At 37.9% G+C, this 118,993-nt stretch overlaps 2 protein-coding genes across 13 annotated transcripts; one reads left to right on the top strand and one right to left on the bottom strand.

The window, feature by feature from the left end:
- Positions 1 to 920: 920 nt before the first annotated feature.
- On the bottom strand, positions 921 to 80,238 carry NUBPL (NUBP iron-sulfur cluster assembly factor, mitochondrial). Of its 7 annotated transcripts, XM_066552701.1 has the most exons (11): positions 80,098 to 80,238; positions 79,100 to 79,247; positions 76,778 to 76,812; positions 65,868 to 65,958; positions 54,125 to 54,164; positions 53,944 to 54,034; positions 32,516 to 32,609; positions 21,672 to 21,757; positions 16,067 to 16,187; positions 12,033 to 12,115; positions 921 to 3,399 (listed from the first exon to the last, which is right to left on the bottom strand). In XM_066552701.1, exons 1-11 carry the CDS (start codon positions 80,236 to 80,238, stop codon positions 3,337 to 3,339), a joined length of 993 nt encoding a protein of 330 aa, XP_066408798.1. In that variant the 3' UTR covers positions 921 to 3,336. The 7 variants fall into 7 exon arrangements, with proteins under 7 accessions (XP_066408798.1, XP_066408799.1, XP_066408800.1 ...); XM_066552702.1 differs by lacking the exons at positions 76,778 to 76,812; positions 79,100 to 79,247; positions 80,098 to 80,238 and adding an exon at positions 74,797 to 74,845; XM_066552703.1 differs by lacking the exons at positions 76,778 to 76,812; positions 79,100 to 79,247; positions 80,098 to 80,238 and adding an exon at positions 72,591 to 72,681.
- A 13,415-nt stretch (positions 80,239 to 93,653) lies between these two features.
- On the top strand, positions 93,654 to 101,161 carry DTD2 (D-aminoacyl-tRNA deacylase 2). 6 transcript variants are annotated; one of them, XM_066551944.1, is made up of 4 exons: positions 93,671 to 93,761; positions 94,133 to 94,316; positions 98,815 to 98,884; positions 100,810 to 101,161. In XM_066551944.1, exons 2-4 carry the CDS (start codon positions 94,305 to 94,307, stop codon positions 101,133 to 101,135), a joined length of 408 nt encoding a protein of 135 aa, XP_066408041.1. In that variant the 5' UTR covers positions 93,671 to 93,761; positions 94,133 to 94,304; the 3' UTR covers positions 101,136 to 101,161. The 6 variants fall into 6 exon arrangements, with proteins under 6 accessions (XP_066408037.1, XP_066408038.1, XP_066408041.1 ...); XM_066551942.1 differs by having other exon boundaries at positions 93,688 to 93,803; XM_066551945.1 differs by having other exon boundaries at positions 93,689 to 93,803; positions 94,235 to 94,316.
- Positions 101,162 to 118,993: the final 17,832 nt, after the last annotated feature.

Below are 118,993 nucleotides of genomic sequence, written 5' to 3'. Positions count from 1 at the left end.
TCTGCCACTGCTCCTCTGCATTAATATCAGTTCATAACTAATCAGAGCAACTAAACAGGTGGCAGTTTGAACTCTAATTGAATTAGTAGACAAAAAGTAACCTGCAAACTACTTTTTTCTCATAACTTCAATTAACAGGGTTTTTTTGTTGTGAGGATCTAGCACCTAAGTATTGCACAAACCATAGTCTCAAAGGCTAAACAATTCATTAGCTGAACAAAGCAGTAAAAAATTTATACCAAAATACTTCACTAGCACAAACAATTCTACGCCTTCTTTTGTTTCCATTAAAACCAAAAACTCTGAAAGCCAAGAAATGCACTGTACTAAGACACAGCCTGTAGGCTCCTCACCCAAGAAACTGCAGGGATTATCTGCAAACACAAGAACTGTGGTCACTATACACAGGGTTGTGTTGTGAACACAAAATTACATCTGACAGCAATGCAGAAGGATCTTGGGAGTCTTGGGAATCTTGCTGCTAACGTACACAGAAGATAAACTGGACTGACAGTTGCCCCTGTCCCCATTCCTGCCTGTTTGGTCCCATGCCTCCCTAGCCTTCCTTTTCTTTCTCTTTCCTCCTCTGTGGGATTTTCCAGTGTGCAACTGAACTCACAGTGCTACAGACTTCAGTAATTCTGTGCTGGTTAGCCAGGAGCACAGTAACTCTCCCTTGCTGGTGAGCAAAGAGCATCTACCCATACAGCTTGGAAAAGCCAAGGCCTCCTGCTAGGATTAGCATTTTTAGAACAAAAACATATTAGCATTCTAGGGAATATCAATTAGAATGAAGTGAAATACTGGAGCTGAAAAGAGCAAACAGCACTGTGTGTCAAGTCTATAATTTATATTTATAAACTACAGTTAAATACCACCTTATCCTGCTAAATCTCCAACTGATCCAACCGACTCTCCCATTCACAACCTCCATCAATGATTTTATTAATACAACTTCAAATGTAGTACGTTGACTGGAATTCATTACTATGTATTCAATAGTGTACAACATAATAAAAAAATACAAATATGTATTTCCATAACATTAAGAAGCAATAACACTTTGCCAGTGCCCTTCATTTACTTTGCAGGAGAAGGTCTAGGAAACAGTTTTTCACTCATGAGAATGAGGAAAATCAAGCAAATATGATCTCAATTTAAATTTAGGTTGACTGTTGGAATCCTTAAACACAGAAATGCCCTACCAATTCTGTACAATTACATATATATATATATATATGTATCAATAAATCAAATACATTGTGCAATCCTTCCACAAAACTGTTAACTAAAATGAATTTTCAGCCTGGCATAGAAACTACGCTTAATCATTGTAACATAGTTTCTTGACAAAGGCATTCAAAATAATTCTGCAACCGAAAGATTCAACAGAGCAAAACAACAGTACTTAATTAAAAGGGGAAAAAATGTAAAAAGAAGTAAAATAAAAGAAAGCTTGAAAGCAAAATTCATCCTTCAACTAACCCAAGAAATAATAAGAAACAAAAGGGGAGCTGAACAACCACTTATCTGTATACTGCTTGTTCATCCAGGCTCAACATGAACTGGGTGTCAGATATTCAAAAACTTTTTAACAGAATGAGAATTACAAATATTAACATTCAGATTATATCATTGTCTTTTGCTAAAAAACAGTCAGAAGTACCAGTTGTTCCACTGAAATATAAGATTATACTAGCCAGAACCACCACAGGATTATTTACAGACATGTATATCAACAATTATGCTATGTAAAGCAAAGCTAATAAAGATGCAGAGACAAAACTTAATTTAAAAAAAAATGTTATCAATAAAGTATGAACACTAAGCAGTGTTCATAGGCAGAACACTAAGCCAGCTTTGAATTTTGTAAAATATATCAGACAACTGAAAGGAAAGGAGTATTCAATTCTACAGACCACAATAATATGCTACTGAAAAAGTTGACCACTGATATGAGATTTCATGGGAGAAGGTGCAGGGAAGGAGGTTCAGAGATTGACTTGATGCAAAAAATCAACGGTTTTGGACTATGCAATTTACATATTTAGAAAATCACCTAAGTTTGAAATTCAACTCATTACTTGTGTCTAGATTTTTCATCTAAACTCTGGGTAAGAATATTACTTAAATATTCTTAATGTAAATGTACACCATTTTTTTATGTTGTATCACTTCAATAAGAAAAAACTACATCCAAAATCCTGACCAAGTACTTGGAATACAGGGAAAAAGCTGATCCCTCAGAGGTCAATAGCAGAACTCCCTAGTGTGGTTAACTTCACTCTCTGGTAGAGTTACAATGTACGTTTAAGATACTGATACTTGACTGTGTAGATGGAAAAGCCTAAATGTCAGCTCCAAGATCTAATTGTAAATGAAAACTCATTCCCTGAAGGCATAATCTTTCACTTCCACACACCAACACAAAGATCACAGGCAATGAAAAAATAAACCAGAAGGCCACGCAGTTTGAAGACCAAATATTTCTTTACTTCAAAAATACATCTTTATATTCAAATTCCAAGTTGCTGCACTGTAGTAGGAATAGGCAATCATAAATTTAATTTATCTTGATCATTTGCATTCTGTGGCAAACTGAGCTCAGGAAAAACATCTGGTTTTCAGTGAAGACCTCTGTTACCTTGTCTTCTGTCTGGGTTCATTATAATGTAAAACAGTAGAGAAATAAGCCTCAGGGTCACGTAATCCATTCTCCACTGAATTTGAGTTGCCTCACAATCGAACTTTATCTAATAATGAATGAATTTGTTCATCATCCATCACAAGAACTCTTCAGAGTATACGTGGATTTTTTTAATCTTCTTTTAAGATGAACACAGAAAAGCATCACAGTTATAGAACTGATTTTGCTTCTTAAAATCTTGCAGAACTTAAGGTCAGTTTGATAGCCAGCCATGTAAAAATCTGAACAAAAACTGAAGGAAATTAGAGTATTGAAAATCCTGCTTAAAAAATTAAATTTATGTCTTGGCATACCATCGTTCTCCTTGCACAGAGAGGCTGTTTTTCATTCTTGACTTTAAAATAGGGCACATGGAAAAAATGTACTTCTTCCCTTCTTGCTTGATGATGTTACAATTCAGCAGTTAGGTACTGTCTATCATCATTTGCATACTTGAATCCTTTTGGACATGGCCAAACAACGATGTGAAAAACAGTAATCATATCACAATCATAATTTAACCTCTGGTAAATTAATTCCTAAAGAAGTTCTTAGAATTAAGTTATAGCCTCCATGTATTTAGGTAACAGGACTCTTCTGCACTGCGGCATCAAAGATCACTTTCTTGCTAAATTTCAGTGGCAAATGCTTCAAGCAGGAGGTACTGGTAGTCTTCTTAATATTTCCATAGCTATCTTATGATAGGCTTTAGCCTGCAAAAACAGAAACATACATTGAGCACTAGATTTTCTATAGAAAGGAATATTTCACAACTAATTAAGTATTTGTTCTTTTACACACAAAGAGAAAATCAAACATGTTTAAATAAATGGGTTAAATTTAGCCTGTGTTCAGGAAAAACAATGCATTAAGAGACAGATTAAGCACAAGCATTATAGAAAAATATTGGTGGGGGAATTTAAATTTAACTAAACAATTTGTCTTTAACAACAAGCAAAGTCTTCTGAAAGAGAAGCGATGAGGAAGATACAGATTCTTTACTCCCACAGGTACTATTAATTATAAACTTCCCTCATCCTGACAACCAGGATGCACAGGATAGAGAATCAGAGAAAACAACAGCATTCAAAAAAAAATTTTTGAAACTATTCATTACAGACCTGACTATCACTATGGAATTTCCTATTCAGACATTTAAAGTATTTTTAAAAAAAGACACCTCTCCAAAAGACTGAAGTAGGTATTGGAAAGAACTAATTCTGCAACACTGAAATCCACACAGTTAAAGCTCTCTTTCACACCAGCCTGTGGCATCTGGTCAGACACCTTGACTATGGAGAGCAACCCAAGTAAGCATACTTATGTTAACATCTCCAAAAACCATGACACAGCTAGGACCATGATCAGTCCACCATCAATTAACAAATCTTATGCCAAGGGACTTATATAAAAACACTGTATGAAGTCCAACACAGAACAAACCCCAGAATTAAATCAAATTATTCCTGTACCAAGCTCAACAACTTGTAGTCAAAAGGGAACATCTTTTAAAAATCTCAACCATTTATATAAGAATACTTAATTAAAATAGTATTTTTGTGTGTATGTATATACACACTGCACATTGTTCCAGAAGTTGATTACTTCCATTGTTAAAATGTACACCTTTTCTATAATTTGAATTTGTCGTACTTCAGATTATAGCTGGTGCATCACATTCTCTGTGAAGTACACAGCAAAGTCCCCTAACTGAGCTTGCTCTTCTGCAAGACAGTGGCCAACCTACTCCATCTTCTCCACTAAGTCTGCATACACAGACCACATGGACAACCTTTCCTGCTTTCCTTGGACAAATCTCCACACTGATTTTTCCTGTCTCCTGTAGGATGGCTCTAACCATGAATTAGTCCTTGTACCCCTGATGAGCCTTTAAAGCAGCAAACAAACTGACACATGCCAGAGCCCAGAGCTTGGGGGGCAGAAGAGACGGTCTGTCTGTCACACCAGGGCCACCAGCACTCACTGTCACTGCTCTGAACAAGGTGTCAGCCTTTTGCAGGGCCATGCACTGCTCATGTCTGTCTCCTCTTTTTTAGGGATTGCTCCGGGCTTGTAGGATTTTCTTCTCTGGCACTCACCCTCTCCACCTCACAGTCTCAATGCTCACATCTCCTTAAAACTAAAGCCGAATTTTCTGAGTTTGTAAGGAATGCAGACAGCGAGACAGAATTGTTTTCTCTCACGTACATGACTTTGTGACAAGAACAACAGAATTATTTAGAACTTAATTCACAATCAGGAATTTCAAACTTCAGTGGCTACAGTCGCGGTGCAGTTGGGTAACAGCCTGTGTGCAACACCCACCTCACTCGGCTATTAATGCCCTGGGTGCTCCAGCTGCCCCCCAGCTAACTACTCGCCTAGACAAGATAATGGACCCACCTGAGGTGAGGTGACTGACTGAAGTCAAGCTGCCTTTGCAGTTCAGTATTTAACTAATTGGTGCAGGAGCACTCCAGGTGGGAATTTCAAACTACCTGGAACAGGCCCGCAGGCAGCTCCCATTTTGCACAGATCAATTCATGCATTTTAATGAGCCAATTAATAACCTGCATACAGTACCTGGCCCCTTCTAAAGACTGCCCAGCCTTTTTGCCTGCTCGAGAGTTGACCAAATTGTACACAGAACTACAAATTCACGATAAGCAGACTCAACTGCTTGTATAAATGTTACCTTATGCCAACAGCCCAATAGATTTTAGATACTTTTCCCACAAAATGCTGTTAATGAGTGTCTGAGCAACACTTCCCCAATGTACACTGACCCTCATTTGCCAAGCAGCTGATCACCACTTTGCAACAGGAGGGTCCCAATGCAGCTCTTTGTAGCAAGCATTCCAGCACTACTAAACACTGTCTAGTGTCTAGCCTGCTCACCTTTGGTTTTTTTGTTTTCCTGGATCACTACTTTGTCTGTTGAACAGACCAGTATCTCACGTGTGCCCTTACAGAACTCTACCAGTCACCTGGCTTTGGCAAAAATCAACTGTTTTGAGCCTGGGTTTCCTGTCTTTGAACAAATGATTTAGCCATGAGTGAGGACCTGACTATCAATCAACATACCTGAAAGGTTTAAATGGAATCTTGGTGACTGTGAATATGCACTACATAAAAACAACCCTATGTATATTGAATAGTTTTTCCTACTCGTGATCTTTTCATTGTGCCATCCATAGACAGAGAGCACAGCTCAGTTCAGCTGTTTAATCCATCATTACTAAGCAAAAGAAGTTGGGCTGCAAATGAAACCAGAAAGGGTTTACTAGTTCCTTTCCAGGTGGAAAAACAGCAGAGAAAGAGTAAAGGATTAGTTCCTATTCATCACCTATAACCTTTCTCATTTTAACAGGATAAAAGCAAACTTCTCAGGTCAGTTACTCCTTTCATATCTGAAAGCTCTAAATGAATGGTTTATAGATTTTCTGAAAACCAATTTTTTGCTGACAGACAACTTTATATTTACATACCAGTTATCATTCCTCCCACTTCATGAGGACGAAGAAGCACACAGGAAGACAGAATGCCCTAAGCCCAGACCAGACTTGTTTATTATGAACACTGCCTCAATGGGATCTGAGAGCAGCACTAGGGCAGGCAGAGGTAGAGGTGGAAGGTGATGCTCACAGAGTCAAAAAAAAAAGCTAAGAAATAGCCACGTGAGAGACTGCTCACCTCTCAAACAGTGGCACAGTGCCAGAAGGGCACAGTTCTTAAGACCTCAAGGGCACAGCTGATAATGAAGTGACTGATGATAGCATAGATGGTGGAGCAGGAAACAGAGAACCTGTTCACCAGGAAATGGAGTGAGAAGTCCTACTAAGCATAAATAATCAGACCATCCTGATTCATCACTCTGTAGCAGATCTGTATTATCATGGCCTAATACATGATGGGTAGATTTAAACTGGAAGACTATTTACTGGCTCATCTAATTAAGCCCTGCAGGAAATATTAGCCTTTCCAGTTATGGCCTTTCATTCTCCCTAAAAATCTTACCCATGAGGGAAGTATGCATTGTTGCTAAGATTACTGCAGACTGTACAGGTCATGGCTGACTCTGCCCTGTTGTCATGGACTGGAGTGGTGTGGCCTGACCTGCTGGCTTGCTTTCACTGGAGTGCAGATCTCAGCCTGCCAACAGCTCACTACAGTGCCTGCCAGTACCTGGTGCAACTGTCACACAAACACAGAACTCAACTTATAATCAACAAAGTAAAAGCAGGTAGGAGCTGATATCACATTTTCCTTCATCCAAACCACTGCATACAAACAACTTCAGACCTGCAACTCAGAAACACACACTGATTCCATCACTCAGTGACAGGCCTCATACACAAAAGGATATAAATCCCAGTACTGACATGGTTTCTAATGTCTATTTCTGACTACAAGACCCCAAGACTATTAAGGCTGCTTTATTCAGCCCAGCAATCCAAAACAGAATCTGTGCAAGTCTGACTGTCTGGAACATCAAATGCTGTGGATCCTAATATACCTGTAAAGAAGGAAAAGGAATTTAAATCTGCTCAACTGACCTGTTAGGGCTTACATTTTATTAATTTTATTAATTGCTGAAGGAAACTAGCCACCATGAGCAACTAATCCAACAGTGACTATCACAAGGACAAATACCAGTCTTAGCTACCATCCACATGAAAATAAGCATAGCCAGCCTGTCATTGATAACTTTGGTTCTTAGCACTCTCTGCACAATCATGTTCCATTCGCCAGTTCAATCAGATTTTTAAATAGATTTAATTTGGAAACATGGAAATTGCTTTGTTACTTTGACACAACTCCAGCCTTCAGTGCATGACTGGAGATACCTTCCAATGTCTGTATTTTACTGTGGTCAGCTCAGTTGGCACTAAAAACATGATGACAAATGCAGCTTTAAATGAGTCTACTTCAGGTACAAGCTTCATGTCACCCAGAGAAATTCTTGGTTGCTACAAGAGGTCCAGACACTATCCCACTCCCTACCAGTCCTTCCTCTGGGCAGCCCCACCATAAGATTCTTCTTTGCATGTACTGGCAACTCTTGCCAAATTTACAGTGAAGTCTCAAGTCAGAAAGGCAAACTTACTGAGACAGTAAAAGTCAATCCATACATTGTAACATGAAATGGAGGAGACTAGTAAATAAGCTGGATTTATGAAACTAAAATCTCAAAGAAAAATCCTCAGTGCTCATGGGAAACTTCCTATTAATCCTATATATCAGCAGTAGTAACAGCCAAACCATTCTTAGGGACAGCCCCAGCTGGGTAATACTGCTAAGCCAAGGTGCCTTTACGGACATCTAAATACACATCCTGCCCAAAAAACATGGCCAAAGAGAACCCTGCAAATCAAATGCAGTATAGTAACATCCTTCAAACAGACTATCCTACACTCAGCCTTTTCTTCAGCAGACAGAACCATAAATGCGGGTCTGATGATGCATTGTACTGTCTACACCCTGAATGAAGGATTTGAACCTACATGTACCAAATGCTACTGTGATGATTCAAAGGAAGCCTTGATGATAAAGGCACATTATAAATCATACCATGCAGCCTTCTTTAGGATTTGCTTTAATTTTAAAATATCACACCCCGCATTGACTACTCATTAAATGGAATTATTGATGACAACTAAACCACAAAACAGCATTCTATGACTTTTTGCTACCAGTACTTAAATTTTTCTCCAACTACTTATTGCAATCTTTAAAAGGCTGTATGTTTTTACCCTACTTATATATCACCCTTTCATAAGCATGCTAGAGACAAAGTGTTTCTGAATACAAATTTGAGCTTTCTGTTTGGATGACACCACAGCAAGGTTTGTAACATTCTGATTTAATTGAAAAGGGATGATTAACCAGACTTATTTTGCTCTGTTCCATTAGAATGCTGATACCTTGTGCCCCTGCTTTCCACCTGACTGGGCTTTTTGTCTTCCCTTATAAATCAGTGTGCAATTTATTGGACTCAAAATCCTTCACATGTAGGATGTGAATGGACATACTGGTACACAAATGTATTCTGTACTTGTTTGAGGTGGGAGGTGACAGGTGGGAGTTTAGTGGTCAACAATCACAGACAGCCTGTCTGTTCTGCCAAGGTATTGATAAATCCACTGTGCCATGCAGGCTGTGATACACCCAAAGTTTCTAGCAGGAATTCCTCACAAGCTAAGTCTCTGGGCTCTATGCTCACAGAAGGAAGAGCTCTCAGGAACCTCTATTTATCGTTCTCCCAGTGTGATGGAGAGTTCACTGGGCACTTAGGCAGCTCCTTTGATGGAAGAATAACTCCACTGCAATTAATCATGTTCTATATCTCTTGCTGTGCCTCTAATCTGCTTACCTGCAAGCTTCAGGATGCCTTTCTAAACACCTGTTTTGCTGCTGGCTCCTTTCCCATGGTCCATAGGAAGATCCAGTACATCTGAGCATGATCAATTTCACCTGGTTTCAGTGATTCCTCATTAGTTGTCCCTATTCTACCTTTTCCCCTGCCTTTTTTCCCCCAATTCTACCATTTTAGCAGCATTCCTGATTTTTGTTTACATGTTTTTGCTGTCCAGTGACTCTTGCATCTGTTTGAGTGAGCAACAAAATGGAGCCTGGGCCAGCTAATCCACCTCCACAGTGTGATGGAGGAGAAAAATGCTCAATTAATCTTTACAAGTGTCTCACTCCAGAAGGTAAGCCTTTACTGTTGATTAAAGAAATTATAAGCTTCTTGTAGAGGATCTTGGGTCACTCTCAGCTGCTGAGTTAGGCTGATCATGCAAGTACAACAATATTCAATTTATCAATGAAGAGTATTAAGAAAAAGCCACAAAAAAAGCCACAATTTAAACAACTAAGCTGACAGCAACACTATCACAGACAATGTTATATCAAGAGCAAAAGAATTTTAGCAGCACTGTTATTTCTCCCAGGGGACTGCCTCAAGCTTCACCAAAAGAGAACTCCAGTCATCAAACCCTCCTATCCTTTAGCTATAATGTCAATACTTTCCATAAGCAGATTAGTCTTGTGTATTCTGTGCCTTCCCTGAGGAAGAACTTTCTAAGTTCACACATGTTCCATTCTACAAGTAATTTCCTTTTTTAGTTCTTAGTAATTTCCTTGTCATTTGTGAAGAGGAAACCCCTTTTCCACCAACTACATCTAAGCTTTAAAATAATAAATTTAGACAAGTTTGCTTAGACATTTTGAAATTCTAGTGTAAAGTCAGAGGTATACTTTTACATATCTGCAAGGCAAGATGAACCCCATGGCAGATGTGTAAGCAAAAATGTATTAATTGACATATTTTAGAAACCATTTTATTCTAGGCTTGAAAGAGCTCAAAAGGTGTGACAACATGCTGGGTTTCTAAGAAGTCAATCACCATCCCTATTCCCTACTGTTTGAATCTGCAAGGTATTATTTCAGGTCTATGATTCTGTATTTGATTTGTAAGTGTGTTCTAACAAAATCAGCATAGAATTTTGTATGAAAATCCCCTGCACATTTAAGCAACAGGAGCAGAGAAATTCAGCAGACATTGTTCTCTATCCGAAAAGTTGTTAATGCATGAATAGCCACAATTTCAGTTTATTTGAGAAACATGGTGATGACTGTCATGTATTAAAGATTAGAATCTGACCTTATATGCCTTCTCCCACCATCAGTTATGTGCTAAGAATTTAATATTTCTTTGAAAATATAAGAGAATGATATTTTTTCTATCTTTAAAATGAGAAGAAAAGCAGGGATGAAGGAAAGTTCTTTTTCATTCTACAGAGATTTGTGACATTTTTAAAACATATTCTCTGAGGAGAACTATTATCTCACAGACACAAAGGCAGAGAAGGATATTAAGAGTTTTCCCCAGAGTCACACATATTTGTCAATCTTTATTCCTCTGCATATTTAACTTAATTGCCACAAATGGTGATTATAACCCATCCTTTTGTTATCAAGAACATAGTTAAAGGAGGAACAGATGGCAACACAACAGACTTTCTTGCCTTTTTATTTTCAGAATGCTATCCCATACATGTCTGAATTCTTGGCTCAATAGTCCAGCAGGCTACAGACTCTTGGTTATTACAGATTTCAGATACTGTGAGCCCTCCACCTTAGCTTCCCAGCTGTTTTACTTCAGCTTTGACCAAAGCCATACATCCATTCAAAACTTCACATTGCTGATCAAACTTCCCAGAAAGAAGCTACCATATGGATTACAGGGATTCCTTTTCAGATAGACCTAGACTCAAGATCACTACATTATTCCACAGCATGGGCCTTGCCCAAACCTAGCAAAAACACGGCATTTAATTAGAAGTCAACACGCCACTTCTCTTTCAGAACAAAACTACAATTTTAAGACTATCACTGGTCTTCCACAATCCTGTTCAGTATGTTAATAACATTGGATTAAGAATGTTAATGTTCTCTTTTTTTTTTTTCTTCTAAAATACTGTGAAGGAAAAAACACATTTCAATCATGATATTGAAAAAGCTACGAGCATTCAAATGCTCCATAGGTACAGTCTACCTTATTGTGAATTGATTCTACTATCTGTTATCGGTATTAATAATTTTTTTCACTATATATCTTTACTTCTAAGCAGCAGAGGAGAGTGGGGCTGCATTATGCCATATACTGTGTACAGCACCCTGCCCTACAGAGCCTGGCAGACAAACTCTATCAGAGAAAGAAAATAGCAGACAGGGAAATCTTACTCCATCAGCAATAATGAAATTCTATATGTGCAACTACTTTTCTTTACAGATTTGCATATTTGACTCCCACCACCTCACCAACTTGCATTTTCCAGTGACAACAGAATGTTATGGTAAATAAACTGAAAAAATCCATTTCCTCTTGTGTGCAAATTGCTCCACTTCCTGATGAAAACAACCCAGGTACTGACAATATGAAGTTTTGTTCCAAACATCTTTGGGTAAGACCCTTTGACAGTTTCCAGGCTCAGCTACCAAAGGCTTAACTGACAGTTTTAGAGGACCTACATTAGCTGCAAGGTCTCATGAGGCTTGACACTGACCTACTTCCTCTTAGTGTGCCAGGACCTGGATCAAATCTTCTCTATTCTGAATGATTCAGCCTAATTAAACAAAACCAAACCCACAGAAGCAGAACAGATGGCCAGCATTCAAAAATCAAGGGCCTGAGTTACTTACTGCTACTACCTTCTTTTACTTTATTTCCTTACTTCACTCAAAAACCTACTTCTTTCCAAAGAGCAATAAGAAGCAGCACTCTCCATTCACTTTTAGAGGAGAGCTCTCTGTTGTTCTAAGTGCAGTGCACCAAACTTACAGCATCACTTTGAGGCTGAGAGATCACAACAGGCTGTCCTGAATCACATGTCTCCCGTATATTGATGTGCAGTGGAACGTCTCCTGCATCAAAAATACCAAGACACACATATATGAAGACCTAGTATTTCTTAAATGTTTACTTAAAATAACCCTAAAGCAACTTGAAATCTAATTCCCATTCACTATACTCTTTGAATTGCTTTAGCTCCAAAAATTAGCATTTAAAATGAAAATTGGCTGTGGTATATTTTCCTTACATCCATAATGAATAATGCCAAACATATTTTGGATTTTTCATTCTCTGAATAGAAAGGACCATGCTTTAGTCATTTATTAGAGAAGGAAGGGCTTTTTGCCTCAAACACAGAAAAATACAGCCTGAGATACAAAATATTTTGTTTATGTGAAATAAACTGCCTGAGTGTTAGGCAACTGTTCATCATGCAATTTACTATTCAGCCTATCTCCTCACTGTAAGTTCTTTTCAGTGCCATTTTAAGATTTTAATCACTATTCAAAGACTTCTTTGAATACTTAATTTCCAAATAATAGCATTTGTTATTGTCCTTATTAGACCTTGGATCCAATTAAAAGGTGGACAGCTATTCAGTCATTCTTCTTTCCAACAGAAATCTTCTTTATATTCTGCTTTTATAATGAGCAGGGAACTGCCAGAGAGGAAAGGAATGCTCTAAAGGAGAATCAATTAGCAGCCCTGTTCCATTCTGAGACATACTTTCTGCAACACAGATTTCACCACTACAAAACACTTGGAGATTCCTATGTTTACTGCTACATAAATAATTTTGAGGTGAACTGAAGACCAACTTTCTTTAACTGGAAGACATAGCTACACTTTACATTATGGATAGATGAAGACAAAATAGCCTACCTTAGTTCAATCCTGACACATCAGAAATCATATAAGTTTAATTCATACATTTTAGCAACCTGATTTAACTCAAATCAAGGCCATTGTAAATTACTGAGATTCAATGTATTCAGAAAATGAAACAGTTTAAAAAACTGTATGAAAATTGACAAAGTTTAAGAAATAAAAAAACCTAAACACAAAGCAAGTAGGAATACAAACAAAAACAAACAAATAGTAAACACAAAAGCTCTGGCTCCATGATTAGTGTGCTGAATCTTTGAACAGCCTTATTATTATTTAGGATAATGACAGTCCATTTCCTTCAATTTTTTTTTTCTTACTTATTTCAGTCATGAATAAATTTAGGTATAACAGTCTGTTCATGCATTCATTTTTTAAAAAATTCAGAGAGTCCTTTGAAAGTTTTCTAACCATAAACATTCTTAATTGAATAACAGTAATTTGTAAATCTCCCTGACATTCACTTCCTACTCTTATTTTACTTTGAGACTAATCTTCTCTTTTTTCCTAAGGATGTTTTGTTAATGAAAAAATACTTCTTCAATATCAGCTTAATAATAATCTCCAATAATTACATAATAGCAGCCTCTCTCTTTTCCTCCTCAGACTTACAAACATGTGCTGGTACTACAGGAGCATTCAGGACTTGTAAGAACAGAAGTGCAGTCAGAAGATAAAGAAAAATGCATTATTATTTTAAAAAATTGCAAATTTATAATTTAAGCAGAAGACATCAAAACCATCTGCATAGCTGTTTGGGTGGTATGGGTTTGAGGAAGATAAAACTTTTGCACTATTCTTCACTACCCAATGTGATGGGAACTTAACATCACAAGTTTTTCTGATATTAACAACTACTGCTGATTGCAAAGAAAGAATAATTTAAATTTATTGTAGGAAGAAAAATCAAAGAATTTTAAAAATCTGGCAGTCATTGCTGATGGTCAGGAACCAGATAGTGTTAAAAAAGTCAGGAATTGCAAAGGTCAGGATGGAACATACAGAAATTATTATCTCAGTATCACGCATACCAATGGCATAGCTTTCTGGTCACAGTTACAGCTCTCAAACTTCAGGAAAAAAATTTCAGAGACAGGGAGAGAAAAATCAGCAGCACAAAGTCTCTCTCACAAACCTTATCACATATTCCTTTAAAGAACAGTAAAAATAAAAGACATTCGTAAGTATATGAAATAACGGATTTTACTTGAAAGACTCCTGGCAAATGCTAATTGCCTTCTGTCATAAACAAAAATAAGGTACTCAGTAATACTAATGACAGCCAACTCTGAGCAAATGGAAGGACGATACTTTTCAATCCTGCACTGAAGGATTAGCTTGGAGAATTTGTCAAATGTTGGGTGACAAACATCTTGTTGGGTTTCCAAGAAGGACTAGATAGATGCTTATCTAAACAAACAGAACAGCCACAGGTGTCAGAAAATATATGCAAAATAAACTTAGAATTACTAATTTTAAATATATGCACTTTACAAATATATATATAAAAATATGTTCTCTAGGTTTTTGGGCAGAATTCAAGTAATACTGAGATAGAACTTCCATTTGGGATTGATTACCGTAAAATGTGTAAGCAGTAATTCTTACAATGCCATATGGTATTATTATGTAATGGTCATCCCTGGAAGGAGGAGCATACTAATCAGATCAAGTACTGTAATTCAAAATTTATTCCTTGGGGCATTATTCTTAATCTTAGTCTGGTTTTGCATTGGCAGTTAGAAGTTAAACTTCACTCTGCTTTGTTTTGTACATCTCATCTATCCCCTGCTAAATCTGTACATCTCTCACATCACTCCTAATTAAATCCAATCACAATCAGTTCTGCACTCTTAGGAAATAACAAAAACCACCTATGGGACCAATGCCATGGTACATCATTTGTGCCGGCGTATCTAAATCCACGTTAGATTCAACTGCTTGCAGAGCATTTGCATCCATCCACATAACCCAGGGCTGCAGAAGTCCCCTTGGGCTCTGATCACAACTCATTACATATTCAGAAAACTAAAAGATAGCCCAAAAGCATGTCTTTAATTACGTGTTGCCTTGCTATCTCAAGTCTATGTCAGACCTTGATGTTTCTGTGTTGATCTTTCTAAGTGAGCTTCCTGGTTCTTCTTAATGAATTAGCTATGGAAAATCATTGAGATAATTAGAGTGATACATGGAAACACATCATTAGCACATGCAATTACCCCATTTACCAACTTAATTACGCTGTGTTATATTCTTTACTTACAGCGCAGGTTGAACCTTGCCTTTTTTAATCAGTAATGTATATTTTAAAGATCCATGTATATTTTAGCCTACGGGCATGACAGATAGCTTAATCATAGCTAATCATAGAATGATTTAAGTTGGAAGGGACCTTAAAAATCATTTAGTTCCAAGCCCCCTTCTGTAGACAGGGACACTTCAAGTAGAGCAGGTATCTCAGAGCCCCATCCAACCTGCCTTCGAACGTTCTCAGGAATGGAGCTCCCTTAACTCTAGACAACCTGTGCCAGTCCCTCACAGTAAAGAATTTTTTATTTCTAATATCTAGTATATTATATCTAATATCTAATCTAAATCTATCCTCCTTCAGTTTAAAGTAATTCTCCATTGCCCTATCATTGCCTGCCTTTGTAAAAAGTCTCCAGCTTTCAGAACCATTTACACACCAGAAGGCTGCTATAAAGCCTCTGCTGAGTCAATATTTAAACAAAAATAATTTAAACAAAATAAATGAGAAAACATTTACTGATATTACTAGACAGAGTTTAGCTCTGTCCTAAGACTAAATAGAATTCCTGGTTATTTGCAAAAATTGCTGTACAGTCAAGCACATAACGAATTTCAGGTAATATAGCACATTGATATCAAAACAATTCATGTTCTGGATTGTTTGTAAATACAGAGATTTAAGATGCAATTCAAGAATTTTCATATGCAGTCAACATCACCATTACAAGACTGACAAGGAACAGAGCATACTGCTTATTACTTCCATTACATCTGAAAACAGTCTGAATCCAAAGTCATCTAGGATTATGCAGTTTCATCATTCAGTTAGCACTTCATGCACACCATTAGATTTTTCTTCAAAAATAAAACCATTTCCATATTCTTACCCAAAATATCCAGTCCAAGAGTTTTTGCCAGATCTTTTACGCCATCAGTTCCAAAAATATGCGTCTCATGCTTACATTTGGGACACTGGAAAACACTCATATTTTGAACTAGTCCTAAAACCTGTCAAAGGAAAGGAAAGGAAAGGAAAGATTGCTCAAACGAAGCACCGGTATTTCCATGTTAATCTTTGATAATATAGATTATCCACTAAGAACCAACACAGAGTGGTTATTTAAAACAGGAATCAGACCCATTAATATCATTATCAGCTCTTATTAGTCATCTCAGTGGCCTCATCATCTGGCATTATTTCAATTTCTTCACATTTATACCTCTTGAAGACTACCAGCCTTATTTGTAACAAAAAGTACTTGCACAAACCTAACTTGCCAAGAACTCTCCCTGCTAGTATTTCATTTTCAAACTCTGAATACTGGAAGAATTTTCATGCTGCGTTTTACAGTTTTGTCCTTTGCAGTTTCAGGAAAGAGAAAATAAAAACATACCATTACAAGAAAGTACACAATCAGACGTGCTTTTAAGGCATTTTTAGAAGTTATCCGGTAGGGAAATGTTTTCAAAAAGACCAGATTTGTTATTCTTCTGCAGAGCAGAAACACATTTTAAAGATCAAACAATAGAAATAATTATGTGAAACTAAATGGCAAAAACCATAGCATAAAAATCTAATACACACATCCTGGGTACCCTTCCATTGATGCCAGGTTTTTAACGTCATCCTTATAAAATACATCAAATAAAAATTTGCCAAGTCATTCACACAAAAAAATCTTCCTTCACAATGTGAAATTACACTAATAATCTCATTCTATTCACATAGTAAACAAAACTCTACATTGAGTCAGATCAAAATTTTCAGAAGTGACGAAAACAGTGTTCAAATGCCACAGGGTGGAAGTTTTTATCCACCTGCTAAGGAACAGAACATCTGCTTTAAGAGATGCAATGTTACAACATTTTACTTTCGGATTTGTATAGTACCTAGATATGTCACTAACACTATAGCTGAATTTTAGAATACACAATTTATGTTGCTATTTACTTTGTAGCATTTTGTACTTCTACATTTTCCTGAACCTTCTAGTTTTGTGCTTGAACAAGGTGGTCTCTTATTAGAGAGTTATTAGAGAAGAAATATATCCACTATGCTAATGAAGCATATCTAGGAGGAAACAGCAGTGTTCAGTGCGACCAACAAATATATTTAATTAAAAGTGAATGTACAACTCCTGGCACTGAACTTAAAATAAAAATGTTACTTACAATATCATAATAAGTTTCCTTAGCTATAAACTGAAATTTATCAAAAGGTGGTCACCTGTTTTGCCTATAACACCTTTTCTATACCACCTCTTATACATCTTCCTTTACTTATGTAAAACTCTCAGATGGTTTAAAGCAAGGAACATTTTAAGAAATAATATGCTTGAAACAAAAATTACCTACTTCCAATTTAACACCTCAAACTGACTTTGCCCCTTTTCTACTCTCTCCCAGGGACTGTCAGAGAAGCAAGTGGAACAAGATTCTATTTACTGGCACATTATTACAGGTCATTTTATCATCCAGTTCTTACATTAGTAGAGACATTAAATACTGCATATCCATGGGTATAACGTGCAGGACAGTAAAAAAGGAGCTGTACAGCCACAGCCTTCTATGGATGACCTCTAAGCAGGCATTCATCCTGCTCTCCCCTAAAATCAAGTCATGGAGTTTTTACTCTCGTGGTAAACTGAAGAACACTGAAAGACATATTTTTGACAAAAGAAAAATATTATTTTCACCAGGATACATGGAGGCCATTTTTGAAAGTACAAAAAAAGAAAATGGGAAAAAAGAAGTAATTTGAAATTTATACTTTAATTCATTTTCAGGTATCTTGGGGTTTGAACTTTCTGTTCTCTTCAAAGTACTCATACAACATTTATGATTCAGCAAATTTATTATCAAAGAAAATTTTATGTAGTCTACTATTGTTTTGTGAATAGTTAAGCATTATTACAGCTGTTTTGTTCATTTTTTAATAACCTAGTAACTAAGAAGTCCTTCAGCCAGGACTCATGCTATACCAGTTTTAGAGGCCTTAAACACTGTCCTTTTTTATTTCCATTTAAACAAACCTTACTAAAAGGAAATGACATTTCATTATTACACAATAACTTTAATTTTTCTGTGTTGGTCCTGTTTGTCAGCCAATAAATAGTGCATATTTAATAATATATAATTCATCCATCTGGAATATGAAGATGCCACTTAAAAATACTAAGTATAATATGGAATATTTCCAAATACACAATTTACTGCTGAAGTGTTTTTTTACCATGCATTTTTCTGCATATATATTTACAGAAGGGAGCTCCTTATGACCTTCAGAGCTTTTAAATCTACAAAGCAATAGGTCTGGTTAATGAAGTCAGTAATAACCCTAATTTTCCTGCTCAAATAATAGACTTGTAATAGCTTCAAAGCAGCTGTTACTGTCTACACAAACTATTTCATAAGTGTGGGTGAATTCTATTCTAGTTCTTGTTGAGCTTGGCAAATTTGGCTCAGCAATGACATGAAAACTTTTATCCACCACAATACAGGAGCTAACCTATGGCAGCAGCATGGAGCTGCATTCCATTTAGTCTAATCGTTATTTTAAATGGCAAAGAAGCATCTGGCAAGAAATAACAGGAAATTAAGAACCCTTTCATTAGGAGTTATCTGCACACAGTTTCTGAATGTTTACATACTTCTTGTGCTCAGCAAACCTTTTGGTTACACAATAAATCATGCTTAAACCCAAATATACAACCTTCTAAGTTAAAGAAAATACAGTGATGAAATGAAAGTTCTCTGTATTTACATTAGGAGACAATTCCTGAGAAAGCACTGCAGTCATTCACTGTATTTAAGGACAGACAGCTGGTGCTGAGGTCTGACTGATGGGGACTGAAGTGACCAGGGTTACAGTTCCTCTGCCATCAACTTCCTGTGTCAATCAGCCGCTTTGCATTGAAGTGCTTCAAGTGAACATGCACAATATTTCTGTCTTCCTACCTTTCATCCTGTAAAGAGCAATTTCTGTCTCTAATATCTGCTCCCAACATGAAGCCATAATCGTGGCTGGTTACTCTGGATGCTTCAGAAACACCAGTAAGAACATAGCAAATAAGCCATTTTAGTACAACTCAGAAGGAAAAACATAGCTGAGTTTATCTAAGCAGTTTTTTTGAAACCTGCAAAATCCACAGCACAACCTTCAAATTCAAGGAAATGTCCAGGAAAACTGTAGATTTAACTAAAACCCTGTCTTTTCTTTCAGGGATATGATTGATAAGATAAACAATAATGAACTGAACTCAGCCTCAGCAAGTGGAAATAGGCAGTTTTTCTCCTAAATCCTCAAAATTATTCACTTTGAGTCACCCTTAGGAACGCAAGAAAACACTGGCCAAACTCGCATAACAGACAAGAATCTTGAAACTTGTGATAGGAGTCAGCAACACTTTGCAAATTCCTCCTTCACTCTAAGTGTAGGTGTGCTCCACTGCACAAGAGATGTCACTCCTCTTTTAGCAACTATGTCCTAAGATGGAAAATATTAATTTTGCCCCATAAACCTGGTTTTAATGCTGAGTCTCCTGGTCAGCTTTTCATTAGTTCCTTCAGTCATTCTACTTCAATTTCAATAAACAACATTAAAAACTGTGACTTTACTGTGGTAATACTACACATGTCATCTGAGCCTTCCATAACTAATAATGGTGGGTGTGAGGGGAAGGTAGAATATATATATATAGGCCTGTATGTACATGGGAGAGACCACAGTTCAATAAATAAAGGAAAGCATACTCAGAGTTCAGCAACCTATAGCCTCTCTGCTGCTTTGAAAAATCAGCTCTTTGCAAGCGCTTTCTGAAAGATGAAAGATTGAAGATCAGTTAATTATGCAATCAGGATATGTAATTTTAGCACAGACCTTCAGATTCCAGCTCTTTGACATACACCTCAGGTCTGAAGTTGTCCATGAAAAATTATGTCACTTCACTTTCTTTAGATCCTCATATTTAGTTGACATTTAGAGATGTAGTACATAGGCAAAAGCTGCCTAAAACTCAAGCAATTTTTATACATATTTTTATATGTGTACATACAGGGCAGAATAAAATGAAGCAGGGAGAATAAAATGAAGCAGGGTAATGAAAAAGGCAAGGCCTGATAACTGGTTCAAGTGCATTCAAACACAACATGTGGTGTAACAGCTTTATTGTGACTTCTCACTTGATTTGACAACATCTGATAATTCCAATGAACCAAAACAGATCATACTTAATATCTTATCTTCCACTAGTCAAATCAGTATTAGCCAAGCCCATCCTAGAACACACGATTTTCTTGGATGCCATTCTCTTCAAAGGACATTGAACCAAACAGTTTTAGAAAGAAATCTTGGTAATTTCTCATTAAAACAAAAGGAAAATTCAGTGAAGCACTAACTTGAACACAATTTAAATTGAAAAAAAAAAACCAACATTTTACATCATTTCAGCAAACCCAAACAAAATCAAAACAAAATGTTCTGTATGTTATTCCTCTTGTTTTCCTTCTGGCAGCAAATTATAAATGTTACAATGCTTTCATTTTGATGCAAATATGCTTAAATAATAGTAATAAGGAATTCATCAAAGTGTTTCTTTTGTTAAGCCATCCTGTAAATTAAAAAAGGGAAAGCATTCACTTCAACTTTTTTTAATTATGAAAACACTAGCTATGAAAAAAACTTCCTTTCTTAAGAAAGACTAGAAGTGACCTTCACACAGGTAAACAAGAAAACCTCTTTTTTTCCTTACAGCTTATGATAAGGAAGCATTTCATATCATATTCTTTCATCAACTGCCCATTTAAAAATTAATCTCTACATAAATATATTCTAGAGTACTACATTCAGTTACTTAGCAACTTGTAGCACCCAGAGAAAATATCAAGTCAAGGATGTTAGCCTGTTTAATATTTTCTCCTAATTGTGGATATTCTTAGATTTCTCATTTCTCAAACAAGTACGCTAAGATATAAACTATAAACCTCATGAAAAACAATGACGGGACAGCCTTCTACTTGTCACAATACTTACAGAGCCCTTCAAATGGCGAAGTAACTAGATAGAAGCATATCTCCACCAAAATTTGAGTTTGCTTCTTAAAAAAAAATCAACAAATGATTTCTCTACATTTCATGAAATCTGAAGCCCCAACAGAGACAGTGCTGAAGAGGACACGTAATGAGGACACATAGCATGACTGAAAGGCATGCATTACTTCCTAAGATATTCTGTTCAGCAATCTGATCTATTCCATACAATTAAACAAACAGATTTAAAACAAATCATTTATTATTTTGGCTTCAGCCTAAGAAAATTCTCCCCTTTCTGTATAACCAAGTTCCTGACACAGATATAAGATGTAATCTAAGCCTTTTAACAAGAATTTATTAAATTCAAGTGATTTCTGAATGTTCACCTACTGCTGCATATGGAATTTTTTTTACATATTGGAAAAAGAAAAATCTACTGGTATTTTTCATGTAGAGACTCACAGGTACATGGACTTTTCTGAACATTTCAGCTCCTTTGTGTGCATCCAATAAAGCCACGTCTTGTGGAGTGGAGACAATCACAGCTCCTGGGAAAAGAAAACATGAAATCCCATTAAAATGGATTTTATTAATTATTCTGCTAAATATTTTAAATATTTAGTACATGCTAATAAATTCACAGTAGTCACACAGTTATATGCTTTTAAGGAAGAAAATTATGCCAGGTTTTTTTATTATACAATGATCCAAATAACTAAGATATGATATGAAGTGATAAAAGTATTTTAGATACTTTCATCATAACTTTTTCTATGTAGAAACCATTTATACTTTCTAAATGAGAAAAATTATCTAGTATCATACAACCATCCACATGCTGACAGATTGCAGAGGTGGTACTCTGGGAATATCTACACAGTAACAATCCCATGCCATAATTATAAGTTTTTAATTTAACAATAAGCCTTGTTCTAAAACCAGGAGGCAGGTGCTTGTAATCAGACTGTTGTTTTCCAGACCTCCTACACTTTCTTGAACCATGTCACACTAGACACCAGTGCATTTGTGATACCACAAAGGAAGAGGCCAACTGATGCACACTTGCACTAGGTTTGAATAGAGTGTTGCTCACTTCAAACGTGGCTCCAGGTTACCTGGTAATTAGTACTCCTGAGAGTTATTAAGCACACAAAACAGCCAGAGCTCCTTGTCTAAGTTACATTCTAAAGTAAAGTAAGCCTACAGGTTACTATCCCACACTGTTATTACTTTTTGATTAATACAGCATGAAAAACCACCACACACATCAGAATATTCTACATGACTTCACAAAGAGCATCTTTTTCCAATTGCTATGGGGTTTCAAATGTTATTTCCTCAAAATTTGCAACAAAAAACTGTTCACGCTTGTCCCTATTTTATAAAAATGTAATGTACAAGGGAGCATTACTGGTCAATTGATTAGCTTTGGTTTCACATTGACCATCTAGTGTCAAAAGTCTCTAATACAAGAAGATTTCTGTAGAGTCACATTATGCCAACCATGCACAAGAAATATATGTCAAACTACACACTAACAGCAATTACAACAGAGAATTCAAGATGCTTGGGAGAACTCAAGATCCTACTGGGCCAGCAGCTCCCAATCCCCTGTGTGCAAGGCAAAGGAAGAGGTGGGTAGATTTCAGAGGCATGCAATCCTGGCATCGCAGGCAGGGACCAGAGCACCAGAAGCCCTGGCACTGTGAGAGCACTCGTGGCTCTGGCAGCACTGGGACAGGAGCCCTGCCCCTACAGCATCCTCCTGCTGCCAGGAGGGATCCTGCCTGCTGAAAGCCAGCCGCTTCCAAACACCACCTGACAGCGTGTTTGAATATTTTCAGCCAGCATTCTTAACCTCTAATTTGTGAAAGAAAAATACAATCTGGCACCTCACTCCTGAAAAGTTGCCAATCTCTGTCTTACACAGTATTATACACAAGTCCAAAAACTGAATGGCACATGTAATGCACCAAGCAAATGTAATTTCCCTATTTGCTCAAACTCTGGCATCCAAATAATTTGCTGATATTCCCAAACCAGCCTGTGTCCAATGGCATCACAAAGAATAATGTGCAAGCTTTTCAGTTACACTGAAATCACCTTAGCTCCTCATTTCACCAAACACAGGGTTACTTTATAAGCAGCACTGAAATGTAGGGTCAATTCCACAAAATGAATGCACCTTTCCCTAAAAGCACAGGCCACAAGTAAATAATTGAGACTCAGTGTCCTTGAGATTTTTGCATATTTATAAAACAAAAATCTTTCAGTACTTGAAAAAAATGCTCATTACTGCTTTCTTTCCAAGCAAAATTAGAAATACGTGTCTTGCGTGTATACACACTTTTACTCACACTCTTCTCTGAAGATGCTGGCTCAGCATTCCATGAATCTTCACAGAACCTAATATGCAGTCAAGAAGACTGAAGTCTACATTTTCTGGTTCATTACTGATTGTGCTAAGAATCTAATAATTGTCATGGCATGAAGGACAGACTATGCACAACAAAAACACCCACTAGAACCACAAGCAGCTTAACAGAGAGATATATTTTACTAACAAATTCTCATCCAAAGGGAAAAAAATCAAAAATGCCAAAACAACCCAATGGCACAGTTTGGGCTGCCACAAGCACCAACTGTCTGTACAAAAAAACCTCTGGCTCCTGAAATACATTAATTAAAATTATGCTTGTGGACAATTTCCATGGCTTCTTCCATAGAAAGAAAGCCAACATGATCAAGAAGCTGCTGTTGAGGGTGTAATAGTTGTTTCTCTCCTATTTTCCTTTTTACTCTGAGCTAGTTACAGGCAAAATTTATTCACAGCCAGCTTGTACCAACTTACACCAACACCCTATAAAACAAGTGTCTTCTCTCTTTCTTTGGTACATCTGCTAGTCCAACAAACCCAACCTGAAGTTCAAGAATTCAAATTATTTGCAACATTATTTCCTTTACGAGCAACCAAATATGGCAAATGAGACTTTTCACAGTGCTCCCCTCCCTGAATAAGTTTGCATACGTTTAATTCAGAAAATTATTCAAATGATAAGCAAGAAAGGACGCAGCCTACACTTTCCTTGCTATCTTGACTCTACACAGTTAACGGCAATAAATAATAAATCAATAATTTATTATTTATTGATCAAAATAACTCTTTACTACTTTTCAAGCAGTAAAGAGTTATTTTGATCAATAAAGTAACAAAATACGATGGAATTCATGCACACAGTATGTCTCTTGAAGCAATACGTGCAATGTTTACAAAAGTATCTGGATGAGACAAACTGAGGCTGACAAATCGAACAGAGAAGCTGCAGAAACCTTAATACTGATCACATAGCACACCGGAACATACTAAAAATTCTGTGTTTGCAGTTGTATGCAGAAAAATAATTTCTGTGCCTTGAGTATACTAAGGATATCTAAGTAGAGTACATTTATGTTTAACTGACTTATCTACTTACTCATGCATTCCATTTTTTTTTTTTAAATTTCTATGTATTTCCTTTGACAAAAAGCTGATGCATGTTCACCAAATCACACAGAATCTGTGAACAGGTCAGGCTGGAAGGCACCACTGCAGATCACCCAGTCCAATCTCCCTGCTTTAGACGATGTTACTAAGGATTCTGTCCAGATGACTTTTGACTACTTCCTGTGATGGAGGCTCCACAAGCTCTCTGGGCAGCCTGTTCCAGGGTTTAATCACCTGCACATTAAAGAAGTTCCTACTTATGTTCAGGTGGAATTTCCTGCACATCAGTTTCTGCCCACTGTCTCTCTTCCTACTGCTCAGTACCAGCAAGAAGAGCCCAGATCCTTGACACTCTCCCATCAGATATCTATATACATGGATATAGTTTTCTCAGTTCTCTTAATTTTCTCCAAGCTAAACAGCCCCTGGACCTTTAGAAGTGATATGCTGCCTTCTCCTAGTCTTTGCCCTTTGCTGGTCTACCTACAGGAGCTCCATGACTCTTTTGTACTGAGGGATCCAGAACTGGACTCAGCACCCCAGAGGAGATTGTGTTAGTAAAAATTATGTTAACTGTATTTTTAATCCTTCGGACACATTAGAGACAGAACTAACAATACCCTGTAACACTGGTGTTTCCCTTTCTGTTTCAACCCCAGATCCTTAATTCTCAGTAAAAGAAAGATGTGCCTACACAGCACATTGGTAGCCTTCTGGTGGACTGGTGCTCAGCAAATTACAAGCATTTAAACAGTCTATCATTTCTGGGTATAGAAAATATCACCTATACAAAGCATAAGGTGAAATGTCACCAAACCTTAGCTATAGTCAATTTGTACCCAAGCAAAAAACACGGAGCTCTAAAAAGCATCTCATCAGCTGCAGTGTAGAAGGTCTCCCTTAGGATGAAAAGGATGCTCCTAATATATTCTTTTTCCCCTCCAGTGTCTTCACAGATAGATTTCAGAATGAAGCTACGTGTCTCTCATCCAAGATTAAGGATCCCACCACACAAAACTATTAGACCATGTCTTATATCAGCCTCTTAGCAAACAGTGCCACCTCAAAAGCTGTGAAGTATAACTGACCAGAGAGACTGGCAGAGTTCTGGAGGATAAAGACACAGAATAATCGTATCTGCTGCCTGACAGCCACTGAACACTCTTAGCAAGGAACCACATTCAGGCCTCAGTAAAGCTGTAGATGGCCTGATCTGATCACACCACTCACGCACTTCTTGCAGCTTTTGCTACCTTTTCCACTGCATTAAATTCAAACTTTTAGATAATGTCTTCCAGTCATAAATAGCCTGGTTAACCTGACTCTTCTCTACCGTGGATCTCTTCAGAGCCCCTCTGACCTTCTGTTAAATTTGCCTGCAATTACAGATACATCTTTGCACTTGAAGATGCAGAAAAAATCTTGCAAGAACAAAGACTTCTGTCTTTGCTGTAATTTCAACTGGCAACAATTAGAGATAAACTAACATTAGAAAATGGTTCATCTTCTAGGATAAACCTTATAAAGAAGTTCCTTCAGCTTTTGTGTGTGGCATCTTATTACGAACAGCAACTTAAAAAAGCCACAAGTGTGATTTTGCATTACAGGATCCTCACTTCAACCTCGTAATATAGCTCAGAACTGTCCCAAAGGCTAGATCCTGGCTGCATCACACCTCCAGCCTGCTTGCTACCTTCTTCTTGGAGCAGTCATTGAACAGCTCCTCAGACAGGGGATGTTTCCACACATCCTCTTTTGCCCAAGAACTAAGCAGGTAATAAAAGATCAGGACACTACCAACTTGCCCACATGACAAGAGAACAGAAATCTTACACCAATATTCTTCCTCCTGGTCACTGGAACTGTCAGCTGCATAAAGCTGTCATCCTAAAGCTAAACTGCCCTCATCTATACTGATCAGTAAGTATTATATCATCCATTTCACGCCAGATCACATGGGGAAAGGTGTGGAAGGACAACTCTCACTGTGGTAAAATGTTTGGTTTTCGTCATGGCAAACATGTCACACTAACGCAATTTACAATGAAGTTTTACTTAGTGAAAACATTGAAAATATTCATAATAACATCTGTGAACAAGCACTATCTGCAAAGTACAGGCCTGAAACAAAAAGCTAATTCCTCACAGACACTGCCACTTTGCACTCTTTCTTGGCTATCTGAATTAGCATTTTTCTGCTCAACTCCATTCCACCTCCTGCTTTCAAGAGCATTTGCCAATCACATCTAGATTATTATGAGAATTGTACTAAGCAAGAGCAAAGTCCAAATAGTCTCTCTGATAAATGAATATGATTTTTTTCTTTAAATGAGAGGTCCCAATCCAAAGAGGAGAACTGGGTCAAAGAGTGATTCTACTGCAGAAAAAGACAACAGTGAGATTACTTCAAAATCAGCTCCCCAAACCATTCTGTTGTTTACTTTTTTTTCCCTGGAGGTGGGGATGGTAAGAAGCAGATTTGAACATTTATTTTTTCAGAAGAAATAGCTAGAGGAGAAAATACAGTACCATTATTCATATGGATTTCTCTCACCTTTAGCAATTGTCAGCTGAACACTAGGCTAGTTTACTCCTCCTATTCAGAATAATTGGTCTAAAAACCAACAAAGCAATTGCAGTTGATCTAGTACTTAGCATACACTTAGCCACTGTTGCCAGACCTCAGAAAGCTCAGTTTGCAAAGCCTCTATTCTTCACAATTTTTTCCTGAATACCTGGAAACTATTCTTCAGAAACAATAAAATTTAAAGAACTTGCACTGATTACACTATCAATTCAGCTTCAACAGGCAATGTGTGTTAAATCAAACTCCACGAGCCAAGAACGAAATTTAAATTTATATTGAAAGATTGTGAGGTATTAATGCGTAAACTCATACTATATTTTGGCCTCTAAATTAAGTTTACAGAGTCTACTGAATCTGACAGTTCATAATGAAGCACCAGGAGTGTCCAAAGCTAAGATAACCCTGACAATAATTTGCATTTGTCAATTACATTTATTTTGACAACAGAAGAAGACTATTTCAACATGCAAATTATATTTGGATAAATACAAAGAACTGTTTGAAAATCCCCACTGGTGCAACTCAGGGTTTTTTTCTGTTTTTCAATCTATCCTAAACCCACCTGTCTTTCTTTTCCTACAGCAATCTAAAACATCAAAATACAGCATGAAATGAAGAGTAAATCTACATCAAAATCTGATATTAAAAATATTTGCCATTCAGAATTAGATCAAGTAAAATTTTCTATTACCCAAGAGGCTCCCATAAAACAGCTTCCAAAATTTACTGCAGAAACTAATTATGTACCTTCACCACAGAAGAAGAAAGCAAGCTCAGAAACAATGTATACAATACATTGTATATTACTGTTAAAGCAAAAGGAAAGATCAGATGCCTTGCATCTGTGGTGTGCAGCAAAGTAAGAGACGTGCAACAAGGGGTAAACAAACACTTATCCAAAGAGCAATGACAGAATGCAGATACACTTCTTAAACTGTATGCTACACACAATTTGTACAGCAGCACTGGGCTTTTTTTGATCTTTTCTCTTTAGAAAAGACAAGAGAACAGCACCATACCTACTCAGCTTTCAATTTCACATAACTTCAAAAGTCACCCTTATACAAGTCACAATTCTTTTCCATGCCAAATCATGCACAGCTTTATAAAACATCAACAGTATTTTTTAAAAGCTGATTTTAAGTTCTCCATTTACTTTTTTAATGTTCATTTCTGAAGAGACAGTCTACTCATCACCTGCAACTCCCTGTTCTTGTATGTTATTATATATTGAGCCAAGATCTGGTTCTGTTCAGTCCCACACACTGTTATAAAGTAGTTGTGCACAAGACTACACCCTGGTCTGTGTGACACTGACACAAATATGAGTAAATAATTTGATTTGCAAGTATGGTGTGTCACATGACAAAGAATTTAAAAATGCCAAATGTCTTCAAGTTGGTGGCATCCCTTTACTTTCTTCTATTCAATGTAAATTGAATAGAAATAGGATTTTTAATGTTTAACCAGTAGAGACAAAAATATGCTTTTTGGTTTTATTTAAAACAATCTATTAAATCACTGCTGCCAAAATAAATCCTATTAATTAGAATTCTTTGAAAATTCATATCTGAAGTAATAAAAATTCCTTTAATAAATATTTCAGCTCTACCTGAAAAAGGCATTCAGGAGATAATTAAGACATACATATTGCTGAAAGATGCAAACATTCAGGAAAATTACACCATTTTTAGGATAAGGCAATTAAAAAATGGTACAAACTCTGTGTTATGTTGATTTTAAATATGAGAGGTGACAGAAGTAATTTCCTGTATGACTAGCAATGACAATGCTTCTGCTTTTATAGAACTTGAGAAACGAAATAGTATTTACATTGCTTTCCCTTTGCTTATCTTGACTAATTGTCTTTCTATTCCTATTAACAACCTTTTCAGGGGTTATTATCACAATGATTATAACATATGCTTTGTACAGGGAAAAAAATTACTTTCAGAAGGAGGGAAAATTAAGAGCACTGAAATGAAACCTAAAGCCTTCTACCTTTCTGTCTCTTTTACAAACAGTCAGTTGAATACCCATTACTGCAATTATTAAAAGATTGTTCAGCAAGATGTGAAATTATTTGTTAGTCTCAGTCAGCTTCCCACTGGGCAGCTGTACACTTCTAATGGTTTTCACTGCTATGGCACCTCAAGAGCCAAAGAAATGGGTGATATGACAAACCTTTAGCAAATGGAACAATTCCAGCATTGACCTGGAGCTGGTTCTGCCAGCTGAGACAGGATCAGTCTCTAGAGCTGTCAAGCTGTCACACTTCACTAACACTGACTTCACTGAAACGTTAACAAGGAGAGGGCAGCAGACAGCCTAATTTAATGGTCAGCCCCCACAATGCAGCTTCTCCACGAGGCACAAGTGCTTGTGCAGGGCTGTGAGACTGCCTCTTGAACAGAGATGCTCTTGCTGCTTCCCACACAGCCCTCCCACTCTGAAGGGAGAGAATAATAAACTGGTCTCCCAGTCTTTATAGAGGCTAATTATCCATCTCCAATAATATTTATTACATTTATGCCTCCTTTAGCTAAATGATCAAACAAATCCACTGAGTTAGATTTATCAATTTAGCAACTAGGTAATGCAAAGGAATCACAAGCCTCATCTTTTATAATATCATTAGTTCACACTATATCTTGATAGCAAACATGATAACATCAGCTAAACCCTCCGTTTTTAAAATGTTCAAAAAGCTGGAAAACATGTAAGGATGTTTCTAGTTTTGCCAAGCATGCATGCTCAATACATGCTAAAGAACCCATTTCGGGAAGTTTCGTTCATGCAAAAGGTGGAACGAAAAATAAAGAAATAAGGAAGCAGAACTCAATACAGATTAAGTAACAATGGACAAGAACAAAGCCATTTTCTCCAGACTGACCCTGGATTTCTATTTGGAAAGCAAATTTGCATCTGAAGAAAGCAGTGGTGTTTATGCAGAAATGGGTACCACATTTTCAAGCTATTATAACATTCCTCATCTACGAGTTTGTTGAAGAATGACTGCAACATGAGCAAAGTTACAGATGATTAAAGAATAATACACTAAATAAGATGTGTTTCCTTGTAAGGTGACTAAGACTAATAAAACCAAAAGTCACAGTAGTTTCCTTTTCCACCTTCTTTTAAAGGAAAAGCACCCACACAAAACTGCTGCCTCAGTGAAGGTTGCCTGAGGCTGACAGTCTCTTTAAGAGACTGGAATTATAAGACTGACTACTGGAATTATAAGACATATCTTGTATTGTTCTTACACCTGTTAAGTATTCCTCTAGTCTCCTTTTGACTCAAGAAAGCTATGGGACCTGTGATGCAGGAAAAGATACCAGTCCTGTAAAATTAAAATCCAGTATCATTTCACATATCCTAGCAGTGTCTCTCTTATGCTCAGATGTTGCAAAGCTACAGCTTTTCATGCCCCATCTGGGCAAACCTGCCACAAACAAAACATCTTCACCAGAGCTCTTTCTCTCACTCACAGAAAATTCTATAAGTGGCTGGCAATAATATATGTGTGCAGGTTTTGTAAATTTATTTAGAGGCAAAATTAAAATATTCTACACTGTCTATCCCGAGGAAGCCACAGATTAATAATGAAAGAATCATAATGCAAATACAGTATCTCACATATGCATGAATGCAAATCAAAGAACAACTTTCATGCAAATTAGATAATGCACTTTAAATTTACTAAACTAAGATACATATGTTGTCTCTGAGGAAAAACAGAGAAATTATTCCACTAACACCATGACTGTTCAAGGCATCTTCAAAGGATAAAGAATAAGAAAACCAGAAAGGAAACGGAGTTGCACACCACCAAATACTTTCTGTACCAAAGTGAAAGACAGAGTGCTTAGAAAATATGAATTGTAAAAAGCATCACCATTCTGTACACTGCTCCAAAGATATGATCATCAAGATCTGTAACAGTCTCTTCCATACCTTTGAAAAGAACCAAGCTGAAGAAAATAAAAGCATGCTAAACAATGTGATGGATTCTTTGAAAGAAGGGACAGAAAGCAAGTAACGAGCAAAACAAGAAAGAAAGAAGAATAAAGAAGAAGTTATTCAAGCTGTAATACACAAAAACACATCCTTCCAGTGAGGGTGAAAAATAGCCAGAATAAACAAGAGAAAAAACTCTTCCTAAATCACAAATTCATCAAGCCAGTAAGAACACAGGGAATTACGTATCTTATCACTCTTTGTCTGCTGTGTTTGTCTTCATCAAAAGCAGACTGCATTGTTTTTTTTAAACTACAAGAGTCAACTTCAGCACAGTCAACAAAACCAACAAATGGGAAATAAAAATGTAAAGTGATGCTATCACTCCTAATTTTATGAAGTTAGGATTGATGAAAAAAGTAAGCTGAACTGAACAACTGTAGGAACAAAGTGAAGCCATTTCAGAATTCAAACAAAAATCAGACATCAGCAAAATTTACAAGAACATAGAGGATTAAAGTCATTTCCATCACCTCTCTGTCCCAGAGGACCCAGTGCACCACCATAACCACTCACATTCCTGAAAGCAGTGCAGAGTTCTGTGGGGAAAGGGCACAACAATCCCTTGAAAATCAAGAGTCTAATGACCGTTTCTATGTTAAATCAGGAGTATGTATAATATATGTAGTAACAGAAATTATCAATAGCCACTGTACTTTAAAAAGCCCCTAATAAAGCCACAACTCTTTAACTGCATAATTTTACTGCCCTTATGTACATTATTCAATTAAATTCTACCTTAGCAAAAACCTCTGCGCCACAGTCATGTTTCACCTCATTGCTTAAAACCCTGGGAGTCAAAGGCCTTCCTGCTTTGCTATTGACACATGCAACCTACTAGGTACTGTATCTACGAAAATGGGTATGAATCACTCTTTTATTTTATTCTCTTTATTATGTAGTAGGTACAAAGAAGGAAATTTTCTACTACAAAACTCAGCAGGTTTTGGCAAGACTGTCTTTCCTTCAAGAGTTACAGCTGACTTCTCCATCTTTTCAAAACTTAGCTTAAAATAAAGCAACACAACTGTAATGATAACATATTAAAAATCACCGATAATGTTTCCAACACCACACAACTGATAAAACAACTTCTCAGCATGCTGGAAAGAAAAATAAAAGTAATTTTTGACTGGTGCTTTAAAATAAGATTTTTTTAAAGCTACCGAACCTAATGAATTACAAATCTCTGAAGCAATCAAGCAATATACATACCTGCAATTGGAATATTCTGAGATACTGACAGTTGTACATCTCCAGTCCCAGGTGGCATGTCAATCACTAAATAGTCCAGTTGACCCCAGTCAACCTAGAAGACAACAATATAAACATATGTGGAGATTTACACATTTTTATTTAGGGCACTTTGTGCTTTAGTGCAGTCCTTGTTTCTTGTAATGTAAACAAGTGAACCAAGGACCTCTAAAAGAATAATACTGAGATGCCCTCTTAGTCACACCTTCAGCACAGGATAAAGACCTTATTTTCCTGAGACCATCTTTGCTGATGCCTCAAAACTATGAGTGCAACTTTATCATTCACTTCATTGGCATAATTATTATTTAAGTATTTCCCCCAAAATATTAGCAATAACTTAAGATGTTTACTTTAAGCTCTTTAATCATGGATTAGAAGCAAATGTTAGGTAAAACTCAGGCTAAAAACAAGGGATTTGTGCAACAAATATCACTTAGGAGTTATTTCCATTCATTTAAGACTACCTTCCTTCCTTCTAATCACTTGTTGAAACTACAGTTTATTTACTACATACATATTTAGCCTTTTTTTCTGTTTTGTTGTTATGAAGTTAGAGCTATCAGTACTGTATTTTTTCCCTAGGCAAAAGAGATGTTGGGAAAAAGAAAAATAAAGAAACAGAATTTCCCAGATTTGTTAAATTAAAATCACCAGCTATAATTATACAGAGTGACAACATTCTTAACATTCCAAAATTTAAGAAGTTTAATGGTTGTTAGACATCAAATGAGAGCAACCATTAAAGATTTTAGACTCTTGTTATGAGAATGCTGAGATTACTTACATTTTTTTACAAGGACAGATTTTCCAGGAAAGGCAAAAAAATCTCCCTAGAGCATAGTGCACCAAGATAATCGTTCTCTTAATGAGAAGAGAAATTATCCTAGGCCTACTCTATATAATGGAGCATACAGTATAAATATAGTATATAGATAGTAGTACATATAATGGAATTCTCTATACTTGATCTAAACATTTCCCAACAGATATAATGGAATTATATGGTATGTTTCTGATTCATAAAACATATGCAAGATACAACTGCATGAGCTGCTTTAAAACAGGAAAATGCCAAACTAGAGCATTGTATTTTACACATTTCCTCAAGTGTCATTTTAACAACAAAAAATAATCAACACTTTGCCAGTCCCCTAGTTATTGCATGGAATACTAGACCCTGTCAGGGCAATACTCATTCGTTTTCATTCAGTTCTTGTATGGATGATGATCTTCTAGGGAAGCACATCCTACATGAAATCCAGATCACTAACCCACTAAACACTCCAGTGAGAAATGGAATTTTTCAAGGCAGAAGAAGGAAGATTTCTGAGTATTTATGAGAGAACAGAAATGGAAAAGCTTAGCTGAAAATTCTAACTTTAGGTGTCTAAATTAGGGACTCTCAGGCACACCTCCCTTTTCTCGTTTTTTATTCAAAGGCTGCAGGAACACTAAACCATGCCTAAGCCAGTCTAGCTAAACAGGAAATGCCATTTCTGTTAACCACAGCAAATGCTGCATTTTTTCACATTTGATACTGATCTATGTCATTTATAATATCCACATTTTGTCAAAAAAATTGCATACATCTAGCAGATTAAAATCAATTACCATTCATAATCATATTGAGATGATATATCTCCAAAGAAAAACTACATCTATGTGCAAAAATATACATACTGAAACAATTATGGGCAGAGAAGCCATTTATCTGAAAAAAAAGTCTGGTTTCAACTCTGGTTTTCTTAACTAATCTTGCTTAGTTATTCACCAGATCAATGCCAGTGGCAATTAATGCCTCCTTGTCCAGTAAAAACTACTTTGCTCACATGCAGGTATGAATTTCAAATTTCTATGTTTCTTAATTAAAAATCAACCATTATAAAGGTGACAATTTGAAATTATATAGATGTAGTAGTTTACAAAATGAACAAAATCACATTCCTTGAAGATTTGCAACTAAACACACAGATCTCCTGTAAGTAACATGCAAAAATCTCAATATGCAAAATCTGGATCTTTCATAATAATCAGAACCATTTTGAAATGCTAGGTAGGCATAAGCAGTTTTAGTTTTTAAAAAGGATAATGGATTAATTCAAAATACCTCCTCCCCCCCACCATCTTCATGAAGCTTGATTCTGGCATCTTTTGTTAAGTCTATATATATATATATGTGTGTGTGTGTGTGTGTGTGTATATATATATATATATATATATGTGTGTGTGTGTGTGTGTGTATATATATATATATATGTGTGTGTGTGTATATATATATATAAAATAAATAATACAATTCCAGTAATCATATTCTCTTTCCTTAAATGCTTCTAAAAATAGAATCAATAAACTGGTTTTTTGCTTTCTGCCTTGCAGCAAGATGCAGTCTGGAAACAAATCTATGAGTGGCATAGCACCACTATTATTCTAACACAGTGTCTAATCACTTTGTCTGCCAAAAACACTGGGTTCTTGGGTATATTCTTGGAAAAAAGCTTGGATATTTAGTAGTTTTCAGCCATTTTTTCCAAGAGCTCACATTCAAGTCCTTTTAGGTACAGCACTGCCTCATGGAGTCGTACAAAACAATCCAAATCCCACACTTATCAGAGGTAACTGGAAAGGAAAATGCATTCTCCTCAAGCTAAATAAAAGCTGTCTGGTTTTGCATATACTTGCAGGCCCTAAATTTAAGCTGGCTCCTCCTGTGAAAAAAAGTGACTTTCTGGGCCCGACCTAGAGCTTTTCTTTTCAGCCTTCCCAAATGTTTTGCTCCTCCTCCAACCTCTTCAAGCACTAGTCTCCTTCATCAAGTTCCATGTGATTGCCCAATGTACCAAGCATTACAGTTGTGCAACATTAGTGGAGGTAACAGCAAACACCAGCAGCTCAAAGCCTTTCCTAGACATTCAGATTTGTGGGGATACACAAAGTTTTGCTCAATAACATACTTTCAAAATCTACCCTGTATTGTAAATCAGAAATCAGAGGGCACCAGAGCTTTCTGCCTCAAACTTTCTTAGTAAGTGACCCCAAAACAGCCAGCGTGCACCTTCTGGATTGTCCTACAAATAATGATTTTTTAATAAAGTTACAAACCTTTGAAAACTGAAGTTAATAAAGGAGTCTTAAGCACATGGTGAATCTCATGGTAAATCTCATTGCTAGGCAACAGGAAAAATACCCTGCTAACACATAGTGTAATTAAATTATAACGCTTTATTTAATTTATGGCAGCGTAAACATCTTATTTCACATATTTTCTTCAAATTCATGGATTGAAAAGAAAAAGAAATGAGCTGCCTATCAAATTAAGTGTAGTCTGTTTTACTGCTTACAAACTTGATCACAGAAAAATGGAGAAGCTACACCATTCCAGCAGAAGTGGAGAGGACATCTTGCTACTGAGCAGAGTAGGTGGCAGACAGGATTTTGTGCCTGTCAAGTTCACAAGTTTAGAAAAAGCCACAGCAAAGATGCCAAGGTCCCTAAGTACTAAATATATAAGAGCACTACCCTCCACAAACCTCTCTGAGCCATGCTACTGCTGGTGGCGCTGAACTGGTGAAAATCAGGTGGCAAACTAGATTGGAAAACCATTTCTAATCAAAACTAACCATGTTTTTTATTTTGAAGGCATTCAAGTAATTATCCTCAAAGTTTCATTTTCCTGTTTTTCATTTGTAATTCAGGGCAAGAAGGAAGAACTGCACCAAAATTTATATAGCCAAAATTTCTGGAAAGAACTGATCTAGTCTATTTGCCTGGTAGTGAGCAGTAGTGTCTAGACATACAGATTTGCTCAGACTTGGGCTCGGGAATGCTGCACGTAACCCCATTTCTCACTGTGGACTTCCTCTTATTTACTTCTATTCTGCAAGGATTGGATGTCATTCAGTTGCTCCTCCATTACCCTCCCACAGGAATACAGCAGTATGAAAATCTTTTTATTAAACACATTATTGAATATAATCTGAACAATTTGTTATAGAAGTGTACACTTTATTTAACAGAAGAAGAAATTACGGGTATGTTACCAAACTGCAGCATAGTAGAAAGAAAGAGGGGAAAGACATTTTTAATTAAATTCAGAACTGGAACATAAAATCAGGAGTGGCTTTTTGAAATCTACTTTTGCCATTAATTCAACATTATTAAAATGGAACAAATAATCGGGCTGTGCTATAAAACACTACTTTGAATGCAAATCCTGTTTATATGCAACAATTTATCAATTCGGGACCACTGTCCTTATGTTCTCCATGAGTTCCAGGAAGTGTGTGTGTATGCAAATGCGGTTTCACACAGGAAAATGAGCTCAGATTAACAGCACATTATAGTAGATGAGTTCCCTTTGCAAGCAGTAGGCAGACTGGGCTACAAAAGCCTGCCTTGTAGCATCTGAAATCTGTCAGCACCTTTGCATGTACAGAGGTGTTAATGTCTTTGCCCCTCTAATGTATACAGTGTGTAAAACATTTCAAAGCACGGAAATGTAATTGCGTTTTCCTTAAGCACAGCATCCATCTTTTTTTAAAAAGGTTTAACTTGACATTTATTGTTAAGCAAAGTAATTAAGTGCCATGTGCTTCTGTGTATTTTCCCTTGCTCAGAAAACCCAGGAATGCTTCTATGTAAATTACTTTAATCAATCATTCTGTTTATGTGGCAATCCACAATCAAAATACCATATATGCATTTTGAGTAGGGGTTCTAAATAGCAAGTTAAACCCAAGGTAGAACACAGAGATATAGATGACATTTCTGCTGAGGAATGAAGCCTGTGCATGAGGCAGAAAGGATAAAGCATTAGAACAGAAGAGGGGTTGCTACTTATGACTTTGAAGTAATCTTCATGTTTGGTTGTTTGGTAAATAACAGAAGATATTATTTATTTGTTCCTATTAAGAGGAATACATGCAGAGTTACAATCCAGAGTTATGCAGGTGCAGACTTGGCAGCAGCCAGCCAAACTGAACACCAGTATCAGAAAAACAGTAAGAGCTACACTGCAGGCAGCTTAAGTTCTATTCCTGCCGGATCCATCCTCCTCTCCTAACTACTTTGTGTGTATGTTAATGATTTAATACAGGCAGACAGCTGAACAAAGTAAAGGTGAGAAATTGTGTTCCTACGTGAAGATTTATATACCTATTCACATGTACTTATGTGTTAAGATAAAACATGCATTTAAAATAAAAACCATGTATTTTAACATAAAACAATTCCTTGAAATTAATATGGTAACGTGATAATATTATAAAATAATTCCTTGAAAAATTACTTACAGAATGCTGCTTAGATACACACAAACATTAGGAACAAGTAAATAGTTTCACAGTGTAAGCAAACAGATAATCTAGGAACAGCATAATGAAACATGGCATTTTAATCTAATTTTTTAATGTACTTTCAGAAGTATTTGATAAAGAAAGGAGACATCCCCCAGACATAATCCAGAAGATTTTTAGCCCCTACGGAAACTTTCTCTTTGGTAGTATCACAACAGGATATGCCACAGTGCTTAACACAACTGGACACTTTCTGAACAAACACAACTGCCCCTTTGACTTGTCCTCTGATGCTCAACCAATCTCAAAGCCTTGCAATGTGACACCATGAAAAACAGATCCACTGCAAGAGTTCAAATTCCCTCTAAGGTATTTATGAGCAGTCTGCTGTGCCAAGTTCAGAGAGAAACTGAGGTGAACCGTAAGAACGGTTTGCTACAAAGACATCCACAAGGAGAAGGAAAATTCTCCTAGTCTCTCTCTATATAGGTTAAGAGTAACTTTTAGAAGTAAGTATCTAGGAAGAATGCCTGAGTGTTGCTCAATTCAACAACCAGAACAGAAACTGGTCTCCTCCTCTTCCTCTCTGTTGGCTTTTAATAATGTTAAGAGTGAAGGGAAACACAGTAACCTGAAGTTTTCTGTCACCTTCATTTGTATAACCAGCAAAATGAAACACCTGCCAGAAAGCAACAATAAAGAGGTCATTCTCTGTGTGGTGTTCCAGGAGACAGGAAGGCACTCAACACCAACCTTCTTCAGGAAGCCCAATCAACATCATATCAGCTTGAAGGGAAGATGGAACCCAGCCGTGAGGCAGTCTGGAAAACCCACAAGAGCCTGGGGATAATCTCTGAGGGTGACTGACAAGGAGTAATTCTGATGAAGACTGTCTCAGCACTACCACATATAAAAGGCTCTTCCTCTAGGTTACTACAGAGCTGTTACTACAAAGAGCTTTTGTGAGTGTGATTCCCATTTCCCACAGTCTGCTTTCTAAAAGATGACAGTTTGGAAAGCAAAATTCTATTACGTGGTTTTAAGACTGATCATTGGTCTGTTGCTCTCTCTACCCTTGAACAATACATAATTTGCAGAAACTTTTCTTCAGAAACACACCTGGGGTTTTTCCCCAAGTTCTACAGTACAGAATTGCCTGTAGTTCAGCTGCTAAATAATGACAACAGGAAAAGAAATACAGAATAAAAGGGTGTCTATTCCTACATCTTTTTGCAATAAAACTAAGCACAAAAGTTAGGTAAAGGTCAACAAATCAGAAGAAACTGGGCTAGCATCACATCTTCTAATTAAACTAATCACCAGGTTGATACAGCTATGTTAAAAACATCATCTAAACCACAAATTCTCTTTAAGTTCTCCTTACTAATACACAAAGGCAAAATCATTGCTTAGCTATCAAACCCAAAGCCAAATAACACATTTTTAAGGCAGTATTATCAGGACCCAACTTAAGCTCATAAAATTTATATAAGGCGTCTGAATCAGATTTTCCCTAAAACAACAACAGAAGGAAATATTATAAGTATTGGCAACAAATATCAAAAGGAAGAAGCTTAATAAGCCCACTCCCCATATGCATTTCAGCCTATACTTCTGTAATGATGTTAAAAGCTGATATATAATTTAAGACTGAATACTTAAACTATGCAATGGAAAGCCATGTTCCTAAATTGCTTCGTACGTTATTTAACTTCCTTAAGTTGCTTGAGAAGTAAATAAAATTTTCTTCTTAAGTTTCAGTTCATTTTCTGGCATAAGAAAAAAAAATTGAAAATTCCTTACTGGGGTACCAACAGACTACTGAAGGTACCATTTAATGACCATCACTGAAACAATGATTTTAAAACAACACTTAAACTAAAAATCATTAGATTAAAAATGTCAGAAAACGGTTTCTCAACTATAATGTAAAATGCTTTTCTTGTACAGAAAGGGGAACTTCTACAGAGGCCAGTCTAAGGCCTTCTGAAAAAAGATTACTGAAGAAAGTAACATGATAGGTGTTATTCAAGTAAATTAAAATGCTGCTGAAGAAAACCCTCCAGTATTACCATAAATAGTGCAACATAAAAACTAAAATAGAATCAATTAGATGTAGACCACTGAACAGAGGCCAAAAGACAGTAAATCTCAATATAGAACTTAATTTTCTGCCTGGTGAGAAGTTATCAGGTTTTAAAGTGAACTAGCCTTGAGTTAAAACATGAATTTTACATAATAAAATGCTGTTTTCCTTTTTTTTAAAGAATCTGCTTTTCAAAATATAGATTAAAATTTTCCTCCAAAATTTTTGTACTTAAATTCAAAAGTATAACTTCAGCAGTCACTGAATTAAAAAAAGTCATCCCTTGCAAATGAAGCCAGTGTTGGAGAGTCTGCTTGAATTATGTCAAAGCACAAAAATCAATACTTCCAACAAGAAGTAACAACAAGGCTGCACAAAATATAGAACCTTTCAACTCTACAGGAAGATTGAAGAAGATGAAAGAGTGTGAGAAAAGAATGTAAGCAGGAGTATGTATGAGAGTGAACAGAGCAGATTCATGACCATGAATCTGTAACTCTAAAGTTGGTGTATGCTCTCTGTCAAAGAAACTGCCTTTAGGTCAGAAAGGTGCAAGAAAAACTGCATATACATTGTCCTTACAAATAGCAGAACACAGAAAGGGCATTAATGACACAGATAAGATGTAAAAACAATAACAAATAAATTTTAAAACCATACACATTTTGCAGTCACACACATACCACAGCCACAATTTAAAGATGTGCTGAATGTCATATTCCTGGAGTAGTAAGAGCATTTACTATGAATTAGACAACAGATAATCTATTAAAGTGTGAAATTATAGATTGGCAGAACAATTGCTATGCACACAGAACAATGCTTTTGCATTCTCTAGTGTCTTCAGTTATGAATCTCCAACAATAAAAGTGTTACTTGTATTCTAAACCTAATTAAAATCATTTGCTGCAGGTGCTGATACCATGAGTCTCAGGGACATCCAGAGATTAGTGCCAAGCAATGGAGAGTCTTCCTATTTTTATTCACTTCCTAGCTTTTTCTTTAGCTCCCAGTTCTTATTTAATACAGAACAAAAAAATCTAAAAAAAGAAATCAAAAAAAGAATTTTAAATCCACTTTAGCTCTTACTTTGCCTAGTAAGAGCTGAATTCCAAAGGCAGCATTCTGCTAGGAGAACATAATCTTTCTTTTAAAAGATACTATTGATGGAGCAAAAGACAGTAAGAAGTGAAACATCTTCTACAGCTTCATGAATAGTACAGAAAAGCAGTTTTTCCTTTGTTAGGGAGGGGGAGGGGGAAAAAAGCCCCATGACACTAATCTCTGGTACCTTAAGCACAATTACTTTACGTTTGTGTCAATCACTTGGGATGTGAGAAATAACCACTTTCTGCAAAGAATACTGGTACAAAACCTGCTGCTATTCTTGGATATTTGCAGTTATTTTCTGGGAGCAAAAGAGATATGGGAGGATGGTTTGAGTGAAGGATCAATCTGTCAGCTTCCAACAGACAGAATGCAAGCTGAATTATTAAAAATAAAAGAAACAACTCTGTGCAGTCAGTTTAACATATATTAATTCAATAATAATTTTAAAAATCTGTTTATACAGTTACACTCATAGTTATATAATAAGTAAAATTAACATGTAATGCTAAACAATGGGTCAAAGTTCAGTCAATATTCCAAGGTAGCAAGGTTCTACTTCTATTTTGATCAAAAAGATGAAAAAGAATGGCTGAAAAACGGGAAAAAAACATGCTCAAAAAGCAGCTTTGGTGAGCTCCACCTACACATTCTCCCAAACATCCTGACTGCTCAGGAAAGGAAATAGAAAATCTCCATTGAGCATAAAATTTCAACATGAAGCCAATTTGGGATCCATTAATTATACACACATTCGTGAGAAAGGAGAAAGTCTTACAAGCCCAATGTAGCAGGCAATCTCTAAATGCACCTGCCACTGGCAACACTGAACCCAACACAAAGCTGAGCACATGTGGCCATTAAAAAATAGAAGAATCAAACCAAAAACAAAATCACAAAGCCTGTCACTCTACTGTTATAATAGTAACTGATTAATATCACAGTTAGTCATATGGGAGAACCTTCCTATGAATGGGAAGATGTCACTTTTTATTTCCCAGGCAGGTGGTATTTAGCTGGATAAAACTGTGTAAGCAAAAATGCAAAAGCTACAGAAGCCACCATGATGCTATATAAGGCTGGCAGGTAAGGTATTCACCTAGAAAGCTAAAGCTTCAGGTGAAATTAATCTGCACAGATCTGGTCATGCTCCCCCTGCACACACCTAGTCCTGCCCTCAGGAATCTTGCATCTCTAGCTGTAGAGCAGAGGGTTATGACTGCTGCATGGGATTGCAGGGCATTCTCCAGGGTAGCAGGTAATACAGCCCTAAATGCTAAACTGCTAACATAACCAAACTTGCACCTCTCACCTCCAGACTTCCAAGGCTGTTACTATGAACAGAGAATAAGCCTGTAAAGTTCAGGTGAAAGAAGGATCTTGGCACATAACAGAGGATGCTCAGTTTTGGCTTTAAATCTTCACTCCACAGCTGTCCAATAAGGTTACGTTTAGGTGCTGAAATCCAGGACAGAGAGTGAGCGCACAGGCCTTTCCTTACAGCCCTCTCATTCAACACCTTCAGCACTGCTTCATTCCACTTGGCAAACCTACTCCCACTGACTTACACCATCAATTTCCACTTATTCCACACCAAGCTCTAAACTTCAGCACCTATTCTACTATGGCACTGCCAAAGAGTCTGAAGGTACCTCCAGGTGGGCAAAGTAATCCCTCAGTACCACTGAAAATGACAAGTGATGTATTCTCGCCACTCCAGGTATGCAGTGACTCCAGGCTAAGCTTTGGTTTAACTTTTCACTCCTGCAGGCAGGCACCAGCCTTTTAGGCACAGCACAGCCATGCCCACATCCCTTTTTGCATCTAACCTACAACAGCTAGAAACAAAGAACAAACCCTCTTATTAGTGGAGAAGAACAGAGAAAGTAGAAGAGCAGCATTAGGCATCTCCTATTTTTTAAAAAAAGTTTGCATAAATAAATGGAAGTTTTATTTAGAAAAGAAAACAAGCAGTTGCTTCTCTTTCCTTTGCTCCTCTACCACCACTGTTCCTGTTCAGCAAACACTTCAAATCATGCTGAAAGCACTACCTCTTTCCAAGAATGATGCTGGATGCCATTTAGGCACAAAGTTCTAAACTTTGTTGCAGAGAAACCTTATGCTACTTTGTTTTAAAACCTTGAGGGAAAAAATAAAAAGTCTAACCTCAGCACAGCCATTTTGAGATATTATGAGCTCTCAGCCATTTCTTCCTGTCTGGTCAACAAACCCAGCAAAACAGTTGCATGTTTTGCATTTGTTTTGTTTTATGCAAAGGAGAGCAGACACATGCATACCTGTGTAATATGTGTGAAAGATGAGACTACTGGAAGCAGAGCAAAGAAAATACTCTCCCAGCCTGTTCCCACAGCAGCACTAACTGCACAGTCATAACCATGACAGCTGAGGAACCAGGCCAAGAAATGTTTGCTGTAAATACATTCTCACTCTGCTGTTAGGCTTTTTTTTTTTGCCTTTTTTTTAATCCTCCAAGACATTTAAAGTACATTTACTGCAAATGCTTCCAGTTCAGCAGTAAGATGTTGGCTAATGTTTTTGGATTTTTCTGGTTTTCTTAACACTTCTCTCTATGATTGTCAATTCCTTTCAGCAACTATAATCCCTTTTCATATCAGCTGCTAATGCAAGCCAATAAAGCAACAGGGAGCTGTATGGATCCTGCTTCATTAAAAAAAGAAAGGCAAGAGAACAGGTTCTGTAGCTTCAGCTGGAAACAAAAAGAATCAAGCCCATATTCGTTCAGTCACACCCACCTCAAAACACACAGGAACACACAAGTCAAAGGGTGACAATAGAAGTATTCTAAGTGGGGGACAGAGGAATGGAAAGAAAGAGCTTTCTGTCATCTCCCACATTTCTGGGTACAGTAGATCTCTGCATCAACGTTCAGCTTCTGATCTCCAGAAGTACCATCATTTTCTTTAAATATGTACATATTGATTGGGACTGGTTAAGGCAGTTCTGTCTGGACAGACAGGACCTTTCAAGGTGATTATTAACATATGAGCAAATTAGTGACAATTATACAAATTCCTGTAGGAAGCTTTTCTAAACATCACCATCACAGCTGAACCATGGGGTAGAAATTAGTGTAGAGGTTTGCATTGATTTAGGTTGGTTCAGAAGGAGAAGAAACTAGTTTATTTGTCCTTTAGTCTCGGCAAAATAAACATAACAAAAAATGAATATAAGAATTTTTAAAACACTTTTTGTAAGGTATGAATGGGTCACCTTCTCTTGCCCTTGAAACAGTTTCCTTAATTTCAGTGATAAAACAAGAGAACGAAACTTGACCTTCCTTGATTTAAAGGAAAGCTTATTAAAGACATAAGAAAAATCTCACAAGCATCTGGAGTTATTGTTTACCATCTTTCAGCTGTAGATGCAGTCTTAGTGGCATATCCTAGTGCAGTTTTAGCACTGGCAGTTCAGTCACTATTTATTACTGAGTATTGTTCTTCTTTTCAAAATACCTACAATAGCAAAGGATCTTTCTAAATAGAACAAATACATAATACCAATGATTTTGTTTAGGGATGAAATGTCCGGATCTTTTCATTCTCATACTCTAGATCACAAAAATAAAAATAGAAAAGCTTTCCAACTCCCTAAAGATGCAACTACTCCTATTGCTTTAATTAACTTTTGCCTTTTGCTAAAACTATAAGGCAACAGACTTAAGCCTGATCTAACCAGCTCCACGTCCACTTTAGGTTGAGGCATCTCAAAACAGAAGAAATAAAGAGAATAAATATTTTTGTAATCGTGGAAAAGCTGGCAAATCTTCCACTCTACTGACACTGTAAGTACTGTATTTTAGAATTATGCACTGCAAAGATGCAAAAAACTACAATCTTTGTTGTTCATACTATAAGCATATACATATAGCAGCTTTGTTTAGTTCTATGAAATGTAAACTGTAAATATCTGCTACAGACTATCTTCCTCAATTACTTGGAGATAAATTGGATAAACACATGAATATTGTGAAACACATGTCAGTTTTGAAATTAGCAAGTATCCTAAGATGGATGGATATTTGCCAAAGCACAAAATATAGAAAGAGGAATACTGTATTGATCTGCACTAAGCATATACATTTCTGCTACGTATCTTCTGTTGATACACAAACAAGTGTGCATAGACTCTTACATTTGTACTAGAACATGAAAGGACTACAAAAGTTTGCAAAACAAAGAGCTATTTATGCTTCTCACCCCTTTTGCAAAAATTTCCCATTGCACCATCTCACTCTTTTCCTGTCTTGAAAATTTAGTGCCATAATACAAGTTAAATGTCTTCAATGCTCATCTCTTGATAGAGCTCCCTCCCTAAACCAAAAGGTGTTAAAAATAAAATCCACACCAAAAAACTCATCTGGCTTCACAGCAGTGTTCCTTCTTCACTTGCTCTTTACATTTACAATAAGAATAATATTCGCCATTGATTCACTATTACTATTCTGGGCATCCTTTCAATTCGCTGAAAATACAGCTACAAAAAAATCAGAGCCATCAAATTGTTATTGTCTTCCTCCTGACCCAAAAGGTACCATTCTAATTCCCATTTCATTACTCCCTCCCATCCACCAATACTGTCTCACTAATTTTGTACTGATAAGACAGTTTTTGCCCACACTATAATAATTTCATCTCTGACATTTACCATGTAAGTGATGAAACACAGCAAAAGGGGTACTTTCTGCCAATTTGTTTAAGAAACTTATCTAAAGGATGACAAGTTCTTGCTACTCTTAAAATCCAAATTTGCACCTATTATCTTAAGATACTGCCAAAGAGTGTGGAGATAAATCCATGAGGGGAAAATAATCCCTCAAATAGTACCACTGGGAATGACAAGGATGTATTCCCACCACTCCAGGTATGCAGTAGCTCCAGGCCAGGCTTTGGGTTAAATTTCCATTCCTGCAGGCAGGGTACCAACCACTGAGGCACTCCAATATTCAATGCAGCAATACCAACATCCCTTTTTGCATCTAACCTATAGCAGCTAGAAAAAATAGTAGATGCCTTTGTCAGTGAAAGGAAAAAAAAAATAAGAGCAGCATTAGGTTTCTCATGTAGTCCATATTTTGAAACTTTCCATATAAATAAATACCACCAGTATTCCTGTTTAGAAAACACTTAAAAACATGGCAGCCTTCACTTCATGTCTCCAGGGTCCACTCCTGTGCTCATTCCTGCTTGCCTTTCATCTAAAAAAATCTGACATAAAAGATTTATTCTACTTGCTTTTTTAAGATGACTTTTGCTACCATCTTTGAATTTTTCTTTGTCAAATTGGAATTTAAATTACTCAGGGCTGACACTGATGGCAAGATTCAACAAAGAAAGAAACAAAATCAATGTATGGTTCTCCATGCACTACAGAGAATAGCCAGATCTCTTAGTCTGAGTTTCATACATGCCTGCATACTAGACAGGACACTACTAAAGCTAATGAAAAAAAATTCAGCAGTCTTCAGCAAAACTTCTTTATGACATCCCTACTCAATTCTTAGTGCCTGAGAGCACATCAATGCATGCTTCAAACCTCTCTTAGATCAAGGCACTTCTATAAAAACAAGAGGTATGATTGGAAAACAAAATATGTATTTCTTCTATTTTTTTTATAGCTCACAGTAAGGATGCTCATTCAAGAAACAAGGCCTATTTGAGTTTGACTTTTCTGTCCCCACCTCAGCACTTCAACAGTCTAAAGAGACAAATGGTACTGAGGAAAGGATGGTCTCAGTCATTATGTTGAAACATGCTCATTTGACTGCAACACTTAATGGTATGACTCCCTCGCTGAGTGATTAAGGCAGTCATATTAGAGAGACACCTACATTCAGTTCAAGTTTTGACTGACTGCTCTAACCAATGATTTCTGTGATAGGCAGAACCATTTTCTTCTCTCTGAGCTTTAATGGAGTTACAGACCGACAGCCAAATAGGCACTGGAATGCCAATTTTAGAACTAATCCCAGAATCACAGAACAACTTAGTTTGAAAGACCTCAGGGACCTCTGTCTGCACAAAGCAGAAACAACTTAGAGCAGGTTACTCAGATTCTTGCCCAGCTGAGTTCTTAATATCTCTCCAAAGAGAACTTTGAGATCTCTCCTGGCAACCTGTTCTGACATGCAATTGCTTTAACTGTAAAAAACCAAACCACCAACACCCCCTCACATTTCTTACTACATATTGCAACATACATTCATTACATCTTGTGCTATTAATGTGCATGTCCACAAAAAATTTACTTTCATCTTTTCTCTATGTATCCACTAGGTAGCTCAAGACAGCAGTTCATATCTCCCTTGAACTGTCTCACAACAAAATAAACCCAGTTCTTCAGTGTCTCTTTGCACATTACATGCTCCACGCCCCAGTATCACCTTGATGGCTCTTTGCTGGAGAATATACAGGCAGGGTAGCATGTACAATCAAAAGCTAAGCAATTGCATATGCATCTGCAAAAGAGATTTAGGTCCTGAAGAACATCAGTTATGGTGAATGCCAGTGATATATTTACACTGATCTCAGGCATTCTTAACAGATATATGTCATTCATATGAACAGACAGTGAGAACCAGGAACACAAAATGTACTGTGCTCAAAAGAGAAAAGGTCTTATAAATTTATTGTATAGATATAACAAAGTATCAAAGAAAAATGTTTATATTTATTTGGAAGTTGTAAATACTAGTCTTTGTCTGTCTCTGCATCTCTCACAACAAATGATAACTCACTACAGTGCTGAACAGTGCATAAACACAACAAAATTTCCATGGTCCCAAAAACATAAGGCAAAAGACAATACATGGTCACAAACAGAAGCCAAAGGACAACTCCTAGGAAACCATACTAACCAATCAGACAGATGGCTCAGCATGTAGTACTTAACTACTTCAGTGACTATGCTCTCATTGTTCACTGCTTCAAATCAAATCCACATTGTTCCTCCTAATGCAGAAAGCTTTCCCCTAGTTTCTACATTGTTCTGTTTATAAGAAATGCATTTATACACACAGACACAAGGCAGTGCAAAGCTGAAAATTTACAGGCTGAAGAATTTCTGAGCTATAAGACAAGAGTGTTATACACACACATGCCAAACAAGACAGGACTGATGTCTACAGACACCATATACAGAACATTCTGCTGCCTAGAACATGCACAGTAAAACAACCAATGGCAGCCTGGTAGCTATTTTACCAGGTATAAATGCATTTGCTCTCAATACCTTACCTGTTTTTGTCTTCTCAAGTGCAGCATTAAGATATAACTAAATAAACCACACCTAAAGAAATTCTGGCCCCAGTCTGTACCTGCAACCTCTCCAATGTAATGGTGCAAAGGATACCAGTAACTACATGCACACTTCTCAGCTAGTAGCAACTGCATGTAAGAATTTACTAAGTAAAGCCACTCAAACAAAAACAGTATTGAGTATCTATAATCTCCTCTATAGACATGAGTCACTTCAGACTGATCAGAAACCCAAAACAATCTAGTCTCCATAGTATATGCTTTCCAAAAATTAAATACTACTTTTATTTCCAAGTTACCTTAATCCCAAATCTTTAAATATGAGTTTTTACTGTCCTATTCACACAATGCTTGCTTTTATGGCAGCTTTCTCATATGGGCTCTTGAAATAACCCAGACTTCACAACTCATAGTCTGCTCAACATTTTAAAGACTGTTTATCCATTTGTCTGTATCTTCCCTATTCCCTACAATGTATGTGTGCAAGTTCTGGCTGAAGTAGAGTTAATTTTCTTCACAGTGACAACATTATATACTCTGCAACTACCTACGTATGATAGCTGAGCATCAGAGAATTATGCTACAAAAAAGGTGCAAGTACATATACATACCTTCACACACTCCACTATATAATAATTGCTACCATCACTATCTCTGGCAGGTCCTGGCTTTGAAAGAAAGAAGCACACACAGTCCTCACTGCTAGCCAAATTTTCAAAATTATGTACAGCTTAAATAATCACAAACTGATTTCAATTTGTTTTAAGAGTAAGGCTGAATCTTTAGACTACAATCCTATTAAGTCCTGGGTTAGCTAATAAAATAACATTGATCCTTCTTCTGTTTAATTTATGGCTTTCAACATGAATATAAGGGGATAAAGCTTGTCCAAGCATCAAAGTGCAAGGCTCCACCTCCTTTTGCTGATAATGGCTCTGCATTGGAAGTTTAATTTAATTTGCTATCTGCTAACTTCCCTGTATTCTTCCTTTCTAATTATATCCATCCCAGTGAAACTTTGTTTTATTTAATTTTCTTTCAACACCTACCTTGACTAAAACAGAGGCTGAAGTGGTGCTAAAATAAGCAGGAAGAAAGAGTTTGAGGAATTACAATTTGATGACAATAAGAGCATTTTAGGGACTCATTAGAATTAAGCCATTGCAGGAAAAATTTCATCTTTCTGGGAACATGGCTTCATCCTTATCAAATACATCAACAGAACCTTTAGGATTCACAAACACTTAGCAGCACTGAGGCTCTGATTTATAGCCATAATATACCAAAGATGCAAAAAATATTCTGGATACTCTTGAAAACTATGATAAGGAAGAAATACAAGAGTCCTGCCTCTTAAGATCTGACTAGCCTGCAAAAACATAGGTTAAAATGTCATGTCAGGGTAAGAAATCCTATTAAGGGTGTTCATTAACCTGAGATCCATGCCTTGAAAATAGAGCAGACTTCTAGGCTATTTTCAAGGGGACTGTTCACACAAAAGAGAATTGCTGGTATCTATAATCCATGTTGTGTAGGCAACGCTTGCTTCCAGTAGTGATATAACTTTATCTACTGATAGGACAAAGGTACAAGGAGAATATTACATAACAAAATATGCACTTGCATTTTATCTGTAGTCCCATTTTTATTTGATTTTTTTAGAAAGAGAAGCAGACTTGTGTGCAGAATATTGATTTTTTTTTCCTTCTCTGCTGATAGTTCAAGTAGGTAACACACATGGAATAAGATCGTGAATCCAAGATCAGAGAAAACAACACTTGTTATCTTTTAATATTAAAAGTTTTACTGATTGCTCCCTAAACAGGAAACTCCTTCCATTTGTATTGCTTCTATGACTATAGTAGATAGTAAATTGGCAGTCAGCACAGCGACTTCTCCTTTCACAGAGCCTTTGGCAGAATGATTGCCATAACACATTCCAAGACATACAGCAGGTTTGTATCTGCACCCTTCTAATTGCTTCTTTGCCATCAACTGTTTAGATGCCCTAAGACAGAAAAGAGAATGGAACTTTGCTAGAAATGCTAGAGAATTTGCCATATGGAGTGTACGGGATAGTAGTAATGGTATTTGAAATCCCTGCTGAAAAAGCAATTCAAATCAGAGAGCAAGTTCTGCTTGCCTTGTCTTTTTTTTAAATAATCTTTTTATTTCTAAGGTTCTTAGCTACCTACTTGATACTTATTTCAACAGCTTTTCAGACACATTACTGTTCGAGTGCAGGCTTTAGGCAACTCTCAAAAAATATCGTATCTTTACTGTGCTTAGCCTAAAGGTTAATCATAAGTCAATCCCACAACAAATACAGCAAGACGATGAGTTTTGAGGTAGGCTGTTTAATATGAACCAAATACCATCACACTGAGTCAAGATACACAGAGTAAAGGAACAAAGTAAATGGGGCCAGACAAAAGAGTAGGCAGCTTCTTAAGTGAAGTGAAAACCACAGAGAAAAAGCTCAGTACCATGGATGCACTGGAGAGCTTCCTTACCTGGACTGTAATTATACCTTCAGAGAAAAGAGAGATCTTTAAAAACTCAAACTAAAAAAAAAAATACTCTCTTCTATCTCACCTACAGGCAAGCAAGATTCAAAAGAAGTGTTAACAGAGGTGAAAGACTTTTTACATGAAGATAACTGTGACAGGGAAATAAGAGTCAAAACCCAGATAAGTGATAGACCATCCTGAAGTGTAAATAGACCTACAGTACATCTTATGTTAACAAAGAAGTCACTTCTCAGCCACAACAAAATTTTGGGCAATTTCAAGACATAAACTAGAGATATATTTAACAGAAAGTTATGCATATGTTTGTAAAGATCAAATGTTCCATTACTCTTTGCAATTCACTTTCACTACGCATGAAATACAATTTCCTTCTGCATTTCTTCTTGTTCTTTCAATAGCTTAAGATCATCACTTTCCTTCTTTTCTATTGACCAATTATTCTGTTATAGAATATGCTCTATATTTTCATTTATATATTAATTTGATACACATACATCAATATATAGGTAATGTAAGTAATACAGCATCCTAAACTGTTCACTTTGTTTGGTATTGTAAGGCACATTTCCCCCAAATTCTGCTAAAGGAGAATAGTATATGTTGCAGAAAACCACCTTGCTCATGAGATATGCATAACCAGAGAAACACCAAGCACTTACCACTCACTACTTCACTAATATTGCCTGTTATCTACCAGTCTGACACTATTCAATAAACCTGCATTACAAAGAGGGAGATCACATGCAGTAAGTATCTACAAAAGGGTTATGTATATATTTAACAAATATATTTAAAAGAGTAAGGATTCCAGAAATTTTTTTAAGTTCCAAGTGTAAGACAAGCATTGAAACACTCATAACAGGCACTCATATTTATGAGGTAACAAGTCCCCATTACAGAATTTGGAAACTAATCAATTCAAATGCTTTACTGCAGTATCAGAAGCATGATAAACTCTGGAAAACAGATTTGTTCATATGGAAGAAAAGAAAACACATCCAAAATTATTCACAGAGTGAATGCACAGTCTTGATGCTATCAAACAACTAAAAAACCTCTCCACAATCTAACAGTAAACACAAATACGAAATACCACCATTGCTTTTAGGGAAGAAGTATGGGAACATCTATGTTTTCTATCAGGCTGAATTAACTATTTTAAGAACTTTGTATTTTAGCAGGTTGTCTGAATGCACAGGAACTTTGTACACTTACATTATACTACAAATCTAGATTAGGGAGCTAATTTAAATGGTTTCTATGCAGCTAATGAGATAAGCTATTTCTTAAGAATATGTTTTTAGACAGTTAAATACCAGCAGAAGTATTTTATTCTTGGAAGCAACTTTATCCTGTTAAACAGGAGTTAATAGCTAAGACCAACCAGAACAGATTTTTCAAACAAAATTTCAATTTTGATCTTCAAACAAAAATTTTTGAAGATCACAATCAGCAGATCACAAAACTATTTCTAATCTAAAATAGAACAATAGTATCTTTAAAAGGATCATCACATGCTGCAGTTCTCTCTTGTTTAGGTGTCCAAAGTCATTAAATTATTGGTCCTGCAGTTAACCATTCTTGAGAATGGCTGGTTACTGCAGAAGGGAGATTACAGTTTTTACAAACAAAATAGCACATCTCAGTCTGGAACGTGCATTCTTTTCCTTTCTGGACATCAGACAGAACTGCTCATTTTCCCTGTGATCTGTGAGCTTCTTTTCAAAGGAAGAGATGCAAACATTTCCAGCTCAGATTTCAGGCTAACCTGGTAATCATGCAGAAGCAAAATGCATGTGGACAGGAGAAATTTAGCCATAAAATCTTGCTCCTTCACAGCTAAGGTTTCACTGCCAGGGAAATCAGTGATGCCCTGAGCATTAATGGACTTGTCTCATTCCCACAGCATGGCTGGCCAGCATGTAACTGCACTGGTTGCTAGGGAGCAGCGAGCTCATTACACAGCATCACCAGCACCCCTGCACAAGACGCTGGCACACACTCCCCAGCTGGGACACTATGGACTGAGGAACAGCACTGCAGTGCCTGCCAGCCTCCACTCTCCCAGGGCAGAGCATGCCAATACAGCAGGTGCTAACTTTAACTCTACCTTCAAGGTTTTACATTCTGTTTTCCTGAGCCAGCCAGTGCAACACAGCACACAGAGAGGTCAGAATGGTCTCCACAGCTATTGGCATGGATACCCCTTACTTTTAAAGGTCAATTCTAGACAAAGATGTTCTGAAGTTTTGGCAGATGTATGGTTTCCATCACCAGAGCAGTAAGTGCCACTATTCTAAAATCCATGCTAAAGGAGAATTCAGTAAAAATGGAAAAAGGCTGAAAAAATTATTCTTTTCAGTTGTTAGAGAAGCACAGTATTTGGAAGAATTTAAATAAGATAAACAGAAACCTTGTGATACAACCTCCAGGCTGTACACAGTAGATTCCTCAACTGGACATCAGCTGTGAACAATCTGGGTCACTTCAAAGTCTAAACGTGCAACCTTAATGCATTTTTCACCTATTTGTCTCATTAGCACTCCACAGATCTCTTCAAAATAAAAGAAAAAAATCTGCCACAGAATAAAGAAGTCATCCCACTTCTACATGCCAGAAGATTTATTAACTAACAATCTATCTGCATTGCACAGAGATTGTAGATAATGATTTTCCTGTACCTGTCACTTCAAATGCCATCCAAGAATTCTTAGTGCTGGTGAATTAACAAGCACATAAGGGGATACAGATAGGCATAGATATCTATACATTCAAATCCTTAGGCAACTTCAAAATGCCTTTTTTTAACAACTGCATAAAGAAACATAAAAAGGAATGAGATGGAAGGCAAATTGGGGTAATTCACTCATCAAAGGCACAGAACAACAGCTCTGTTTGAGGGGCATAGGTAAACACAGAAGTATCAACTTTCCCCCTTACCTGAATTTAAGAAGACCAAGACACAAAAATGCTCACTAATAACATACAAAATAATGTCATGGACACTCATGTATCAGTAAAATGCATTTCAAAATAAGTGATTATTTTGAAGCAGAAATACATAACTAAGCCTTACCTGTCTCAACAATTTTTCAACAGCTGACATTACCATGAGCCCTCTCCACACAACTGGGGCAGTCTCTTCTATCAAGAAACCCATAGACATGCTGCAACAACAAACCAGAAACTTGAGCTTTAAAGTACAATACCAAGTACATCTGAAAAGAAGCTTGATTTAAATAAAAACATATGCTCACCATGCGATTCCATAGTTCTTAAGGGGCCTCATTAGATTTTCTAAAACAAAAGCAAACAAGGGGTTTTTTTTGGAGGGGAGATGGTTTTGGGGTATTTGGGGTTTTTTTAAAGAAATAAGCTTACACTTTTTTTTTATCTTTTAAGAGCAATTTTCCCTCTCTATTTAAATAGTTATTTTTCCCCCTCATCCCTTCATTAAACGTATGGACTTATCTATTCTACCCAAGAATCTGACTCTACTTTTTGTTAGGTTGTTACATTTTACTAATACCATTCATCTTTTGCCAGAATAACAATGTATTTGCCCATAAAATAATGTCACTTTGTGCTGCCAAAATCAATCTATTTTTATGAAATCTCTGTGCTGGAAGGCATAGATTCCTTTTAGAATCACTAAAAGCTGAGTCATTTATATTGGAACAAAACCAAAGTCATACAACATGGTGAGATTTTAATTCTTATTTTTTAATCTATCCTATTCACTAATCTCATTAATCAGAAGAGTATTCCCACTAACATACCAGAGAATTGGGGAATTTGTCTCCTTCTGTTCAATCTGCTACAGAAACCCCAGAGTAGAGATACCAAATAAAACCATCCCTAAACTATACATTGTCAACAGCTCCAGGTAATTAGTCCCAGATTTCTTCAGGCTGATAGAAATCTGCAGGACTTCTAAAGTTTCTGTAGGAACAAAAGATTCTTATTTGAATGTTGCAGATGTATTGTCCTTGTCATACATCTTATTCCTATGCCTCCAGTGTCAAGAATAAAAAGCAGGGAGATAATACTGTAATTGTTCTGCTGGCAAAGGGGCGTGCAAGCAGAAAGCAAACAAAACAATTAAAAAGAAGGCATTCAAAACAAAATCTCACAAAAGCCGAAACTCTTCCTTGTGGTTTCTACCATCTAAATCCACACCTTATCTCAAAATGGCACACACACTCACAAAAAAGAATAAATGGCATTTTCTTTGGTCTAGCTGATACCTTGGAAGAGCATGCACAGGCAGGGACTAGCAGAAAATAGGAAGAACACTTTAAGCAATAGAAAATATACTATAATGGAGATTTTGACAGAAATCCTTGATGCACCCAAAGTAAAATACATAAAGAGAGTAAAATAAAAACAATGTGAGTAAAATAAAAACAATGTGAGTAAAATAAAAACAGTGCATTCAAAGCTGAACTCCAAATTCAGACAAAATAACAACCAAGTGCATACAAATTCAACAGCTAAACTCTACAGATGAAAGCTTTCAAGCAATCAAGTAAGTGAGCATTCAAGCCATGTAATTTTGTAGAAATATGGTGGAGAATAAATTGGATGTTTTGGTTTACAAATCAAAAAGAACAAAACAGGAAGATAAACAAATCACTTGTATGACTACTGCATTCAGGAATGAGTTGGGAGCTATTACTGAAAAAGAGATTGGCTTGGACTGATACACTGCACCAGTGCATACAGCTCTTCTTGACTTGTGCAGCTCTTCAGTGTTGACTCAGGACTTACTTTGGTGGCATTATACTGTCTAACCACATTTCTAGCACTCTGCACAGGTTTACTTCACCCCCTGCAGTAAGACAGTTTAGTTATGAAGAGAGTGATGACATTGGAACATCAGCCTAGAGCCACATCTAGGCACTGTTTTGGTGTCCTGCTCAACAAGATATACACCACCGCAAGTTAAAATTGAAGCGTTCAAAGTATTGAGAGAAATTACTACACATTTACCTAAGAGAGTGGTTAAAAAAAAAGTAGTAGGAAAAAAGAAGTGGTAGGAAAAATGTACTTGCAACAGTGCATACCACTGCAGACTCAAGGTTTCCTTCATTTCTTATCAAGAAATAGGGACAATTTTAAGACAAGACAAAACAAAACAAAAAGGGGAGGCCAAGCTTTGACTGCCGATTATGAGGCTCAGGAACTGGAGAGTAAGGTGAATGGAAAAGATGCATTATTCTGGGAAGTTCACCAAAATACTAAGCCACTACTCAGTTCAGTCCAACTGCTCTACACTATGTGAGTCAAACATACAGAGACATCTCAACATCCACTACCTGCATGGACAATTTCTTCTGCACAGAGATCAGGTACACAGGCTGAGCTCACACACCTTCCAACATTTCTCTCTCCTTCACAAAACAGGAGAGTTGCTGTGAGTAGATAAACATTGACCTACAGAGCAGCAAAAGGGGCTTTTGCTTTTAAAAATATATGCATGGTTTATTTCTCAACAGCAGAGTTTCCTCTTATTAAAACTGCATCTTATTTTCTTTGGTTAACAACAAAGATTATAAAATGCTCTGAGCAGCAAGATTTAATCAAATTTATACAATGCAGAGGAACAATTCACAATTTGCTGTATATTCTGGCTATAATGTTCTGCATATTTTAAAAGTAATACAAAATACTGCAGAGCTTCCCACTGTTTGCCTACTGCTAAAAATCATTCTTAAGACTAATCTCAAATCTAAAGTGCTTCAGTGGGCATTGGTAATCACCCTTGTCTCATCAAAAGCAACAGGCCTTCCTCCTTTTTCACTGTGGGTCTCATGAAGATTTCCTAAAACATAACATGTAAAGAAGATTTAGCTTAATGAGATCTCAGTAACATCTCTAATTCCCGTTGCTTTTAGAGTACACTTTTCTGTTATTAGAAGCCTACCATACAGCTCCAAAAATTTAACACAAAACAAAACAGATCTCCTAAACTCACAACATACAGCAATACCATACCACCTATGCCAAGAGATAAATAAAATTGCCTAGTTTGCAATTTTCCAGTAGGCTTGATGGCCCTAAGTAAAAGAGTGCTGTGTTTTCTCTGAACATACAAAATCAGATCAGTAAGATCAAGGTAGCACCAATGACATGTCAGTAAATGCCTTTTCTGATAGAATACAAGTGGGGCACTAGAAAAGGCAGATGTGCAAATTCACGAAAGCATTATAGCAGATTGCTGATTAAAATAGTTCTGGGACTGGTCTGAAGATTAAATTGTTACTCACATGGGGAAGAGTAGCATTGATGTAATGAAGATGGATGCTCATTACATCAATGAAGATGCATTTTCTAATTATTTTTTACTAAGCTTTTTCTCCCAAAAAAAATCCAGCCTTGAAAACAGATTATCCTAACAAGATAACTGAGTTACTCCACATTTTCTCTAAGAAGACTGACATAGCTCTTCAACAATGGCCAGGGTCACAGGGTCAGTAGAGCACAGAAGGTGTGTACAGCACTACATTACATATATGTATCTATATATCTGTATGTATGTGGTTTTGGCTGGAGTACAGTGACATTTCTTCACAGTAGCTTGCATGGTGATATGTTTTGGATTTGTGATGAGAACAGTGTCAAAAACTGTTCTGCTTCTCATGCCACCCCATCAGCAAGCAGGCTGGGAGTACACAAGAAACTGGGAAGGGACATAGCCTGAACATATGACCACAACTGACCAAAGGGATATCCCACACCATATAAGCTGGGGAGACAAAAAAGAAATGGGAGTACATTCAACATTATGGTGTCTGTCTTCCCAAATAACAGTCACATGTGATGGAGCCCAGGGCTAAGACACAAGGAGCCATTCCAACTCTTGGCTTAGTTTTTGGAAGTGGTCTGTTGAGCAATAGCACAAGCAGAAGCTTACATTCATTCCTACCCCATCAGGTAAGTAAAGAGTGTTATTCCACAAGATTGTGATGTTGTGCTACACCTCCTTAGAAGGCATAATACTGCTTACAAAAAGCAAAGGCAGCTTATTAAATATCAATGTAGTGGATCATGCAACACCCTAGTAAATGTATTTTGAGCTCACTAGATCAGCAAGCACAAATGCAGAAAAGCTGCTCTGAGTTTTCAAGAATCTGAACTAAGGAGAAAATTGGCGTGTTTGGGAGACAGACAGACAGAAGGAAGCCATTGGACAGGAAGAGTAAAAAGTGATTGGGCTTTACTTGTGTAAACATAGACGTCTCCTGCCACTCTGGATGCCTTAGGGAGCTGGGATTTGTACATGGCTAGCAGATTTGACAGAGGGCACAGGGAGAGACATACCTTCTGAAGGGACAGCCAGAAGCCTGACACCACACTCCAGGCATCTTTAAAGTAGCAGTGGTTTCCTAAGCAAAGGCAAGTGAATTCCACCCACAGAATGGTAAAGAGGAAAGAAATGCCACAGAGAGGAGAGGAATGAATAGCAACAGGGCCCCAAGGTACCTTGAAATAAAACAGTGACACCAATCTATGAAAGAGGGTAAAGGATGCTGTCACCAAAGGTTAGTCAAAGTCATAAATTTTAAATCCTTGCTTTAACTGTAATCATTGTTTTAACTGCTTATGCCAAAAGCCTAGAATATTCTATGGCAAGTGACAGACTAATTGAGACTTCAGGCTTGATTTCACACTGTGTTGTAAGTTTATTTGCAGGATTGCCCCAGAAATACAACAATTTGTATTTTAAGCTTGAAGAGCTCCACACAAGGAAGGCTGTGATTGCCCATTACATGCTGCACTAATAGTGTTATCTAACCACAGAGACATCCCAAATACTTAACCAAAGCAAACTAGTAATGAGACTTAAAGAGCATAATTCCATGCTCACCGTTCAATTTCATGAAATATGTGCATAATGAAATGCAACTTTTCCCAGGAGATTTGATTCTCATATTTAGAGGGTCTATCAGTCCCATTACCTGGGAAGGCATCACAGTTTTTTTCTTCCCAACAGACTGCAGAGGAAACAAGGCTCTGTAAAAGCTTTTTCATTAACAGAACAGTTTTGCAGATATGACTTCAGCAGTCCTACCTAAAAGCAAAAGAACTAATTGCTTGCTGGAAGACTGTACTTCAAAAGCAAATCTGGCACAAGTAAAGAGCACAGTGATTTAGAAACATCTTTGTTACATTTTAAGGCAGCACTGACTTGTTAGGTTTAAAACATAGGGCTAGTTTTAAGCATCATGCCATTACTTTCCATCACAAATGTCTTCCTTACGATTGCTAAAATAACCCACATTTTGAAATGCCCTCAGATCCCCAAGGAGACAAAAACTCTATTTATAGTGGATCAAAAGATTTATTAGACTAATTTAGGCGGGTCCTTTTAGTTCATTATATCCACAAGGAATGAAATAGACTAACCCAACGTTCAGTTTAACAGGACAGACATCTGTCCTGACACACAAAAACCTCTGGGAAAGCTCATGTCATTTGAAGCAATGACTTGCTGTTGTGACAGGGGGACTGCCCTGGTCAGTCACATAACAGGGTGTCAGACAGCAGAGCAGAACAGGGAGCAGCAGGAACCCCAGGGGCAGAGATGCATCAGCTTTAATTTAAGACCCAACTTCAAAAAAACATTCCAGTTAACTAAAGATTTCATTGCTTTCAAAGCAAAACTAGAGAACTCAAGGCAATTGTGTCAATTCAGCCTTTTTAGGTTCAATAATGTAAAATACTATAATCAAGACCCTGCCCCAACCCTCCCCCCCCCAAAAAAAAGGAAATTTAGGTGAAAAAACATGGGAGGAAAAAAATGTTCAAAGAATTATGTGTAATCATGCTTTTGGCTAAGATAGAGTTATTCTTTTTCTTAGTAGATGGTATGGGACTGTTTTGGATTTCTGATAAAAACAGTGTTAATAACAGAGGGATATTTTTGTACTGCTAAGCAGTGCTTACACAGTCCATGTGTTTCCTGCTTGTCACCCCACCCCACCAGCAAAGCAGGCTGGGGGTGCACAAGGAACTGGGAGGGGACACAACCAGAACAGCTGATCTCAAGGGGATACAAAGGGGATACAAAAGGGATATCCCACACCTTATGGCATCACACTCAATATATAAATGATTATGACCATCAGCTAAAGCAAATGGAAAGAGATGCTAGCTTTTCAACTCTTATTGTCATTTTTGGCCTCTGGGAAAGGATTAAACCACTTTTTTTCCTGGTTTTGATCTATTCTGCTTCATTTCTCTATTACGAAAAGCCACTACATTGTACTGCAGAGAAGGAAAGAGAAACTACAGCAAGAAGCCCACGGAGGGAAAAAAAGCACAAAAGTGAAATTGCAAGGTAAAAATATTGAGAAAATTCAGAATTAGTTGCATTCCTTCAATTTTTTTTCTAGTAGAGAAATGGAAACATTTATTCCTCTGAAATAAGCAAAAAGGTAAATACGTTCAGTCTACAAAAGCATGATTTATTTCTTTTATTTATGCAAGTATAATGAAAAGAGTATCTATCATGTTCCTATAACAAAGCCATTTTGCAATTTAATTCCAGTTTTTATACCAGTTGAACCAAAAAAACATTTGTATCTCTAAGAATAAACTTTATATTTTAGTAAGCATCTGCTAGCCACACTTCAAATAATTTGAAATTACTGCACCACAGGATTAGCAACATAAAGAGTAATACGAATCTGCCTTCAAGTACTTCAAATGTATTATTTCAGGTTACAGTGTTTCAGTAATTTATACTAGAATGGCATTTGGCAAAATTTCATTTGCCATTTATCCAAAAAGACTGGTCTCAGTAAGAAGCTTTAATTACTACACTACATTTCTCATCTTATACTTTTTGTAATTGTATGAATTTATTTATAATGAAGAATAAAATTTTAATAAATTAACTCCCTAGAGGTTTTTTTCCTTTTAAATAGCAGCTAACAGCTGTATGCCTATAAATAATTACTTGCAGAATTGTGTATCTGCCATCTCCTTTCCCTTCCAAGGTCTTTGATTTTCTCCACAAGTGAACTCAACAATAGCTGGACTAATTCACCTTGAGGTTTATTGTTACAGGTTTGAGGGCAACAGTCAAGGTCCAGAATAGAAGATTAAACATTCAAGTAGTCTTCTCATTTTCAACTACTTGATCACATTTGAAAAAGCCTCAAAAATACAATCCACAATTAATTACAACATTCTCATTAATTATTTTGTCACATGTAAGACACGTGGGACTATTGTACTTCCACCATCCCGATAAACTGCAGTAAGACATCATCAAAAGTAAAACAAAGGGTTTCAGTTCAGACTACTTTCAAAATAGAATCAATAAAACATATCATTAGATTATAGACAATCTAAAAATCATTTGCTCACCAATCAAGAGCTGGTATCAGCCACAAATACTTTTTTTTAGAGAATCAAATGTAGGGTTTTTTAGAAATTTATCATGATGTCATTCCACTGATAAAGCATGACAAATACAACTTCAAGACTTCAAGCTTTACTTGTAAAGTTAAATCCTTAGCAAACATCAAGAAATTTCTTCAAAATCATTATGCTACGTAATATTTTGTCTATTTCACTAGTCTACCCCCAATTTTCTATTTATGACTCTCAAATGAATGCGCCACAATCCCTTAATACTATTCCAGCAGACATTCAAAACTATTTTAAATTTTCACATTCTGTTATGAGAGTCTGCTATCACAGTCTTAAGATATGCAAATGTACCCCAGTGAAAAAATTCAGGTGCCCATTTCTATAGTTCCTGCAATTTTATTTGATTCAATGGGGCAGCCACAAACACTGTTAGCTTTCTCTAAGAAATTACATTTTATTCTAAATTGTGAAAACAGATGTCTACTACTGATCTTTTGAATATACTATTTTATTAAGAAATGAAGGACACTGAAGCTATCATAAAATGGCAATAAAGTTTTGAAATACTAAGAGTAGAGTCACCTGTCAAAGATTTACGCACCAAAACCTTCATAATCAAACTAAATAAAGAAACTTTATCTGGCAAAATAGCAAATATAATTTGCTTTTTGGCAATATAATAGTTTTTACTCTCTGACATCTAGTTTAAATGGCAGATTTAAAAGGAAAAAAATGAAATCATGTGATTCACTAAGCCAGAAAACTGCTTTTAACTAAATTACTTAGGGAAAGAATAAAAGTAATACTTTTGGAACTTATGCTATTAGCATTGCCCTGCATATATATTGTAGCTGATGGTAATATTAATTTCATAGTTAGATAATCCTCCATTAGCTAATTAAATTCAATGGTGAACTTATTAACCAACATTTCTCTGACCATTTAAAGTATTTTGAATGACAGCCTATTAAATGTTAGCAGACTTTTCAATGTACTACAGTTTGCAAAATTAATTTAATGTAGTATCTTCCATTTATACAGACTCCTCACTAAGAACTCTCAATTCATTTTGAATGCTTAAATTATAGCATGACGATAATAACTTCTATTCAGAAGTAATAACTCCTGCATGGACTTACTGTGTGTGGTACTGGGCATCCTTAATCCCTTTTCACGTGAGAGAGGAAACAGAAATCTAAGATTGCAGAAGTGCTCAGAACCTCCCAGGATTAGTCTACAGATTCACTTTCAAATCCATGTCTCACACTGAAGAAAGCATTAAGACTTGAAACTTTTTGTTTTACTGCTATGTTATGAAAAATATCTTTAACTGACTTATTGTTATGTAGACATAGTTTATGCATTTCTGTAACACAGAACTGCCTGGGCTCTCTCATTTGGTATGCAGTATTTCTTCAGAGTTTGTTTTACTCTTGAAAATACAGTAACAAACCAGATGATAACACTAAACCTCATTATAGCAAAATGCAAGAGTCATACATGTTTTTATATCAATATATTTATATACACCTCTATATGTACCATATATATATACACACACATGTTTTTATATCAATATATTTATATACACCTCTATATGTACCATATATATATACACACACCTATGATTGATCACTTCTTTGCAAGCTTACCCATCTGTCACACATTAAAGGAATCCTTGATTAAACTTTAATTAAAGTTTCTTATGTCATTCCTACTTTGCAATTAAACCATCTCTGACAGTACTTCTCTTGCTGTTACTCGCCAGTTTCATCAACTCAATAGTTAAAAATACACAGAGTAGTGAACAGAATCCCTGAAATACAAATTCTATCTTGTTATTCATACCAAATTACTGTCTTTCTCAGCAGACTTGTGTCATCTGTCAAGCTTTTGAAATATACAAATTCATTTTTCTGTCTGTTAAAAAAAGGCTATGTTCTTTAAACCCTGATATTTACTTGTACATTCCACACAGAAGTAGAAAGAATAGATTTCAGTGATCAAAATGTTAGTGCTTACAAGACAACAGCAGAAGTTTCAGCTCAGGGAAATCTTCCAATTCTTTTCTATTATATTGAATTCTGCATTTCTAACAATGCTTGAAGCATGTTAAGACAAAGCTTACAGTGAATTCTATTCAGCTGTTTACTAGAAATATTCAGTCACTGAAACAAAACTGAGCTGCTCAATATCAGAGTGAATACCGTCTTAAGTTCTAGCATTCCTAGCAAGTTGATTTCTACAACCATAAGAAACAGACTGGGCAATTTGTGGCTCAAGACACGGACTTAAGTTAGGTATGGACTGATAAAATACATAGCAAAATGACCAAGGAATTCTAAATTATCTAATCCATTTTTCAGACAGTGAGGAAAAATTGGGGAGACAAAAGTCAGCATCACATAATGAAAAGAGAGATTTGAACACCACAACATAGTCCTTTTTGTGTTCACACTGCACAATGCACTTCAAATACAAAATTCATAGCAAAAAATCTATTACGGGAAAACACAGCCTGTATGACATTCATCCTCAATAGAGTTCAAAGTATCAGTGAATGCAAGAATACTTCCATTTGTATCAGGAATTCAAATCCTACTGATGATACATGAAAAGGCTCAGTTATTTGTTTATTTATCACTCAGCAGCCATTTGACTTCAAAAGATATAACAAAAATCCAATAAATAAAACTAAGCACTCTCCTCCTCTCTTAGGAATTTATCTAAATAAAACCTGCATTTGTAAGCTTGGTTCTTAAATGTAGGAAGTACTAAATTTGATGACTGTCTGTACAAGCACATGCAGTGCATCAGTACATGGAAATACATTACTTTTTCTTTATCCAGTGTACATGGCATAATCATAAGGAGACAGAATTTTAATTATATAAGAAATCCTAAGTTTGCCACATTAAGTCTTCAGAGGCTGATACTGCAAGCTTAATAACAAATCTTTAAAGATACTGACACTGTTTCATTCTGCATGCTTTATACCATGTGAGAACATACAGATCAACAACCATAATACCCATATACACACACAAATTCAGATGAGTTACAAATGAACATTCTACAACAACTCTAGAGTAGATATAGAGGGATGGAACACATCTCCTGTGATGAAACACTGAGAGCATCATGGCTGTTTAGCCTAGACAAAGACTCCAGGGAGACCTCACTGAAGCCTTTTAGTACTTAGAGGGGACTTGAAAGAAAGATGGAGACAAGTATTTTAGCAGGGCCTGTTGCAATAGGACAAGAAGTAGTAGCTTTAAATTAGAAGAGGGTAGGTTCAGACTAGATATAAGAAAGAAAGTTTTTACAATGAAGCTAGTGAAATGCTGAAACAGGTTGCCAAGAGTGGTAGTGGACATGAAACACTCAAGATCAGGATGTCTGGGCAACCTGACCTAGTTGAAGATGTCCCTGCTCATTGCAGGAGGGTTGGACTAGATGACCTTCAAAGGCTCCTTTCAACCCAAACCTTTCTATGATAAAAAAAGAGAGATCGTGTCATGAAAAGAAGCAGAAGGAATACTTAACTTTCCTTTTACTAGCAATTGCTGCCCACAAACATTGCAGTTGATGACTTCACTGAAGCCTTTCTATGTCCTGTTTGAACTGGTACATGTCCTTGATCCCTCCCTGACAATACATATGGCCAGTCCGTACTTTCTTCAGAAGGATCCAAGTACATTTTAATGCATCAACCAGCTGCTACAGTGTGTGATTAGTTTAGTATGTGGTTACATGTTTTTATTATTTTACCTACATGCCCTCTCTCACAGGATAATCAAAACAAGGTATTACAAAAACCATATCACCCCAGTATCCCTACCACCCTAAAAAACACACTGCCTTACACTCAAACATCATATGAACAGGGTATCACGATAAAGCCATTCTTCACTTTCATCCTTGGTTGGCCTGGGTGAAAGTTAAACCTCTGAAAGGTAAAGAGACTTGATGGGATCTTTCTACTTTGGGTCACCTTATTTCTCTGAAGACTGCTCTACCTGAATTTATGTTTCCCCAGAATTCTTCCAAGTAGAAGGAAAATTAGGAGTTTTATCTACTGTCTTCACCTTCTGGTAGGGAAGTGACCACCACTGCGTTCCTAAATGCACAACTTCAAATACAAATTAGTGAAGTGGCATGGCACATTTGGCTTAAGAGAAATCAAACAGAATCATTTTAATGACATTTCAAACAAGCTACCATAATGATCCTTCTCTTACTGGTTTTTTTTTTAGTGTCTCTTTCCCTAGATTAGTGGGTTTTGTTCTTTAACTGAAAGTTATCTATTGTAGGATACTACATATCAATTTTAGAACTTCTGATAAATAACCTTCCCTTCCCTAGAGTCTCTAGTAAAAATACATGAGACTGCATGGACCAAGATTAACAAAAAATAGGACTCTGAATATGCTCCTAGTTGTACATAGCAGCTTTGAAAGTAACCTCAATAATAGAAACAAATAAATAAATACATACATACACTCAGTCTTCACCTTCTGTTTGCATCCTTTCTGTGCCACACCAAGGAAACATCCATGAGTGGACCATGCTCCTCCCTGTACAGAAAAGACAGCAAGAAAAATCCCTTCCACTTACTTGGTGTTAATTCTGGGTTTCCTTTTAAGTTCATCATCTTTGGAATTGAAGGTCCATATATGTCTGCATCAAGCAAACCAATTTCTTTTGCCTGTGAAAGTGAAAAAGAAAAGAAGTGAAAAGAAGTAGTTGTCAAAATGTCCTCCTTTCTGCATTATTAGCTCGATTTGAGACATCAGTTATCACTGTTTCCTTTCTCTCTAAATAGAAATTGAAGAAGGAAATATAATGATGTCTACAAGTTGGGTCAGTTGCCTTGACAAGAGCTAGATTCTCCACACAGACAATCCTTACTTGTACAGTTTCTTACTTAAATTGTAGACCACAGACTTTATGTTAATAAGCATTATAAGCAACATTCTCTCTATTCCATGTAGTTTTATACAAAACTAACACCTTAACATTTTAAACAAGATATCAAATTTTATTGTTAAAAAAAAACAAAAAACACACACACAAACAAAAAAAAGCAAAAAAGAAGAGGTAAGTATATGCAAATGAATGCAATTTAAATCATACTAGTGATTAGAAAGAATGTGAAAATCATAAAAAACATATTTTTATCTTCCATTTAAATGGCCAGAGTACACTTTTGCAGACATCTTGAAGTTACTGAAATGCAAGTCTCTGAAGCTAGTTAAGCAGGTATAACATTTTAATCAAATACATTTACACAAAAGTAGGCTAAAAATGGGCTTATTCAACTACATATGGTACATTAGGCAATAAACTTTAAATAAAAATTATTTCAACTATGTAGTCTAGACTTACAAAACTGCTTTCTATATTCTTTTTTTTAATAGATACACATACATATTTTGTGGAAAATAAACTATTTTTCTACAGATGGCAAGACATAGTACCAATTACTAAGTTCTGCAAATTAAGTAGTAAAGAGCACGCCCTTTAAAGTGCTGAATGTCAAGTTTCTCTAATATAGAAAGCTAACTGTATTCAACATTCTGCAAAATTGCAAACAAGTATGTTTAAGAGCTTGTTTGAAAGGTTAAAGCAGCAAGAGGAGCTTTTCCAACAAAGCCAAATCAGACTTCCACTGTCAGTGTTTCAAAGTGTGTATTTCATTTTTTGTGTGATGTTCTCCTAATTTGGTATCTTCTATTAAGTCATTTTGCTATCACAATTTTGATGGGAAAGATAGAAAGATAAGTTTAAAAAAGCATTATCATATTTGACCTACTACATACTTTAAAAAATAAGATTTTACTGCAAAAATCAACAAAATTTGGATTCAGTTATTCAATGTACTTTTTATTAACAAAACAGAGCAAAGCATATATAATTATTTGGATTATTTAATGTAGATTTTTTTTAACACTTTTTCTTTATGATGTCTTGTGAAAACTATCAGACAAAAGTTCAGGAGTTACTGTAACAAATTCTTCTTCTTGCCTTGCTGAAAGCTGCAATTTCAAAACCATTTAAAAGACCCATATTTAAGCTAGACTCTGAAGACACGGAAAACAAACTATTAAAGCTTCTCTGTTCTTGTACAAAATGCAGATTTTAACAGATTAGAAAGATTCACGACTCAGTCCGTGTCAGCAGATAATCAAACGCATCAAAACATCATCTACAGGCTGTTCCACTTAATTCCTTCTCAAATGAAAGCAAGTAATTACTAAAAAACCCACAAAGTGTTTTAAACCTGATGACATACTTCCCCTGAATTTCTTGAGGATTTTCCCCCTCATGCAAGGACTCTGACTATCGATTGACTACAATGATCTCACAGCTCACCAGAGTTTCACTTTCAGAACAAAGGGATAAAAATTTAAGATGACCTAAATTAATTAGAATGACTTCATGACCTCCTGAACATATAATCAGGTGTTCACCACTACATTCCCAGGAGTCAGCAGCACTGCATCTACTGTATCTATATTACCCAACCTAAGTATACAAAATTTCCTGAACTAAAGAATAAATAGATCCGTGCTGGAGAAGAACATCCCAGAGGACTTTACAAATTCAGCTACTACTTTAAATTACCAAGCTAATACAATAAACCTGACCATTTCTCTAAAAAACTTTCATGCTTCTTCAAAAGTAAGAAAAGTGCCTGTTTCTGACATGCACGGCTTTTCATGGATAGGGTTCAATTAAATTCTTGTCATCAAACAGAAGAATAATTAACAGATTCTCAAGTTTCTACGATTCATGTTAACAAAAGCAGAAGTGTTCCTGTAAGCCTGGTGCTTTCTACAGGATTATAGGAAAAAGGTCTTTCAGAAATCTTTAAATCATTGACAAAACCTCATCTAAGATAGCCTAAGGCAGGGTTTTTTTCTTTACCAAGCAATTCAACACGTCAGGTAAGTCAAGTTCACTATGCCTAGAAGCAGCAGCTTACACAGAAAGCATTGGCCTAATAAGCTATGCTCTTCTTTCTCCCAAATATCCCTACTTTTGCAGTATATAAACATCCCTAGAATGCCAATAACCCTTTACTCAAGGTTTAATTATCTCAGAAAAGTATTATGGCAGCTACCAAGGGATTTTTTTAAGACATGCACAGTGCAGTCCAGATCATTTCTTCCAGCATTTACAATGTTTTAAATCCCCAAGAGAAGAAATAATATGCACACACCTGGATGCTACCACATGAAACTGCTAATCAGAATTAGCAGATACCTCTCATGCTGTGTGAAATATAATCCAGATGCATGAGTTCTGATAATTAAAAAATTTAATTAGATTTTAATAAATTGGTTTCCCCCCCCCCCATACAACCTAACCTCATATAAAACAGCACATCTTTCAAAGTATTGTATTAAAACAAATCCTAAGAAAACAACATAACATCACACAAGGTAAAGAAAACCATCTGGACAGAAGGAATAGATTATGGAGAATCAAAAGCACAACCAAAAAGGCAACTTAGGAAAAAAAATGAGGAGGGAAAAAAGCCTCTAAGATTCCTCTTATGTTCTCTGACATATTTTGAAATACATATACCTCTCATACCAATGGTGCATCTTTTTATTCTTAAATAATCCTCATTACACAGACAGAAATGCAATACTTAAAGCACACCCAAGCACGTACAAGTCCCCCTGCTACTAAGTGTTTTTCAGAGTGCAGCACACACCACTGCTAGAGCCTCCCTTGGCACTCTGGCAGGAAAAGGACTCAGAAAACACAACTCCATCACCGGCTCACAGCTGTATTTTCTCCTTATAAACATATTTCTCTCCTGTGCTATTAAACAAACTGCATTCCATCTCCCCAGATGGCATAGCAATAACCAAGTTCAAAACAGCTGTTCTCAAGTGTAACATTTGTCCTTTTCCCTTCACCTGCCCAGCTGTGAAAGAAAGTCTGAATCAATCTTCAAGTTTACTACACTTGGAAAATATTTTCTAGAGACCTTATTTTTGGTTGCTTTACAGCAAATTCTGCAGCTTAAGCACTAAAGATACAAGTGACAATGTAACCATTCCCATATGGTTTAATCATGGTCACTGGAAGCTACTTTGAAAAAATATACGAACACACGCAGTATCTTTGACCTCTTCATGCAGCATAAGATCCTTATCAAAATTCCAGCAGGCAGAGACCATGAAATCAGAAATAAATATATTGTCAGCACATGAAAATACAAAAGTACTCCTATGTCAGCAAAAGCTCTACTTAAAAACTCACAAATATTTACCCGCTTATCAATGCTTTTAAGGTTTTCCCACTGTAGGTAAACAGTCTCTAGCACAGGCTAACTACTACTAGGATTTCCTATTTCTGCAGTACTGGCACTACCATGGTCTCATCTGATCACTGGTGACCTCAAGAACATTAAAAAATTTTACAGAATAAAGAACTGTAATTCCTCTTTATCTTCTACTTTTACATCATTGACTAAGTAATTCTTTCTACTTCACTTCATTATTCTTCTCAGCAAAATTTTAATTTGCCCATTAGACCTCTCTAAAGATTTCTGACAAACATTCTTCATGAGGTACCATAAGTTACATAATCACTGCAGCTCTTAACCCATTAAAAATACAGCGAAGTTTTCATTCTAATTTAGAAACTTCTCTCATCTACATGAAGAATCAAAAACTAGTTTTCAAAGTCACCAGGTACAGATTCTATATTTACAAGAAAACCAAATTCTACATCAATAGACAAAGAAGATATTCTTGCAGATATCCCCGAGAGATGAGAATTCTACAGCTTCATTTTGTGCAGTGTACAAATTACAGGCACAGATAACCTCACTAAAAAGATCTTCTCCTTTACCTTCTCAGGCAAGATTCTCTACCTAATTAAATTTCATCTTAGTCTTTGAACCTGGCCACTGCCCTGTGAGTAATAGAGATTTGGAAGAAAGCAGTGTTCTAAATTAATGATTTTCAAGCTCTGAACTTAGTCGTAATTCTTTTGGGGGAAAGAACTAAAATGAAGTTGTTGAAGGCCAAAGTCCTGGCAGGCAGAGATCATGTAAAAAACTAATAAATTTTGCCTCCTTTTCTTTTCCTTATGCAGATTAGAAAGTATTGACTTGCTATTATGTTTGTTCTCTTAGGCAGGCAAATGTTACTGTACATAATACTTGTTCAGGTGGCATAAATTAATGCTAATGACAAAATGATCCATATCTTTCCTCCTCTCACCTCTCTGAGCCTTAAGTTCCTTAAGACCTGTTCCATCCCTCCCTACACTTCCTTTATGTAGGTTCCCTTTCTGTTTTTCAGGGAATATTGACTACAAAATCAATTAGATTTTCCAGTAACAAATTCTCAACCAAATGCATCCAGTTTCATTCCCATATCACAAAGGACCCCTCCACACAATTCTGTGCAGTGGATAATCTGGCGATATCACTTTTTTCCAAGTTGCCAATGCTTTATTGAGGAACAGACCTGATTAAAGACTAATAAAAAGAACAGTTCACAAAAAGCTTCTATAAATAGCTGTTAATCAACACAGCCTGTGTTACTGCTAAATATCCAAAGACTCTTTGACAGCATTAATTTAATTTTTGCTCATATTTTCTGAGAATTTTTCCCATACTTGATAGGGTATATGTATCCCCACTGGATGCTAGTAGATAGTATTTTCCTTTGAAGTCAACTCTGTCAACAACCACAGTTCCCTGGTGTTTAGCCTGGGAGGGATAAAGGCACAGGTTAATGAGCTGTTATTGTTCTATACAGTGAAAAATTTCCTACACTAGAAGTGCTGTAGTCCATTCCAGAGACAGAAATTCCAGCTTTGCTAAGTGAAGGTGCCAGTTACTTTAAAGCTGGTTCTCTTAATCCACCACCAGGACTCTCAATTTACCCTTTTAATGTCATTATAGACTTAGAGCTAATCCCAAAGTGCAAGCAGCAACACATAGGACAAAAGGGAACTTTAAAATCAGGATAGGCTATGGATTCCTCATTTAACATACTGACACAATGAATAGCCATCTTTTAATCCTTAATTCTCTAACTCTTTCAGCTGCATGCTATTTAAGTGCCTAGCTGTAAATTGGATTAAAGCCAAAAACGTACCACTGCAGTTTCTTCACCCTATCCTAGAAATGCAAACTTGCTTTAAACACTCAGTCTGCTACTGGTTTAAAAGCACTTGTCCTTTATATGAAGTGTTTTCAATTTTCTGCCAGCCACAGGACTTCTCCAGCACTTCTTTTCCACAACAGGCTGCATTAGCTCCTACTCAATGTTCTTAACAACTTCGTACCAGTACTTCAGCCTTGTTTGGCCTTTCTGCACATTATCCATCCTGCTGAAGAAAAAGAACTCAATATAAAACCATTTGAAAAATAAAATTACCAAAACAGAATCCCCAGCATTACCACATCTCTACAAGATGCCTCTCCACTTTCACAGCATGTAACATTTTTATAAAAAAGGGTTCACCTTTTACATCAGTCTCTCTGGTATCTTTCAATGACGTGAAGACTAACGGTATGTAACTTCAAAACAGACCAAAAAAAAAAAAAGGAAATTTTCTTCAAATTAAGCATATAGTTATCTGATTTAAGTAATATATTTTAGGAGGTCTATTTCAAAATATATTTTTAATTTTATTCAATTTTATTTGAAAAAACAGCAAAAAGTTTAGAGATTATTATCTATTTTTTTTCCAATTAATCTAAAAGCTAAGTTATCATTGCAAATGAATCAAATCAATTCTAACTGGCATCTCCAGCATTAAGAAACATGCATGAAGGCCTTAGCTACAGTGATTAAATTCTTCTGATTCTCTATGCAACAGAGTTAAAGATGCTTAGAAATCAAACCCAAACAATTAGAAAAGCAACTCAAAACTTGTCTTCATGCTATGATTACCCAGTGAAGGATCCCATTATTGCCTAAATTTTTCAAGATTTGTTTCCCCACATGGAATTTCTTCCTTACCAGCAAGAAATGTATATGCATTGTAAAATCATCTCTGAATGCAGCAGTCAGGTATTAGCCTGGGGAGAAATGGTTTAATTATACAAGCCAAATATTAAAAAAAAAAAAAAAAAAAAAAACAACAAAAAAAACCCAAAACCAAAACAACAACAACGACAACAACAAAAAAACCAAAACACAAAAACAACCAAAAAAAAGCTGGAATGTAAAAAAAGTAAGCTGGGTGGTTTTTGAGTAGTTTTGAAATGTGTGGGTTTTGATTCAATACTCGGTTTGAAGAAATTAAAATTCATTTTATGGCCACAGTAGTGAGCTGACACGAAGAGTCGGCTCCTACCTACACCATCACTATGCTGTAACTGACTATACAGGCATGAGAAATAGAAATATTCCCTGCCTGTGCTGATAACGGCCAGATACCCAGGTGAGATGTGTGTCTCCAGAGAAGAGCAGGCGCGGTGCGCGGGGACAGCGCGGCAGCGGCGGGGACAGCGCGGCAGCGGCGGGGACACGGCGGGGACAGCGCGGCAGCGGCGGGGACACGGCGGGGACAGCGCGGCAGCGGCGGGGACACGGCGGGGACACGGCGGGGACAGCGCGGCAGCGGCGGGGACACGGCGGGGACAGCGCGGCAGCGGCGGGGACAGCGCGGCAGCGGCGGGGACAGCGCGGCAGCGGCGGGGACACGGCGGGGACAGCGCGGCAGCGGCGGGGACACGGCGCGACCCCCGCGCGGCTCCCGCGCCCCGCCCGCCCCGCAGCGCCCGCGGCCCGCGCGCCCCCTGCCGGCCGCAGCCGCCATCCCCGCGCTGCGCAACAACCGCGGCCTCGGCTGGGCAAAACAGGGAAATCCGTTCCCCCGCATAAAAATCACCCTTGGTGCATTGCCCGTCTTGGTCCTGGTCTGCACCACCACCCAGTAACCCCCTGGCGCTACGCCAGAATACGGAAAACTGCTGCCTTTCACCACGTGCCCCAGCACTGCAGGCAGAAGCCACTTGCTTATGCGTACATGCTAACTTGGTCCATATGGTTTTGCTTCCTCCTCTGTCCTTCACAACACAAAAAACATTTCATCCTATAGTGAAAATGTAAATCTTCCCTAACGAAAAGGCGAGCCAAAGGAAATCTGACTGGGGAGCTTGCCTCACAGTGACAGCACAAGCATGCAGCCTCCCAACTGGATTTGTGCCATCCTTAGTCATGCACAGCTGGTGTTTGCTCACTAAAATACTCTGTTCATAAACAAGCAATCCCTACCCTATTATTGCTGCCATCTATTAATTCAACTTGTTTCTACTACAATAAATTGTCTCTGGCCAGGCAGCTTTCATAAATAGTCATTCTAGTCTGAATATGAATTGTCCTGGCACAAAACCCAAAAATTCTTCCCAAGTGCTCCTAGGGGAGCACAACTGACTGCTGGTGCATCAAAAGAATGAAAAGAATCAGCTGTCAAACTAAGCAAGCAATTAACAATAGAACATAAGGGTAAAACTTTAAGTTATTTCTTAACACAAAAAGAACACTCTATAGATTTATAGGCCTTGGTACAGGCCCAAGAGCTTATATATTTCTTAACTAATCCATCTACAACAGGTAACCCAGGGAACCAAAAAAACTCATATTGCTAGGAAGGCATAAGAGGCTGCCCTGCTTGTCTTCCCTGGCTCTGAATCAAGAAACAAAACCAACCAACCAAAAAAAAAACAAAAACAAAAAGAAAATCCACCAAACTACTCTGTCTTGGACATGGTATCTAGGCATCTAAATGAACTTCTGTCTTGAATTATTTACCCTGTAACCATGAGGTAAAAATACGCAAAGCAGACTGAGCACCAGCATGCAAGACGTTTAACACTGAAATTCTAATCCTGGCTCTGCCAACAACACTGTGTGACCATGACAATGTCCAAGGCTCTGCTGATGGCTTAGTACTTCAGGCCATCACTACAATAACTGAAAAAGCTGCCATGTTAAAAAAAAAAAAATTAAAATACATATATCAGTAGAAACAGTGGGGGTTTTGTTGTTTTTTTCACTACAGAAGGTAGATTTTTAAAAGATGGAAGGATGTTTTCTTTTATCAAGAGGACAAAAAATCCTTTACACTTTGACTGGTAATCTTCCAACTTATGATACACCAACCAGTAAGATGTCACAGCAATCACTGAAAGTAGCAAGAATCTAATCCCATCTCCTCTTAAAGGAGAGCATCTTTCACAGATCTCACTCACCAGAAAACAGATGTTTTCAATAGTCTTTAACCTGTTTTAGCTTAGAAAAAGAACACCACTGACAAGCATAGAACTTGTAACACAGACTATGAAGGAAGCACAGACCTTTATAGTCATGGTCACCTATTTTCCTCCAGAATTCCTTTCTTTCCTCCTTTAAGCAGTACATCAAGTTCAAGATCAGTTTCTATCAATTTGTGTTTTGTTTATAAGAGACATAAGGGCAGTTAATGAAATTGCAGGGACCTTCTGAAGCTCTGATCAACTAACAATCATTACTGCTTCTTCTGAAAGAGACGAACTTACAACAGCAACGAAGGAAACAAAAACCATGGCAAGGTGAGGCACCATCAATAGTCACTAGACGTAAAATAAAGGCATCCATTGCTGCATACCTGAGGACAAAGAAATTCACCATAAAATACAGCAGGAGGCACCAATGGACTCTGAAAAACAACCTCCTTATTTACTTCATTCACCATTGCAAAACTGAAAATTGCAATGATTTATAGAATTCAGAGCACTGGACAGTTCCAGTCTGGAACAAGGTCACCGAGATTTTAATTTTAAAACCTTATCTCACAAAATTAATGAAATCAATGTGAGTACACAAATGAACAAACGAGCAACTTCAAGCCCAAAGGTTAAAAATAAACATAATGCATGCCTTTAATTATCTTAAGGAAAATAAACCACAGAAGAAAAAATATATTAATGCATGAACCAACAAGAGAGTTGTTTATTTAATCCACTTTAATTTCATACTTTCTAACTTGAAACTACATCAATGCACCATTTCACCACAGTAACAGCTTGCTAACCTGTGAGCACCAGTTCACACAATTCACATCTATTTCATCAATTCCAGCTGCTCTTCATTATTTAACATCCACCAGATGCTGGCCTCCAACTTCACACACCACCACATAATTGTAACATCAAAACTCCTAAAAAAGGGCATAATCCCAAAACTTGCGTACGTCAGAATTACAAAGAGATACTTTATCTAAATATATTTTTAAATGCATAAAACTGCATGTTTGAGAAGTATCAGACACCATCTAAAAAGCCCATAAGCTAGTATAGAAAGTTATGTGCAACTGGTTCACACTGTTTCCATGCAGCTACAACACAGATCACATTGCAGAGTTGTTTTTAGGGTTTTCTTTTGCAAAAGTATTAGAGCAAATGCCATGTTTTAAACTTGATTAGAAGGAACCATTTAAACAGTTCTGCTTTTCAACATGACAGATTTTTCTCTGAGATCCAATTATTCCAACAGCCTATTTAAAACACAGAATGAAAGACTGTGAAATAACAAGATCAGATGCCATCACAAAGAGTACATACTTCATATAACAGCTTTAAACACTCTTCTTATTAAATGTGACTGAGGTTATGGAAATATTTTTAAATCTTTTACAAAATTCCTCCAGGAAGTTTGCAGATTGCATGTAGCCCTCACTCCTACCTGTTGTTTTTTGTTTTACTTGTCTTTTACAACAGGAAGATGCTACACTTGCCTGATTAAAGTACTTGAGTATACTTTGTATTTAATGTTTTACCAGTACAAAGCCTGCATCATACACCCTCCCATTGCAAAGGAGACCTGCTTCTGAGTTTATCTGCGTGGCAATAACGTGCAAAATGGAACTACTCCCAGTCTACAGCAGCAGGTGGACATAAAGAACACCTGTGGTTTTTACTCTTGAATGGCTTCTGCCATCTATTTATAGTCCAGGCAACAGTTTTAGTAATACTGAGCTGGGAAATCACTCAAAAATTTTTACTTCCAAGCTTTAGGGAAGATACATAGTTTTGGGGGATTTTCACCTTAGCTGTTTATAAAGTATTTTGATACATAATTTCTCCAGAGACAGTAAATCTGTGAAGCTATAAAAAAATGGTTTGGACACTATTCAGCACAAACTCCTATTTTTTTCAAGTCAGTGTTCTGAAGTGGTAGAATTATTTATTGTCTCCAACCTACAGAAGCATTCTCCATGACATCTATACATCCTTCCAGAATTGCAGTTCAACTCAGTGACGCACCAGGGAAAGGACAGAGCCAAACCCAGAAGCAGGATGAGATCTACTAAGTTATTCATGGTACTGATAAAATATAAACAAACTGACAGAAGCTCAAAAGCCCACCAAAAAAAAAAAAATAGAAATTAACTAAATAAAAGCATTAATTACATTAAGTGTATGCAACTTCCCTCAGCAGTAACCACTTAATTTATGACACACATTTCACATTAAGGCTGATAATGAAATGTTCACCTACCGAATCATTTGCTGCTAGGGCGAGGGCTATATTTACTGTAAGGAAGAAGAGGAGGAAAAACAAAAAGATTAAGTGCAGGAAAACTTACTTCCTAAATATTAAGAATGTTATCACTGCTAACAAGAGAAAACATTCAGTAATTATGCCATGCAATAGTGTTGTTTATATAATTTATCTGAAATTCAGTTGTTCATCTGAACCATCAAATTTATCCTCATGGTAATAAACAAGAATATAGATTTCCTTCACAATATTACTAATTAAAACATTAATTTTAAAAGACTGTCCATTACAGATACATGTAAATGCTTCATTTACATTTCCAATATCTTATTTAATGCTTGTTGAACCCTGATTTTTTACTTTTAAATGCACAGGAATGAACTCACAGTTTTAATTATTATTTATACATGTGTTAGATTTTATGTAGAAATTACACAGAGATACCAGTTACAAGAATTTAAATTCAGGTATTTGTTTGCAGACACGAGGAGAGTAATCTGAATTTGCTTTTCAAATTATTTTCATTTTGTAAACTGTCAATTGATGAACAGGTATTTGGTATTTTTAGTAACCTACAACAACCAGTCTATGTATTATAATGATATACCTTCTGATGGTTAAGAAACACAAGTTTTAACTGTTTTGCATGTCTTTGTACAGGTAGGTGTATCCTGTGTATAGGATGGACAATAGCTAAATAGAAAAAAACCACTTTTTTTTAAAGAACAGTTACTTTTGGTACAGATATCATATTGGTCTGTTCTAGAAATTATTACTCAGTCTGTTTCAAGCATGGCTGAACTACAAACCCCAAAATTATACATTAAGAGCTACATCCATGTGTTATTCACAACACATGGAGATGAAGAGCAGACATCCTTCAACTAAAGAATAACTCTTCTACAAAGAAAGAGATATTTAAACACATTTCTAACACTTTACAGAGGCCTTTTCCAAGAACTTTACTTTCAGTGTCATAGTATCATAGGATGGTTAGGGTTGGAAGTGACCCTAAGGATGACCCAGCTCCAAACCCCTGCCATGGACAGGGCCACCTTCCACTGGACAAGGTTGTCCAAAATCCCATCTAACTTGGCCTTGAATACTTCCAGGGATGGGACAACCACCCTCGTCTGGGCAATCTGTTCCAGTGTCTCACCACCCTCACAGCACAGAATTTCTTCCTAGCAGCTAATCTACATCTCTCCACTTCTGGTTTAGAACTATTCACCCTTGTCTTATCTGCCCATATAAAAAGTCATACTCCTTCCTTTTTGTAAGCCCCCTTTAATTACTGGAAGGTTCTCAAAGAGTCTCCCTGAAGAGACTCTTTAAGAGTTTCTTCTCCAGGCTAAACAAGCCATATCTCTCAGCCTGTCAGCAGAGGTGCTCCAGCCCTCTGATCATATTTGGACTTGTTGGACACACTCTCACAGGTCCTTCTTATGCTGGGGGACCCAGACCTGGACGCAGTGCAGCCATCCAGCCAATTCCTAATCCACCAAGTGGTCCATCCATCAGCTCCCAGTCTCTCCAGTTCAGAGACAAGGATGTCATGTCATTTGTTAGTGACAAATGTTTTGCAGATATCCAGGTTGATGATATCAGTCATTCTTCTCTCAACCACTGTAAGAAGGCACAATAAATGATTTTTTGCACATGTTGGCACAACAAATATTTTTCCATTCTCTCATTTATTTAAGTTTAAATCCATTTCTGCAGTAGTGGTAACCCACGTACCATCTTATTCTACCACCTAGGAACAGGTGGTAGAGAAAAAATTAGAGAAAAATTAATTCAAAACCTAACAGTGGAGTTGAGAGAAGAGTTCAAGGTACTTCACAAAGCTCTGAGCAATTTGTGTGTTTTTAAGTACTGCTTCACTTTTTCTTTATAAAGCATCTACATATGTAGTTGAGAAAATTGAAGAGTCCTGATCTGGAAACTTTCTAAATATCAGAATCCTCTACAGAGAAAGGCACTGCATAGGCACACCTAAGCAGCCAGGGAAGGAGGAACAGTGTTGTTGCACTAACATATGATCCCTTTCACCTCAGCCTACATCACCTCTGAAGATGCCTTGATATCTCAGGACAGTGCTGCACTATTACAAAAATATAATTTCAAAGCTAAATTCACACCAAAGTTAAAGCCAAGGTTTCTGTATCCAAGTAAATTCCCAATGGCTGCAACAGGACTTGTCAGAGGTGAAGTGTTATGGAACCCAATCACAAGGTAATGACACAAGCACCTAAATATTCCATACAAAATACTATAAAATGCACAAAGGAAATTATTTAAAAAATAAAGAAACCTTACCTGCTGTTGTTGATTTTCCAACTCCCCCTTTTCCAGAAGCCACAACCACCACCTGCTTAACCCCTTCTATGGGCTTCTGCTTTGGCAGCCCTCGCGACAGGATCCGCGCACGTTTGTCCCTCAGAGCCTCATCCCCGGAGCTTGAGAACTAACAAAACCAAAAAGCAAGTGAATGCATGTGCACCAACCCGCAGTTCTCGCAGAGAAAGCTGACAGGAGGAAACCTACGTGCACACTGAGAAATTTTCACCACTTGTCTAGAAAAGCATTCTGCACAAGGGCTCTCCCAAAGGGAGTCAGCTTCACAGGCAGGAAAGGACTGGGCCAACTTAAAATAACACCAGTCACGTAATTTTTTGACAAACACTTAAATATGCTTGATCTTAAAAGTCAAAGGAAAAAAAATGCATTGAAATAAACCAAAACGCTGCTTAAAAGTCGGAAGCTTTGTAAAACAGACTCGACTTGGCGGTCTTTTCGGTACAGCTGTTTCAGGCACGACAATTAGAGTAAGAGCGGAGGAGCAGGAGCCCGAGGTGCTGAGGGCAGGCGCTGTCCCTGCCCTGAGCCGTGCCACAGGAGAGCCACACGCGGGGCCCGCACGGCTGGACGAACGGAGCAGCTGAGCCGAGCATCCCGTCAGGCAGCGTCCCACCTGCTCCCGGCTGGCACAGCGGTTACCGCCACGGGCGCTTAGCACCGCGCACTGCTCCCACCGAGTTCAGGCGAGTGCGGCTAAAAAGCGGGCAGAGACCGTCCATCTTCCTCTCCTCCCGGCCCAGCGCTGCCCCAGACCGGGCCCCGCCGCCGACGCCTGCAGCGACCGCATCCCCTCCGGCAGGGACTCAGCTGCTGAACCGGCTGCCGTAGGACACGGCCCGGCAGGGCACTCGCACACGGACAGATCGTCCCGCCTGCCACCCCACGGCAGCCCCCGCAAGCACAGGGACAGCCCAGCCCGGCCCTCGCCCGCCCCGTTCCGCTCCCGCCTCACTCACCGCGGAGCCGGCGGACGGAGCGGCGCAAGCGGCGGGCGCGCAGCCCGGGCGGCCCCGCCGCGCCGCGGGAGCTCTCCCGCCGCCGGCGCCGGGCAGGAGGCGGGCGGCGCGCAGCGCCCAGCGCCAGGCAGCGCCTCCCATGCCCGCGGCCGCCCCGGGCGCGCTGAGATGGCGCCGTGCGGCCGCGCCTCGGCCCGCCCCCCGCGCCGCGCTCCGCCCGCCCGCTGCCGGGGCCGGCGCTGGGTGGGCTCGGCAGCCCCGGGCCGGCGCGCAGCTTGCGGAGCTGAGGGTGCGGCGCCGAGAGGTACGGCGGCTCCGAAGCTGCGGGGAGCGCCCCGCGCCCTCCCGCCGAGCAGCGGCACTGGGAAGCAGCAGCACGGAAAGCAGATCCCTGCGGCTGTCTGTAAGGAAACCGGGGCCGCGGGATCAGCACCGAGTGACCGCATGCAATGCAAACTTGCTCGGGCTAATTCCTCATTATGCTGCAATTGTTCCAGCAGAGGCTCGTTCTGGCGCTCCCTGCAGTGCTCCTTCGGCTCGTCGGTGTCTTCTGAATTCTCATCTTGGCCCGCAAAATGGTTGGGCAAGAGCTCGGTCGCCTCTTGGTTTGTGTCCTCTACAAATACTATAAATACATCCCATTTCCTCCATTAGATCGTTACCTAAAAGAACAAAGAGACCTGTAGCCGAGACAGGTGCCACCTGTTTGGTGCTTTCTTTGCTTATTTTGATTTGGATTTTTTGGTTGGTCGGGTTTTTTTTTTAAATACTAAAGCACAGAATCTCAGAAGTTGGAAGGCCACCACCGTGGATCATCTGGTCCAACCTCCTTGCTCAAACAGGGTCATTCTAGAACACATGCCACAAGATTGCATCTAGATGGTTCTTAAATATTTCCAGTGAGGGAGACTCCAGAGCCTCTCTTAAAAATCTGTTCCAGCGCTAGGTCAGTTTTTCTTCCTCAAATTCAGGTGAAACTTCCTGTGCATCAGTTTCTGCCCATTGCCTCTTGTCCTATTGTTTGGTACTGATCATTGTTCTGGTGATCGTTTTGCTCTTCCATTCCATCCTCACTCAGTAAAAGTTCATCAAAACCCATTTCTGTTCCTTATGTCATGTGAGATTTGCTTAAAGTTTTAAGACACATCATCTCCCACGTCTCTCCCACCAGCAAGCCTTGTAACCACCTTGTGGAAGGAAATTAGATTGGTTTGACATTATTTGCTCTTAAAATTCCATTAACAGTCCTTATTCAGCAAGTGATATTATAGAAATAATTCAGATCTCAGCAATTTCAGGTCATTAGTTTGCAAATATAAAATACAGTGTAGACAGTCATTTGTTGCTGTCAGTCGTAATATGTAATGGATCAGAGGATTTTACATCAGTTTAAAGTGTTATTATAATATTTCTTTCACAGTGAGCAGAATTTTCACCATTTTAAATGTTTCTTTTTAAATTATATTATTAAAAGTTCTAATCAAGCATTTTGCTAAACCCCACCATTTCCAAAGGCATGTTCCAGTGCTCAGCTACAAGACATAAATCACAATGCTGAAAATAGGGGTTTTTTTCACTATCCTTGAAGTGATTCTCATTCAGCCTACATTTTTGATGTACCAACATGAGCATATTTTGCCTATCTACAGACACGTGAAGAGGTCAAATCCTTTCCCAATCATTTACCCTACTGTCAAACTAAACTGAAAAAGAATCCTGAAAACCAACAAGCTGCTTTGTTTTGAAACTATGATACAGGCTCCAGGGCTTTTTTTCACTGCCTCTGGAAATCATGTTACCTCTTGCATTGCAGGAAATTTGCATAATTGTTTCTCCTGCCTGGAGCAGTTGGAGGCAGTGTTAAAGTGCAAGATACCATGCACGTCACATCAATGGACTCAGTACTGCGGGATCTCGGCTCGGCACACACTTGAGATATGGGTCACTTCAAGGTCTTCACAGAGAAAAGAACGTGGGGAAAACGTACAATTCACTTCTTCATTTTGACAAGAGCCCCAACACCGACAACAATAATAAGAAAATATTTTTGTGGGGTTTTGTAAAGCTGATCTAGCACAAGCTAAAATTGAGCTAACAATCCTCAATATTTTTTGTTTTAATAATTTCTACTAGCACTAGTTTGTTAACTACCCTGTTAGCAGGGTAGCTAACATAGCAGTAGGTTGTATTGAATACGAGTATGAAATGTTGTATTTGGCCATTAGAAAGGGAATCAATCCATTTACTCAGCAATACAGCAGACATTTTCAAAATGCCTTAACTTCAGTGGAATACACTGCAGTTTGGTTGGGTAGGGTTTCTATTTCTACTAATTGTGAAGATAATTTTATGGATTGTACACTTCTCACATTTGCTTTTGGCTTCCCATTTAAATTTTAACATTTGAAAATATTGTTCTATGTTGTTTGACTGGTATATTATTGCACATCACACAGCACAACATACAGTGGTAAAATACGAGTCTAGGAAAATGCAACCAAAAATTAACAAAATTTTTACTGCCAGACTTGAGTCTTGATGAAAACTACAGGTAATCTCAGCGTCTTTCAAGTTCCACTTCATACTTTTCAAAAGTGTAACAAAATTAAAGACACAATATTTAATTTTAGTGCAAATTGATAATGTTTTCTCTAAGTAAACATAGGAAGTTTTTTCATAGACTCTAAATTGCTATTCAACCTGAACAATAACATGATAAAAATAGAACTGATTTTTGTGTGAAATTAGATTGCCTTATGTTTAAATATATTCTTTCTCTACCCAAAATCAATTAAGAGTATGCAGGTATAGCTAGGAAAGATTTGTTGCCAAAATAACTCCAAAATTTAAAAATGAAATAATATTTGAAAAATATCTTGGTAGATAATTAGGTTGGTTTGTGTGTAAGTGACTTCAAAAAAAATAGTACCACATTAATAACATAGTAACTGCAAACTCATTCTCATATAAGCTATTTATTTCAGACACAATTTGAACTAGAAAATACATTAAAGAATGGCAAAAGAAACATTCTTCAGAACCAAGGGGTCATTTTAGCTTCATGACCAGGCCTGCAACCTTTGGCCACAGAGGTACACCACTGCATTCTAGTATGAGTGTGTGTGACATGGGAGTCTCAGATTCTGGGGTTTTTCCCCCCCGGCTGGTTGGCCAGCCCGGGTTACCTTTAAGATAAATAAGTTTAAAATTATGCTTTTTATCTTTTTTTGTCATGTGGTGATAATTACTTGGTTCAGGGCTCTGCCCTGGTTAATGAGCCTTGGGCTCTCAGCATTACCTCTTGGCTCAGCCACTATTGCCTCACTGTGTCTTAGGATAGCTGCCACCTCCTCCCTTTGGCAGCTCTGAGACCATACTGGAGCATGCTCTTGCCAAAACAGCATTTTCCTGTGGGGCTGACAAACTGTATCAGGCTGCAGAATAATCCAAGCCAAAATGCCTACCGGTGTGAATTCTTTGTTTTATCTTTGCTGTGCTCCTCATGGAAGTTAAACCAATTTCCACATTGCTTTACTTAATGCTGAAACACCAGGCCATGGTGGCATACCTGGGGTAACAGGCTCCAGATATATCAATAAGGCACATCTCAAAAATGTGTAAATAGGGAATTTCAGGCATTAGAGGAGAAAAGAACTGCAGGCATATATGAGGAGAACTCTTCTGTGTCATAATATTACCTCTCTGTCATACACTGGAATTTTTCTTCTAAAGTCTTTTTCCTGCTAGGCTTAGACCAAAGTCAACATCACTGACATCACTGCATGGAAGCAGTTATGCCCAACTTGTTGCAAAGTAAATTTGGCTCAAGGGATTTTAACAGATTCTGATTTCAAATATCCATTCAAAACAAGGCACATTGACCTGAGTTTTCATATAAAATATTACCTAGTTTAAGAAGAAATTTCTGTTTATTATGTGGAAGTACTTGAAAATGCAACACCTTTAACAAGCACAAAGAAAACACAAGAAACAGTAAAAATTTAATAACTTTTCTTTATCATGTTTATTAGTATTGCCAGTAAATTTGAGACCACATAAGTAGCTTCATCCAACGTGAAAGCTTTGCCAAATCTAAAACTGAAAAGAAATTGCTTGCTTTCATTCAGTTTCACTAAAGAAAGAAGAAGATCTTGAAGTGTTGTTATCATAGCACAAGAATTCTATTGTCATTACATTGCTAGAGTTTCATACCTCCTTGATGTTTCTTGTAGGCAGCTCCTCTAGGCACTGACTCATCCTTGCAGCAGCCAACAGACTCCAGCTCCCCTCAACCAACCAATCCACTCTTTTATAACACTCTTCTGATTGGCTACAGCTGTGGCCTGTTAGCATCAGGCCTGCTCCTAATCTTTTATAATTAACCCAGCTGCAACTCTTTAGGGGGTAAGATTACTTTCTCTATTACCTTTATTTACTTATATTCTATCCCCCTATGTTGCAGTGCGGTTTCCTGTTTGACCCGTCCCAGCCCCCTCAGGTGTGCCAACCTTTCCCCCTCCCCCTTTTTGCCCTCCCGCCTAAGAGCTGTCCATCAATCTTAACATTCCAACAGGGCATCCTGTGGTTGGCAGATGCTCCTCAGGTCTGGGCTCATTGGCTTGTCCAAGTGTCTGTATCCTGGGACCCTTCCCCTGCTCACACCTGGTTGGCCCTCACCTGTCCCTCCCCTCCCCCAGTCCCCGGGGCTTAAAAGGACACGAGACCATGTGGCTGGGGTGTCTGTCTGGGAGCTGTTACCACGTTTGGGGGCCTACCATGCTGAAATAAAACTCTGGAGTAAAGACTCTATGACAGAACCCGCTTCTTTTCTCTTCACTGTCACCTGAACCTTTTCCACCAAAGGTAAACTGAGTTCCTATTTTGCCTGGATTTGTTCTGAGCGCGCAGCTGCAGCCCCTAGCCAGCCAAAGGTATCTCTGCGGTGAAACACCACAGCTGCAGCCTTTGGTCCAGCAGCGAGGCCAGGCGAAGCCAGGCAGGACACACCCCGAAACATTCAGGGCTTAATATTTAATACCCCTACATTGAAGAACTGATACCGATTTAGTTTATATATTGCTTTCCTGTGGAATTTTAAACAATGCAGTCTCTCACAGTCAAGAAGAGATGAAAACCTTATTTAAATTGTTACTAGACTCTTCTGAAGTAAGTCATCAAGTTCTTTAGGTTAACATTGCTTTCTATAGTAACAGTCACATCACAATGGAAATGCAGCTCATATTACAGCAATTTTTCCAACCTTTAGGAAGTGGTGCAGAAAATTAAAGGAATATGCCCTTCTGCAACAAAGCCATGTCATTTTTCTTAGGTACCTTATATATAGATGATCCCTGCATGAATGGAATTAACACAAATTAACAGTATTTCCACATCTGAAGATAAAAACAAAGGTTTTGAAACTACTCCTATATATTTTACCAACATTGAAGGAAGACTGGCATTTTTTCTCTTTTCTTCTTTCATATATTTTATTTTAGTAATGGAGATAAATTGCTATGATAAGTCTCAGGGGTAGAAAGGGTCCTGTTGCTTTAGACAGTGTACGAATACAGAATAAAAAAAGATGGTGACTTTTCTAGAAGCTTCAGTAAGCCATTTGACACTACAGATCTGAGTCAAAATGACATTCACAGTTTCAGTTTCTGAAATTACTTTAATTCTGCTCTTCATTCATTTTTCTCAGTAACAAGCTTGTTTTACAGGAAACATTTTTGTTAACATCAGAACCCTGAGCCTAAAGAAATTTTATGTAGCAAATCAATCTTATTTGATCAAAGATGCTGATTGAAACATATCAATTTTTACTAGCTTTTGTGTAATTATTTTTAAAATCTGGGTAATGTTCTAAGCCAGTTCAGTTTTGCTCCATAGCCATTCAATACTTTTCTCATCAATCCCTGCAGTAGCAGTGCAATTTCAGAAGGCACCAATGAACTTGGGATAGGTATGGACCACTTATATAATTCTGACAATGTTACACAATTATAGCAGCCTGCTCCAGAGGTTTGTGTGCCAGGACCAATCTCAGCTGAAAATAAGTGTGATCCAAGAACACTTCTTGTTGTCAGTGCTCCCTGTATGAAGCATTGTCACGTGGAACTGCAGGGCACTCTATCCTGCGAAGCTAGAGCTCTGATTCTTGAAACACAATCCTCTGGTTCATCCTCTGCTGTGAATGTAAGTAACTCTTCAAGGTTTTACACTGAGCCAGAGGTTCTTAACTGGTTCTTAACTGCTGAACTAGGAACAGAATATTTTTCTTAGTGAGCAAGCCCTGGCCAAAACTACATCAGGGAGTAAAGGTGTGTTGCAGTGGCCAAGAGTATTTCCTGCTGTTGATTCTTAGTACAGTTGTAGCCTAGAGGTTCACCTGAAACTGAGCTGGATAATTCTCCAAGCTCCAGAGTGCATTATTTTGATCTGTGTTTTCTGTAACAGGACCTAAAATTTGTCATATTTATGCTGGAATTTATCTGTGGGCACCAAAATGAAGGATTTTTTAATCTGGATGTGGTCCTATTGGAACTGTTACTATGAAGACATGATTATTTTTTGTCCTATGTGCAACAGAGTATCCAAGGAAAGAGTGAACATCTGTAATTGATATTAAAATATCCTAAGTTACAGAGTAATTGTTTTATTCTGTTAATCATAAAAATGTAAGCCTCCAGCAGTTCCAAAAATTATCTGTGAAATAAAAAGCTCTGTAAGAAAATGTTATACCAAAAACTATTTTTCTATTTTTTTATAACTTCAAATATTGAAGATAAAGTGTTTCGCTTCCATTCTGTAGCAGCAATTTAGCATCTTTTGTAAAAGAAAGAAACCATGACTCTTTGGCAGCTTAAAAAAAACCATAAACCAATCAAAGAATATGTGAAAAATCCTATCATTGCAATGCTTCTGAGCTATCTACTAATACATTAGTACTATCATCCTAAATTAATTCAGAAATATGCATTTAAAAATTGGTGCTTTGAGAAAGTGTGAAAATTAAAAATTAACAAACAATTTTTGACACTACTCTTTGAAACATGTTAATCTACACTGGAAGTCATAGCAGGAAACCACATCATTTCTTGACATGTTTATTATCTTATTTCACTCCATGAATATTCATTAGACTTTACAATCTTTTATTATTTAGCTCACTGTATTAAGCATTTGCTTTTTCCTCCCATGATCACATTTTATGTATGTGGGTTAAAATAATGAAAGGTGTGTGTGTGAATATATATATAATATATATATATAAAATGAAAGGATTTTTTTAACTATTGTATTACTGAAACAAACCATCAAAAACCAAAGGCTGATGGTAAATGAAAGTCTTACATTTGCCATTTGTTCTAAGTGAAATGTGTTCCCAAAATATAATTTTAAGAAAAGTCCATAGATCAACTGATCATAGATCATTTTATCAGTATATGATGTTGCACTATGGCAAAGTGAGGTATCAATTTGTGTTGCAATGCAATATTTTTTCATTGAAAGGAATAAAATGCCAAAATCTCTCAATCCCTGCTTGGCTCACCATGCTCTGGCAACCTTGCTGAAATATGCTGTGAAAGAGGTTGCTGTGTTCTGGAAACAACAGCTCCAACAACTCATAAATGGCAGACCAAGCATATAATTAGTGCCTCCTCAAACTCACAAATTTTATCATGATGTATGGCAAATAGCACTTGGGCTGACTTCAGAGGTTTGCCATTCAGAGAATTTCCTAATGAACTATCATTTGTGTGCATGCTTCCCTGACTAGCTATGGATCAGTATGCCTGAGGGGAAAAAATGATAGGAGCTGTGACTCAAGGAGAAAGCTTTTGGCCTGAAGCTGTGGTGAGTTTTACTTTGAAAGTCATCCATATAAATGAAAAAAAAAAATTGACATGCAGCCTTATTATGCCTGCATACTCAACAGTAACTGGAGGCAAGGAGTCCTCCAGGTACAGAGAGAATAATAAATGACTCTCATAGTGTTTGTGAAAGGAACAGAAAAAGCCACATCTCATTTCATGTCCATTTTTAATAACGTGAGGCTTTATGTCAATACTCTGATGTTACACATGGCATCTACTGAAAACATGGAAACTCAAGTTTCAGATCCTAGAAGATATTGACGCATCTTTGTCTACACCAACATCCTCATTTTATCATCAAAATTTCTCACTGAAGATGAAAAAAAATGGGATTAAATAACACAACCCAATTCTGTAGTAGTAATTGCTATTGCAAACGTGTTTATAAGATGAAGAGAGCAGTGATGCAGCAATACATGAGTAGAATGGACATTAATTCCTTTACATGGGAGGGTTAGAGGAGTATGATGCAGCACTGATGGTAGGAAAATAAAGAATATAGGAGCTGTGCTCTGTTGTGCCTGTTCTAAATACCTCCTCCATCAGGAGGAACCCAGTTTGCAAGACCACCTACATCAGCCAGGCATGGGTTAGCTCAGGGTCTTGAAGCAAACCAGACCCCCACCTGCCAGAGCAGTGCCAGGCCCTGAACTCGTGTGGTCAGCAGCTCCATACAGAGCACAGGAAGATGAAGCTGGCTTTGACTGGTCAGGGGTGCTCTGGGTGACCCTACTGAGCTTGCTCAGGTATGGCAAACAGCTTGTACAGCTGTTGACTGTCACTGAGCTCTATTACTTCCATCCTGTTTGCTCCAGGCCCTCCGACCATAAGGTTACCCTTTTCTAGCTCAGTGCTGGGTGCTGCTTCCATCACCACTGAGTCAGTACTGTCCTACACCCAAGTAGTTTTCATGTGCTCCTGCTGTGTAGAACCCAGTTCCCAAACTCAAGAGATCAGGGAAGCAAGTACATTTGGATACACCTGCAGGGATCAACCGTTAGGAATGTCAATACCATTCCTAATGGTAAGGCAGAAAACTGCTGACCTTTGAGGGACTCCTCATGGAGTCAGCTTCATCACTTTGTTCAGCCTCCCTCTGAATTCCAGAATTAAGAGTGAGGTGTTGAAACTCAAGATTAACTCTGCACAAGAAAGAGCATGTGGGCATATGGGATCAGCTCAAGTCCACGAAAATAAAGAATAAACATATTGCTTCTAAGCAATAACACCACCATGTTACAGTGAGGGCCCATGGCATGTACTGCAGGTAGGGCACCCCACTGCTCTGTTGATTCCACCGGAGCACCATACAGAAGTCCTTTTAACATTAATGCCTGTCAATCATACAGAGAAAGATTTGGTTCAGGAGACTCCCAAGCAGGAAAAAACAGAGTAGCTAAATGTCACAGACCCAATGAGAAAGAAGCTAACACTGCTCTTACTTGCTTTAGGCAATCACAGTAAGCAAGCAGATTGTGTGTCTTTTATCTGGCTACGTTTTTCCCCTAATAGATGCAAATTTCCGCTTGTCACAATAAAAACCAGTAATTGTATCTGACACAGCTTTCACATTGAATCTGTTATTTTTTTCAGAAGTTTAATTAACTTTTGATTGCTATAACACATTTCAGTGTCTGTTTTGTAATTGTATGGAGGACTAAACAAAACACTAATCTATTTTTAATTGTGTGTTAAATTTTTGTTGCTTTCTTTAAACAATACTAGCAGATAAAAACTGCTCAAATCACAGAACTGTACTTCCACAACAGGAATACCAGCCTTCACTGCAAACAATTCTGACATTTGTGGGGACACTAAATTGGCTCTGCTGGAAGAGCTAAAGAGGTGGACCAATTCTGATGCTACAGAACTGGAGTTGAAGAAGCCATGACCTTCCTCAGAGGTATCATACAAAGTATAAAGATAAAAACTACAGCACCATCTTCCTTTATCAACTTCCCCCAGAAGTCTGCAATGGTTCTTTCAAATGCTGAACAGATCTGGGGGGCAGTTTGGAAGGCCAAGTGGATGATAGTCTTCACGCTATCTCTTCTCTGGGAGACTGTTTCTGGTAGCTTTGCATAGGCATTGTGCCAGACTTGTGGTCTTTGGCAGGACTGCTCGTTTCTGCTGTCTGACTTGTACTAAGGAAATTCTTCATGCCCTCTTTGCTTTTCTTATTTAAATACCTCTGGAGGAAGGAGGATGATGGTTGGGAGGCAGACATGCTCCTGACCTCTGGACAGTACTTGGAATAAGTCAGTACTAAATACAGTCATCATAACATGTCTTAGAAGTAAAATTATTCTGACACCACCAGCTAATCCTCTGTGCACCCACACTGCTGTTGAGCAGTACCATGTCCCTTCCAGCTAATCAGCATTTCAGCTAACATTTCCAATGCTGCAGTAGGCTTAATTGGGTCTCAGTCTAGTCTTCTCTAGACTGAGAAATAGGCTAAAAAAATAATCACCAAATATAGGAGCAGCCAGAGAACCTATTTGTGCTATTTTTGATAAGGCAAGTAGCTCAAAAAGAGAAACAAAATAAGTAAATTGGGAGAAAGAGAGAAGAAAAGGAGGTCACCTTCTAACAGAAAGTGAAGGACTTGACTCAGTTCAAGACACATGATCATAAACATCACTTCAGAAACAAATCACACTAACATTCTGTTCTGTGGCAGTTTAAACATCTTGGACTAAAGACGCAGAATATCTTCTTTTATTTCTTTGATGATTGACCTATTGTTTCAACATAGCCAAATTAAAATTGTACTTTATTTCAACATGAATCCCAATTTACGAATTATTTTGTGGAAATATCTTTACCTTGTGATGGTAATTTGCAATTCATTGTTGCAAATTCTACTTTCCAGGCCATTCTCTGATGATGAGTCTTTTAACAGCAGTCTTTTAACAGCTGGCACATTCTGTCTCACCCTTCACACCAGTAGTGGCTCCCACCCAGGATTCTTTACTAAATGATTCTAAGTGATTGAAATTTTTTGGTTTGTTGTGCAAGGGAAGAGTTCCAAATTTGGCAATGGAGAAAATGAAATGTTTTCTAATTCTTCCCTTGACACTCTGGAGCCATTCAGCTCCATCTGTCCCAAAGGAGGTAGTTCTACCAAGATAAAACCCTTGCCAGAAACCTACTTTGTATCTTTGCTATATAAGCATTGCTGCAGCTTTGTATAGTTTCTCTTCAAAACACATAGGGGCAACTCTGTCGATGTGATAGCTCCATGAAAGACCACTGATCACGCTTCAGACACCACAGACAAAGGGAAAACATCCCAGATACATCTTGTCCCCTCAAAGGTGCAGTCAACTCCTGCCACTGCCAAATGGTATGCAACACCAAACTTAATAGTAACAACAAAAACCCAAAAAAAACCCCAAAAAAACAAAACCAAAAAAACCCAAACAAAATCAAACAAACAAACAAACCCCACAACCATCCCCAGGGAAGAATTCAACTGCTTGAGATCATTTTGGTACTGAAAGACAAGGAGAAAGCTGAGTCCCCACACAGGTGGAGTTTCCTTCCAGCATCCACCCACTTCTTGACAAGAGGATTTGTTCCAAATATGATAGATTCACAGTATATGCTGAGTTGGAAGGGACCCATCAGGATCTTCAAGTCTAACTCCTGGCCCTGCACAGGACACAAGAATCACACCATGTGCCTGAGAGTGTTGTCCAAACACTCCCTGAACTTAACCACTCCCACAAAGGGTAGGGAAAAAACACACCTATGCTGCAATTTGTGAGACTGCCATCTGCCCCTCTGAAAGAGAAATGATCTGAAAATAACCAGAAATGTCTTCTGGGTGCCATTCTCAAAATACCTACTTTCAGATCTGGTGACAACAAGCAGAGAGGATACAGGAAATATTCTGGGACAACTGTCAAATCCAAAACATGCAGAAAAAATGTCTTTATATAGTACCTGATAAAAATACCAATATATTTTATGCATGGATATATGCTTTAGATGTCAGGATGTGGGTTTTTTTTTAATATAAAACCCACAATAAAATCCAAATCCATGCCTAAAATTTATCCAACAAATTTACTATCATTCCTTGGCCTAAAAAGAGAGGCTCTTAATCTAACAATAAGCCAGTAAGATTTAAGAAATTCAAGGTGCAACAGAATTACTTGGCTTCCCAAGGAAAATACAACATAATTCCACCAAGAATCCATACATAAACAATGATGTCATGCTCTTTTTTTCTATGCAATGTTTCACAGGCATTTGTATTGAAACTTGCACATGAATAAATGTTCTCCCTCATACCCTGGTGTAAATAATGGCACAGCACCAAATAACAATCAATATCCTTATATACTAATAACCCTCCATAATCTGCTTATTATAATTTGCTCAGACTGAAGCAAAATCCATTTTCCTTAACAATCAATTTATATCGCAAATATATTTGGAAAACCCTCTCATTTTAACTGGATTTCTACCTCATTAAACTCTTCTTAATGAGTCTGGGGATACAGCTTTCAAGTAAACGAAGAGAAGGTACTTTAAATAAAATTAGCCAAGTTTGAATAAAAGCATCGTACAGCGAACAAAAAATGAGTTACTCCTACACTACCTAGTGCAATTTCCCATTCTTCCAGGAAGGTTTGCTTTGGGAAGAACAACCTCATTGAACACACATCAAGAATCTTCTTTTATATATATCCCTATGTGTAACACTGATTATTCAGAAGTGCATATTGGCCCTTGCTGTTCAATAGGGATCTTCGGTAATCTCACTCTATGACGGACTCCAGGTACTAAAATTCAGATTCTTACTCACACTGCTATATATTAACTTTTTTATTTAAAAAAATACAATATTTTTAAACACTGTTGTAAAAATGAAATCTCCAGTCATAAAATTAATTTGGAGAGATATACTGAATTCCATATCATTCTATCCTGATGTGAATGAATGCAGTATTGTTCAAAACTTGTCTCTTTCAGAATTCATGTATGGGAGAAAGACACAACTCTTCCAGTTTTGGAGCTGTTCAAGGAGTATCAGGGTATGTAGCCAAAAACCTGGAAGATAATAAAACAACCACTTGCAATATTTTAACCTCTCCCATTAGCAGTGGGAGCTCATTTCAAAACTATGCACTTCTTTTTCCCAGATGATTTGGATCACTAGATATCTAGATCCCTTTTAACTGTGTTTTCTGTTCCCTCTGCTCCAAAGCAGTACCATTGAAGAGAAATATGCCAGCTTGATAGAATGATCTCAGCCACCTGAAGCACAAACAAGTAATGAACAGAAGAAATTACAAACAGTATTCAGACTTTCTTTCCCATGCATAAACTATACAGCATGCCGCTCTTATCACAAGCATGTAACATTTCCCCAGCAAAAGACAAGGAGATCTTTCATTTCTCATCAAAATAAGAAACCAAAGCCCGCTTTCCTGCTAGCTATTGGGGCATCGGTAAGTAGACCTGTAGAAACGGTTTAATTCTGTTCCAAAGCTTGTATTCAGCCGCCTCCATAGGGAGGGCAGATCATAAGCCCCCGTTTATCCATGCGCGCAAGGTCCCGCTCACGCTCCCCGCCGCCCGTGACCCGCGGGCCCCAGACGGTGCCGGTGCCGGTGCCGGTGCCGGTGCCGGTGCCGGTGCCGGTGCCGGTGCCGGTGCCGGAAAGGCGTGACCCGGCCCCGCCCTCAGCGCTGCGGGCTCGCCATGGCGGCGGCGCGGCCGGCGCGGGCCCGGGCCCTGCTGCAGCAGAGCGTCTCCGCCCGCCTGCAGGTGCGGCCGCCCGAGAGCGGCTCCGAGGCGCAGTGGGTGGAGGTAACGTGGGCCGCGGGCCGCCCCCCGCCGCCGGCATCGCGCGTTCCCCCCGCGGAGCGGAGCGGAGCGGAGCGGGGCGGCCGGCGGGAAAGCGCTCCGGGCCCTGCGCGTGTGCGCCGGCGGGGAGAGGGGGGGGGGTCGTTCGGACATTGAGGGGAGCAGCCTCTGCTCCTTCTCCGGGCTGGGCTGCGCTTCGGGCCTTGTTCCACTGCAGAGCGCTCTCCTCGCCCCCTGGTTGTCAGCAAAGGTTGCTCTTTCTGCAAAGGGACAAGCAGCAGGAGGCGCACAGCGCTTTCCCTCTGCTGCTCCTCTCTCCCTGTGCTCCACAGAGTCCTCCGCAGGCAGAATTTTCTTCAGGATCATGACTGCTCCACGACTACACGCTTCCCTTCTGACTGTGTTGTTCCTTCTTTTCTTAAATACACTCACAGAAACACTACAGCCTTGGCTGGGGGGCTCAGCTGTCGGCTTTGTTTGGTGTGAGATAATGTTAACTTGGAGATGAAAGGCGAGGTAGGGCTATGGGACTATGGCAGCAGGAGTTCTGATGTTGTTTGGTGTGTTTGTTTGTTTCCAGAACACTAACTAAAAATGAAATTTAGTATGTAGACCACCACTCACGTTAAGGAAAACATTGTATTTTGCCCCTTTTCCTCCCACAGTCTTCTGCTGGGGAAGGTAGGTAGGTCTGCAGACTCTTTGGTCGATGTGCTGTGCATGCAGCCCAGGGCTCTTTACCAAATCACGAAGGCTGCCCTGTGGAATGCACTGACCTGCTGTAGTTGTCACTGCTTGTGAGTTACCTACACTAGAATAACTCATTTCTGCCCATTGTCAACTATTTAGCCCATGGGGTTTTTTTGTTTGGTCTTTTGCCCTTTTTAAAGACTGTTACAACAGAAGGGGCTTAATACAGTCACTTCCATAAATTTTAAAAAGTAAAAGCTCTAGCATGGTTAAAGGGTTTGTGCATTCAGCACATCTGAAAAGAGTACACTCTTTGCCTTTCATATTAGCCTTAAGACATTTCTCTCTTGGTCCAGAAGGGGCAGGTGGATCCAGCAGAACTAGTTTCTGCAGTATGGTCTGGGAAGCCAGAATGTTTTACTGGGAGGAAATAGGTGTGATCTCAGAGCTACTGTGTTTCACAGATGTAGTGTATCTCTGTATACTGCATTGTTAGCCTCTCAGTATAAGGTTAAATACAAGAAAATTCACTTAGCCCAGCATAAATTAACTATAGGAGAAATGATCTATTTCTGGCTTGCTAATCACAGAAGTAATTGTAGATCTAGTAAAGAAAAGCAGAAATGTAATTTTGCTGTCTTTCTTTTAAACTATTTTAAAAGGTACATGTTGTGGTTGAGAGATATGATTAACTTTGCTGCAAGGAGGTTATGTAGCTTATCTCTCTAATTTGTAAAATCACTAGGAAAGTAATAGATATCACTAAAGGAGTCTGAAAGAGATTTGGGTGGTCTCCAGCAGATATTTTTTCAGACATGAACCTTACTAATATTTGAGATGGGTACCTGGAAATCTTTCCCGAGTACCTGGGGCTTTTTAAGAGAAGTCTGTTTTAACAAGAAGTAGTCAGAAAAAAAGCCAATTGGAAGTTTTTTTGGGTTTTTTTTGTTTGTTTGTTTGTTTTTGTTTGTTTTTTCTCTAGTATGACTAGAGGTTATGGGAAGGAAATTTTGCTGCTGCCATTTTCTGGTAGGGTAATTTTACTCCCTGTTTTTGCATGTCAATGCAAAACCAAAAAAGTAAAAAAGTACAGACATCATCAGCTATTATTTACATCAACCAGTGTGTTCCTGATGTTCTATGACCAATTACAAGTAGGACCTCACGTTGTAACATTTCTAGCATATCTAAGTGGCATATATTGTAGGTGGCTTTGAATAGCTTCTGAGCAGTAAGAGACACTTGTAGGTACTTTAGGAACTTCAGAGCAGATGTTCCTTACCTTCAAAAAGGTAAGGAGTGTACTTTATACATGAATCTCTGCCTTCATTGTGTTTTCATGATTGAGTTTTTTGGCCTGTTGAGGTTTACTGCACATAGGATGTCTTGTTTATGGGGAATTTTGATTATATATCCTGCATAAAAGGTTTATGTATACAGCAAAATAGGAAGAAAAAATGAATTCTTCTTGTAAAGGTAGAGGTGAAATCAAGTAAGGTTTGGTGTATTTCATAACTGTGGGAGAAAAGAAACATAAAATGAATATTCAGCTAAAAAGTATAAGTGCCTACACATCATGCAAGGAAAACTGTCTTTTCCTTATCTTATTTCCTTTGACTTGTTTTCTGGTTACTATGGCAAAAAGAGGTGCAAAATACCAGGCACAGACTTGTTCTGTGACCTGTGGCAGATGATGTCATCTCTCTGCTGCACTGAATATAAGAAATATGAAGAAATCTTCCCAGAGGGTAGTAAATCTGAACTTGTAATGGAAATGTCACAGAATAATTTATGTAAGGTAGTTTCACAAACTGACTTTCTAAGAATGAAAAAGATTTTGTTATCCACTGCATTTTCTTGGAGGAAAAATTAGTAAAAAGTGGAGATAATATTTTGCAGAATATATTTCAGTTTTGCTAATGAAATCCTGAAAAAAAATACAGATGAATGTATTTAGTAAGGAGGGTGAGAGTTATTTGTCTTTTCCTGCAAAAGAGCTAAAAAGCAGCATTTGGACACAGTGTTGCTAAGGCTGTCTGTATGGCATTGGGGCTGGGTACTTCAGCCCTTCATGACCTGGTTCAGCAGGTTGCCTGATCTGATAATTTCTTAAGACACTGTATAATAAATGCCAGTGTTGCACAGTATCTTGCTTTGCTGTTTATTTATGTAGGCATTTATAGAGCACAGCTTTCCTGTCCGGTCACTGTTTACACACCAGCATGTTGAATTTATGATATTCTTATTTGTGTTATTTTGCTTGAATTTTTGTGCATTAAATAGTGGTCTGAGGAACAGTCAGCTAGGCTTTGATAGCTTACAGAGGAGCTGCAGCAATGGCAATGGTTTTGCTTTGGTTCAGAAAGTTTACACATTACATTGACAACGAGCACAAGTCTTAGGACAGTTGGAAGACTGGTATAAGGTTAGTCTGACACATGTTATTATTAGGTTAGGTCTTGTAATTGCATTTAATTTTACATCTTCTATTCAATTAAGAAAACTAAAGAATAAAATAGGACTTAACCAGGGGTTGAAACATGGCTGTACGTGTTGAACCACAGTTTTCAGTCATAGTTGAAACCATAAGTTTCAGCTTACTAATAGGTGCATAGCTTTCAACTTTATCATGGTTGTAAAGTGTTCTAGAAGACCATGAACATGCAGTATAAATAGAAGCATCCTCTTTCAGCTTTGTCTCTGAATTAATTGTTTTCTAATTTAACCTCCTGTCCTTCTAATTTTCTTCAATATGTGTGTCTCATCTTGTGATAAATGGTTTATTCAAAAACAAACATCAAATAACAGCAGAGGCTGGAAAAAATAATGACGTATTTTACTTTATCTGTCTGGCCTTATGACTTGTAGGGGTCGCTTTACATACTTTTTGTGTCTTTAAAATGAGCTGCTTGCAGAATATTGTTACTGCTGTGAGACTGTACCAAAAAAAGTATTTTAAAAGAAGCCATTTGAAGCTTTTCAAAGTTCTCAGCATGTGACATTTTGGCTAGGAAGAGTGTTCTCTTTTTTCAGAAGTTAGTCACTAGAAAAATAGTTGAGAAGGCATAGCTTTTCTCAGTCATTGCCTTGAGCATTTTGTTTAATCTCTGCAATAACAAAGGGATAAAAATCTCATGTGTATAGCTAAGATTTCTTTACCAAAAACCTTTATCATTTGGGGAAAAAACAAATAGAGGAATTTTTTTTTGCTAAGTACTTTTTATAAGCTACTCACATTTTCTATCCTTTTGCTTTGATGGCATTAATAACTCCTTCCTGTGCCAATCTATTTAACATCTCTTCAGTGGTATTTCACAAGTTGGCGTTTCTGTTTCCTCAAACCAAATTAAAAAGATACTTATTCTTGACAAGGCAGTGGGAAGGTTTCTTTATGTACTGTCTGTGGATCCTGTCTGCCTGTGAATGCTGTGGGTTTTTTCCCAGAGAAGTTAAGCCATGCAGGTACACTCGTGCATGAGACATAGGTGCTGCTGGCTGCACAGCCTGTCAGTCTGGCTTAATAAAGCATGGCTGGTGCATGTGCATTCCTTATGGACTAACCAAGTGAGCAGAAAAGCTACACAGGAGTTTTCTTGTGCTTTCTCCTCAGGTGAGGCCTAATTCTTCCCTCAAATACGTAGTTCTTACAAGTAGTTGCTCTGAATGCTAAAGGTGTGGCATATCCTTTTCTTTATACCAGTCAGCTGAAAAGTTCCATTTTGCCAGTTAGATTTTACCCAGGCTTATAAATAGTAGTTTGAACAACTTTATAAAATTCTGAACAACTTCACAGTTGTTGGTCATCATATTTAAATATTTAATTAACAGACTCCACGTTTTTTTCAGAATTATGTTGTACTAGATTACTTTCAACATCAAAATAAAATTCAGTTCTTTGACCAAAGTCCTGTGGTGTTTTTAATGTTTCATAATTGGAAATAATATCATAGCTCATACTGAAAATTGATTTTAGCTGTAAGTTTGATAGGAAAAAAGCTTAAATTATTTCTTATGCTGGATTTAAGTATACTAATTCATCTTGCCACCTCATCTATGTTAATACTGTACACTCTACATTCCAACTAAATTTGGCTTCACATGGAGCTAATAAATTGTCTTAATTGTATGTAGAAGCATTTTGCAAATAATGAGTATATATCTTATCTTCCACAGTGTGGGGTGTCAACTCAATGTCTGAAGCTGTACTAAATAACTAAAACTACTCTTTGTTATGTGGTTTTGTAATTTTGGATACTGCTTTAATGATAAGCATGCATTGTAGATAATGAGAAACATTGACATCATTTTCTGTAATCTTTTGTAGATCCAGAGAGGGCTTGTTATCTACATATGCTTCTTCAAAGGTGCTGATGAGGATCTTGTCCCAAAAATTGGTATGATATAATCCGTATACATTATTGTATTGTTTGAAAAGGAAAAAAAGCAGTTGAGGCAGAGAAGGTAGCAGCCATTTGGGTAAGCTATGAAATGGCATTATTCTAACTCAATTACCTGGCTGAAAGAAGAGTTTGGTCTGTCTTGTTTCTTTTGACAGTTACTTGTTTCTTTGTCTGTCTGTTCATGACCAACATAAAAAACAAATTCCCCTGATAACATTCTGGCAAACAAAGAAAATGCTGCACCTGCTGTTTAACGTATTACATGTGTCAGGCAATAACTTCAGTCCAGGACAGAACTGAATTTCAAATAGTTCATGGCTTGATTTGATAAGTGTTTTGCCTGATCTCACTATATGTGCAGAATATTTCAAATCATAGCCGGTAGAGGGAGTTGTGTGGATAATGAAATAGTCTTTGCCATCTCACTTCAGTGGTAACATCCACTGTTAGCATGTGCAGTTTTCTGGTTCAGAAGCAATAACAGCAATGTCTGCAATTCTTGTCTTCTCCACATGCACTTTAACATTTACATTGAAGCAGAGAAGATGCTGTGGATAAGGTCAAATAGTAGCAATTTCTGTCTTTACCTGGTGCTGTTTTGGCTTGATTTTTTTTTGGTTCTGTTTTGGTTTATTTTTTGTTTTTACTTTTATGTCATTTCTTCTCCCTCCTTTCCTCCATCAGTAGCACTGGTTCCCCTGGGAAATTCTGTGATGATGCATATTCCAGATAAAAGTGCCCCTTTTCTGTGGCTGGCTGATACTAGTGATTTGGCTAAAGATTATGTCACAATATTTTACTATTTCAGTCTATTTCAGGCTGCTGGCTGAGACCAACAGTGCACAAGTACAGGTGTTATTAAAACTGCTGAGAGCAACTCCTGGGGGGCGTTCTCTCTGGGTCTTGGAGGGCACAGTCCTTTTATAATGCTAAATATTTATGATATAAAAATTGATTTTGTGCTAGTGAGAGTTCCCTGAGAATGTTACTTGACAATAATTATATTTTCAGGCCAGAAAAAGAAAGTTCTGTTTCCTGTCAGGAGATTCATCTAGGACCATCCTTCTTGAGTGCCTCTCTTAGAGAATATTGTTTCCTAAATATATTTTGAATCTGTTTAAGTGTGTGGGTTTGGTTCCTGAATCACAACTCAGCTGTTTTTGCTTCTAACAACATTAAACATTTATGTTTAGGGTTTGGAGGCGTGACTAGTATCCTCCCAGCTTTTACAGAGTTGGGTAATGATTTGATTTGTTACAGAAACACTAGAAAATCTAAAGTTAGTAAATGCATTGATTTTATTTGCAAGTTTCTGTGGTCTGGCTTATAAGCCAAATTGCATCTGACTTTCCTGCCCACCTCCTGTCTCAAGTGACAAACTGGTAGCTGCATGTCTCAGAGTGGAGCATTGAAGGACGCTTGCTCTACTTGAGACCAAACTGTGGAGCTGTGCCTTCAGCTCAGATCAGTGCTGGGTCCTGCTGCAAACTGCTGCTACCAGAATGAAAAGAGAGTCAGGGCAAAACACTCTCCAAAGTGCACTGAGGATGGTATGTCCTACATTGTGGAGTGTTGTGCAAATGCTGCCTATTTGAGTATCAAGCAATTAAGGAAGGCTCACTAATTGCATCCTGGGTTCTTTTGGGGGTGTCCAACTAGAATCACCTTTAGGATTTTGGATAGCCAATCACTTCCCCCAAAACTAGAACTTTTGACATATAATATTAATATCCTTCACATTCGTCACAATACTCAGATGTATTAGTTGGTTAAGTATTTATTGATTGTCCATGTTTCAGTTCATTAGTAAAGAGTTTCTTTTACTCAGTGGTTTGTCAAAATATTTGTTGGCTCTTGTTTATGGTGTCCTGTTTAATTCACTTCAGCAATACTAACTCTTATTTTATTTTTATTTGCAGTCGATACACTGTTGAATGTTAAATTAAGTGAAAATGAAAACGGCGAGTTTGTCTCTGTTCTTGATTTACCAGGCGACGTACTCATCATACCACAAGCTACCCTAGGTGGTAAACCAAAGGGAAGAAAGATGCAGTACCATGCAAACATTGAAAAAGAAAAAGGGTTGGAACTTTATTCTCAGTTTGTGACTCTGTGTGAAAAAGAACTGGCTGCCAATGCCAAATGCATGGAGGCCGGTGTTCTTGTCAAGCATGGCACATATGGAAACAGGCAGGTGTTAAAACTGGATACAAATGGACCTTACACTCACCTGATTGAATTTTGAAAAAAATAAATTGTATCCCAAATACAGTACTGGTGTCTTTTGTTTGTTTTGGTTTGGTTTTTTTTTTCTCCTAAGCATTAAAGTGCTTGATTGCCTTGGGAGATAGTTTAAAAAAGGCTTTCACTCATCTATACTGGTTTTGCCAATACTATTGAATAGGAGGATGCCTGAGACTCCTTTGCTATAATGAGTATGTGTTTTTTGCTCATACACATCTGAGGTGTGGTTAAAATATTTGTTAATATTGACCCAATAATTCAAAATGTTTATCAACAAAACTGGGATAATACAATAATTTTTTACTAAAAGATAAGGAAAAAAATATTACATGTATAGCTTGAAGAAGTGGTTTATAGATAAAAAAGAATACCTTAGATGTACTTACATCCATTTTTACCTTTATGTTTTCTATCTATAAAATGACAATGCTTTCTAACTAACTAATATATTGAAAACAAATTCACCGAATTTTAGCCTCTTAGAGAGTAAGTACTAAATAAGAAAGTCCACCCCCCTCAACTGGAGTGTGTAAGGATGGGAGACTTAAGGCAGTACAGGACTGATCATGGGCTTTGCAGGGAAGAATAAGTGAGGCACATCTAGAAACCAGCAGTATCACTGAATTGCTTGCTTGAAGTTTGCATTCTGAAATCTCTGATGTGTTGTGATAGGCTGCCTGCTATAGCTTGGTCTATGTCCTTGTTACTGTGGTCTTGCTGTCTACTCAATTCTTTCATAACAGAGCCTCAGGAAAAGAACAGAAACATTCAAATGAAAACAAAAGTAAAGATGGTACAATGTACATTGCCATTTCATTGTTCCCTCTGCCCCCATTGCTTCCTTCCAGCTTTTTGTCCATTGAAGCTGCTAGGCAGAGACTAGCTTTTCTTTTATAGGCAGTGTTGGTACATTTGGGGCTCCCTTCCCAGCTGACCCCCTATGCAGTTCTTTTATAAACATTATTAACAGATGGTGCTAAGAAGATATCATGAGAAATTCTGTCTGGAAAGGCAGTAAGAACAGAACAGCTGTATTAAAATGTGGCAAATTCAAAACTGATACAAATGTGTTCATCCTGTGAATCAAGTTTCTCTTTTTAAAGCAGCATTATGGTCCAGAAGGGTTCAAAGTGATATCAGACATTTATATGGTTTGCAGCAATTATCCAGAATTGCCATTTGAATAAAAAATTACTCTGGAAGAAATGTAAAACCTTATGGTTAGTGTGTATGGTAGCTTGGACAATCCTAAATTGTAGGCCAGTAGTTACAAATGCTCTGTCCTTATCTTCATTTTGTACAAAACATTGAATGTATAATCTGTAGGCTCAAACTATGCCATGAGAATCACATTTTTAAACAGATAAGTAACTTACAGTTTTGATAAGAGAGTAATGATTTTTTTTTCAGGTTAGCATAATATATGCTTAATAATTATTAAATAAATAGGGATATTGAATTCCTGGCAACTGACATTGTTGCAGTTGAAAACAACCATTTACACAAATGGCCTGGAAATATTAGCTATTAGGACCCACATGACATATTTATTCATTAATAATTAACAGTTATCATAGACACAGTATGAGTCATGTTCAAAGTCCCTACTAGCAAGATTTAAATAATATTGTCCTGATGCAAATAACTAATACAAATTCATTATGATCTGCGTGCTTGAAAAAACATTGTAATTCCTCTTTCTGTTGGAGGTCAAATTCTAAAAAGTGCTGAGTAATGCCACTTTTCACAGACCTTACAGGAATTGTGGGTATTTAGTGTTTCTTGAGAATTGATTCTTTGAGGCATAATACAAAGTCTGCAGCTTTTAATTTACCTCCTGTCTCCAGAAAGATCTTTGGCAGCCTGGCAATTAATTATATTTAAAGAACTCTAAGGTTTCTAAGAGGGATAAGCTTGAAAATGTTTAGTGAAAAAAAGACTTCAAACCAAACTCTATCTCATAGCAGTCTGTCATATAAAGCAGATAAAAACTAATGTACATTTCAGTGGTTCTTAGGGCCAGACAGAACTCTGAAATTTTTGTAAAAAGGTGGATATTTATGTATTATTTGTGTATCCATTTTGGAATACTGATTTCTGCCATCCTCTGCTCCAGGTATTGGCAGCTTGTTGAATGCTGTTCCCTTTGTACTGCTTTATTTATATCTACTATTGATTCACAATCCATTTACTGAAGGAAGCCACTTCTGAATAACCTGCTGGACCCTACTGATAAAAAAATTGATTAAAATTACTTTTTCTAAGCCAAGTGCTTATTCCCTTCAACCATGAATATATGCTTTAAACAGATGACCTGACTCTGCTTTAAATAGTTTTTGTAATATGACTAGACAAAACCTCATATAATTATCCTGTTCTATACTTAGAGAATGTCTTTCTATACGTAGAGAATGTCCATTAGAAGATGCTTACTATTCCGCACTTCCTTGAAATAACCTATAAAGTGAGGAGTTGTCCTTATGCTGTTATGTCTCCAATTCAACAGCCAGGCAGGAATTTGCAATATCAGGTTTTTGTGACCTTGTTTGCAGTGCATACACCCAGTGTGTTGAAGCTGAGCATGTGTGGACTATGAACTGGGCTCATAAACACTCACTAATGAGTTCAGGGGCTGTTTTCTAGTCAGCAGTATTCCTGCTTCCTTCCCATGCCCCTTCTGGAAATTCCCATGCTAGCCAGCAGTATTCCTGCTTCCTTTCCATGCCCCTTCTGGAAATTTTTACCTCTGCTGCTACATAGAGTATGCAACATATGAATTTACAACATACAAATATTAATCCAGAATTGGAAATTAATAAACAGCACGTAGCCCTGTAATACTTGCAAATGTATTGCTACTGGCAGTAGCAATACATTTGCAGTCCACAGGCCTTGTCCCAAGTGTTCCAAGAGCTCAGGATGGAGGCTCATTACAGGAACTTTCCTCAGGCTTCTCTTTGGTTTTATTTGATTTGGCAGTAACAAATTTTTTTCTAAGGACAGGAGGTTATGGCTAATGTTTTACTTTTATGTGTAACCACAGTTGTTATACAGATACTAATAATTAGTATTTATTCTGTGTAGAATTAAATATGTAAGAATCTAACAGGGTGTTACAGGGTACAGAAATATAGGCCTATTAAACCAGCAGGAACTTTGAGAAGTGAAGACACCAACTGCAGTGTAAAGTAGAGGCATGGGATAGTAAGAGATGGGGCACAGGCTGGCACTGGACACTCCAAGGCTATAAACAACTTGCCAATGGTCAGTTGAAGAAATACAAACCTGGAGCTGGGGAAAACTATTCTTAGGGATAAAAAAGAGAAGAAAGAGTATATAGCAAACCACTTAAGATTAACAGAAAGAAAAATACATCGTTGCAGGCCATTAAAGAAAAGCAAGGAGTAAAACTTTATTAGAAAATGTATAAAAAGAACCCCTAGTGAGAGATATTGCCAAAAAAAGGAGAGAAAGAAGAAATCATAAACATCAAAATTCTATTTCTGCAGGCACAGAACTCCAGATGCCGATGATCCACTGTGCTCCCTCTACAAGGTGGAAACACAAGGAGGTGAAAGGTCAAGCATGACACCAGGAAGAGGGGTGAGGGTAAGTACTAAATAGTGCATGCATAACAATTTTTACCGTATTATTATTAGTGAGACCTTATGTACAGTTTCTTTATTTTTATTTCCTTTGTTTTTTCTGCAATAATTATATTTGGACTGCTATTAAATTGCTACGGTTTCAATTAAAATAAATTTGGTGTGACTCTAAACATAGGGTGGATTTCTTTTTGCCTGTAACAAGATTTTGCACATAACAGTTTCTGCAGACAGTTGCTTCCCCGTGTTGAAATGGCAGCCACTTGATGGGCTGCTGGATATCAGCCAGCCTTTGTGGTGCTTTTCACCAGGACTTTTAATGCATCTGTGATGTCTGATCTCATTTACCACAAAAGCTCCACAAAAATTCTTCATTGTGACTCAATGCAACAACTGCTCTTTAGCTCCTCTTCAAGAACAAAGTTTCACATCTACTTGGATTTAAAAGTACAATCTGCTGGACCTCTGTCTCACCTCTGGTATAAAAACAGTTTTTGGAGAAGGAGGGATGACTCTTTTAAGCTTCCATTATTTTTTGCTTTTAGTTTCTCTTCCTGTCTTCTCTATGGACTCCTTCAAACACATTGTTTCTCTTTGGAAGCTGGAGTAGCAGTATGCCACAGAGGACTACAGTGGTCTCCACAAATGCACAGGCATTCATTACCTGAGGTCTGCCACAAAACTCTGTTGTGACTGACTTAATTTCTTAAATTCTTTGCATCTCAATTATCATCTAACAAATGGCTATCTATTTTTGTTTTCAGTGTCTTGATCCTTAAGACCATACATGGAACAAAACAATGACCATCACTATCTAATGTATTGCACAGTACTGTGGGACAGCAGTGGGTTGTCTGGGAGATCCACCAGCTGCTTTTTTCTAAACATCAGAGTCACAATTGCCGGACAAGAACAGAAAGCAGAGCTTCCTCCTTAATGTTTTTCTTGGGGAAACAGCACCCAAAACTTGATGAATTTGGTATTTCTTATTTATTCCTTCTTCATTTCTTGAAGCTTCTTGAAAGCAACTCAGAACTTGGGAATCCTCTGAGATTCTCAAAAGATTCTGTTACCAGAAGTGCCATGCAATTACAGCTGAAAAGTAAATGGTGTATGTGGACAAGAGAAAGAAACAGTTAGAATAGCAGTTAGAATAGCCCAAATACTATGAATATATTGCACATTTTCCATTTAAACCAGTGCTGTCTTCTAGTTCAATTACTGCCAGTGTGTGGCTTTGGGCAAAGCAATTTTCTGCTCTACTTTTTCCATCTGTGATCTGAAAGAAAGAGTCAAAACGGGGGGAAAGAGGTTTAAAACCACTGGGTTTTCCCCCTTTCACTAAAAGTAAAACATCATTTCTGATCCTCTTTTTCTATTAGAAGGCAGTATGCTTTTACCTCTCTTCACCTTTGTTGGAGCTACAGGAAGTTGCCTTTCACTACCTCCTACTTTAGCCTCTGCCTCACAAATGTGACTGAAGCTAAGGTTCACAAAGCACTTTGAGTACCTCAATGCACAGTGTGGTATTAGTACAAATAACACCTCATAGTATTTCTAAAATTGGAGTGATCCAGACAGCATGGGAGTGCAAATAAATTGCATTCTTGTCTTACTGCTCTAGTTCATATGTATCTCATTACTCTGAATTTAACATTGCTTTCCATTCACCTTAATTATATTTACTGGTGTAAGTGCCATAATAGATGCACTATTACGTCAGTATGTGTTTAAAATATGCAAGAAAGGAGCTTAATGCTATTTAGATGTGTTTCATTAGAAAAGAGACTGTTTTGATGAAAGTTTTGGATTAATGTTGAATGTAAAAGGTTTTTGGGAGGCCTTCATATTTAGCTGGCAATCCATCCCTAGATCTAACTTTCTTATTTCCCCCTTCCATTTTGGTAGTTGTATCTAACATTATCTGGGCCTGCATAATAGTTTTATTTGCATTTTAGGATTTAAAATAACAGCAGGACTGTGTAATTTCTTGGCAGGAACTCAGGCCTTGCATTTTGTGATAGTACAAAAAGGAGCTGTGTTGGGAATAAAAAGAAGCCTAAGCAGTATTGTAGCATAAAAATATGCATTATTTTTCATTTTCAGTTTGTAAAAAAAGCAATATTGGTACCTAAAGCATTGCAAAAAGCTAGGACAGGCCAAAATTTATTGGGTTCTACATGCCTCCAGAAAGTAAAACTAAATGGTTAATCTTATAATTAATACAAAGATATCCCTTCTTAATGATTTTAAAATGTAACGGAATTTGGTTTTGTTTGCTATTTAATTATTGTGATGTAACATTTGATTTAATTTAATTAATGTGATGTAACATTTGATTCAAATCAGGCCCCTAGTCCTGTGATTCTTACTCATGCATGGACAGTCCCACTGAATTCAAAGGCCTATATTCTTTTTTCTTCTTCTAGAGTCACTGAGGATTATAAAGCTGAAAGAATGAAAATATTTAGCTCAGAGGCATATGTGACTGTATAGATATTCTACTATGTCTGGAATTTGTATGGCAGAACTGACTCATGCTCTAAATCAGTCAACCCACTTTACCAAAATAGACTAATGAGAAGACTGATCAGTAGGTTTGAGCATTTCAAATATTTGCCAGTTGCTTATTTTCTTAAGTAACTTGTAATTGAAGCACAGTCAGGACTAATGGGGAAAGGGAAAATTGAATTAATACTTGGTGAACGCATCTAATTGTCCTATTTTTTCTGTTTTAGAACAAATTACAATAAATTTGCACAACATTTTTTTTTAATTTCAGATTGAAAATGGGAAAAATAAAAATAGCATGCATAACTGCTAAAGTAGATGCTAACTTGAACCAGTGCATGATTAACAGTCTGTTGACCAATTTAGGGAAAAATAATGGTAAAAATCAAGGTTAGCTATACATGCAATGAAGACAGACTCTTACGTAAGCACTGCTGGCACAAAGCAACCCTAAAGCTGATGTACCCAGAGACGGAAGGAGCATCCTGCATCAATATGCCTTGTTATTCCAATTGATTCATATCAGTTTAGCATTAACAAAGCATTACTTAGATCTGATATCATGTGTCCTGGGGGGCTGGGCAAGATAATTCTTTGGAAAAACTGAGCAAGTCTTTCCTTCTTAAACATAATTTTCTTCTTAATGAATGATGTTTTGTCTTGCCCAGTGTTCATGTAACACTCAGCATTATGAGATACTAATTTTGAGTGGGTCTCTGCCTGCTACCATAACAGAGTGAATAATAGGTGTAATAATGATAATAACAGCAATACTCTTCCAAAAATTATCCTAGATTTGGGGTTGTTTATTTGTTTCTGAGTTAAACATGATCAATCCTTCACAAATATTGACAGGAGTTTCTGGTACCTCAGGACTGTCAGAGAGCTCTTGTTTTTCTGCAGTTCCTCATGGGAAAAGTAATCACGTAACAGTCCTTGAATATAAATTGTTCAGCAGACCTTTCTCACAAGTGAATTGCAAATCACTATATTAGTAACAGCAATTCACCTCCTGATCAAAATGAAGTTAACTTACCAGGTAATTCTTTCCCGGGAATGTATGTGATTTTTGAAAACAGGTTAACACCTTTACATCAGTAGGAGTTTGTGGAGTTGATTTCTGTGAAACATAATATGTAAATAATTTCCTGCTTCAGGTGTGAAGCATATGCTTCGTTACCACATCCATTGTCAGAATTTTTTTAAAAAGGTCATTGCATCAGTGCTCATGTTTTTTATCACAGTCAGTTTAGTAAAAATGAAACCAGTGTCCATATATGGTAAGGGAGCCTGGTGCTCATGGCAGCTACAGCACAGTGTAATCAGGCAGCCCTGCATGTGCTCTTTGAAATAGTTCTCTGCAGTATTGTCTGCATAACTGAGTACAGATGTTCACAGAGAATCCCCTGCATGTAAACTTTTATGGATGAACCTATGTTAAGTCGAATGTACAAGCTTATGCAAGGTTTAGACACAATTTCTGCTCCTATGGTTTTGTGTCCCAGGCATTATTCCCTCACCACAACAGTTCCCTCTCTACAGCTGCCTGGAGGGAGGCCGGAGCCAGGTGAGGGTCAGCCTCTTCTCCCTGACAGCCAGTGATAGCACAAGAGGACACAGCCTAAACTGTGCCAGGGGAGGTTCAGGTTGGACACCAGGAAGAATTTCTTTATGGAAAGGGTCATTAAACATTGGAATGAATTGCTCAGAGAGGAGATTGGGTCACCATCACTGGAGGTGTTCAAGAAATGTCTGGGCATGGTACTTAGTGCTATGGTTTAGTTGACATTGTGATGATCAGTCAAAGATTGGACTTAATCTTACAGGTGTTTTCCAATCTTAATGATTCTGAGATTCTGTTTGCACAAGTTAAAAGAAGACAGTCCCAGAAAACACAGGCTTGTGGAGAGAATTCTGGGTCCTGGATTCCAAAGATGGCTGGGCATCAGCTAGAAGACTACAGTAAGATTATTGTTTGTTTATTTTAAAACTAAAAAATGATTGAGACATACTTTCCTCTTGTGAAGATAGAATTTAAACTGATCACAGAATACATTAAAGAAAATCCCTCCAATGGATATTTTCTCATGACCAGTGAGTTCGGTAATGAAAATTTGTAAGGGTGGAAGTAATTCCCAGTGACAGTGACAAAGCAACGTTCTCCAGCTGGACCACCTACGCGAGCAGGAGAAACGAGGTGAAATTCCCGGAGGAGTTTCAGCCGACCTTGTGTGAAAGACACAGAATTCCTCCTTGACTTGGGATTCCATATCGATTTGGGATCACAGTTTACACTGATGAAACCCAGGAGTAACAACTTTTGCAAACGTTGGGTTCGCCGAACGCTCAGTATAGAGGGCGTGTTCCTGTAACTGTCCTGTGCAGTGCCCAGGGGCCCTCCCAGGGAAGTACGGACGTGGATGCCTGAGAGGCGGGGTGGAAATCAGAGGCCATGGCAGACACTGATCACAGCCAGGTACAAATCCCAGCAGTGCAGCTGAGCTCCCTTCACAAAGCATCACCAGGAGGGATCTTTTGTTGCAGTTTTTGGCTGGAGCAACACGGGGCAACACGGACCGCGAGCCCCCGGCTGCGTCCCCCCCTAGCGCAGAGCCGCTCATCGCCCGGAGGCTGCGGAGCCTCGGAGCGCCCCGGGCCGGTGACTCTGTCCCCTCGGGCACCGCGACCCCTCGCCCCGGGGCGGTGACTCTGTGCCCTCCGGCACTGCGGAGCCTCGGAGCGCCCCGGGGCCGTGACTCTGGGCCCTCCGGCACCTCGCCCTGGGCCGCTCCCACCTCCTCCCGGCCGCCGCGGGCGCTCGATGGCTCCGGGCCCGATTGCACAGTCCTGAGCACCGGAGTCGCCCTCACACTCCTCCTCCTCCTCCTCGCTTTCCTCCCCCCTCCCCGCCGGCGGGCGGCGGCAGCTCGGGCGCAGGACCCGCCGCCCCTCGTGCTGGAGGAAGGCGGGCGGACGGACGGGGCCGAGCCCGCAGAGCGGCGCGGAGCGCTGCGGCCGGCAGGTACCGCGGGCTGCGGGAGGCCGGGGGCAGCAGGGGCTGTGTGAAGGGGCAGCAGGGCCGAGCGCAGCTGGGAGTCCTGCAGGGCTGCGCTTGCCCGAGGCCTGCGCCCGAAAAGTGCTGGATCACCCCCGGAGCCACTGGGTAGGTCGGTGGGTGTCACACGCACAGGCAGCTCTAAAGCCGGCGGCCGGGCGGCTCCCGGGCTCCTGCAGCCCAGCCCAGCCCAGCCCAGCCCGTGCTGTCGCGTCCCGTTCCCCGGGGCTGCGGGGCAGCTCTCAGCCCCGGGAGAGAAGGAAAGGGAAGGGAGGAAGGGAGGAAGGGAGGGAAGGGAGGGGGGCGGCCAGGCGGTCACGGGGAGCGGCGGCGGAGCCCGGGTGCCGCCGGGCCCGGGTGGGCGAGCGGGAATGTTTGCCCTGTGCGGGGCCATACGGATCCTGAGGCTCCGGCAGGGGGTTGGCATTCGCTTGTACCGAGGTTCCATTATTTTGGGGTCTGGTTTTATATTTTCTTATAAAGCTTGGTAATTAAGAATATTGGGCATTCTGGTATCTGGAAATGTTATCGTAAGCTTTTGCAGTTTGAATTCTTGGTTGTCTGCATAGGACAACGACTAAGTTTACACCATATAACTGGTAAAAACTTTGCACAGGCATGTAAAATGTGTAAAGTTGCATTCGTGTCGACATTTTTGAATGTGGGAAAGAGTAATAGATGATGTACGTTCAGTTAAGTATAGAGTTTATTGAGATATGGGTGGAAGGATGATAGAAGATGAGGAAGGCAGATAAAAGTTGAGTCCAGCTCTGTGTTTCTATGAGTGAAATTGGATATGTTTTGAATTTTAGATTCATTAATTATAGTGATTCTTTGAGTTTGGGGTTTGATTTAGTAGGATTAGGTGTTTGCAGTTGTGACCATGAACTGTACATTTATTTTTGTCTCACATGCCAGAAATATTTCCCCTGTCTGCAGAAATAGTCAAGGTACATTGTATGCTTTAGTGTTTTGCTACAGGATATGTAATAGTCTCAGTCCATGTATGAAGTAACAGTTGAGACATAGAAGATAGATTACTTCTGGTTGTGTGATGAATGGAGCTTGCATTTCTTTTCCTGATGGTTTGACACAGTGAAAAAGAGATGGGGGGAGGAAGCCAGTTTACTGTTACACTGTCTAGCCATACGCTGAAAACTTGTGCTTGATTATTGAACATAGGATTGTTTTTGTAGTCAGTAAAATATCTGACTTACTGACTAGTTCATGATGTTGTATGCGAACACATCAAAAACTTTATTAATCAATGCAGGATGATCTGTTTTAAGCTTCAGAACAGCCTAATGAGGCAGGAGATTAGAAACACCTTCTCACAAAAACATTTTCAGATTGCAGGACATATATTTTATTCAGCTTTTACTTGTTTTTACTGGGTTCAGGTAGCAGAACCTTTAAAAAGACACACAGTATATCTATATCTACATTGCAGACCAAAAAGGCTTTAAACCTCTAGGCAGTTACATTTTTAGCTGTTTTGGAATTTTCTTTGGGGAACAGCCACATAAAATACCTAGAGAATGAAGCATTGCAGTGAGGTATGTCAGTGATTTGTGCCTGGATAGTGATCTCTGATCTGCCAAACAAGTCTCCTGCAGAGTTTGCATCTGTGAGGGCTTCTGCTGCTGCTGCTGCTAAATTTCTGTGTCGGTGTTTCAGTGCAGTTGAAGGCCAATCATAGTAAAAGCTATAGTGATTTTCAGGAAAAATAAGTATCCTTTTCTGGGCTTTCAGTAGATATTCAACAAAAATTTCCTGTGGCTTAATTTAATGCTAAGCTAGACTGAATTCAGCATTTACCTTAACAGAAGATTTGGTGGCTCAAATCAGCCTGCATAATCCATATGCACATACATCACCTACTGTAAGTCAATTTAACATTTTAACAAATAATTTCATTTCCTGAAACTTCTTTCATTGTGACAACCCCCCCCCCCAAGCAAACAACAAACCCCACCCTGTCAGCATACTTAGTTTGGTATATTTTGTGTATATTAAATAAACAATATTGTCTACAGCATTCTCAGGACTAAAGCTATGTTCAGACATATATTGAAATTGTTATATATTATTGTTAGCAGGTGGATGTTTATACTTCTGTGGTTTTCATGCACTTGCATTGCTATCACACCAGGTTTCTAATCTGCAAAGAAATAAACACGAAGCATTCTATGCATTTTTATTCAGACTGAAGCTAGTTATTGCTTTTTGAAGTTTACTTAGTCCAGTTTTGGGAAAAAAGAAAATGTTTTAAACTAACTTTGTCAGTATCAGATAGGATACTGTGACTATTAGAAGCATTGGTTAATTATTTGTATGCAATTTGCCTGGTTGACTGTAAACAAAATAATGTTCTGAGGTCCCTGTAATGGAGCCAAGTTTATCTCTTGACTCTAATTTTCAGAAATGAACCTAAATAATATTCAAGAGTTGTGAGGGCCAGGGAGGTCAGAGTGTGCCAGCAGTGCCCATGTGGAGCTCAGGAAATAGTTGTTTCTATTTCTCAGTAACTGGATGTTGCTGTTTCTTGGTTTCCTGGAATAATTCTTCTCATGTGGAGATAAAAATTAAAGTGATAATAAGAAGCATGAAAGCAAAGTGTATGTACTTTTTAACACTCTGAATTAATGTCTTCCAATTGTTTTAAAAAATATCTTTAATATTTTGCATTGCTAAAACAGCTATTGCAATTTCAGGCACTTTGCTCAGGGTATTTTTCTCTAATTGTGTCAAGCTTTGTCCTCAAAACTTCACAGAAATCATTCAGCATTCCTAGAAGACATTGTCTTGTCGTTTCTTTCACACTTCAGCAAATGTATATTGTGTTGTAGTTCTTATCAATGTCACTGTTATGTGTGAGGATTGTGGGTGGTCACATTCTTTGAGTGAATATTTCTAAAACTGGGAAGCCCAAAGCAAGAATTCTGGTAGATTTCACATAGGTCTTTGTTGCCTTTAAGCTTTATTGTTCTTTCAGATACAGGGTAATTCCTCCAAAACTTGGAAATCAAAAACATTTGATAAGCATTTTGGTAGGAAAACCAGTCATTTGGAACTGTTCCTGTGGGAGTAGACATGCACTTTGTGTGGGCATCATTATTCACAAAACATCAAAATACAACCCCTTTGTTTTGCAACACAAATGGAAGTAGCAGAGAAGTTAACAAGAATTCTGTTTGGGCTGCATGATATTTGTTCTTTAGTACAGCCTGAAACACTGTGGGAACACTGCAAGACCTACATATGTGGAGCATGCAATACATGGAGATGCACTTGGGTTGCATCTTTAACGAGTCCCTGCAAAAATGCTACCAAATTTTCAGTGACACAATACACACATAGCATTCCTGTTGCAAATTTCTTCATCCAGAGCAATATTAAGAGGAAAAACTGAAAAAGTATCTTGTTGCTACATCTATGATTTCAGAGTCATGTTTCTTAACAGAATAATTGCATACAAAAATATAATGTAAGGGGAAGTTGTCCTAGTTTGAAATCTTCAGCAATAACTAGAGGAAGTGGTTCTGCTATCATCTGTTATTTTTTGTTGCTCATAGTCAGATGGATTCTTAATTGCTTTTTGCTGTTGGGGATAAGCATGTGATGCAAATGTGTGCATATTTTTATTTTAAAAGGAAGATATGTGAGATTGACTGAGTCCCACTATAGTGTAGAATATGCAATAAAACATTGGAGTACTCAACTGTGAGATTTATTTGCTGTGTTTTTCACATGCTAATGCACTCATAATTTGATATTAAGAGTTATAGTTCTGCTTGATTTAAAAGCCTTAAAATTTTGAACCTTCTCCTCTGTGGCCTGGTATTCTTTTCCAAGTGCTCTGGGTTGTGGTCTTGTGATGATTTTCTCTTGTGGCTTGTTCTTGCAAACTGCTGTCAGACGTCACCGTTGGTCCATCTTCTCTGTGCTTGGCTTCAAATTTCTCTGCTGCTGCCCTATGTAACATAACACTGCAAAATACCTGGCATTTTTATGGCTCTGTATTAATTTTGAATGAAAAGCATTTGTCAGTTTGATGCCAAGGGTAATTTGGCTCAAATTGGTGAGACGAATGAGTGACAAATTCAGGTATGTGTGTGTATGCATTGAAAGACTAGGCTCTGGTTTCATAAGTTGTTCTTAAAGCTCTTCATGAAGTATTTAATCAGTCAGTGTTTCTGCTAAGGAAGCAGTCTTAAGGGGAGTTAAATTTCTCTTTGTCTCCTCCTCCTCTCTCTTCTTCTTGTCTTGGTGCTGCAATTTCCTACATTTGCTAGTATGTTTCTTTGAAAACGCATACAAGAAAGCAGTAAAAGGGCACATGAAATTCCCAGGTTGGTTTTTTTTTTTGGGTTTTTTTGTTTTTTTTTTTTTGGTTGAATGAAAGGCTGAGAGTGATAAGCAGTACTGAACATAAAACATATACAGAGGGGTCACTGTTTTGTTGGGAGCAGCAGTTACCTGTTCTTGCTTCATGTAGCTCTGTGGAGCAAAAAATTAAAGCTTGTGTATATAGAAAAAAAGGTACAAGTCAGTTGAATGGTGGAGATCCTGCTACACAAAGGATGTGGCAGTACTGATTCACTTACACTAATGCTCTTATTTAGCTTTGCCTTCTCTAACTGAAGATTTTGAGGCAGACTTTGCCTCTGTGAGTTAGTTGGTAATAGTTTGTAGAAGTCAGTAAGTAAACAAGGGCTGCTCTGTCTTCCCAGTAATTATAAACATATTTATGTGTTGAATATTCCCACTCCGATATATTTCCAGTGTCTATACTCCCAACTCATTTAAACTGAAATTTTAGTTCTTTTTTATTCCCTATGAAATTACTGAGATTCTGTAATTGTTGTTTATTTAAATCAGATTATTTCCGTGTGTGCTGTAAATTTCCTGGGCCATCATATCTCCCATTTGAAGTTGCTGGAGTTTGAAACTGCACTTTTTGCCTTCTCCAGACCTGGGTGCCTCTTTATTTTCGCCTGCTAGCATAAACAGTACACTGTAACTATTGGATTTTGGTCTGTGTTTCATTCATGAGTAGCTGCGTTTGGCTGGTGCTTTAAGGTTTTTCCGCCCAGCTGGCAAAGACCATCATACTCAGTTTGTCTTGTCAGAAGTAAATCCAAGGGGGCTGGGCAGGAGTTTTGTTTATGTTGGGAAGACACTGAACCGGTAAGTGCAAGGGTGTAACAAAGGTTTGAGCATCGATGTCTTTCGGTGCAGTCAGCTCAGAGGCACTGCTAACGATCGTCCCATTAAACTTTTAAACAGTGCTGCAGGAGTTACATTGACCTCAGCTGTTAATGGCTGGAATTAAACGTGTCAGGCTGGAAGGCTTTCTCTGAAACGTGTTGGTTCACTTGTTAGGCAGATGATAATAAATCTTGCTTTCTGAAGACAAGAACGTGGATTTGAAGTCAGTTAAAATACCACTGGCTATGCAGTGAGGGTCATCTTGAAGCTAGCAAATGTGCTTCAGCTCTGTTTTTCAGCAGTGGGATGGTTATGGCATTGATTGTGTAGTCAGCCCAATGGCAGCTGTTATGAAAACACTGGTGGTTGTTGTTATTATTACTGGTCATTTTTCATCTTAATCATTACTATTATTCATTATTGTTTTTTACTGTTACTCATTACTGTCAATGAGTAACAGGGGTAGTTTCTTAGAGGAATACTATGCACTTGTGTCTCTGCTAGATTAGTCATTGGTACAAAATTGAATCCACAAGTTTATTGCCTTATTATCAGATTTAGTGCAGAATTATGTTAATACTTTTGCAATTAGAAAGATATAAATAACTGTTACTAAGGTAAGTGGCACTGTATTTTCTTCACTACAATGTAGGTATAAAGGACTTAGACCCTCATCTAGATTGTGCATTAGATCCTCACCTGAGCCTCATGCTCAGAGAACTGAGGTTGATCAGATTTCTGTTTGAGCAGCACTTGTTCCTATGAAAGAGAGACAAACTGGTGGATCAGCAATCAAATGTAAAAAATTCTAAAAGAAAAGAAATTTGTAAGTACAAACTTGGTCTGTGGAATAGTTTCCATTACTTGTGTCACTCTTCATTGAAATAATGAGTCATAATTTAAAGGCTGATTTTAGTGAGAGATCAGTTAGGAGTTTGCTTTATTGCAGATTACTTTTTTTTGGTACTTCTTATTTTTTTTGTGCATAAGCAAAATAGGCCAAGAGTTGGAAGGAAGAGGAAGAGTGAAATTCATTAAGTTTCCATTACTGCTCATAGCTTTTTCATTGCTAATGGTACAGTTTTTGACTTAGACTTCCATGTGAAAGATACGCAGCAAACTATGGTCTACTTCCCTCATCTTTTAAAGCCTGAGGAGATTACCTAGCTTGGAAGGAGCTTGATCCACACAATGGATCTCTTTTGGTTTTGTACTCTGTTATAACTTTATCATGGGTGGTCTATGGGTTCTCATATTTGTAAGACAATAGCTAAAGGCAGCTACTCATATCAGTCTTACCCTGGATGAGTCACCTTTTATTTAAAAACTACAGGTCCCTTTTTCCTCATTGTGGTTGGTCAGAAATTTCAACAATACTGTTGCTGTTGCCTTTTAACGTTTGATGCACCCTGTATTCCTTTCAATTTACAGGGTGGCATTCCATCTAGTGTTTGCTCCAAGAGCTTTTCTGAGCTCTTTTCTGACCCGTCTTGAACAATCCTGCTTGTCAAGTTGGCAGTTGATAAATGAAAAAAATTTTTAGTAGTAAGTAGGAACAACTTCTGCCTTGGCCAATAAATCTTTGTGCCAGATTTGTAGCATAGTATAAATGTAAAAAAAAAGGAAAAAAAAAGGAAAAAAAAAGGAGGCGTTTTTGATTGATCTGTTCTTGTAATACTGATGGGAAGGTAGTTCTTGTAATTACTTTAGTTACCTAAAGACAAAATTAAAAGGATAGGGCATCATGTTGATTGGCAAATAAAGATTTCATCAGGCATATGTGCCTTTTTAGTTTGGTTGATGGCATAGCATACATCTCATTTAATTATATTTCACATTTTTTCCCCAGATTTCTTTTTCATATTGAGAAGCATCAAAATTATATCACTGGGGGTAAAGCACTATCAAATAATTCAGCATTTCTAAACACGGGTTTCTTGTAAATAGAGGCGCATCTTTATGTGCTTAGGTTGTGCTTGCATTGATTTACTGGGGCTGAGGATGGCCGAGCAGCTCCAGTTCCTGACAGAACATTCAGTCTTTCCTGGTGCTTGCCCAGCCCAGAGCTTGGCTGTGCCACGCCTCCAATTAGAGCAGAGTCCCACCCGTGTCTGGACACTGTGGCTTTGGGTTTGATGTTTTCTTCGCCTTAGAAATTGCCTGGAAACATGTTGTGTACATAACAAGGACATAGTTATTATTAATCCAACGCAGCTCGTTCCCAAGTCCTGTGCTTGTGTTCAGCTTTGCACTGTGAGCGCTGTGCCTTTTGCTCTGTTCTCTGCAAAACCATGTGCTGCAGGAGAACTTAATGCCCTACATTCCTGCCCTGCTTCTCCCAAGTTTGTATACACGTGCCCTTCTTTTATCATTACTTTTGAAACTTCATGAGTGTCCCTGGTGTGCCGGCTTACAGCTTATTGAAGGGAATAAGTGTTTGAAATAAGTTTTTTTGCATAGAGTAGGGAGTATGCTGCTGTCTATACAGGTTTGTGGAATTGAGGTTTGCATGTTGATCAGCAGTGGAAAGATCAGGTCTGGGATTTTTAATTTTTTTTTTTTTCCTGCATGGACAGTTCTGATTCTACAAAACTAATCCTTGCATAGTAAGCAGACAGCCTTTTAATTCAGTCCTAATAGTCTTTTTTTTGAGAAACGGTAGTGTTTCTGGTCATGTTAGCATATGTTCATTATAAAGATCAGCAACTACACCAGAACAGTTTTTTCTTTCTTTAATTTAGCCTAAAAATAAATAGATTTATATTGGTTTTGTAAATGTGTGCTTAAACAATTGGAGTGTTTCATTTAGAAACAAGTTACAATAATAACTTGAGATGGTGTTGCTCAGGGCTTTGTCCAGTCAAGTGTTAGAAACCCCTGATGTTTCTGCAGTGTCTCAACACCGGTCCCCGTGGCCAATAATCCTTACAGTGAAAATCTTTTTTTCTGTCAAGAGGGAAGCTTCCTTGTATTAATTATGAAGTAAAGAATCTGTCTTCATCCACTTGGTCACCTACCCTTTCAAAGGCTGTGAGGTCATCTTGAACCTTTTCTTCAGCAGGCTGAGCACTGGTTCACCAGGCAAAAAGAATTTTGGATTACTCTGATATCTACATGCGCTTTTTATTTGTTTTCAGCATTACTCTTTTGAAGAGTGATTGAAAAGTGTATGCTTTTAAAATAAAATGCAACTTGTGTTTTATGTCCTACCAGAATAAGTTCAAGTTGAATGAGTTTTGAAAGGAAATGTTTTTGCCTGTGAATTCTAGTATTAAAATTATATCTGGAGGCTAGGAAAATGGGTTGATAATCCTCATGTCATGTATAGATAGTATTGTACATGAAATTTTCAGAACAGTTGAATCACCTTTGCCAGTTCTGCTGGTTGTTGCATAATCTTTCTAGAAAATTATTATGGTTATAATGCTGTTTGAACTTACTTTTTACTGGTTTAGAATTAAACTGAGTTAACAAAAC

This window comes from Molothrus aeneus, chromosome 6 (genome assembly GCF_037042795.1).
Source record: "Molothrus aeneus isolate 106 chromosome 6, BPBGC_Maene_1.0, whole genome shotgun sequence".
Classification (NCBI taxonomy): Eukaryota; Metazoa; Chordata; class Aves; order Passeriformes; family Icteridae; genus Molothrus; species Molothrus aeneus.
Note: the sequence above shows the minus strand (reverse complement) of the source record. Positions and strands in the feature narration are given on the sequence as shown.

What these genes read in the sequence shown, in the direction of transcription:
- NUBPL (XM_066552701.1), bottom strand. Translation starts at nt 80,238, where the DNA reads ATGGGAGGCGCTGCCTGGCGCTGGGCGCTGCGCGCCGCCCGCCTCCTG. An exon ending in CTCCGTCCGCCGGCTCCGCG is followed by an intron (nt 79,248 to 80,097) that starts GTGAGTGAGGCG and finishes TGGTTTTGTTAG; the next exon opens with TTCTCAAGCTCCGGGGATGA. An exon ending in AAGAACTATGGAATCGCATG is followed by an intron (nt 54,035 to 54,124) that starts GTGAGCATATGT and finishes TTGTTGTTGCAG; the next exon opens with CATGTCTATGGGTTTCTTGA.
- DTD2 (XM_066551940.1), top strand. Translation starts at nt 93,696, where the DNA reads ATGGCGGCGGCGCGGCCGGCGCGGGCCCGGGCCCTGCTGCAGCAGAGC. An exon ending in CCGAGGCGCAGTGGGTGGAG is followed by an intron (nt 93,804 to 98,814) that starts GTAACGTGGGCC and finishes AATCTTTTGTAG; the next exon opens with ATCCAGAGAGGGCTTGTTAT. An exon ending in GGATCTTGTCCCAAAAATTG is followed by an intron (nt 98,885 to 100,809) that starts GTATGATATAAT and finishes TTTTATTTGCAG; the next exon opens with TCGATACACTGTTGAATGTT.